At 41.7% G+C, this 144,179-nt stretch overlaps 1 protein-coding gene across 1 annotated transcript; it reads right to left on the bottom strand.

Moving 5' to 3' along the window:
* Positions 1-30,226: 30,226 nt before the first annotated feature.
* Positions 30,227-123,320, bottom strand: MOXD1 (monooxygenase DBH like 1). Its single transcript, XM_034765640.1, has 12 exons — positions 122,948-123,320; positions 98,447-98,593; positions 97,620-97,787; positions 97,407-97,490; positions 74,224-74,403; positions 70,543-70,645; positions 65,942-66,108; positions 64,145-64,336; positions 58,900-58,959; positions 49,637-49,779; positions 37,771-37,939; positions 30,227-30,722 (listed from the first exon to the last, which is right to left on the bottom strand). The coding sequence occupies exons 1-12, from the start codon at positions 123,203-123,205 to the stop codon at positions 30,558-30,560; spliced, it is 1,836 nt and encodes a 611-aa protein (XP_034621531.1). The 5' UTR covers positions 123,206-123,320; the 3' UTR covers positions 30,227-30,557.
* Positions 123,321-144,179: the final 20,859 nt, after the last annotated feature.

The following is a 144,179-nucleotide window of genomic DNA, read 5'->3' as shown; positions in this document are numbered from 1 at the left end:
TGAGAGGCCCGGCCGCTAGGAGCATGTGCAGTGACAGTGGTGCAAAGTGAATGTGCTGCTGGGGAGAAAGGGGGGCCCCTCTCCCAGAGCTCACTGCTGCCAGCAGGGAGAGGGCTGTGGGGGCTGTGGAGTTCTCCTCTCTGTCCCTAGCTCTGGGGCAGCCTGCCTACACCCCAAACTCCTCATCCCTGGCCATACTCCAGAGCCTGCACCCCCAGGCAGAGCCCTCACCACCCACACTCAGCCCCCTCCTGCACCATGAACCCCTCATCCCTGGCCCCACTCCACAGCCCTCACCCCTGCACCCCAACCCTCTGCCCCACCCTGAGCCCCCTCCTGCACTGTGAACCCCTCATGCCCAGCCCCACTCCAGAGCTCTCATCCCCCCACAATATAGGGAAACTTAAATGCTTACTGTTTCCAGCCCATTTTCTCACACACATATATATACATATGTGCATGCTTACAAGGCAGGCCTAGGGGGCAGACTTGGACCTGTTCTGGGCACCACCAAAAATTATACAAACCTGCCACCCCTGCAGCCTACTCTTCAGGACAGGGATCTGCCATGTTATTTGGCTGCAAAGCAACAGACATCCCTGTCACTGCATAAGCAAAACAACAATCAATACAATTTTTGGTCAGCCCCATTACAATCATTAAAAGTAAGAGTAATAGTGAATATTTTGAAAGCATTTGTTTTTTCTAAACTTCCTCACTGTTCCAGTCTGTCTGAATCTTATTTTTCAGGCTGTTGAGCAAAAAGTCACATCACTATCTCCCTCCAATGGTAAACTTTGGAATTACTTAACAAAAGAAAACCCCTCAAGGAGGTTTGTAAGAGACATTTACCAAAAGACCCTGTCTTGTCTATTCAGTAAAGAGGTATTTATAATTTAAAAAAAACAAATACTCATAACACAATGCAGTTTGTGAAGAATTTTAGTTTATGATCTGAATATGCATTTATACATTATTTATTTTATGAAAAGTATTAGTTTATTAGGTGCCAACATTCTTCTAAGCACTGTATTAAACTATAAGGAGACATGGAACTTATGGGACCCTGCTCCAAATAACTTTAGTCTAGTACAAATGCAAACAGAACAGTTCAGAGGCATATAAAAAAGTTCACGTAGGAATAGTATCAGTTGAGAGTGTATATATTATATGCTAATCTACATATGGACTGTAGGCCAGATTTTCTTCTGTACCTCGATCTACTTGGCATGGTCTCTTGGTTCTCTTATGATCAAGTTGACACTGGATCCTGTTTTAAAAGAAATATGTGAAAATAGAGATGGCAAAAAGGAACAGAAGAACAGAGGAGAGAGAAGGTGAAAATCGGGGGTGGGGGGAGGGGAGAAATAAAAAACATAATTAAAGAATCAGGACAACCTGCAGACAGGAGCTGGCAATCTGGAAAAGGATGAGGACATCCAGACCTTGCAGCATTTAGTATGTCAGCCTCCAAGGAGAAGGCCAAAACCTGCAGGAGACCACTTTATTCCTTTTATACCCCCTCCTACAAATCTCACACAACCTGTCACAATTGTAGTGTCTAAACACAGAATATTAGAGAGACTTCTCTCCCTGTGCAGCCAAAGGTGCTCAGAGACCAGGAAGATGAGACCATGGCCCTTCTCTGCCTTGCGAAGGGAAACAGGATCAGAAGGACTGTAGTAGCAGGCAAAATTATTCCTAGAGATGCCTGGTCAAGTTACAGTATGGGGATGAGATAAACATGTTCTGAGCACCTTTGAGCTAGTTAAACATTTGTAATTTTAGGGCTATCAAGATGGTTTTGGAGTAAGACAAACTTTTGCAAATTTTGGTTTAGGCACCTGGGTGTGGAACATCATCCTGTTGCCATGGCAGCTCAGGAGAACGTGCACTCAAAAGTTGACCGCCCCCCACCAAAAAAGGATGGCTTTTAAAAATCATACCCATGCTCCAAGGATGGGCTTTGCTGGGTTGGCATTCTTTATTTATGCTGTAACCTAGGCTTGGGTCAGGGTCACTCACCTTCATAGCTAGAACCAGAATCTCACCAATTTTGCCAACTCTTTGGTTAATTCCTTTGGTCAGTTAGTATCATATCACTGTCCCTTCTGTGACACTTGAGTCCTAGAAAGGGAAATAAGCCAAAGGCCAAAAGAATCTTTATTTAAACTTGTGGAAGTATGAAGAGATATCTGCTTGCTGTGACAGGGTGTACCAGGCATTTGCTGGTATACCCCACCTGGAGGCCTCGCAGCCTCAGCACACCCTGCCTAAAGAAAGTATCCTGGGGGGGGGGGAGACTAAATTTAGTCCAGGAGCTTCCTAGAAAGGCCATCCAGGATCAGCAGCCAATGGAACCAATGAAGATTGGTACTCCAGAGGCTTGAATGGCTAGGGGCAGTCAGGAGCCAAACGGAGCCCAGCAAGCAGAATAAAAATAGTTGGCTGCTTCTTCCAGGGGCCTGTTTTGGGTGAAGGTAGAGCAGAGGAGGAAGGATCTTCCTGCCTTAACCCAAGAAGCCAGCCTGGTCAGGACCTAAATCTGATTGCACCTTTTAGTTTGAGTTAATGAAAAACTGTTTTGTTTACTTTGTAGAGTGTAAGGCCTGCCTGGGCCATCCTGAGTTGAATATTAATTTGACCGATGTAAGACTAGGGCAGGGGTCGGCAACGTTCGGCAAGTGGCTCGCTAGGATAAGCATCCTAGCGGGCCGGGCCAGTTTATTTACCTGCTGACACGGCAGGTTCAGCCGATCGCGACCCCCAGTCGCCACGGTTCGCCGTGCCAGGCCAATGGGGGTGGCGGGAATCCACGGCCAGCACATCCCTCGGTCCGCACTGCTTCCCGCCGCCTCCATTGGCCCGGGACGGCGAACCGCAGCGAGTGGGGGCCACGATCGGCCGAACCTGCTGCGTCAGCAGGTAAATAAACTGGCCCAGCCCGCTAGGGTGCTTACCCTGGCAAGCCGCGTGTCGAACGTTGCCGACCCCTGGACTAGGGCATCTTGCTTTGTGAGACTCTACTGGCTCAGGCAATTCCATGACAGTTACTCTCATTGTTCTAGAGAGAGAATTTCAGAGTTGCAGTATTATTGTTACCCACAGAAAAGAAGGTGAATCCATCTCATGAAGAATCCAGAATGTGAAGATGAAAATAAGAAATCAAAAGGATATCAGGGTAGGAAAAACTCATTTGGACACTGATCTAAAGCCCACTGAAGTCAATGATGCCCACTGGCTTCAACAGACTTTGGAGCAGGTCCTTATGAAAGATGAACAACTTAAACTTGATACTGACAACCTTGCAAAAAAGGTGCAAGTCCTAGATCTAAAACTTTTTGGCAAGAGGGAGTATTTTATTGCAAGGGGAAAAAAAGTTTGGGTATGTCCAAAGGTTACAAAGGAGGGCAGGTCAGTCTCTTAAAGCTAGCAGGTTCATAAAAACTTCAGATTAGCATCCAAACACCCATTTTTCTGGGGCCTCTAACTTGGTTGTAAAATGTCCTTATAATCTGAATTTAGTAACAAATGTCTCAACAGAAATTAACTGTTATCAAAAGCTAGATATAAATAAAGGTTTGGGCACATTAGGAACAAGAGTGCAAAGAAGACTCTACTAGCTTTGGATCTGTAAATTGAAAATGGCTGTTATAAACTGAAGTTATGCAGGTCATTTCATACCAGGACCACATTCATTCTTAAGTGTGTCTTCATTGGGTTTCAGTGATCTTTTTAATGATGGCCAGTAAGGACTATGGAGATAAATATTAACGATACTTTTTAAAAAAGTAACTTGAAACTGGCTAACTGTGCCTATAACTAGTCTATGTGATGTATTCCTAACATTCTAATCCTGATCTGTCCTTCATCCCCTCAGATTGTTACACCCTATTGTTTTGTGTCATTTTGTAAACTCTTTGGGCAGAGATTCTCTTATCTCTTATGCATTTGAAGAGTGTTCAGCACAATGGGGCTTCAACCCTGATTGTGGCCTCAAAGTGCTACTTTAATACAAATACATATGTTTTTTTGAAATGTAGCATAGAAAAAGGGAAGAGACTGTAAATTTAAAAATGCCATCCTTAGCAAATAGTTAAAAGTCTGTGATGGGGTATCTACCCCCCCCCCCCATGAGCCTGAAGGCATTAAGGTGGCCACATAGTGGCCACATACTTTGCACCTGAAGGAGGACACAGGGATCAAAAAGGACTAATTAAAGAGGACAGTAACAGGAGGGGCCTATATAAAGCCCAGTAGCTGGCAGCAGAAGGGGACTGGAGAGAGAGAGAAACTGCAGTCACTCTCCACATAGGAGAAGGTAGGGTAGGAAGTAGCCCAGGGCTACAGCAGTGAGATGTGGGATTGGGCAGACCTTGACTGCTTATTGTGGGGTCTCTGGAACCCAGTCTAGAGGTTGGGCCAGGGTTTCTCTACCAGCTACTGGGCAGTAGCACCATTAAGGGGTAGTGAGAAGGACTGCCTGGGACATCGGGTCCTGATAGACTTTGAAATCCTTGGAAGATTAGGACTACAGTGACATGGCCAGAGGGCCAAACCATGAAGTGGGAGCTCTCAAATCCAAAAGAAGTGAGAAAGGGAGAGTGACAGAGTGAACAACTACAGGAGGGATGTTGGCCTGGCAGAGCTAATCTCCAGAAGGAGGCGTTCCAGTGGTGAATACAGCATCCTGTGACAGGTCTTAATAAAGCCTGCCACAGAATCCATACTCAGCCCTTTGAAACACATCACAGCACATAATGTTCTATTGCAGGTTCCTACAAATCATACTACTGAGCAAATGTTTATTTCACAAATTTGGAACAGGTGGAGAAATATAAATATTTTGTACTTTGCTTGTAGCAGAATTTCTTCAGATATGTGATATTCGTGAATCACACAGCACAAACTGTGTACTGAAATCTCAGTGTGTACACAATAATTTTAATTAATAATTTGTTTTATATTGAAGTAATGATAATCCATTTGCAAATATAGGTGTATCGTTTAGCAGGGTGTCTTACAGCTCTGAATATTTTGACCATTGGCCAATCACATCAGTATTGTACTGTTTATGGTCCTTTACTCACTCACACTCACAGGCAGGCCTGGAGCCAACTACACTTGGAAAGTTCAAGAGGACTGGGTGTTCTTGGCCAAGGGTGGGGTGTTTTTTTCATAGCTGAGATGGGAAGGAGTCAGACGGGTGTTCATGAATGGGAGGAGAAACTGGATAGGTTTCCACAGCTGAGCGGAGGTAGTTCTTGGTCACAGGAGAAAGCTGGAAGCTGAGGAGGGTGGATATGTACCTCTTTCAGGGAAGGAATGGGAAGGGTTTCTATCAGAGACCACATAGATTTTCACAAGGGGGAAATGTGATATTTGAGATGCTGAACAGAGTTCTGAATAGAAGTTTTTTTTGTATTCATATGCTTCTCTAGGGATACTGGGGGTTTCTACCTAAGTCCAGAATGAAAGTCCTCAAAACCCCTGCTCAGCTGATGCCTAACCCTGTAGGTGCCTAAATTCCCTAGGCCAGTAAAGTCCCCTTGGCATCCATATTTCTATGGGTAGGGATGCACAAAGTTGCTTGAGTTCTGATGCCACCAAGCTGTTCAGCACCTAAGCCCAGGCAGGATTCTCAAACTAGGTGTTCCTCTGCCCAATCCAGGAGGCCTTTTCAGAGGCTGCCTACCAGATTGGGCCTCACACAAAAGGTAAGAGAAAGTGCTGGTAGGTTATTCCAGTGATTAAATCACTCTCCTAGGTTGTGGGGGACCTGCTCTGATTTGGTGTGGGGAGTTGAAGGGGTGCACCTCTTAGTGCTGAAGCTTTTCCCTCTTTATAAATAGCAACTGGAGCAGGAACTGAACTCTGGTCACACAGGCAAGTGTCTTAACCACTGGCTTATAGGTCACTGGCATTCTCTCTCTGGCCTAATGACTATCAGTAACAAGGTATCTGAATTTAGGCATCCAAAAATTCAGGCACCCAAATTTAAGTCCAGTTTTGAAAATGTTTGCTTCAGTTTCTGCATGTGCAAAATGGAGTGCTAATAAAATACCTGTCTTGAGTCCTTTTTATTTTTTTCCTATTCTCCGTTATCTTAGTTTCTTAGCCATCACAGTACTTTAATTCTGACCTCATGACTTCAGTCCCCAGGCCTTACCAGACAAGACCATGTATGCACTAGCATTCTCAATGCAGCAAGCCAGTTTATTTGTACATATTTCTGCTCTAATGTATGATGAGTTCAGTAAGTTTTAATGATGACAAAAGGGAATTTAACAAAACAACAACAGTCTTTTAGCTACACTGCTCTTTTCAAAGTACATATTAGGCAAATCACAGCAAAAGCAAATATTTTTCCCCATTAGACTGCCCTATCAATCCATCAGTATTTTCCATATCAAAACTTCAAGCAAAATATATTTTTGCAGTTTAACAGGATATGAAAAACTCCCATGTGTTTTCAGACAATTTTACTGCTATGCTAGTGTCCATCTAGGCCATCATATCAAGTTCTCTGATTATTCAACCCACTGTGATCTGCGTAAGTTGTTTTAACAGTCATGTACCAACAGTAAACATTGGCCTCTCTTCTTCCTATGTCACTGAGCTTCTCCCTTTACCCAAAAGCTACTGGCAAGCTGCCACAGACAGTAGGCTCACCCTCTTGACTCGGTCATATTTATTAACTCAGTCTGGATAAACACAGCTGATCAGCAGCAGCCAGTGTACCTTACTCAGCTTCCTCCCCTCCCCCGACAAATTCTAGTCATAGTGGCCAACTCTTATTTGAGGTTACTATTTCAATAAAGCTGTGTAGGAAGAACTGGTGTCACTAAGTGAAAACAGTGCAAACACAAGATTCCAAAACAAACTTTGTGAACTTTAAAAGCTCCTAGGCAATAACCTTTCCAGCCCAAATTAAGAAAACATAAGTTAACAGGAATAGGGCTTAACTGGTACAGAGGAGCCAATGGAAATTGACATTTCTTGACCCTGCCCAACAAAGGGAAGAATGTAAAACTAAAGAGAAAAGATTACAGCCAAAGGGCATGATTATCTTTAGGGAAGCTTGATTAATTAGCTGAGGATTAAATTATCTAAAAAATAACATGCACATATTCAATTCTAGTCAATACTGAATTTCTTGGAACTAAATGTATCCTTTTTACAGGACAGAACACGTCTCAAATTTATTCACTTAAGATGGTTGAGCAGCTGAGCCAGTGTTGGAATTAGTTTAGGTCTGAACCCTCACAATTGAAATAGGAACCCTGGTACCTCATATAATAGACCACCCTAATGAAAGGAGGAGGATTGCCTGGAATGATGCTCTGTATATGATAGAGCTAAAATAAAAGTGAAGTTTCCCAAAGAGAATATATTTTTTCTGAATATTTGGATACTGAATTAGTCAGCAAAAATCCTGCATTTACTAACCCTGTCTGTTTGTTGTTTAACTTCCTGTCTCTGCACTGAATTATCCCCTTTGTATTCCCAGGTTTATATGTAAATATGAAACCGTCTAGCCAAGTGCTGGAATTCTCTGTGAACCAGGCTTTCTATTATAGCCTTTGCCAGATGAGCTCTTAAACAGGAATTATTTTGATGGGCACTGCTTAGAGATCACATCTGTAGCTTTAGTACATTCAGCACCTTGGGGGAGGGGAGGGAATGGAATCGTTCCATCGCTGATATCTATTATAAAACTTTTCTATATTGGTTACATTGTGTTAAATTACTTTTTGACTCCCTTATAGAGATGAAGTTTCTTTGGGCTAACAGTTAGGGCTAGATTTTTGCCATTTTTACATTGAGTAGTACCTGCCTCCACAAGTAGCCCCATTGAAGTCAGGGGACTGGATCCTGCCCTAGATGCAATTCCCACCCTTACTCATCTCCACGGACTCTCCGGAGTATAGTTCCAGGGGCATAAGAATAAACCGCACTGTGTTCCTGCTTGCCTGCCCCTGGAGTAGGTGAGTGGGAAACAGGCACAGGGGAAAGGAATAGGCAGAGGGATGTTGAGCTTTCAAACTTAGCATCTAGCCTAAGTATAGAACTCTGGATTTCCCACTGAAACTCAATGAAAAAACATATTCTGATCTGTGACTGCTACTTGCTGGAATCCTATTCTCACTTTTCAGCTGTGAAACTATTGGTTTCAGTGATCAAGCTCTGGAATGCAGGGAATAACAATCCACAGCCAGCCCACCCACCAGTGTTAGGACAGCTTCTGAGTGAGCTATGTTTTCAGGACAGTGAATGGGGATCAGCAGTTAAGGGCAAGTGTACAGTATGAATATCACCAGGAACTCTGAATTTTCCAATGGGCAAACACAAACCTTCTCCCCAGGGAGAAGTGGTACATTAGAAATTCTATGCACTATTTTTGAAGTGAGCTTTTCCCTCCTACAATTTTTTTAAACAGGAGAAGATTGTAGATTACTGGCATTTGTCCCCTTCTTGAATAAAACAAATGTACAAAACAGTAAAAACGAACAGGAGTCAAATTGACCAACTAACAGTGGCTTGGTGAGCTGATATTTTTTCAGGTGCTTATATTTCAGACTCGAAGCTTACATTGGAATAAAAGTAATGTAGGACATATGACTGCAAAGGGAGAGGGAGATTGGGAGTTGGTGTGGTAATGGAGCATGGGACTGGCTGGGCAAGGAGACTAGGACTAGGAGCTAGGGAAGAAAATTGCCTGGGGGGACTAGAATGGGGGGTGGAGGGAGAAGACTGATCAGATGAGGAGATGGGGAGGAGAATGGGACTGGCTGGCAAAGAGACTGGGATGAGAGGCCTGAGGAATGGAGAGTGATGATTAACTAAGAGAAGATAATGGGATTGGCAAGAGAAACCAGGCTGGGGACAAGTTGGAGTGGGCAGGACAGAAGCAGTCTAGCTTGGGTGGGGAGGAGCAGGCAGTAATATATATTTCCCTGCAGAATCTGAAATGGAATACACGATTCCCAAGTTTCAGAATCTTCTGCTGTCAGAAAACAGATGTGAAACCCACTGGCAAAAAGCAGGTCTCATCCTCCCACCACCCCTCTACTGATGGTCCACATAGAAGATTACAACTTACTACTGCTATCAGTTACTCTGTTAGCTCAAGGTCTGTAGCAAAGACATGTCTGTGAGGTGGATTTAGGGTAAGTCTACACTACAGCGCTACAATGGCGTAGCTGCACCAATGCAGTTGAGCCACTGTAGTGCGTCTAGTGAAGACACGGTATGCTGACGGGAGAGCATTCTCCCATCGGCATAATTACTCCACCTTGGTGAGAAGCATAAGCTATGTCAGCGGGAGAGTGTTTCCCAGCAACATAGCACCAGTGTGGACAGTGCAAAACTTGTCGCTCAGGGAGAAGGCTTTTTCATACCCCTGAGTGACGAAAGTTGGATCGATTTAGCCAGTAGTGTAGACCTGCCCTAAAGGTTCCAAGGCAGAGGTCTGTGAGGCAGCTCTAGAAGTTCCAGTCCTGGTGGTGAACCGTGTAGGTGTCAATATTATGCCACCTTTTTTAGTTTCTTTTTTTAAAAGACTAGGAAAGTACACAAACAATATTAAAAGAACATTAAGGTTACTAAAGCCAAGCACTCAACAGTTAAGAAATGTCAGAAATAAGGTTGCCCATGCTCACAAGAAGATATAGGTGTAATAGCAGGCAGTGTTTTCCCCAGGAATTGAAATTGGGGGAGGAGTGTTTGAATTTAAGGGGGGGGAGGGGTCAGGGCTGATGAGGGATGAGGCCGTGAGGGTGAAGGTGGGCTGTATGGTACCATAGTAAAAACTGTTTCATGATCATTTTATTAGATTTAACTCATGTTTTGAAATCACACAAATTAAAGTTGGCTACTCAAGCATTACATCTACATCCTTCTTGGTTTCTTGTTATAATTTTGCACAACTCTGTTAATGAACTTCTTGAATGCAACGCATTCATTGTTGGTGGCTTCTCGTGTGTCCAGTACTTCCATTCCTTCAATTGATATGCTCATTAGTTCATTCACATGATCAGGCAGAAGGTGACTTCTTTCAGAACACAAAATTCTATTCGATGATGAAAAAGAACACTCAACTGTAGCGGTTGTGACTGGGACTGGCAAGAGATGAATTCCTACTTCTTTCATCCCAGAAAACATAGCATAAAGATCAGGTCACGTCACTAGTGATGATAAAAAAGAAAGTTGAAGTCAAATCTTCATTCATTCGTCATATGATATTCCACTCTGTTCAAATTTTCTATTCTGTCCTGAGCACATGGCAGCCCCATTGCTGGTAGTGCCTCACTTCACTCAACTGTCAGTGTTTTATAGGACAGGGATCTGTAAAAACTACGTAGAGGTTGAGTAGAGTCTAGAAGTTGCTGTTGTAGATTTTTAAGAATAAAGTCTGTGTACTTTTTCAGTTGTCTTAAACACTTCTTGTTCTCTTCACTTAAGGATTCAATATAAATGCCTTCATTAGTCAACTTCTGGACTGAAGTCTTTGCTTCTTCCAGTACTTTTTCAATGAATAGCTCTCTGATTGATCCAAATGTAGCTTCTATTGCTGGACAAAGATCTACTACTTTTGTAGCAGATGCCTGGATGGCATTGTTTAATGACCCAAGTGGTTTCAACAGTAGACTTACAAGAGAATGGCAATAGTCTTCTCTGAACGTAGTAGCAAAAGTAATCTACCAGCCTCGCTACTTAGATCCATCCCATCTTGGTAGATACTTTCCAAAGTCAGTAATAATGGCTGGAGTAATTTTAAGACAACAGCCAAGGACCACTTATGAGAAAGCCAGAGGGTTTTCCCAGGCTGGACTAATTTGAACTTCAGTCCCAGTGTATCTTCTATATTTTCCAAGATATTCAGTCTTTTTGGATTCTGGCTGAAAAAAAGAATATAATGAAGACATTAAATGTATAGCTTTTTAAATGTCTTTGAAGAGTCTGCAGCTTGTACTAGTGCTAGTTGGAGTAGATGGTCTCTGCAGTGTGTATAGGAGAGATTAGGGTTACACTTTTCTCTGAGCAAAGCTTGTACTCAACCATATCTTCCAGAGACATGCACAAGCAGCCATCTGTTTGGGGTCCAATTGACAAGCATTTAACTCTCCTAAGATGCGGATTGTCATAGATGTCTTCTATAATTTGAACATCTAGAAATGCATCTACTGACCTACCACTGACATCAAGTACACAATGACTTAATACTTGCCCATTTGCATCGGTGCATTCTTCAGCCATGTATGCAAATTTTTTGAATGTGATGAGAGAGGTCTTCACTTTTTCAACTGTTGAGTCTTTCACTGTTGCACCATATGCTTCTAGCCAGTCAGTTGAGTTTCTTGCAGAAAGATAGTGAGCATTTGCTGGTCTTGTTCGGAACCAGTGTTCAACTTCAGGATGTATAAGTGACAATGAACTTAACATTGGCCTCCAGTTTGTAGTGTGGTATCTCTTGCTTAAATAGAAAGTATGATGCCACACCCATGTTTGTTTGCATGTCTCTTGAGGTTCCACCCAGCCCACAGTGATTTCAGCTGAGCTCTCAGTGGGGTAACCTTGCTGCTAGTGCAGTCTGGGCCCTCTCTTCCACTTTGACCTGATTATCAGTGATTTCAGCTGTAGTGGTCACTTAAGAAAACAAAAGACTATCTATGGAACCTAATCAGCTCTGTCTTTAAACAGTGGAGAGGGGCAGGTCAAATTAGAGTGACCAGACAGCAATTGTGAAAAATTGGGACAGGGGATGGGGGGGGGTAATAGGAGCCTATATAGGTCAGACCAGATGATCATAATGGTCCCTTCTGACCTTAAAGTCTATGAGTCTATATAAGAAAAAGACCTAAATATCTATAAAACCCTATAAAATCGGGACATCTGGTCACCCTAGGTCAAATAGTACTTGTGACTCAGGCAGACCATCAAGCAAAGCACCTGTCCCCACCCTCTTTCTCGATGCCCTCAATCAGCACAGGCTAATTACAGTTCTACTGCCCTGTACTCATACAATAAGAACAACAGCATTTCACACACACCCCCGCTCCCCCGGCATTCAAGTGATTTGTAACCCAACCCCAGCCAAAATCTATTACTTGGGCAACACAACTCAGTTTGCTGGATACCGAGGTAGATTAGGTGTGACTGTAAATACAATCTGGTTCTGAAGCCTTTCCCCCCAACTCATCACTAGCTGTCAGGGAGAGCTCATTTAGACTTTGCTTACAGATCATTTGGCCAACATCACCGAACTGAATGCACTGACAGTCATAAAAACAAAAGCTGTATAAGGAATAAGCTAGTCTATATTCATACTTTTCAAATCTATTATACTTTTTCAGATACACGTATTTTATCATACACTTTACATGCTTTTAAAATATGTATTAATGTTTCAATTTCGATTCAAATTTCCAATCACTAAATTGGCAACACTGTATGTAACTAATTCACAAAACTGATAGCAGGCACTTTATAAGACATAACTCAAAGGCAGAGAACTTTTCAGAGCTCCCATCAAGGAAGTAATGAACTTACAGTATTTAAATCTTTTTACTCTTTCCTGCCTCCTCTCCAATTACTCTCTCACTTGGTGCTGTCAATGATTTCACATATTCATAGTAAGTAAATTTTGCCCTATATAATGTTAGGAGGGGTGGATTCCCCCCCCCCCTTTTGCAGCAAATTCAATACCACAGGAGGGCACCCTTCTCTCTAACTTGGACATGAGGAGTTGTTGATATTAAAAGAACTGCTCCTGTGCCAACAGAGCAAGCTTAATGTGTTTTTCCAAACGGTTGTGAACCCAATGTTTCAGCAAACCTGCTTATTTGGGACTGAGATGAAGCAAATCATTCTGAAGATGGATTAAAATTAACTTCTTGGAATGATCTATCCAACGTGTTGCTCTTTGCTAGGCCGTAATACTCTCCTGATACCATTAGATGGCAGCTCCTTCATTCAAAGCAGTTAGTCATTATCAATTTCTTTGTAAATTTGTTTGGCAGGTTTAAATTCTGATTTTTCCAAGAGATGATCTCTTTCCCAGACCTGAAGATCTCTGTGGAGCTCAAGAGTTTGTCTCTTTCACCAAGAAAAGTTGTTCCAATAAAATATATTAATTACCTCACTCAATTTGTCTGATTCCAATGTCACAACTGAATGTTAATTTTCCACAAGCCAGCAGAGAACACTGTTCCCTAAGCTATTATTTGCTAGATTTCCATAAAAGGATGAAGTACAAAGAAAAACTACAATTAATAATCATCATCATCAGCAGCAGCAGCAGCGGACTCTATCTGTATTCAGTGCCCTCCAACCTCTACCAATCAGATTCTAGAGGCCAGTCAGCATTTAAACAGTTATAGGACCTAAAGAGAAATTAACAGCGTTTTAGCTCACTGTGCAGTCTGTGGAACATGTTTTCCATACCCGAGCAACTACGCTGTGTGCCCAAATCCAGCCAAGTGGTCATTTTGACTTCAAGGAACTTTAAATCAAGGTCTATGGGAGTCTTCCCATTGACTTCAGCTGGCATTGGATTAGGCCCCTAGCTGCCTGGATAACCATTTTATGTGCCCTATTTGAATAAAGGATTTGGGTTGTCCTCTTAGAGAGGACAATTTGCCAATTAGGCCTCAGGATATAACTATCACCAGAAACCTGCAGAAGACTATGGAGTCAGCCCAATGAGGCTCAGAAAAATCCTCATTTTTAAGTACTCAAGACATTTTTAGTTACTTTTTTAAACTAGTTTTGTAATTAAAAAAAAAAAAACTTACTGTGGGAAGGGGGGAAAACTGTAGAAGGTGTGGATGGGTTGATAAGGGGAGCCAGAGAGAATCTGAGGGCAGGGAATCCCTAGAAGAAAGATGAAAAGCTAGAGAGCGTGGAGTGGGGAGAAAAGCATCAGCGAGTGAAACAGCAGGAAAGGAGAAGTAGCAGTCAGAGGGAGGTCAGCAGGATGGCAAGTTAGCTACAGGGTCATCAGGTGGATGGGAACAGGGGAATTATAAGATGATAGTGCAGGAATAAGGGAAGAATGGTGACCAGTTGTTAGGAGATAGGTCAGGAACACAGCAGGATGATTGGCTGGGAGGGAAGCACAGCAGGCTAAAAAGGGAGTGATGAAGTTGCTGGAAGAGAGCAAGCAATCGGCTGTATAAACAAAGCCGATGTTACCAGAGTTAACCCAGAATCCAAGTATTTGAGGGAAGAATTCTCCTTTTCCTGTTTATGATGATTTGGAAGTTTAGCAGCTCTGATGCTAGATATTAGAAAGATGCTGCCCTCTTCTCTGAGGAAGGGGAAAACTTTCTTTCCACCATTCTTCCCCTTACCATCACCAGGATTAGTCAAATGTACATGGCATTTACTGTGAACTACCTTTGACAAAGATAGAATATTTCATAGATGTGTATTCCTTTTCTGCTTTATGCTATTGCTTTTTTAACCCAGTAAAATTTTAATACCAATGAAATTTAAAAATTAAATTTCAAAATGTTGTTAGTAGCAATATTACATTAGCACTTCGCCCCAACTGATTTGAGGGCCCCCTTGTACAAGGGGTTTTGCATACTCATTGCAAGAGGCAGTTCCTGCCCTTAAGAGTTTGCAATCCAAATAGCAAAGACAGACAAAGAATGGGAGAAGGAAAATATTATAAACCCCATTTTACAGATGGGGAACTGAAGGACAGAGAGTCTAAATGACTTGTCAAGGCCACACAGGAAATTATGGAAGAAATCAAACTCAGATCTCCTGATTCCCAGGCCTGCAGATTAAATATATCACCAAATTTCCCCTCTATTTTATAATTTAAAATGTATCCCCTTAGTAAATGTAATTGAGAAAATGGCAAAGAAAGCAAAAAAACCCAAACCAAATTCTGTCCTTGCATGTGCACCTGAAGACCACAAAATGAGTTTAAATAAATCATTCCTTTAATATTGAAATGAAAGGCCACTTTCCCCTCTCTGTCACCCCCAACTCACTCAGATTCCCTCTCTCCTATCTAGGTGGGAGCACACGGACAAAATATTTTGGGTGAAATAGCGGCTCCACTGAAGTTAATAGCAAAACTCCCACTGACTGCAGTAGGGCCAGGATTTCACCCTATGATTTTTATTGAAAAAATAATGGTGATACTTTTTTTTCCATTTTGCAAATTCCACCTTTCTGCCATGAAAACCTGATACAAATGCTCAAGCTGTAATTTTTTTAAACAATCCGGAGTCTGACTTTTCATGAAATCTTTCATAAATATCAGCTCTGGTAAATCTATATTCCCCACAGAGAAACAAGTCCTGTCACCCAGCTCTGGTTGCGAGTGAAATGCTTGCAGATATACTACAGAAATTAGAAAGGAAAGAGACTTATTTGGTCACCTTGCTCATCCCCTTGGCCCACGTGGGATTATTCCATAAAACAGATTTTCTAGGATTTCATCAAGTCTAATGGTACATATCCCAGGCCACGGAGCTCCCACAGCTTTCCTTCTGAGACTAGTCAAGAGATCTCACCATCGGGAAATGTGTGTGTAATATTCAGCTTCACTCTTCCATAGTTGTATTTTATACCATTGCTCCAACAGCCCCGTGAATAATGCCTTCTCCTCCCCCAGTGTTATAGAAAAATGTGCATCTAAAATATATTTCTCATCACTGTGGAATCCAAATCCCTCACACACATTAGCAGATGTATCCTCCCCCCGGCCTGTGAGGCAGGGAGATTATCATCATCCCAGCTTTGGAGAGAAAGATGAGCAATTTGCCCAGCATCACACAGGAAGTTTTTAGCAGAGCTGGGAATTGAAGCCAGAGCTCTTTAGTCCCAATGCAGGGCCTCAACTGTAACACCAGCCTTCCTCTCTTTTACACCTTGCACATTATATGGAGACTTCATTACGTATCCCCTAACCCTCCACCCCTTCAAGTCACTGCTTAGCTAAGATATAGCCATTTTGCTTTTCAAACCTTTCCTCACACAGTAATTCCTCCCTCCTCTCTCTGAACTCCTTCCAATTTGTCTACATCTTGCGGGTGTTGACGGGCCAAATTCTCTGCAGATATAAATTGGTACAGCGCCATAGTGCTGATTTACACCAGCAGCGAATTTGGCCCACCATGTCTAAAAATGCAGGTCAGTATTCCAGTTTCCATCTCGCCAGAACTGCAATGTCTGGGAATAGCATCACCCAGATTTATTACTTATTACCAAAACTTAACAGCTTTTATGGCCTTAGCACACCGCAAATTTGTAATTGTGTCCAACTGCATCTCTAGGTCTCTTGTACTATTACTAACTTACAGGACCTGTCTCTCCCATTAGGTAACTACATCCCCAGTAACTTTCCTCAGAGGCACAAGTGTGCACTTTTGAAATAGAATCACATTTAATTATTTCCTGCCCATATTTCTAACTTCTCACATGATTGGGAAGCCCAGACTGAAACAAGGAGAGGTACAAATCAGAATTGAAATGCAATTACTTTGCTTTCACTAGCACTGTATTAACTCACAGGTTTTTTTTTTTTCTTTTGGGTTTTTTTATTTATGAAAGGTTTCCAGGAAGAAGCAGGGACAATTGAAGTCCTGAGGACAGAATTAGTGCTGGGAATGCTGAGTATGGTGCAACGTTCCAACGATAATATCTCCTGCAAACCATTTGTGACAAAGACAAATGTAATGTCAGACAAAGTGTGTTTTTACTGGGTTGCTCAATGCATCAATGTTTAACAGCTGGTTGAGTCTGAGAGAGCTATTTTAACAATGGTTCTGCATCTGCTAAGGATATCAGCAACTCTGCATCATTCCTAAAGGCCTCATCTTTTTTAAAAAAAGGTAAGTTGATCAAAACAAATAATGCACATCTTTATGGGGGTTTGCTGCATTCCAGAGATGTTCTGCAATAGGCATTACAGCTAGCAAAGGCTTATGAAGAAGTTTTTAATCACATCCAGTTACAGATCTAAAGATTTCTCCTGATAGCAAGAAATTTAGATAATCTAGGCTTCATATAAGCATCCAAATTGCTGAGCACTTATCTGAGCTGAAATAAGCCTGAGTAGCCTGCAAACCATTTGAAGTTCTCCTGTCACTAATAACTCCTTAGAAAGAATGAATTGTTCACTAAATTATATAAAGTTCTACCTTTTTTATCTTCCCATGTCTTTGTTCAGAGTACTGGCATTGGCAGACAGGCTTGTAGGCAATGGCAGAGAAAGATTTGCCTGAGAGGATCATTATCTGGGCTAAGTAAATGTTCATTTCAATAGGATTTGAGATTGCGGGTGAAAAGCACTGTATTAGTCTTAACTGATTTTCCTGTTATTTTTAACAGTTAAGTTCTGACAGTGTGCTGAGAAAATAATTGCTCAATGTCAGTAAAACTAAGACCCATAGCTGCATAGTGGGGGCGGGGCGGAGGGGAATATCAACTGTGCTGCTCTTTTTAGGGGAATTGGAAAACACCTGGATTGAGGCTGGCCTAGTGGTTAATTAGTGAAGGAACCAGACTGCAGCTCTTTGTAAAAGCAGCAGGTCTGCAGCTCCACACCAAATCTAATGTTGGCCTCCTTGGCCTTCTGGTATGCCTGCTGCAGCTCCTTGGCTTTTTTGTGGCAATGGGGCTAGTCCCTGTTTTAGCCCTTCTCCTGCATCCCCTGAGCAATCTGCTCATAGATGTAGGGTTACCATATTTCAAGTTCCCAAATAGAAGACACCACCAGGGGAGAGAAGGGAAAGCTGGGGGCACAGTAGCCGCTGCTCTCCAGCTGCCCAGCTCTGAAGGCAGCACTGCTCCCAGAGGCAGTGCAGAAGTAAAGGTGGCAATACCATACCATGCCACCCTTACTTCAGCGCTGCCTTCAGAGCAGGGCGCCCAGCCAACAGCTGCTGCTCTGTGGTCACCCAGCTCAAAATCAGGGACATTTGGTCAGATTTCAAAAATCCATCCAGACAGATCAGAGGACCCAAAGAGGTCATGTCTGGGAAAATACAGACCCATGGTAACAGACAGATGTCCGTGTTTCTACGGCTGGATCGGAGCTATGCCTGCACAGCCTCTTCTCCCCACAGACCCAGAAGATCCAACACCACTTATGTACTCCAGGCAGGAGCGCATCTGCAGCATGTAGCCATGGTCAGCTGGGCAGTTACACTCAACAGTGGAGAGCTGCTAGGTGTGTTTGCTGAGCTGGGCAACCAGGAAAAGGAATTTCAAAAATTCATGGGGCTTTCAAGGGGAAGGGTGGCTTCCTGTCCACCTTGCCAGTGAAGTTCACAATGGTAACCACAGTGGTCAGTTACTGGAGGCCAGTAACAGCTGACATAAGAAATGCAGTGTCTACACTGACACTGTCAACCTAACTACATCGACCCTGACTCTGCACTGCTTAGGGAGGTGGTAGTAGGGCAGTTACATTGGCGGGAGGGAAATTTAATTGTAGACTCATCCATAGCTAGATTGACATACACTGCCTTGCGTCAACCTAACCATCTAGTGTAGACCAGGTCTTACTCACTAGGATGGAAGTGGCTGGAAGCATTTACCAGGTGATATACTTAACCCCATGGGAGATATGAAAAGGAGGGAACATTTACAAAAAAAGGCAATTCACTTGGCAGCAACTCTCTGAATCCCCAGGGCTATTTTTAAGGGTATTGTATGTGTTTCAGAGTTCTCTCCCTCACAGCCCACCTCAGTCCTACAGTGAAACCCTGTGTTCATGAAATCACAATCTGTTACCATGGAAATGAATGTGATGTCCCAAATTCAGCATTATATGACTTCATGGCAAGGAAAAATGGGAGGGTGGTCTGTACAAGACGACATTTGTTTAAAAGCAATCATTAATGATAATTAGCAAAGATGACAAAAAAAGTCATGGAGAAAACACCAAAACAGAAACACAAACATTTAATTCCAGTGTTCCCTGGTATGGAATCGCCTTTTGAAGAACAACTGTGTCTTCCAAAGGAGCTGTGTTCTGTCCAATCCTCCTCTGCTATAAAGAGGGCGATTACCATACAGTCCTGAGATAGACTGAAAGTTGAGAGAAAAAAACCCACTGGGCCCAATTTCAAGAGATGAGCCCCCACATCATCTAATTAAATTCAATGGGCTGTGGAAGTGCATAGCACCTCTGAAAAAAGCAGGCCTACTGTAACTAATATAATCCTAAATACAAAGATGTGAATTATAAAAGGTACCAGAGGGTTAAAATACAGGAAGCAGCTGCTATTAAAAGATTAAATGACAAATATATTCCACATCCAACATCCCTTCAAATAGAGAAATGATTAAAATTATTTTAAAAGTATTAAAAAAGTAATGGTATTTCAATATGGACAGAATCAATGCAGTCAAGGTGAGGATACCAAAAAGAAAGTATAGTTTTGCAAGCTCAGAAAGGCTACATTATTTATCTATCGGATGTCACAAAGGCAAGAATGGCTGGTCGTAACAATATTATCAGATTCAGAATTTAAAAATTAAAAAAAACAAAATAAATGCCTAATTAAACAGACATCTTGATTCAGATAAAACTGATGAGCTGAGGGGCTGTTTCCTTTTTACTATTTGTAAACTGCATCTATTTATGCCCTTCTTGTCTACTTTGAAAATCTCTAGTCAAGCAACCAACCCATGAATTCACTGCACAATGGTTTAATTGAAAATGAAGCTCTATCATTGTTTCCTTACATCTGATTCAGGAGTGTTGCCGTTTGACTTTAATTGTGTTGGTTATAAATCCCAAGACACCACAGACTTTGGCCCTGCTCCTTTTAAGGCCCTTTATTTATTTAGATTTTTAAAAATAATGAAAAGACACCTATCCATGGCTTTCAGTGCCCTGACACACACTACCAATACAATTTCAAGAAAACAGCATTAAATAATTACTTCAGCGAGAGTTCAAGCCAGCCAGTCACCTACAAAAACTCCTTTCATCATCATCATCTAGGAAGCATAGTCAATGGCAAAATTCCCACTGGCTTCAGTGGAACCAAGATTGTGCCCGTAATGCAGCTCTAATAGCCTTCATTATAAAAAGCATTTGATTAGTTTATAGTGTGGCCTGCACAGTAGCCTCTTACATTTCAAAGAAGCCACACAATGGTTTCAGCCATGCAGTTCCCATTAAATTCAATAGGAATCACAGTTAAAATCCCTGCAATACTTTGTCAATGTAGCAATACAATCTGTTTCAGTGTAAAGTCCATGTGGAGTTTTAGAACACAATCTTTAAAAAACAAAAAAGAGACTCTGACCCAATTCTTGCCATTTTCATTGAGGCCTACAGAATTTTGCACAGCATCAATGAAAACTGACAAGAATCTGGTCAGTTTTAACTCTGCGACCCCTTGGCAAAGTTATAAGCAGCAGCAGAGGCTGTCTGCCTACAGACTTAAGATGACAACACTAGCTTTACATTTAGAAGGCAATCTTCAAAGCCATAAGGACTCAAAATTTAATTTTAAATGACAGCTTGGGTTCTGCAGAAGTTGATGATATGGATCCCCACACTTGTCCAAGAAAGCTTTATACTCATTATGGACTAGTGTGTTTTGTCAAGCTGTGAAATGTAGTAGAGAGATATATTTGCCAGTGCAACTTATTGCCTTAGATACTCTGAGTCTGATTCACTATTGCCCTGCACCGTCTGTGATCATTTACACCAGTGCAAATTGGATTTAAATACTACTGTCAGAATGGTAGCATTTTTCACTCACCTTTCACAAGTGTAAAGACTACACAGGAACAGGGCAATAGTGAATGGGGTCCTCCATGAGATCTCTCACTTATGCATTGACTATAGATTTATCTTACCTTGAAAAAGACCAGATGGAAAGGAGAAACAATTATGAATCTAGAAGAGAAACATTTGTATCTATAAATAACTCAGTGAAACTAAAAATAACTAAATACCAAAGCAACATATAAAATACAAACCAAGGCAGGTAATGGGAAGACCTAAAGTTGATTATGTGGGATATGCCAGTGTGATTCTAGTTAATCCTTGCTCAGAAGAAGTGGCATGTCAGCTCTTGGAATTTAATCATGATTTTAGCGTGTCTTGGTCTTCACATAGGCAGGGAGGAAGAGACATGATTTTGGCTAAACTGCAGGCAGTTGCCAGCTCTTGCACTATGATTATGAGTCTTGCACATATTTTTAGAGGATTATTTTAAGGCTTCTCATGATGTCTTGACACATTCTTGCCAGCTAGGGCTAGGGTGACCAGATAGCAAGTGTGAAAAATTGTGGTGGGGGTGGGGAGGATAATAGGTGCCTATATAAGAAAAAGCCCCAAATATCAGGACTGTCCCTAAAAAATCCAGACATCTGGTCACCCTAACTAGAGCTGGCCAGCAATCAAGAATTCCACGTAAAAAATGTGAGGTTCAAAATGTGTTTTCATTACAATGCAGAATGAAACTGAACCCTTTTGAATTTTTGGTGTGAGAGACATGAGAGGAGAAGAACAGGTAACTGAGAACCTGCCCAAATAGCAGCTTGAGTGGTCCCGGTAGTCACGTGGGGATGTGGGAGACCCACGTCCAAGTCTGTACTCTACCTGACTTGGAGCAAGCACTTGAACCCAGATCTCCCACATTCCACGTAGGGGCATAAGCACCAGGTTAGACACTCAGTCTCTCTTGTGATATCAGTGAATATTCATCCAGAATAGAACAAAGCCAGCAGTGGGTCAGACTGACTCTGTAGCCAAGTGTTTAGGGCACTCAGCTGGGGTGTGGGAAACCTTCTGACTTTAAAAATATATATATCAGAAAGTCCTGAGCAGCTTTATTACCAGCATTTGCCCTTGTTCACAAGGACAGCAGCACCCCTTGGCTTGAAGTGGTTTCCATCATGTACAGGGTTTACAGTTTTGTTTAATGGCTTTCAGCATCCCCACCATACAAATTGTTTCAATGTCACTGACTGTCAGTGAGACAGAAGACAGGCTACCCCTTGTGTTTTAGGAGACAGTGAGTGGACAAGGGACTGTTGTGGGAAAAGGGATGAGTTGGAGACTGTGGGAACAGAGAAAGATTGTGGGAGAGAGGGAAATGTGAGAGAAGGAAAAATGGAGGCTGAGAGAAGTAGAAAAAAATGGGGAAATGGAGACAGCATGGTAGACTAAGGAGCAGGGAGAGAAACTGAGGGTCAAGAGGCTATGGAGGAAAAGGGAAGAAAAAAAATGAGGTGGACTGGAGTATACAGGGGGAATGTGAGGGACATAATATTACTAACCCTAAGCAACACAAAAAAATCTTAGGTCAGGACCCCCTCCCCCAATCAAGAAATTGGCTTAAATTTGACTTATATTTTTAAAAATATTTTTGGGGTGTTTTAATTTGTCTTCCAGTTTGTGAGCTTTTAGGGTATACTGGGTCATGTCTTCATGCTTTTCTGCCAAACCACATGGCTTGAAAACTGACTGTTATAATAAAAGTTGAGATTTTCCACATACATCTTCTCATTCAGAAACCAGAGCTTTTAAAACTCAAGACTCACAATAAAAGCATGTGTTTGCAGCAATGTGGAGGGGGGGGGGCAGGAAATCAGCAGAGTGCAAGGTAGGAAGAGAGAGGGGAAAAAGAGTTGATGGGGAAGGAAAGATTCCATAGATTTTGAGGGGCTTCCTCTATCTTGGTCTCCTTTGTCGTAGTATCTGTGAAGCACAAAATCTTTAATGCATCTATAATATCCATGTGAGATCAAGATGTGCTATTATTCCCATTGAGGCACACAGAAGCTAAGGGCAAAACTGCCAAAGGTATTAGGCCCCTAAAGATGTATATAGTGGGATTTTCAAAAGTGCTTAAGTAGTTTAGGCACCCATTTTCTAATGAAATGAAATATCTTTGAAAATCTGACCCTAAGTTACTTGCCTAGTCATGCAGCAAGCAGAGAGGGACAATAAACCCATTTTGGGCACTTCAGCTTGGCAATACAGGCAGCTGTGTTCCAGCATTACCTGACCTGTGCATGCTACAATCCCATTGCTTGTGGGCATGGTGCAGTACAATGAGTACTACAGAACCTTCCCTATGAGCACAGGGCCAGTTCCTCCTTGTAGCAGTGTGGGACTCACAGCCAAGGCACCTCCTGATGGCCATTCTGGAGTTATCTCAAGTCCTTCTGCAGGGCACCTTCCTCCCATGGTGTCTCACACACCATTACTCACACTTTGCTATCTCCAACACTCTGGGACCTGCATCACTGTCCAGACCAAGCATCCTCTTCTGGGCACAGCTCTCTCGCCATGCCCTGCTGTCTCCCCCACTTTTGGGGGAACCAGTAGTCTATAGTACAGCCACTCAATTCAGCTGCCTGCTGCAGTCACTAGGCTAATCCCTTGCTCCAGCAAACTCAGTCTGTGTTGGCCACTTCCCTCAGGGTAAGTGGGGGCAGCCCTAGCACCTTATCTATCCTTCCTCCAGGGCCTCAGTCTGGCAGCAGTCAGCCATAAGCTCCTTCTGCTCTGCTACCCCACACAACACTACTCAAGCCCCTAGTACTCCTAGGCAGCTAGTCCTTCTCTCTAGACTGCCCTTTGCTGGCTTGAGCAGCCCTTTATATATGGCCCCTGCTGGCCCTGATTGGCCGCTGCAACAAGTCACCTCTTGATTGGCTCTCCTCTAATTGGTGAGCCCTCCTCTAATTGGAGGGTTCTGCGCAGGCTCCCTCTGGCCTGCTTTAACCCTTCCTCTTCCTGGTGTGGGGCAACTGCCCCACTCCACTCCCCCAAAATGGACTCATTCTTCATCTACAGTGAACTTCCTTACTTCTGCAGGGGAAATATGACAAAAGGGAAGAGCTGTCTGTCAGGAGGGAGTGAGGTGAACACACCACATAAAGGGAAGGGGAGGTTGGGGCATTGGTATTGGGAAGAGAATTAAAACAAAACAGGAAGGGGCATAAAATAGGCAAGAGTATAAATAAATAAAATGAAAAGTTTAGACCAGGTTTCATAAATAATGTTAAGAGCTATAAAAGTATAGGCTGAGGAAACATTAAAAACAACAGACTTGGGATCAAACGTATACAAACTGAAAAGGAGAAAAGAGGCAGGGTTAACATAAAACAAGCATTAACTATGAGGAACAATATCAAAAGATCATTAGACAGGCAGTTAAACAATCATATGACAATGAGGCTTGGGGTCAAATCATGTATTCCTTTCCTTCTCCCTCTTTATTTGGAAAAAAAAAACAAAAACCTCTTTTAGATTGCAATCGCTTTGGCAGGGGCTGGACTTTGTATGTGTCTGTAAAATGATTTGAGGTATGCTATGAAAATCAGTGAATAAAATAAGAATAAACAAGATGAATGGTCTTAGCATGTGGATGAATCGGTGAGCCATGGGGATATCCAAGATGAAAACAAACAGGTAACTAGTTTGCAGATTCACCATTTACAGCGTTCCTCCCACACATCTTACCTACGCTCTTGCCAATCTTACGCGTCCAGAAATTGCGTCATAGCCCCCAAAATCATGATTTTCTTAAATTATGGATTTTGTACCACCTTCTGGTTTTTTAACTCCCCTGCCCATCTCTCATGTGCACCATTTATAAGTGAAAATTTAACCTTAAATGCATAAATTATGCACACCAAATTGCAGGTTCCTGATCCCCAGCCCCTCCCCACCTCACCTAGCATCCTCCACACTGGCAAGCTCCCACAGCCCCTTGTTCCCCCAATAGGCCCGCCCATCCCCCAACTCATGGCTGTCTCCAGCCTACAGGAAAAGGTCTTTCCCAGAGCTCCTACTATCTTCATTAATCCCCCTTTGTGCACTATGGGAGACTATGTGAATCCAGCTGCTGCTGCTGCCAAGCTTGGTGGGGAGGGGGCAGCTCCGCTGTTCTAAACTTGCCTCTTCAGACCACACAAGGACTGCTGGGAGTCAGACCCCAGTACAGCAGGAAGCTGATACAGCAAAGGGGGCCTCAAGGAGGAAAATTTCCTGAGCTGCCTGTGTTTTATTGCAGGAGGCCCCTCACCCAGAAATGGCTCCAATTCAGAATCCAGTGAGATTTGGGCATAATAGACACCCACAGCACATTAAGGCACTGTTATGTTATAATAATACTGACCTCCTTTGAGATTTGCTGATGGAAAACTCCACATAAGAGCTAGGGCTTATTAATCATCAGATAGTCGCTGGTGTTCAGGCAGTCCTCCATCTTGACAGATGAGCAAGCCAGCAGGAACCTAGGCTACTCTTCCTGAGAGCCAACTCCAGCCTCTCTACTCTCTCTCAGCATTTCCTGCTCCCTCTCCATTAAAGAGCTACAATAAACACACAGCCCATCTGACAGGATTAGCATGCTGTCCCTTTCAAGCAATATACTAACCAGGGCCGGCTCTGGGTTTTTTGCTGCCTCAAGCAACAAAAAAAAAGGTGTCCGGAATGCCGCCCCTGGAATTGTGCCGCCCCAAGCACGTGCTTGGTTTGCTGGTGCCAAGAGCCAGTCCTGATACTAACATCAAAATGCTCTCATGTGGTGAGCATGGGAAGAGGAATGGAGATTTTCATATGTTCTGTAGTTAATGTCATCAGTCTCAAAGTATGTCTAGTCACATTCTAGGTTATAGGGGAGTGTGGGAGAAAGGAGTTAGGGAATGTTAAAATAAATATTGGCCTCAGAGTCTATTATTTGATAAATCCTTTAAGCCTTTTGGACATTTTGATTATAATAGATCATCTCTATTTTAAAAAATGGAAATGTAAAACAGCCAGTCTGGTTAATTAAAAATGGACAACCCTCCCAAGGGAAGGGGGTTTAAGCCTACCAAACCATACCAGTTGGCTTCAACGATGGGCCATACAGGGTCCTCACTCAACACAGGCAATTTGCATGGATGTCACTGTGATTTAATCACAAGTGGATTGCATCTGTATCACATAACAGGCCCTTGCAATGAAGAAGTAGGAATGGGGAATGACAGACTCCTTAATAGGGGTAAAAATTGAAGTGTTATATAAACACTGACTGCCACCTTTTTGACATTGTTGTATTCTGACAAAGTGAAAAACAATCTTTCAAATAAGAATTCTAGACATCTGTGGATCTGAGTATCCCAGATGTTTAAGATGAGCCACATTTTCATTACTTGCAAGCTTTATTATGATTAAAGAGCATAACAGAAATTGATAATATTTCATTTTGAGGATGCAGGTGGAGTGCAGCTGATATATATTTCACATGAGTTCTGATGAAGGAGAGAGTTTTTATATTCTTTTCTAAAACATAAATGTTTGCACACTGAAGTATTAGATACAGCACTGTTTACAGATACAGAGCTGGCAGAGATTTACAGTCTGCTCCCAAAATTTCTGAAGTTCTCCAATCATTAATTAGCACACAGGATTATTTTGATGGCAACTTCATTTGAGTGAGAAATAGATTTAGCCAATAAGTTTTCTGTTCATTGTCTACATTCCACTTTTGTCAATCATTCAGTATATCCTCTTCACACACTTCCCCCCCCCCACAGAGAATGTTTTAAGTACAATATTTACTGCATTTCTCATTTAACTACAACTACTCTAAAACTTCCAAGTAGCTGTATATTGCAAACATATATGCTTCAGTAGAAGGTAATAGTGCAGCAAACCATAGAAATTAAAACTGTACCTTCCTTTTTGAAAGCTGTTTGTGTACAAGGCCAAAACATCTTAGCCGCTGCTGCGTATACTTTTCCTATCTTTACCTTCTCAATGCCATGGTGTTCACTTCTGGTACTTTTCGTCCATGTTTTTGTTTTGATTTTTGGCAGTCTCCATCCAGACACCCAGCTTTTTTTCTCCGTTGCAAATCTAGTTTGTAATACAACATATGCATATGTGCTCCCATTTCTTTTTGCCGGAAGTATGCTGAATCTGTATCGCTCACCCATGTTTTATTTACCAGTAAAACAGACTTTCCATTGCTATCCCTTCTAGACATTTAAAAGCAGAGGCAGGCCAAGCAGAAACGATCCGTTAGAGCTTATGGAAGCTCTTGCTGCCTGGTGTATTGGCAGTTAGTTCTTACAAACATCCCTTCCTAGGCCGCTTCATTTTATATCATAGCATAACATACTGGTTGGCAACAACACTTGTTAAGATATCATTAGGTGAGGTGCCCATGGAAAGAAAATCCTCTCAGATATGAAACTGCATCAAATCAGACAGCAGCCATTATATTTTGTGTGAATGGAAAATAATCATATGTTTGCTTTATTTATTTTTATTCCAAGCCAAGTCCGTATAGGCTTGAAGCCAGAAGCACACATCCACTAGCAAATGCGAGAGAACACAGTGTTTAGCAAGACATGCCCAGTGTCCATTTTCTTTTCTCATTTTGTGCTGTATTCTCTTTTCCAAAAGAAAAGGTGAATAAAATATGTTCAACTTTCGTGATTTATGTGACTGCATGGAAAGGGCAGGGCATTTATGGACTTCTTGTATAGCAGTTTCCCGGTTCCAGCATTAGAAATTCCTCGGGCATTTGATGAGGATTCTTTTCTCCTTCTGAGTGCAGGTTGTATCCTTGAGAAGTAGCATTAGAGAAGTTTCCTTTGGAACTCTCCCTAGAATGTCTTATTTTAAATGAGGCTGCCTTGTACATTACACCCGACAGGTCGGTCCCTATACACATCCTAAACCCTAAATCTGGCTTTGGTTCATCTTCTAACCCATTCTTCAGTGCGTCTCTTCATTTGGAAGTGGTGTTCACACTGGCCATCATTTTGGCTCTTTACACGGGAGACTTAGCAGCCCTGCAATGCATTCCTCCTCATTGTATTATCTTCCTTGCAGAAAAGATGGTGCTTAGGTCTGGTCCTAGTTTTCTCCCAAAAGAGATGTTATCTTTTCACAAGAGACAGGACATCATCCTTTTCAGTATCTGCTCTCATTTTAATGCAGAAAAAGAGAAGCTACTCTAACCTCTTTTGGAGTTTATCAGCTCCTGGAATGCTGGACTGAGCCTCAAAGGGTGTGTCTACACTGTAGTAGAACAGGTGGATCTGGCCCACATCAGCTGACTTGGAATTGCAGGGCTTTGGCTGCAGGACTATAAAATTGCAGTGTAGGGATCCGGGCTCAGGCTGGATCCCGGGCTTAGGGACCCTCCCCCCTTGTGAGGTCCCAGAGCCCAGGCTTCAGCCCAAGCCAGAACATCTACACTGCGGTTTTATAGCCTCACATCCCAAGCCCAAGTCAGCTGACATAGGCCAGTCACAGGTGTTTTATTGCTATGTAGACATATCCTAGGGGCCCTAGCCTATGGACCACAACAAAAATGGCTCCAGAGCCTCTGGACACCATTTTCCAGCAGGCTTAGAATCCAGGGCAGGGACAGAGTAGACAGAAAGCTCCTGCATAAGGCAATAGAAAGGCTTTTGAACATGGGATGATTTATACAGACAGTTTTCTGGGCCAACGAGGAGCCAGGACTGCTCAACCCCCACAATGGGAGGGGGCAGCCTGGTTCATAGACAAAGGACCAAGGCTTTTTAGTAACAGTTTTGGCTTTTGACTTTGGAGCAGAGCAAGAAGCAGAACAGCTCAGGGAGTCTCTGCTTAGCTCCCAGTCCCCACAAAGGGTGTGAACTGCTGTGGGATCTAGTGCACGGGTCAGGCAGTTCCAGCCCTGTGGAGATCAGTGGCCAGAGAGGCAGTGAACCAATCTGGTGCCAGCTACCTAGAGCCAGCTGGGACCTCCACAGGACTCCAGACCAGAGAGAGAACCCTGCCCATTCAAGAGTGAAAATACTGGCAGAGGGCTCCTTTTGTTCTCTAAACTGGCCATTTGCAGCGTTGCTACACTCATCTCTGGACTCATCCTATACATTCCATCTGCCTGGGAAGGTGCCAGGGGAGAGCTGGGGGCTATGGTACATCTGTGAATGTTGGGAGGTGGGGAATTTGTTGTATTATTAATGTTTAACCATAACACGTTCCCTCCCTAGAGCCTCTGTTTCCTGTCACCAATCAAGGCCCTCTTTTGTTACACTGTTATTTTGGGTGTGGCATTTTATTTGCTGGGATTTGTATGACTATTTTGTTTCTTGTGTACTGTGTCATACTCCTTGTTAACAGTACAGTATAAACCCTGGTCTACACTTAAAATTTAGATTGACCTAAGTATGCCATTCAGGAGTGTGAAAAATTCACACCCCAAGACATAGTTAAGCCGAAGTAGCCCCTATTGTAGACGTATCTAGATCAAAGGAAGAATTCTTCTATCAACCTAGTTACTCCTGCTTGGGGAGAAGGACTAATTCTTATAATGGAAAAACACCTTCTGTCTGTATACTATGGCTCTATGGGAACATAGCAATAGTGCTACAGTTGTGCCATCGTAGAATCCATAGTGTTTGTGGAAAATCCATTCCGTGATCTTTGCCAGTCTCTTAGAGTACCGAGTATAGCAGCCGGGTCACGTTACTCCAGCCCAGGTTTTGGTATTGACTGGAGAGGGCAGTTAGCTACAAAGGAGAAGTGGCATGCTGTGTTCTGAGAGTTGCAAGATTAAACCAGTGGTCTGTGGAATCTTACTTTAAAATGATATATTGGGTCTTTGTGATTCATTCCAGAAGCTCCTAATCCGTTAGGATACAAGTTTAGTGCAGATATCCCTTAGTTGTTTCCCTGAAACAGCACCCCTTGTGTCCCAGGCACAGAGAAGAGACACCTTGGGTGGAGGCACCAGGCATTGCAATGAAGAACTCAGGACCCAATCCATGCTGGCAGGGAAAAGCCACTCTGATTAGCAAGCTCAGAGAGGAGGCTTGTGCTACACCTCAGGGGAGAAACTACACTCCCCGGCCCAGAAGCTGGGAAGGAGGGTTCCTGGGGCCAGAGCCCATGCAAAGACAAAGTGTCTCTGCATGGATAGTTCTGGCCTCTACAATGATCCCTAGGGTTCTGCCCTGCACCATTTTCCATGGAGGACAAACCCTGCACCCTGTCTCCCCTCAAAGGGACTATGATAGAGAGAATCTGCAAGGGATTTCCTGCCGAAATTCCTTCCCCAAAAGCCCTCTCTTGAGAATTCTACTGCAGCAGGGGGAGAGCCATCCCAACGTGTGTATAGTTACTCAGGTACATAAGTGTTTGCAGGATCAAGCCCTATATCAGTAGTCTTCATCACTTACATGTCTCAAGAACCAAGACAAAATAATACAGCACACTCCATGTTGATTAAGGTGAACTACTTAAATTTTAGTTTATTAATTTTATTTGGATACAGATCTGTTTCTAGAAACACTGTGTGAAAAGCCAGGATAAGCTGTAACAAAACTGTAGGGGAAACAATTTTGATAATGTAACGTGGCAATGTACCTACTGTTCTTTACACGTACTGTACATTAAAAAAACAAAATAAACAGAGTTTTCAGAAGACTTAAACATTTTATTTTGGACTAGTAAATTTACTTTATTAATATGTAAAAAAATAAATCTACAATAGCAACAGTGCAAACATATCTGGAGTTGCATGACATACAGAACATACATGAAAACAATTAATTTATTATACAAAGGGCCAACTGTTCCCGAGGGTACTGACTGTGACACATGCAATGAATAACAGATTAAGGAATAGACTGCAATGTAAATAGGAAGATGAGATACATATTACTGGCTCTGTCTTGTATGGTCTCTCAATTTCCGGAGGTATAGCTGTCATGCCTTGGATCTACAATTAAAAAAATATTGAAAATGATCAGATTTTCTATCATATAAGATAATAAAATAGAAACTACCTAAGTAGTCCAATGTTTCCATCAGAAACATTATTTAACATTTATACTATGGTAGTGCATCTGTAGTTGTCAAACTCAATCAGCACATCAATATATTCTGGATCAGATTCTCAGCTGGTATAAGTCAGCATAGCTCCTTTGCAGTCAGTCCATTAAGGGCAATTCCACACAGAAGGGCTGGGGGGTGGGGATATTCTGATGTAGGTCTTTCTCGATCTCTCCTGTTGAAGTTGTTCCACTTTAATTACATATTAATTGGGCCAGAGAAAGAATGAGTCTCTCTATATATAGCCCAATGGTTAAAGCACTCACCTGAGAGGTGGTAGATCCCAGTTTAAATCCCTTCTTCTCATCGGGCAGAGGGGACACTTGAACTGGGCATCTCCCACATCCTAGGTGACCACCCTAATCACTGGGCTAAAGGTGATGAGGGAGGGGCCTCCTTTACCACTACCCCTTCTCCGCCCCTGACTTGTTTTGTATAGCGCTAGATAGCCTCTGAGCATGCCTACTGGATTGGGCCCTATAGGCAGAAGGATGTTGATCTTTTACTGATTCATGGATCACATTGGGGCTCAGGTGGAAGATAGGCATCCGGGTACCTTGAGTGAGGCAGCTGTGCACGTGCCCAGAGGCAGAAACTTAGGTATCTTGGGAACTTCCACAGCAAAAAAATTAGGCACAAAATGAGTTAGGTGGCAGCTGAGTGGGGGCTTTGTAGATTGGCAGTGGTGCTTAAAACTGGGCTTTAGGTGCCTAAGTCCCCTTGTGGATCTAGCACATGATTTCTTCAGGAGCAGCTGCTTTCATGTTGTCCTCACTTGCATTTTCTTCTGCACATCCCCTCAAAGAGTGAAATGGAAGGGACTATCGCACACAATAATGATGATGGAATATAACCTTCAGAGAGTCCTCCTTGTGACCTCAATGTCATTGTGATGCAGCTCCCACAACCCCCTGTCTGCCCGCTTTGACATAAGAGGGGACTGGTGTACACTGTTTGGGTGTGTGTTTCCTGCTGTGGACTCCCCATTAAGATGAGCAACAACTTGAATTAAAAAGAAACATGAATATGTTTGAGATAAATAAAGGAGTTCCATGAAAAATGAGAATCCAGTAGCTTAGGACACACATTTTTTTAGCCTTTGAAAATGCAACAGATGGGCTTGTAGCTTGATGGGCCTTTTTTGAAGTTGCTCTCCCCTTACAGTACTGAAAATAAACAGTCACATAGAATCATAGAATATCAGGGTTAGAAGGGACCTCAGGAGGTCATCAAGTCCAACCTCCTGCTCAAAGCAGGACCAATCCCCAACTAAATCATCCCAGCCAGGGCTTTGTCAAGCCTGACCTTAAAAACCTCTAAGGAAGGAGATTCCACCACCTCCCTAGATAACCCATTCCAGTGCTTTACCACCCTCCTAGTGAAAAAGTTTTTCCTAATTTCCAACCTAAACCTGCCCCACTGCAACTTGAGACCATTACTCCTTGTTCTGTCATCTGCTACCACTGAGAACAGTCTAGATCCATCCTCTTTGGAACGGCCTTTCGGGTAGTTGAAAGCAGCTATCAAATACCCCCTCATTTTTCCCTTCTGCAGACTAAATAATCCCAGTTCCCTCAGCCTCTCCTCATAAGGCATGTGCTCCAGCTCCCTAATCATTTTTGTTGCCCTCCACTGGACTCTTTCCAATTTTTCCATATCCTTCTTGTAGTGTGGGGCCCAAAACTGGACACGGTACTCCAGATGAGGCCTCACCAATGTCAAATAGAGGGGAATGATCACGTCCCTCGATCTGCTGTCAATTCTCTTACTTATACAGCACAAAATGCTGTTAGCCTTTTTGGCAACAAGGGTGCACTGTTGACTCATATCCAGCTTCTCGTCCACTGTAACCCGTAGGTTCTTTTCTGCAGAACTGCTGCCTAGCCACTCTGTCCTTAGTCTGTAGCAATGCATGGGATTCTTCCATCCTAAGTGCAGGACTCTGCACTTGTCCTTGTTGAACCTCATAAGATTTCTTTTGGCCCAATCCTCTAATTTGTCTAGGTCCCTCTGTATCCTATCCCTACCCTCCAGCACATCTACCACTCCTCCCAGTTTAGTGTCATCTGCAAACTTGGTGAGGGTGCAATCCACGCCATCCACATTAATGAAGATATTGAACAAAACCAGTCCCAGGACCAACCCTTGGGGCACTCTGCTTGATACCAGCTGCTAACTAGATATGAAGCCATTGATCACTACCCGTTGAGCCCGATGATCTAGCCAGCTTTCTATCCACGTTATAATCCATTCATCCAGCCAATGCTTCTTTAACTTGCTGGCAAGAATACTGTGGGAGACCGTATCAAAAGCTTTGCCAAAGTCAAGGAATAACACGTCCACTGCTTTCCCCTCATCCACAGAGCCACAGAGCTTCCAGCAGCACCCATTACCCAGGAACAGCAAACCGCAGCCACTGGGAGCTGCGAGTGGCTGTACCTGTGGACGCTCAGGTAAACAAAGCATGTCACGGCCCACCAGGAGCTTACCCTGAACAAGCCGCGAACCAAGTTTGGGAACCCCTGCACTAAATGTATCAGAGAAGACAATCAGAGAAGACAATAAGAGGACCAAACAAATGCCATCATTGCTAAACAGTAGAGTAATGGAGATTGTTAGAGGGGAAAAAAAAGGCATCATTTAAAATTTAGGACTCAAATCCTTCTAAATAAGGATAATAGGATAGGTGTGCAAACTCTGGCAAGTGAAAAATAAAAGTAAAATAAGGCAGGCCAAGAAAGAATTTGAGAAGCAACTTGCTAAAGATGCAAAAACTAACCGTAAGAATGTTTGTAAGTATATCAGAAGTGTGAAGCCTACCAAATAAGCAGTAAGGCCTCTGGATGACCAGGGCGTTAAAGGAAGACAAGGTCTTTGCAAGGAAGCTAAATGAACTCTTTTCATCAGTCTTCACTGCAGAGGATGAGGGGGAGATATCCACATCAGAGCTACCCTGTTTGGGTGAGAAATCTGAAGTACTGTCCCATATTGATGAGTCAATTGAAGAAGTTTTAGAACAAATTCATAAATTAAACCATAAGAAGTCACCAGGAGAAGATGGCATTCACCTAAGAGTTCTGAAGGAACTCAAATATGAAATTGCAGAACTACTAACTGTAGTACGTAACCTATCACTGAAATGAGCCTCTGTACCAGGTGACTGGAAGGTTGTTAATGTAACACCATTTTTTTTATAAAGGGCTCTATACACAATCCTGGCAATAAGCCTAACTTCAGTACTGGGAAAATTGGTAGAAACTATAGTAAAGAACAGAATGATCAGGCACACAGATAACATGATTTGTGGGAAAGAGTCAACACTGCTTTTGTAAAGGGAAATCATGTTTCACCCATCTATTAGAATTCTTTGAGGGAGTCAACGAGCACGTGGCTATGGGTGATCCAGTTGATACAGTGTACTTGGATTTTCAGAAAGTCTTTGACAAGGTCCCTTGCCAAAGGCTCTTGATCAAACTAAGTAGTCATGGAATAACAGGGATCCTCTCATGGATCAGTATCTGGATGAAAGATAGGAAACAATGGGTAGGAACCAATGGTCAGTTTTCACAATGGAGCGAGGTAAACAGCGGGCTCCCTCAAGGATCTGTACTAGGACCTGTGCTGTTCAATGTATTCTTTAATGATCTGGAAAAGGGAACAAACAATGAAGTGACAAAGTTTGTAGATGATACAAAATTATTCAAGATAATTAAACCCAGAGAGGACTGCGAAGAGTTACAGGGGATCTCACAAAACTGGGTGAGTAAGAAATAAAAAGCCGATGAAATTCAACACTGATAAGTGCAAAGTAATGCATGTTGGCAAACACAATCCCAACTATACATATATAACGATGGGTTCTAAATTAGCTGTTACCACTCAAGAAAGAGATCTGGGAGTCATCATGGGCAGTTCTCTGACAACTTCAGCTCAATGAGCAGCAGTGGTCAAAAAGCTAACAGAATGTTAGGAACTATCAGGCAGGGGGTAGAAAATAAGACAGAAAATATCATAATGCAACTATATAAATCCATAATACACCAACACCTTGAATACTGTGTCCAGTTCTGGTCACTCCATCTCAAAAAGAATATAGTTAGGAAAGAAGTGAACAAATTGGAGAAAGTCCAGAGGAGAGCAACAAAAATGATTAAAGGTCTAGAAAACATGACCTATGAAGGAAAATTGAAAAAACTGGGTTTGTTTAGTCTGGAGAAGAGAAGGGTAGAGGTGGGGACATAATAGTTTTCAAGTACTTTAAAGGTTGTTATAAGGAGGAGGTGGAAAACTATTTTCCTTAACCTCTGAGGATAGGATAAGAAGCAATGGGTTAAATTGCAGAACGGGAGGTTTAGGTTTGGACATTAGGAAAAACTTTATTTAACTTCCTAACTGTCAGGGTAGTTAAGCAGTGGAACAAATTGCCTATGTAGGTTGTGGAGGTTTTTAAGAACAGGTTAGAAAAACTCCAGTCAGGAATGGCCTAGTTATTACGTAGCCCTGCCTTGAATTCAGGGGACTTGATTAGATGACAAATTGAGGTCCCTTCCAGTCTTACACTTCATGATTCTATGATCAAGAGTATGGAACGGCTCCATATGAGGAGAGACTAAAAAGATTAGGGCTCTTAATCTTAGAAAATAGATGACTAAGGGGGGATGTGATATAAAATCATGAATGGTGTGGAAAAAGTGAATAGAGAAGTGTTATTTACCTTTTCCCACAATACAAAAACCAGGAGGTTACCCAATGAAATTAATATGCAGCATGTTTAATATAAACAAGAGGAAGTATTTTTTCACACACTTCACAATTAACCTGTGTAACTCCCTGCCATGCAATGTTGAGATGGCCAAAAGTATAACTGGATTCAAAAAAAGAACTAGAGATGTTAAATGGCTATTAACCAAGATGGGTATGGCTGCAGCTCCATGCTTGGGGAGACCATAAACCTCTGACTACCAGAAACCATGAGAGGAAGAAAGGGATGGATCACTCCAGCTGCCCTGTTCTGTACAGTCCCCATGAAGTTCAGGTATGGGTTACTGTCAGAGACAAGATACTGGGATAGATGGACCATTGGTCTGACCCAGTATGGAGCTCTTATCTTAATCTTGTTGAAGGATGGCTAACTGCAATACTGGTTATGGGAAAGAAAGAAAGAAAGAAAGAAAGAAAGAAAGAAAGAAAGAAAGAAAGAAAGAAAGAAAATAAATCCTGCTCTTAGCTTTAATGGACGTAACCTGGTGGAAAAAGAAACTAATGATAAAAACATAGAGCCAATCACCCTCAGCTCCTACTGAGATCATACCGCCTTGGGTCTGTAATGCTGCAAATATTGCTACTGTATTCTGGAATATAAAGGAACAGTGCTGTCTAATAAGTGAAGAGCAGAGAAAATAGAAAATCCTCCCCATATCTGATATAATTTCCATATATGATTTCCAGCCTCTTAGCTAGAACCCCGAAAAAAATAAATAATGAAATTATGTTGGCTGTGCATTTTGTGTTCACTATTGTTTTAAGTAGATTAAAGCAGCCAAGCTATTTAACCATGATCAGTGAGCATTTTGCATGTAGTGTCTGTAATTACTTTTCATAGAATTTCAGTAGTATAGCAAGCATTAGAATGAAATCACAACTATTTTACAGACATCTCATAAAAATCTCTCATACACTATACAACTTCAATGAAGGTGAGTATCATACTATGCATAATTAGACCTGTACTGATGGTGAACCATGAATTATTTCAGGTCCATCCCAAAGACATGCCAATCTGGTCAATGTTAGATTCTCTTATAATGTATGAATATGACAACTCTAAGAATTCTAGGGACATTGATGGCCAGATTCTGCATTATACTCCTGTCCTTTTGAAACTCTCAAGAGGTATAAGGGGGTTGGATTTTAGTGAGTAGAGAATTCCCCTGGAGGATGGAAACTCCCCCAGTGGCATAAATCTCCTGTGCCAGTAGTCCCCACTCTTACTGGTGTGGGAGATGGAGGGAGCTATTCAGGGTTGGGACGAGAGTGCTGCTTTGCCAGACCACCACTGACAGCTCTGTGCTTACAGATCATATCACCAATGACATAGAACTGTGTCTAGGTTTCTCTAGCTCATGCCCATGCTGGGTAAGCAGAGAATCAAGCACATAACTGGGTCCATGATGCACTCCCCTCTCATGCTCAGCAGAGGTCACATACAGAGGAGAATTGATGCATGAATCTGTTTATAATGGAGTCAAATATGCAATAGAGTGTCAATGCACATTTATTTTTTCAGTGTCTCCTCCACTGATACTACATTGGCGTTGTAATGGTGCTTTGTCAATGCAAGTTCAATAGCCATGCCATTCATTTTTCCCAGAGGGACTGTTAAAATGTCAATAGACATTTAGAGCTCAGTGGAGGATTACTATTTACTTTACATTTCAAAGTGAATTTAGTGCTCAGGGAGAATCAGAAAGGAATATCCTTGGAGACTGAAATCCTGCAACCGGACACAGAGAAAATATGGCAAACAATGTGAATTTCCCTTTCCTGGCCTACTAACACACCTCATCACTGAGCTAGGAGACCAACTCCTAGGGTGAGAGATGTAGACTCCATGACCTATGGCCCAGAGGTGATGAAAGGCTCCTTATTCCATTACTAATTCCACGGACTGGCTAGGGTACTGATTTTTCAGTCGTTTAATATCCTGTCAGTGCTCAAGGAAGGAAAATAGTGATAATATATTCCAACTTTTCCAAACCTTTTCAACTGTTTTTCAACAACCATGAGAAGTGGAGGGAAAGGCATATAACCAACTACTTATTCCCCATCAATTCAAGCACAGTAACTCCCGTTTTCTTCAGAGAGGACCCCATTGTATTCATAGTATTGTTATGTCTTCAATAGCACTTGGACAGCTAATGCAGGATTAGACTTACCGACCATTCTGCATTATCAGTCTTTGAGCATCTCACATTCACTGGCAGTCTAAGAACAAGCTCATTGTAGGAGAGACCTGCTGATCTGGACCATTTAAATTTGTTCATCGCATCCATGAAAGAGAGATTTTTATATTGCTTTGGACTCTTGATAATGAAAGGCCATGTCCTGAATAAAAGAAAAATTCCCCACTAAGTTATTAACATTCATAAGCAAAGGTACATACAATACTCTTCTCACAAAGGCAAATTGATTATTAACCTTTTATGCTATCATTCTTTTTATTTAATTTTGAATGTGACTAATACTCAATTTATACTCAATGGCAGAAAACTACATTAGCACAGAGTTAAGGTTGCTTGCTGGTATGTCATCCCCCTGCAGAATGTTGAGTTCAGCAAAACTCAAAACTTTTGAAAACCATGAAACTCAGTTAAGGTTGCCCACACAATCTTGCCTCATAGATTAGGGTTTCTAACCCTTTTATCATTTTGCGCTCTCCATTGGACTCTTTCCCAGAATTGGACACAATATTCCAGCTGAAGCCTCAGCAGTGCTGAATATAGTGGGAAAATTACCTCCTGTGTCTTACATACAATACTCCTATTAATACATTCCAGAACGATATTAGCTTTTTGGGAAACTGCATCACATTGTTGACTCATATTCAATTTGTGATCCACTATAGTCCCTCCCCCCGATCCTTCTCAGAAGTACTACCATGCACCCAGCTATTCCCCCGTTTTGTAGTTGTGCATTTGATTTTTCCTTCCTAAGTGAGGTACTTTGCACTTGTCTTGACTGAATTTCATCTTGTTGAATTCAGACCAATTTGTCAAGATCATTTTGAATTCTAATTCTACCCTCCAACATTCTTGCAAACTCACCCAACTTGGTGTCATCTGCAGATTTTACGAGCATGCTCTCCACTCCATTATCCAATTCATTAAAGAAAATATTGAATAGTCCCAGACCCAAGACTGACCCCTGCAGAACCTCACTAGACACACCCTCCCAGTTTGACAGAGACCCATTGATAACTACTCTTTGAGTACGTTTTCAGAGTGGTAGCCGTGTTAGTCTGTATCACCAAAAACAATGAGGAGTCCTTGTGGCACCTTAGAGACTAGTCACAAGGACTCCTTGTTGTTTTTTCTTTGAGCATGGTTTTTCAACCAGTTGTGCACCCACCTTATAGTAATTTCATGTAAATTGCATTGCTTATGAGACTGTGTCAAAAGCCTTACTAAAATCAATATATATTGTGTCTACGAGTTCTTCACCTCCTTCACTTCCTTTTACTAACCATTCAGTCTTAGCCACATGATTACATCTAACACTACTAAAGGATAAAAATAAAAAATAAAAAGGTTGCCTTCCCTCTCTCTCTTTGGGCAATGCCTCAATATGCACACAGCACATACTGACTGGCCCATGACATTGTAGGATTCAGGATACACTCAGGAACTTCATTCATTGTAGGTTTCAGGATACACACACATTTAGCCAACTCCCCAGAAGGAATACCTACCACATGTGTACAATTTAATAACTATTTCCCAGCCTTTTACAACTCCCTTACACTTGCTCACAAGATACCATCTCAACCTTTCATTTAACCATCATTAAAGCATTAGGATGCTCTCGTATTCCACCTCAATGCTGACAATATCCTTTGTAACAGAAGCCCTATTCTCTCTTACTGATGTAGCCTACACAATTCTGCATAAAAATAATGCATCCTGAAGGTACAAACACATCTCTTCCCTTTCCTCACACACAAGCAGGTGCAAATCACAGATCTCCTCACAGCATAATCACAGCTCTGTCACACTACTCAGAGTAATTCACACATGTCCTCATATCAAAAACACACCTTTACCAAGCAGGTCCAACTACTGTCTCCACCATTTAGTGTGGGTATACCTAACACTCTGACTGCACCTAGTGTGTATGCAAATAATTCCCATTGGCTAATGCCAGCTCCAGGGGAACAGAGGGAACATGGCATAGGCACCTTTTTATTTTTGTCTTTTAGTAGTATTAGATGGAATTCTGTGAGTGAGAGTGAATGGGTTGTAAAAGGAGGTGAAGAGCTTGTACATTTAAGTAACTGTGAGGTTGGCAGAGTAAAGGGATGTGTGTATTAATGGAGCATATTGGGGCACTGCTGAAAGATGCAGAGTTAAGGTTGTACTGGACATCTGGTCTGTACATTTCCTGGTTTTCAGAAGTTTGAGTTTTGCTGAACTCAGTGTCCTGCAAGGGGACGACATACCACCAAGCAATCTTAAATCTGCGATAAAGTAGGTTTTTTGACATTGAATTTCCTAGGTTTCTGAACAGGAAAAGATATGTTGTTGGTAGGAGTTAGTAGTCATTTAGGCAGTTGTACATATCATGTCCTGTACTTTGCACACAAAGTCACACCCCCCCCCACACACACACACACCAACTGTGCCCAATCAGCACTGCTTCAACACGCCTCTCCAGCCATGCCTTGGCTCGGTCACTGCCTACCACCTCTAACCTGGCCACTCCCTACTACTGTACCTAGGACCTCCCCACTACAAGCAGGGAATACATTTTCCTGAAGTCTTCAATCCCTAGTATACAAACATTTCCCATTGCTGTCACTTCCCTCCCACTCCTATAACCTGACTCACATACTGTGCCTGGAGGGAAGGACAATGATGTTACAGTGGCGTGGTGTTGCCAATTGTGTTTCAGAATGTTTGGAAGATGGAGTTTGTGGCAGAGCTAGGGAGAGAAATCCCAGACAGGTTTCTGTTCCAAATTACTGACAGTTTTATGTCTGAGAGAAAGATGCTCTGAGCCCTGTTGTACCCCATCTCCGAGAAACAGAGAGGTGTCAGAACTTGAAGTGTTTCTAAGCCATACAGGGCACATTTTCTGGTCAACCATGAACTCTCCAATTTCCCAATTAATGTTCTTCCGAAACACATTAATAGCTTTCACATTGTTACTGTAGTCAATATTTAGATGCTTAGCCAATTCAGAGAAAAGTATCAGCTCCTGGGCACAAATTGATGTGGCCCAATCCTGCTTTCAGACATTGTATGAAATATACACCAGGAATAAGGCCCGGAACTTTTCCACCCAAGCGAATAACCACAATGTCCATCAGATAACAACCTCTTAAATCACTGGTTAGATCAGTAGTGGGCAAACTGCAGCCCACGGGCCGGATCCAGCACCTCAGGGCTTTGGATCCGGTCCGGGGGATTGCCCGCCGTGGGCCCCGCGCCGCTCTCAGAAGCGGCCAACACCACATCCCTGCAGACCCCTCCTGAACCCCGTCCCCCAACTCCCTGCCCTAAGCCCCTGCCTGCACCTCGTACTCTGCCTGCACCCCAACTCCCTGCCCTGAGCCACCTTGTATACCCCGCCCCTTCCTGCACCCCAACCCCCTGCCCTGAGCCCCCTGCCTCACCCCTCGTGCACCCCAACCCCCTGCCCTGAGCCCCCTCCCCTCCTGCACGCCAATCCCTTGCCCTGAGCCCCTACCTGCACACCGCACCCCTCCCATACCCCGCACTCCCTCCCACACCCCAACCCCCTGCCCCGGCCTTGCATACAATTTCCCCACCCAGATGTGGCCCTTGGCCCAAAAAATTTGTCCACCCCGGGTTAGATGCTGGAGAGTAGGCAAAACATTATGCCAACAGAGATCACCGCCGTACCCCAAATCAGCCATGTCACGGTGTTCTCCTTGCTCTAGAACAAAATGAAAACCCTCCAGCCATTTTTCTGTATTTGGCACATGCACCAGAAATAGATTTATCATTAAACAAACTGTGTGGTGGCATGGGGCTCCCAAAATGCAGGGCAAATCTCATCTGACAACCTTCCCCCAAGTCCTGGCCAGCAGCGCAACAGGGCTCAGGCAAGCAGGCTGCCTGCATGCCATTGCCAGTGGCCCCACACCACTCCTGGAAGCGGCCAGCTGCTGGCACATCTCTACATGCCCTGGTGGGGGGGAGATGGCTCCGCACACTGCCCCTACCACAGGCAGCACACAGAGACACACTGCCCCCCTTCCCCCAAGGGGCATGCAGAGACGTGCCAGCAGCAGAGCTAAGGTGGCTCCCTGCTCACTCTGCCTCCCTCCCTCTGTGCCACTCCCAGAAGTGGCCGGCATGTCCCTGCGGCCCCTGGGTGGGGAGGGTGTCTCCACATGCGGCCCCTGCCCCAAGCACCGATTCCACAGCTCCCATTGGCTGGGAACTGTGACCAATGGAAGCTGTGGGGGCGGCACCTGAGGGCAGCAGCATGCCGAGACCCCCTGTCCCCTCCCACCTAGGAGCCGCTGCCAGACGGGTGTGTGTGCCAGTCACTTTGGGAGCCGCGTCGCCCCAGGTAAGCACCGCCCCCCTGACCCCCTCCCGCACCCCAACCCCCTGCCCCAGCCCAGAGCCTGACCCCCGCACCCCCTCCTGCACCCCACCCCCCTGCCCCAATCAAGGTACCTCACTTTAATTTTCATTTACTCCCCATTACTTATAATATAGGAGGAGGATGAAGAAAAAAAGAATGAAAAACACAGGGGAGATAAGAGAGAATGTTCTTTTACTTGGCTGGGTCCCGAGGGGGAAGAGGGGCTAAAGTGAAGCTGCACATAGGGCCCCACTAACTCTAAATCTGCCATTGACATGCACACTACAAAAATGTATGTTTTCTTAAATACCATTCTCAATTTGGGTCCCCCAAAGATTTAGTGGGCGCCATGCACTACATTGGTTAAACTCGACAGATTGAGACTATGTTGACCCGCGTCACATCAACAGTTTTATCTCTAGCTCTAGGCAACAAAAGATACCTAGAAACTTTTTGAAGAATGGCTGTTTCTTCAGATGTTTATCTCTGCAGTTCCCTAGCTTTGACCCCTAATTTGGGTCATTAATCCTACTCTGCATCCTCCTCAGGCACACCAAATTTCAAAGGAATCTGACTAAGAATGTGGATTTTAGAGGATTTAGAAAGGTCAACTTTTAAACAGACGTCATGATACGATTTTAACTATAGAAGTGCTACTGCACCACTGTATTATGTTACCTGTAGACATGTGGGAACAGATCCTCAGATAATGTAAATTCTCATAGCTCCATTGACTTCAATAGAGCTATGACAGTTTATAGCAGTTGAGGATCTGCCCCATCAGGCTTTGGTAAAGGGAAGGAATTTTTCTAAAGTAAAAAACAAAAAGAAAATCACCACAGCTTCTAGATAAAATAACTGCAAACCGAAAAAAAGGAGAAAACGAATCCAGTGCAAATCTTTCCACTCTAATTTCTCAAAAGACAATTGGTCACATTTTCTGCTGCATGGAGCAGACACTTGGCACAGAGAAGAGGGTGTGTGCAGTCAAAAAGCTAGTTACAGCTCCCTGATTTTCATCCTAGTCCCAGCCTCAGAGGAAGCTGGAGCTGCATGGGGGCTGATCTAACATGTGCCAAAGGGCCCAAATGAGGACACTCAGAGCATCATGTGTTCTAGACACTTTTCCCTTCTTGCACCTGATCAGGGCCGGCTCCAGCTTTTTTGGTGCCCCAAGTGGCAAAAAAAAAAAAGAAGAAAAAGAAAAACCCCATTGAGCTGCTGCCGAAGTGCCGCTGAAGAGGAAGACAGAGAGTGAAGGACCTGCCGCCGAGCTCCCGCCGCAGACTAAAGTGGATTGATTTAGCTGCCGCTGAAGTGCCGACGACGACGACGGGAACATGCCGCCCCAATAACGGATGGAGTGCCGCCCCTTTCTATTGGCCGCCCCAGGCACCTGCTTCCTGGTGCCTGGAGCCGGCCCTGCTCCTGATATGTTCCAAGAAGACCCCCAGCACGCACTCTGCTCCAAGGACTGTGGGAAAGGATGGCACAGAAGTTTGCTACACTGGCTCTATGCCCTTTGAGGACTCTCCCATGCCAGGGGGATCCCCAACAGGAGAGAAGGGCCTGATTCTGTCCTCTATGCACAGTCTGAGATATGCAAAGGGATAGAGTAGGATAGAAAATTTGGCCCAGTCAAACTGGATCTTCTGTGACTCTTCGAAGGAAGAGAGAGACAGGGTATAAGGAACTAGGAAGTAGTCATAAGAAAAACATTTTCTATAACTTTAGCCTTCTTTAAAGGGATACGATCCCTGGTGCTGAAACAGAATGAGGGGGATGGAAAGTCATATATGGTGTATGGTATACTTTTAAACAGAAATCTGAATTTTGTTAGTGGAGAACTGATTGTGATTAAACTTTATTTAACACAGATTTAAATCCTATTAGTTCTTTGGATGAAGGCATGATTTCATCTGTTTAAAATATTTTAATCAGACCTGCGCCTTCTACAATAAAGCTATATCCCATTTGTTATCAATACTGTACTGCCTCCTCTACCATACTTGCACCCCACTGCCATAGATGGAAGGGTGTGATTCTGCTCTCACACCTGTTTTACAACAGTGTAACAGCTGATTTCACTGGAAGCCCTCCTGATTTACACCACATTAGGGACAAAGAGTTCTAATCTGATCCATCAGAGGCTTGATTCTGATCTCAGCTTCACTAGTAACTTAACCAAGTCAATGGAGTTATACTAGTGTAATACGGGTTTAAGTGAGATCAGCATCAGGCCACATACTCTTAGGCTGGCAATTCTTAATGCAATAAGAACTGTAGATTAGGTCATGAATACTAGGAGCATTAATAATCTCTTCTTTTAATGACTGTTCCATCTCAGGCAGACAGTCTGCCTACTTACTCCATTCAAAACATCTTTCTTTCCTCAGGCCAAATGCGCATTTTCTTGTTAAGAACAGTGATTATGAATGAACACTCAAGATAACACTTCATTTATTAGAATATTTTGTTCATGAGATCAGAAAGCTGGTTGTGCTAGCACTAAATTAGAAAATGTGTTTGTTTAGCTGTCAAGGGAGATTGTGAATACTGACAGCATAAGAGCAGCAGCAGGTATTGTACTGTGAGGTTCTTCTTATTCCTGTGCATCTGACAGAGTTTAGAACTGGAATCAGTGATTTTGTACATCAAAGCTCTCTGGAACAATAGTCTTAAAAGCCTTTGTGAGCGTTTACTGGATACTTTATATATGCTGAGATAACAAATTTTAAAATGTAAAGTTAAAAGGACATTCTCCAATACCAAATTCTACAGGCCATTTTCCTCAGATACCACAAAGGAATACATTTTCCTCAGATACCACAAAGGAATATACTAAGAAACTGCACCACCTACTCAGGACACTCCCTACACTAACACAGGAACAAATCAACCACCCTTAGAGCCCCGACAGGGGTTATTCTATTTACTATCTATCTATCTATCTATCCCAAGATCCACAAACCTGGAAATCCTGGACGCCCCATCATCTCTGGAATTGGCACTCTCACTGAAGGACTATCCGGATATGTGGACTCAGATCCTGCGCCACCAGCACTCCCAGCTACCTCTGTGACACCACTGATTTCCTGAGAAAACTACAATGCATTGGTGACCTCCCAGAAAACACCATCCTAGCCACCATGGATGTGGAGGCTCTCTACACAAATATCCCACACACAAATGGAATACAAGCTTTCAGGAACAGTATCCCTGATGATGACACAGCACAACTGGTTGCTGAGCTCTGTGACTTTATCCTTACACAAAATTATTTCAAATTTGGTGACAATACATACCTCCAGACCAGTGGCACCGCTATGGGCACCCGCATGGCCCCACAATATGCCAACATTTTTATGGCTGACCTGGAACAACGCTTCCTCAGCTCTCGTCCACTCACACCCCATCTCTACCTACGTTACATTGATGACATCTTCATCATATGGACCCATGGAAAGGAGACTCTAGAAGAATTCCACCTCGATTTCAACAGCTTCCACCTCACCATCAACCTCAGCCTGGACCAATCTACATGGGAGGTCCACTTCCTAGACACCACAGTACAAATAAGTGACGGTCACATTACCACCACCCTAACACCATACCGAAACCCCACCGACTGCTATGCCTACCTTCATGCCTCCAGCTTCCATCCTGGACTAACCACACGATCCATCGTCTACAGCCAAGCACTGAGGTACAACCGCATCTGCTCCAACCCCTCAGACAGAGACCAACACCTACAAGATCTTCACCAAGCATTCTCAAAACTACGATACCCGCATGAGGAAATAAGGAAACAAATCAACAGAGCCAGACATATACCCAAAAGCCTCCTGCTGCAAGACAAGCCCAAGAAACAAACCAACAGAACTCCACTGGCCATCACCTACAGTCCTCAGCTTAAACCTCTCCAACGCATGATCAGTGATCTACAACCCATCCTGGACAATGATCCCTCACTTTCACAGACCTTGAGAGGCAGGCCAGTCCTCGCCCACAGACAACCCGCCAACCTTAAGCATATTCTCACCAGCAACCATGCGACGCACCATAACAACTCTAACTCAGGAACCAATCCATGCAACAAACCTCGATGCCAACTTTGCCCACATATCTACACCAGCGACACCATCACAGGACCTAACCAGATCAGCTACAACATCACCGGTTCATTCACCTGCACATCCACCAATGTTATGTATGCCATCATGTGCCAGCAATGCCCCTCTGCTATGTACATCGGCCAAACTAGACAGTCCCTATGTAAAAGATAAATGGACACAAGGCAGATATTAGGAATGGCAATATACAAAAACCTGTAGGAGAACACTTCAACCTTCCTGGCCACACAATAGCAGATTTTAAGGTAGTCATCCTGCAGCAAAAAAACTTCAGGACCAGACTTCAAGGAGAAACTGCTGAGCTTCAGTTCATTTGCAAATTTGACACCATCAACTCAGGATTAAACAAAGACTGTGAATGGCTAGCCAACTACAAAAGCAGTTTCTCCTCCCTTGGTGTTTACACCTCAACTGCTAGAAGAGGGCCTCACCCTCCCTGATTGAACTAACCTCGTTATCTTTTTTTGTTAGTCTATAAGGTGCCACAGGACTCTTTGTTGCTTTTTACAGATCCAGACTAACACGGCTACCCCTCTGATACTTGACTGTTAGGTTATTAATCATATTTTAAAATCCTTACCTGTATCTTAGGTTATTGGAACTATTTTTTAATAATGGTAATTTACTTTTCACCATTTCATTATTTGTTTACTTTTCTATAGTTCACTCAACTTGGGCAATGTAACTAGACTGGATCATTTTCACTTTTGGTTTGTAATCACTTTCAATTTCTGACCTTCAATTTTGCTTTTCGGATTCACAACACCACAAGGAACATTTAAATGTTAAAAAACCGGTTTATTAATTTTTAAAAAAAATCTATTCATAGTATTTCTAGGAACCTTCCTTCCCTCTTCCTTTAATTACCAAAACCTAAATGTTGTATTGTGCTGGAAAACATATTATAACTTTAATTTCTGGAAGCTCAATTCTACCTTACTCCTAGAGAACAATGCTTTATCTTGCAAGTTGTCCCATTGAAATCAAAAGCTGTAGGAGTCCGGTCCAATGGGATTTTTAAAAATAGCTATTTTTATTTCAGTTTAAAAGTAATGTAGAAGCTTAGTCATGATGATGAAAGGCTGTTTATAGAGAATTTCTTCCCAAAACTAACAATATGTTGTGAAACTTTTGCTTTCTCTGATACAGTCATAGTGAAGCCAGTAAGGGCCCTGCCATCTTAATGGCCAATCCACAATACATCATTTAATCTTATGAGTGCCACACCCACTGCAAATTCATGGGTCAGGTGGTTTACCCCACACCCACATTCCAGCTGAGTATTCCGTGGAATGTCAGGATGTTTGACAGAGATCTTTAGTTGCTAAAAGGGTGACACTTTTATGAGGGTATGTTGAATATCTGTAGAGCACCAAAGTGGTTAGAACCCACAATAAAACAAGGTTACCCATTTTGACCTGAGCAGGTAGCCAATATTTAGGGCCTTGCAGGTTGTTTCTGTTAGGAGGAGAGACTGATTTCAGTTCATGTCAGGTATTTCTTTGGTTCAATCCTTGTTTATTTACAAAGAATATATGCAGAGGCCTGTTTCCCTGAACACAGTAGGAATCAAACATCAAGAAACAGTTTCTTTGCTCACTGTTACAAGCCTCTTTCAGCCAAAAAGCTCTCTCTCTAGGCTTTGTCTCAGGACTATATTCCCAGTGGTTGTTCTTGCTGTTTCCTCGTCTTAACTCCCTGCACTGCATGGTTCAGCCACTGCCCAGGTTTGCATGCGGTCTAGATCTTGGGTGATGATTTTCCATTGTTTCAAATGTCACTAAACAAAGGGGCATTTAGTTGTTCCCTTATTTAGCCTGAACTGAAGGCAGCTACTACTTCCAGCAGCTTCAATGTGGTGGTGTACATAACAGCATAACAGTAACAAATTGTTTCTTAGGGAAAACGTTATTGGCAACTTGTCAAAAATAACCTTTTCCTTTTTTTTTAATCTCTATTTTTTCCCTACGAACATTTTTGCTTTGCAACTCTAAGTGTGCATTTTGGTAAATCAAGGCACAGTATATGCAGTGCACACCCAAGCAAGTTTCATTTCAGAAATGGTTTGAAGAAGAACAATACACACCAGTGACAAAAGGCAAGATTCTTGGAAGCAATATTTTGTCTTACGTCACTTGATTGGTTTCCTCCTTTTGCTCCTAAACTTCCTAATACCTGAGTGGGCTGTTCTAGAGACAGTGCCACTTGGCTGTCTATCTCAAGAGGCACTTTCTCTACTGGGATAAAAAAAAATGTTGCTTTTTTTGTTTCTACCTCTCCTGTGTGCTATTTTGTTTCATTCTCTTCCTGCTGTCTCTGATCTCTTTTTCTCTACACTTTTCATCACTACTTCCCCTGCACTTCCTCTTACTACACCTCTACCCCGATATAATGCTGTCCTCGGGAGCCAAAAAACTTACCGCGTTATAGGTGAAACCCCGTTATATCGAACTTGCTTTGATCCGCCGGAGTGCGCAGCTCCCCCCCCACCCCGGAGCACTGCTTTATATCCGAATTTGTGTTATATCGGGACGCGTTATATCGGGGTAGAGGTGTACTTGCTACTGTCCTGCCCTCCTGAGTCTCTACCTTCTTTCCACATCTCTTTCCATCTCCATTTTGTCCCCTGCTATGTACCACCCTTTCTACCTTATTACCTTTTCTATCATCACCCTTTCTTGTCATTATTTCCACATTGTTCTTAGCTTTTGGATGCCACCAGCAGTTCTAGGGCCTGATTCTCCTCTGTAACTCAACTGACTTCAGTTTAACTTGTCTTCTGATTTGATAAGAGGACAATCAGATCCCCAATGCCTAACACTAGGGCCCCTAAACACTGTGAAAATGACCTGTGTTTTAATGTTTGTCAGCAAAAGGTGACCCTCAACCCCTTCTCAGCTAGTGTTGAAAACATTTTACCTGATAGTGATAACTGATCTTACCATTAAATTAAGTGTAACATGGTTCCATTAGGCTTTTTGTAATGACAGTGAAAATGATTTTGTTCTGTCTATACTACCCATCGAACCTTTTTCAATACCAGTGGAGGAGGTGCCTCATGACTGACAAGCATGGTCAGCAATGTGTCATTTTTTTTACTGTAAACATACCTTAGAAGAAGTGCAACAATTATGAGACATCAGATGCTGGAAACACTTACTAGCATTTCTTGTGTTTAATTCAAGTAGTGCCAGTGATGCTAGATGAGACAACATACTATGTTATTACAAGGGGTTAAAAAATCATATGATGTGTGTGTGCAATAATCCTACAGACAAAAATGAATTAATGAATGAATACAAGGTGCACACCCTGTTATATTTCCCCTACTTACCTGACTGGTCTATATATTTCCTTCACTCCAATAAACTGGAGTTGCTCCATTATGTCTGGAATACTTGCACATCGGGTAAGATTGATTCTCGGGTAGTACAGTAGGTAAGACAGGCACATTTCATTTCTGGTGCTCAGACCCCCCTGAAGATGAAGATGTTTTAGCAATATAAGTTTATGATTTCTCAGAAAAAGACAGTGATGATAATTAATATGTTAGCTAGTGAACTGTATATGAGAAAAGAAAAAATGGACCAATATGGCAAGGTTATTCTGCATATTCAGTTATCAAGGAACAAAAGTCAGTAATCCTTTTGTAACAAAATACATTAAAAGCCCACTCATTACTCTTATCGGGTATAAAAATAAATGTCAGCAAAAGCAGCTATCAGTATGTTACTGACAGTGAAGTCGGAATAACCTTCCTGCTATTTTACACCTTTGTAGTCTTTCATGAACTCTTGTTTTGACACTATTTTCCAAAGTGAGGTAGGGTAAATTCACACTGGGGTGCTGTGAACCCCGCTGCACCAGGAAGAAGCAGTTGGCAATGGGGATGATTCAAGTGCAGCTGTGGGTATTTTATTGTAACACCCGCCCATTAGTTGCTTTTCCCATTGTAGACCACTTCTGGCTCACTGACATGTAGGTCACACTTGTTATACTCAACCATTGAATGCCAAGTCAGTGGAACTACAGTTATAGCATAGCACTTGCTTCCTTTTCCTTCCCATACTATTTCTGTAACCGGGAAATCAAGAGAAGTAATCAAGATGTTGAAATAGAGAGTGCATATTGCCTGAATACAGGAGACAAAATGGAAGCGGTTGAAATCCATGAATATCAGTGAGGGTTACAAGATAGTATATCATGAATCAGTAGCTAAGAGGAATGGAGTGGGGATAATGGTAGCAGAAATATTACAGGATAAGGTACCTAGACATTCTAAAGAAGAGTGACCTGCTGATGAAAGTTAGAATAGCAGTGAGCAGAGAACAAATATTTAATGTTATATGAGGATATGTACCACAAGTTGGTTGAACAATTCAGAGAAGGAAGAATTCCAGGTAGTGCTAGATCAAGTGATAAGTGAAGTACCATAAGCTGAGTACTTGATTATTGGAGCGGATCTGAATGAACATGTGGGAGAATGCAGTGACGGCTACAATTGTCATGGAGGATGAGGCTTTGGAACCAGAACTGAAGCTGGAGAGGATATATTAAAAGGTAGCCAGAGCCCACAGCCTGATTGTTGTCAACACAGGCACCAACTCTCCAATGTCCTTGGGGGTGCTCAACCCCAGGCTCTGCCCTAGGCCCCACCCCAACTCCACCCCTTCCCCCAAATCCCCAACCCTGCTCCACCTCTTCCCGCCCACACCCCACCTCTTCCTGCCCCATTCCGCGCCCTCCCCCAAGTGCGCCACATCCTCGCCCATGCCCTCTCCCCCCCAGAGTCTCCTGCATGCCACGAAACAGCTGATCGTGGTGGAAGGGAGGTGCAGGAAGAGAGGGGAAGGTGCTTATTGGTGGGGCCCACCGGCGGGAGGGAGGCGCTGGGAGATGGAGGGGGAGGTTGATAGGGGGGCTACCAGTGGGTGCTCAGCACCTACCATTTTTTCCCCATGCGTGCTCCAGTCCTGGAGCAGCCACAGAGTCAGCACCTATGATTGCCAATATATACTTTGTAAAGAGGAAGGGGCACTTAATTACATACAAGCTTGGTGCCAGCAGGTCCCAGATCGATTACATCCTGACAAGAAGAAGAGATTTAAAAAAACATGAGAGACTGTAAAGTGATCCTGGGAGAGCAAATTGAGGAGCTTGTAATGGACCTCTGGGTGAAAAGATTAGTGGGGGACAAAATATGAGTTGAGGAACAAAGGATAAACTGATGGAGGCTTATGGATGGGAAGTTAGTCTGAAAATTAAGGATGAGTTTCCACAGAGATTGGACTATGACCAAACCTACCACAATTATACTAATAAGGTGTTGGGGGAAATAGCCAAAGATATCACAGAAAGTGCACAAGCTGCTTGTGGCCAAACAAAAAGAGGGAAATTGTATGGCAAGGGGACGTGGTGATGGTGGTGGTGGTCTAGTGATGTGCAGGAGGCAGCAAAGAAGAAGGAAAGAATTAAGCAATGGCAGAAAGTCAGAATGGAACAAAGTTATGAGGGATACAAGAAAACAGTAAAAAGAATGGTTGCAGAAGCTAAGCATCAAGCATTTAAAGCCTCACATGCAAGACACAGGACTTCTATAACAAAGGAAGGGGAAAGGGAATATATAGATTAGCCAAGATTAGGCAAAGAAACATAGAAGACTTGGGAGCTGTAGAAGTGTGTCAAAGATGAAAATGGAAGAGTACTGGTTGAAGACAGTGAAATCATTAGGAGTTGGGCAGCAGTTTTATGAGAAACTACTCAATGAAGAGAACGTGAAGAAACTGTTGAGGCCAGTATGCGCAAAAACCTCACAAAACCTATCATCATGGTGGCGATGCAGACAGCACTAAAGATGATGAAATGCAGGAGGGCAGTGGGATTAGACTGTGTACCAACAGAGGCATTTTAAAGTATTAGGCCATGAAGAAGTGGTTATGATGATGAATTTTTTCAACTTAATTCTCAGTATCAGAAAAATGTCCAATGAGTGGAAGAAGAGCACATCAGTCTCTTTTTTCAAGCATAAAAGAGATGTGCAAGAATGTAGTAACTACAGCCCAATCAAATTAATGAGTCATATGATGAAATGGATGGAAGGAATTATCGAGAAAATAGTTTGTGAGGAGCTCGAGCTCATATAAGCGACAACCAATTTGGGTTTATACCAGGAAGGCCAGCAATGGATGCAGTGTTTGCAGCCCAAATATTGCAGAAGAACAGGGAGAAATGCAGAGAATTGCACTTAGTGTTTGTGGATTTAGTGAAGGGTTAGGACAGAGTGCCTAAAGAATTGTTATGTTGGTGCCTACAGTCACATAGTCTGCTACAGATATATTTTCAGATGATCATGGACCTGTTAGGATGCAGCTGTGGCTACAGTGAGGGTAAGTCTATATCAAGGATCAGCCTTAAGCCCTTTCCTCTGTGTCTGTAATGGACATCTTGGGGTTGGGAGCGGTGGCACACCTGTAATCCCAGCTACTTGGGAGGCTGAGGCTGGCGGATTGCTCAGGGATTCTGGGTTGCGGTGCACTTTGCCGATCAGGTGTCCAGTGCCACTAACAGCCTCACCAGCAGGTGACTGAAGGACTGGCTAGAACAACACGAATTACATGTTGTGATCGGTGCTCTCTGTGAGGGCTGATGGACCTATGGACACCATGTGACACTTTCTCGGGGTGCCCAAGACTGAATCATCATGTTACCTCCACTGCCTCAGCTAGAGAGAGGCTTGCTGGTGCTAAATTAAGTGTCAGCTCCCTGACATCCCCAGTCTTTTACTCACACACACAATCTCCAATCCCCAGTCTTTTACTCACACATACAATCTCAACAGGGCTCTGCCAGTCCTTACTTTGCCTTGCAGTTTTACACTTAGTGTATTCCAGTCCCTGAGCTCCTCTGAAGTGTACCCCACTAGTGTCCAGCCCCTGTCACTGAACACTCACAGTAATTAGCAGGTCTGCTATTCTTGAGGAAACAGTACACACACAGTTTCATTGATACAACTCAGGATCATATCTTTTATACCACCACAGCATGGAGATATAATTATAGTGAAACAATCATAAGTTTATCATCAAAGATTAAGATGTAAGAGATAGTGAGTAACGATAATGGAAACAGAAATGAGTAGATATAAAACAAAAGAAAAAGTATAATATGCATTTTAGAGGCTAAACTTAACTTTGACAGGTTAAATTCCTTGTCTAAAGCATCAGAGGGGTAACCGTGTTTTCCTTCCATTATTTCCAACAGATCAACTTGGGATCCCATTTTCATGAATATAATTGTGCTGCCCAACTAATTCCTTAAGTGTAGGATGACAGGGTGTTATCCATGTCCCCAGGTTATAGTCCCAGTAAACCTTTGAAGTGCACCCCCAAACAAGTCGTTCCCCCCTACTGTTCTCTTCTTGTTAAATCTGCATGTAGCTCAGGTTGGTGATTGTGAATGAAACAATGCTCAATTTGCAGTTCAACAGACAGATTGATTTCCTGCCAGACCAGAGATGTTTATCAGTTTCTCAACTCTGCTGGGGAATATCAACTTGATACAAAATATAAGGATATATTCAGTATGTAGACATAACTTTTTAAATATGATCAATATGTGCATTCCACAATTACATTAATGGCCAGCATGATCCTGGCTTTCATTTAAGATCTTACTCTACGGATAGATACTATGACAGCAGTAGGTGTAGTGAGTTTGTCAACCTTGATAGGAGTTGCTAACACAGAATAGGGAACCCTTTGCCAGCTGGAACCAAAGGGCCTCTGTCTCACATCTTGATGCGGGAGACTAGGGGAGATGCTCCATGGAGCATGCTTTTCGCCAATAACATTATATTGCACCATTAAGATAAATATGAATTAGAAAAGAATCTAGAACTATAAGAGGCTGCATTAGAAGAAAATGGCTTCTGAATCAGTTGATAAAAGATAGAATCCGTGTGATGCTTCATTAAGAAGCACAACGAGAAGATAATAAAATTAGTTGGTAAAAAAGTTAAAAGCTGTTATGACAGATTTATGTTACCAATTTGCTTGGGGCGTTAGGTAATTAGGCTGAGGCCACAGGATTTCTAGGGGAGGAGATGACGGAGCACACCAAGTGTTTAAGTTTTCAAGCTTTATTAATAAAATAATAAAATAACAGTGGAGAGTGCTGCGTTTTTTTCCGTTATTTAGAGGAAGGAAGAAAGAGTTAGTGCCCCAAGCCCTAACCCACTTTTATACTTACACCCGCACTAACCGAGGCTGGCCAAGCCTGGGTGTAATGTAAGAGGGGGAGGGGTGGATGGGAGTTTTTGTTTTGTGCACAGGTTCTTTAGGATTTGCTGTGGATTTTTTACTTGCTTTGGTTTTTGGGAGGGTGTTTTTAAGTTTTGGGGCTTTTGGGGGGGTGTTTTGTTTAGGGACCTTTGCTTTTTGTGCTTTTCGTGCTAGTTTAAACTGGCTTTTTGTGGCCTTTTTAGTTTTTTTAAAACACACCGACTTTAGGGATGCAAATTTTTTTTTGTTGTTGGCTTTTTCTGTTTTGCTTGTTTTTGCAGTTTTGCTTAGCTTAGTTTGTTGGTTTTTTATGGCTGGCTAGGGTTGGATAAGATATGAATGGAGCTGCAGACTTTTTGCCATGACCTTGGACCGGGGCCAGCGTTTTATTTTTAGACTGAGCTAGCTGAAGTGTTGAGTTAACTTGTTTTTTGCCTTTTTTTTTTTTTTTTTTTTTGCCTTTTTGCAACCTGCAAAGGAATTTTTTATTTTATATTTATATTTTTAACCCTTTTTAAAATGCCTTGCGATGCTTGCAACAGCATTAGCAATATACAATTAAATACCTTGGTTCATTGTTGAGCCATGATGGGAATGTGGATGTAGATGTTGGGAGCTGCATGAAGAACACTTGATGTAAATGGAGGGAATTGATGGGAATTCTCTGCGATAAGAATATGACACAAACTAAAAGCCATGTGTGTAAGATCATGATTAAGCCAGCTATGGCGTATGGGTCAGAACGCTGGCCAACAAGGAAGAGAGAAGAACACCTACTTTACACTGCTGAAATGAGAATGTGCAGATGGACACTGTGTAAGATGAGAGCTGATAGGCTACTTACTGAAACAGTATGAGCCAGGATGCAGGAAGTCACCCTTTTGGAAAAGAAGAGGGAGTATCGACTGAGATGGTTGAGTCACATGAGACAATGAAATGTGGGATATGTTGGCCAGAGAGTACAAGAGCTATAGTAGTCACAGGACAAAGACCACAAGGAAGACCTAGAAGAAAAGTGGTTTGAGATGCTGAAGTAGGACATGAAGAAGGCTGGTGTCTGCTTGGAAGAGGCACTCAACCAGAGCACTTAGAGGCAAAGAACAAGAGCTGCTGACCCTGATTGATGGGAGAAGGCAAAGACGAAGAAGACTATTTCTGTAACCTTTTGCATTATAGAGTTTGGCCCAGAGACTTACATGGAAGTTGCCAGCACTTAGTTTAGGTTTACTCCAAAATGAATTTGCTCCAAACTGCAAGTGCTCCCATGTGGCACTGTCATATCCAACCACTAACTTAAAATTATAAAAGACCCAAGAGTACTTCCATTCTAAAAGACTTTACTACATTTGAAAAGAATGGTCGAGAGTCTCTCTCTCTATATATATATATGGTCCCCCTTACAGTAGTATCTGAGCACCTCCCAAGTATTTGAAGATCTATCCTTAAAACACCACTGCGAGGTAGGGCAGTTGTATTATCCCCATTTTCAGACACAGACAGAATTGAGATACAGAGAGATCAGTAACTCAAGTGTGGCATTTATCCCCAGCTTTGGCTTGGGACAGTACAGAACTGCACCACACAGGGGGACCACCAGAAGGCATTCAGTCTCAGTTGCAATGAAGTGGCAGCCGGGAGCACAATAATAATGTGTTACCCCTTTAATTTTTTTTTTTTTAATTTTTTATTTTCTTCTCAGGAGGAGTACAAAACCAAACAAGCAACACATCTTTAATGGCTGCAAAATACTCCCCTATAGCCTGGCCAGCCAGATCTTCTGTCCAATGTATAAGAGGGGGCAAAGCCCCGGTTCTATCTACCTTCCTCCTGTACTTTTTCTGCCAAGATCTACTGCAGGGACCATCTTGATACTAGCCTCTGTGCATCCTAAGTTCATTCACTGCAATTCTGATCAGCCCTCACCCTGTCCATTCAAGGGACGGCAGGGTGTGCCTTATTCCCTCCCACCCCACTATGCAGCCATGTAAGGAACACCGCAATCTAACTTCAAATGACTTGCTGAAGGTCACACTGGAAATCCCTATCAATACTGGAATTGAACTCAGCAACAAGCAAAAGCTACTTGGAATAACTAAATGTCAAATGCTGCTTGCAAGCACTCCCACTGATTTCACGGAATCACAGACACTAGAGATGGAAAAGACTTAAAAGAGTATCCAGACTTCAGTGAAAGTACACCTGGGACTGAGATAAACAGGAACTGGTCCTAAAACTGGTACATGAAGGCAAACCTAAAAATATGTCCTATTGAATAATTTAACCCTGATTGGTTGCCTACAACTGATAAACAACAACAAGATACTGACAGATTCAATTCTGTACAAAGATTAACAATGGTTTGGTAATTTTTCCATTTGACATTTTTTTGTTTTTCCTAATCTTAAAGCCTTAAGCCATGTTTTGCTAAAACAAATTCAAGTTGTGTAATTCCATACTGGCATTACATTTCATATAGCTCCAGGTATGAATTATTACTATCTTGCTCTGTGACATAATAGGGTGGAAGAACAGAATGTAAAATAAAATTGCAGTATTCAGTCTAATGATATCTTTTCTCACCACAAAAGGTATTTTAGTACCAGAGAGCACAGTTTAATTATTAAACACCTTCTGAGTTAAGAGTGCATAACCAAGGAATAGGTAACAGAGTGACTCATTACTACTGTTAAAGTTTTCTAAGCTTGGATGGTAGATATATGGCTCTAACTAAGATATAGACAATGCATCAAAAATTAAAGACATCTTTGTAAAAGATGCAATTCTCATTTTTTGTTTACTTATCTGTCTCCTGAAATATACATATTTCACTTGTAACGGTAAACCATAATTCAATAGCCTAATACCTATGAACTGTCTAGAGTGCCCTAACTAGGTTCCTAATTATCCTGCTCTACACACAGACATGCAGCTCCTCAGGTTTCAACTCTAGGAATTTCTGACTTACTTTATCCTCGGGGGGAGGGGCCAGTGCCAGAGCAGAAAAGATCAGAGGTTGGTACAGAGCAGAAAAGATCAGAGAATCTGTGAGTAGTTTCAGTCCTAATGCTGAAGATCTTAAGCCCCTCTGGCACAACTCCAGGCCCCACACATCCTTCATCTTGCCAATGATTTCCCTGCCACGCTGTGTTCTGGGACCCTCCTCTGATGAGACTCACAAAGCACAGGGAGACCTTCACTGCTGGAAAATCTTTTGGATTTGGAAGGCAGCATGCCCTCTGGAGTAGCTGCTCTTTGAGCTCAACCTCCATGACCCAACATGTCTCAAAAATCCATCCCCCTCCCATCTACACAGTAGTCTCATGTAGGATTTCCACAGGCTCTGCAGGAAAAGGTTGCCTAGGTGGTGCTCCCCACTTTTACATGCATTGGCCACATTTGGACCTCAATCCTGCAAAGACTTACTCAGGTGCATAGGTCAATAGGATTATTTACAATGTGTAAAATTAATCATATGCATGAGTCTTTGCAGAATTAGATCCTTGGCTGGTATTTGCATGCTTTCACTCCCCTCCATATAGTGCATATTTGAGCCTAGGATGATTCTTTATGATTAGGTTGAGCAGTAAACACAGACTCAAAATACAACAGTCTAACTACCAAGACTATGTAGTGCCTAAACATACATACACATTTAATTGTCTAATTACTATGAGTCAGACACTGGCTTTGGAGTCCCTATTCAGTCTTTTTATTAGGCAAAACATCCAGATGAAATCAATGGGTTTTTTGTCTGAGGACAGACTAAGTAAGGATTCCAGAATTTGACTCACATTAATTAGGCAGTTGAGAGCTCACATATTTTCAAGCACTAAATAGACTTGGTAGTTAGGATTGCATATTTTGATTCTATATTTACTGCTTAACCTAGTAATAAAATATTATGCCAACCCCCCAAAATTTCCCACTTTTGTATTATATGGAGGAGACAAATTGATGTAAATATCATCCAGTTGTGCTGATATATGGATGTTTTGCCTGGGAATAGATTTAATAAAAGCATTAATTGTTTCTTATTTTAATGAGGAATAAAAAAGAGCCAGAACAAGCATTGTCTCATGAAAGATCAAACTTCCAAAGGGAAGACTGGTGCCTTACTTGCATGCTATACAGTTACAATTAGAGAACGTTAAATGATATATAGTAATTTCTGCATAAATCCATAAGTAGCCTATCAGTTAATAATGCTTTACTCTTCATAATATCAAATTATTTTTGCTTCCAAATGAGAACATATCACTTATGTATTTATTTCAAATAAATATGCCTTCGGTGTCAACCCATTTGAAAGTTTCCTTACCCATGTCATACGTATTCGATCTACAGTGCTGTAGCGACATTCCGTGATTAAATTATCCCCCTGAAACACAAAATATAAGAAGTTCACAGTTATGAAGTTTAATAACATTTGGTTCAGATGATGATTTACTATTGCAAAAGTTTAACAAATAATGGTCAGAACACTGGAATCCAGGGATTTGAATTTTTGAAGGAGCAGAGGATAAGTACATTAGCCCAGACTAAAACTTTGGTAGCTTAGTTAATTCATTATTCATTATCCTTAGCGGGTGTAAATTAGTGTAGCGCCATTGACTTAAATGAAGGTATGTCAATTTACACCAGCTGAGAATCTAATCCATTATTTGTCCTGCAGTAGCACCCAAAAGCTCCAGTCACGACCAAGGCCCTCACACATAGGAAGATGTGGTTCTTGTTACAAATTCCTTACAATCTATGAGTATGGATATTTTGTTTGTGGTAAATCCTCTCACCAATTTCAATGGGACTACCCGTGTGAATAAGGAAAAGATTTTCCCTATCATAAAAGCACCATATTGTTTGCCATGATTGGCAGTCTCACCTCAAGAGAATCCTGAGCTTGGTATGGCAGGAGGTGTGGTGAGCTAATGATTGAAATGAATTGACAGATTTATTTGGAAAAGATTGCACATTTTCTGTCGTTAGTATGTTCAATTAATTCTTCATTTTCATGACAACTAAATTGCTCTACCTTGTTTTTAAATAATAAAAAGCAGTAGCTCACAGAATAACTAATCTTCTATACAAAATCAAATGCAGTCTACATGTCCCTATGCAAAGCAATATGGATCAGAAATTATAACACCGGACTTATGAGAGGTGCAGAAGTACTGACTGGACACACTTGTATTAGCCTTGTGGGAAATTCTTGTCTAACCTTTAATTAGAGGAGTTCAGGGCTCTCACATGCTTGTTTATTCATTGACTGAGTTGTTAAATGATTACTAAAAAGAGGGAAACCTACTTTTTCTGAGGAATATTTTTTATCCCTTAAAGAAGATGGTGCCAGAGTGTCTGCAGCCACTGCCCCTCACAAAGTAGTCCTAAGATCTGAAGAATTCAGTGCTATAGGCCTGCTACTTAAAAAAGGTGTATTTTGTTAGCCACCAATAACCCCTCCCCCCAAAAAAAGGAGAGGAAACTGAAAGGGTTGGGTAATAGAATCATGGATTTAGAAAATTCCTCTTCTGGCCTTAGCGATTTAAAAAACAAAACAACAACAACAACAACAAAAGCCTACAACTTTTCCTGTAAGTGGATGTAGAGAACAGGATAGAACTAGAAATATGATACTTTGGGGAATTTCAGAGCACACCAGTTCTGGGGATTTTAATGTTTATTTGCATATGGATAGCTGAGTTATTTAGCCCTTATCTGCTGATTTAATTTCTCTTGAAATGGTCAGGAGATTACCTACCAGAAGGTCTGAATCCACCTCTGCCTATGTCATTCTGATAGTGTGTACACCTTTACAGCTTTGTAATTAAATTATGTAATTAGTTGTGAAATGGATAAAGTGGACTTATTGGTTCTATAAGCAGTCATCATCCTAACTAAACTCTGACTCTTTGAAGAAGATATATATACCTAAGAACAAGGTCAAGAAGGAGGTGGGAGGCAAACTAGTAGAGAGTCTCTGAGTAAAGGGTAAAAAATAGGGGTGACGTCATGGTAGGGATTTGCTATAGACCATCAAATCAGGAACAGGAGGTGGATGAGGCATTTCTAGAACAAACAACAGAAATATCCAAAACACAAGACCTGGTAGTAATGGGGGACTTTAACTACCCAGACATCTGCTGGAAAAGTAATAGGGCAAAACACAATATTTCCAATAAATTCTTGGGAATGTATTGGGGAGAACTTTGTATTCCAGAAAGTGGAGGAAGTAACAAGGAGGACAGCCATTTTAGACTTGATTCTGACCAACAAGGAGGAATTGGTAGCAAACATGAAGGTGGAAGGCAATTTGGGTGAAAGTGATCAGGAAATTATAGATTTCATGGTTCTAAGGAAAGGAAAGAGTGAGAGTAGCAGAACAAGGACAACTGACTTCAAAAAAGATGACTTTAACAAACTCAAGAGAACTGTAGGTAAGGTCTCATGGGAAGAAAATCTAAGGGAAAAAGGAGTTCAGGAAAGCTGACAGTTTCTCAAAGAGGCAATAACTGCAAGCTATCCTGATGTGAAGAAAAGACAGAAAGAATAGTAAGAGGCCAATATGGCTCCATCAGGAGCTCTTTAATGACCTGAAAATCAGAAAGAAATGCTACAAAAAGTGGAAAGATGGACAAATTGCTAAGAAGGAGTACAAAAGAACAGCACAAGTATGTAGGAACAAAATCAGAAAGGCTAAGGCACAAAATGAGTTATACACCTAACAAGAGAAGTAAAAGCCAATAAGAAGAGGTTCTTTCAATACATTAGGAGCAAGAGAAAGATGAAGGAAAGTCTACGTCTTCTCTTAGTGGGGAAAAAGAGTTAATAATTGATGACACAAAAAAAGCTGAGATGTTAAATGCCTATTTTGCTTCAATCTTCACTAAAATGTTAATATGACCAGATACTTATCACAATTAATATTAACAGTAAGGGGGAAGGAATGCAAGTCAAAATAGGGAAAGAACAGGTTAAAGAATATTTAGATGAGTTAGATGTATTCAAGTTTGCAGGACCTGATGAAATTCTTCTTAGGGTACTTAAGGAACTAGCTGAAGCAATCTCAGAACCATTAACAATTATCATGGAGAACTGGAGCATAAGTGAAAACTAGAGAAGGGCAAAGATAGTACCTATCTTTAAAGTGGGGAACAAAGGTAACCCAGGGAATTATAGACCAGTCAGTCTAACTCTGATACTTGGAGAGATATTGGTACAAATTATTAAACAAACAATTTATGAGTTCCTAGATTATAATAAGGTGACAAGGAATAGCCAAAATGGATTTGTCAAGAACAAAGCATGCCAAACTAACCTAATTTCCTTCTTTGGCCTAGTGGATAAGGGGGAAGCAGTGGACATGATATATCTTGATTTTAGTAAGACTTTTGATACAGTCCCACATGACAGTCTCTTAAACAAACTAGGGAAATGTGAAATTATTACATGAATTTATTATATGGTGGGTGCACAACTGGTTAAAAAGCCCTATTCAAAGAATAATTGTCAATGGTTTGTTGTTAAACTGGGAGGGTATATCTAGTGGGGTCCTGCAAGGGTCAGTCCTCGGCCCAGTACTATTCACCATTTTCATTAATGACTTGGATAATGGAAATTGGCAAAGCTCCATCGATGTCAGTGGAACTATGCTGATTTACACTAGCTGAGTACCTGGCCCTTTGAGTACAGGTAGTTATAGAATATCCAGCAAAGCTTTCTTTGGTTGGTGATTAGCTCTTCCAGTTTCAAATGCATCATAAGCTTCTAATACTTGCAGAGAACATATAGTATGAACTCAACAACTCCAAGGAACAGCACATGCAGGAACAGACAGAGAGAGTGATAGGAATGTCTCAGAATACTTTGAATTAATTGTTCTACCATACTGTCAATAAGCAATATTATTAATTATATGTATTGTGGTAGCAGTAATATTGGAATCATTGGGTATCAAATTATGATATTTTAGATGCTCATGATTCATATTATAGCAGGCATAGACCAGGGCCACTTTAAAGAAGGTTGAATTCCAACTTCCATTCTAACCCTCTCTTTTTGAGTTGCTCATAATATACTCAAGCAAATGTGCTTTTCAGTCTCTTTTCTATATATTTCTGTTTATTCTTTAATCTAAAAGGGACTTTTCTCTATAATTTGCATACAGGCTTTTTCTATAAAGGTATTCAAACTTCTAATCCTCTCCCAGCCCCCATTTTCTCCTTTCCAAACCCCTGCACCTCTTCTCTGGAGATGGAAGCAGTGCTTTCTCTTTTGAAGTCCCACTGGACTGTTAGCAGTCAGACTTCAAAAAGAAAATACTGCTCTCCCCTGCAAGCACAGCTGCACCTGAGAAGTGGCCAGGCTTTGAATTGGAAGCTAGATAAAGGTTCCCATTTCAGTTTCTTACCTTAGAAGGGCAAGTATCAAAGGAACCTGGTATGGGGGAGGAGAGATAGAGATGAAGGGGATTGTGAAGGGAAGACTGACAGTTTTAAGCTAACATTCAGTCACTCTGGAGGCCTTTTCTTGTAACTTTCAACTTACTTTCTGTTATAGGCCCCAATTCTGAAAAAATTACCAGGTGCTTAACTTTACCCATATGTGTCCATCCCATTGAAGTCAACGGGACTGCTCCCCCTGCATGAAGATAAGCACATGATGAACTGCTTTGCTGGATCTTGACTGGAATGCTCAGAGCCCTGCAGAATCGAGCCCTCAGTCTGTAGCCTCTCTGCCAAGACTGCCAAAAAGTTGCCAGTCGGAGCTAACAAGAGCTGAGTGAATAATCTGTAATGAATTTAGACTCTTTCTTCTCATGGAATGTCTGCAAATAGATGGTGATTGAATTGAATGTATTTGTTAATAAAAAGTGTTGAAGATTTTTGTATTTTTTTAAATTGTGCATTATATTATTTATTTATTTTACAATGCTCAGGAGTGTGCTAAGTGCCTCAGTGAAAATAAGACATCATGATTTCTTGCCCCAAGGAGATTCAGTTACTCAGTGAAGGTCAATGCAGAGCATGATGGAGTAATGAAGTTTTTCCCCTTTAGCAATAAATAAAAAATTTAAAATAAATGGAAGACTTAGTTGACTGATTTCCTGTCTGTGTGAGGTTGAACATAAACAGCTCTTTGCAAGTACTTGATAGTCAAGATGTGTTGTGTTAGTTACAATTGGTCAGAAAAGCCATATGGTGTTGTTTTCTTTCCCTGACTGGATGAACGCACCAAAAAATTGGCACACTCACATATGAGAGTTTAAAATGTGCTTTCCACAAACATTTGTGACAATAAAACTCAATTACTCAAATGTTTGTAGAAACCAAACACACAAGAGATCAGAACATGATCAAAGAATATTATTTAAAAAATTAGGTAAATATTCATGGGATATTGTTTAGGGTATTTTCCCAACTCTAATGTGATGGTGGTTTTGTGAAAAGCAGGAAAGTGAGTAAGACAGAAAAGTCATTTCACAAGCAAAATTAGTCCTAACTGTGAACAAAATATTAGTCACTGTGGCTCACAAACTATGGTCAGGGGAAGAATTAAGAGATTCATACAGGCAAGATAGTTCTTTCTTCCTTTAGATACTGAAATTCCTGAAAATTGAAGTCAAACTCATCATCATAAGCAAGCAGCTTCTGTTCTTCACCCCTGCGGAAGTGACGCATCCTGATGGCTCTGCCAGCAAGATGGGCATGGAGAAGAACAGCAAACACATGAATCCCACTTGGCCTCTCAGCATCCAAGGCCTGACAAAGGGAAACCAACAAAACTGTCAGTACATCACAAGCAGAAAAGGTAAACAGATGAATGAGAATGTTAAATATATAAATGCACTGTATGTTTCCTCAGTTTATAGTAATATAAGCAGTGTGCAATATGGAGAAAGAGCAAATATAAAATACCAAATGAAAACTGAATTGCCATTGTACAATAAAAACAATAATTTAAGCGGTATTTATTAGTCTTTGATGCACATATGTAGCTCTCATTAAAATTAATTGGAATGCCACATTCCCAGTACACAACCAATAGAATCTGACCTTTAAAATACAGTTTTTAAAATGGTATGTTAATTTCATAGCTACAGGCTGCATATGAGTGTGTCTTTATTGTGACAAATGATTTTCAGTTTGTTACCACATTACTAGAAAGCACATGCAAAGACAGGCAGTTTAAGATGAAAGTTTGGAATTACTGTTTAAAATGTTCTTCTGCCCAACTGCAGGTGAGCTGATACCAGAATACTGCCGAATTAAGTCTAAAGTTTTCATTCCAGGCCAAAACAATTTTAAAGTATTCTTTGACAGATTAGCACAGAAGATTGGTAAATCTGATTCAGTCCTATCTGGCACACACATCCCCAAATTCCAAGTGGTGTGAGTGTTTCAAACACAGATCTAAACGTACTCTGGGGTTCTGATTTCTGTTTAGATCGAAAACTGGAAAGCACATGTTTTCCAGATTCGTTTCACATGTGGCCTTAGATGGCAGCAACCTCACAAGAACAGATCTTATCGTTTTTAGGCTGAAATTTGCTACAACCACCAACACCACCATCTTGGTACTGTCAGTTGCATACCCAAATCCTCACGCTAGTTTGGCCTTAAACCCAAACCATAGCTTAAATTAACTATACATTCAAACTTGTCCCAACTCTAGATAGGACAAAATATCAACGAGAATATTATATAGTACCTTGATCACTGGTTTCATACCATATCTCAATAACACAAAGTGGAACAGAATCCTCTCCTCAAAACTACATTAAAGGTCTTTTAATGAAACTGAGACTGTACAATTTAATACTTTGGGACACAGCAAAACCTCAGTACCTGTATCTTAACCAGTCTTCATTGATTGATCTAACACTGTTTTTCAGACTGTGACTTCAATACATAGAACATTTAGCTTTTGCATAGATCTTAGTTAATCTCTGTCCACAAGTCTTCATGGTTAGCTTTCTATACAATGATGTCTTTGCTCTGCAGAGTGAAATGTTTTATCTAGTATTATATTAAAAAGTGTATAAAATATTAAATTATTTTATATAATACTTCATTATATGGTATCAATATTTACAACTGAAATATTGAATGTTACAAATTCAACTTCATAGAATAATCTCAGCACAGAGAAAATCATAATTTAAAAAATACTAAAAATTCTATTGTTTGAAAAGGAGGTACTTATATCCAAAAAGATCCAAAGTTTTGGTATCTAGTAAGTGGCAAATGCCTTTGCTCAAGTTACTTTAACTAATATTTGTTATTCTTCCCAAGAAGTTAATTTAAAAATGCCATCACAAATTAATACTGAGACCAAAACCTAATAGCATTAGACAGGACACATACTTCTTCGAGACATTCCAGAGTGCAGTGACCTTCTGACATGAATTCAGGCATGCCCGGTGGGATATTGTGGAAGAGGCTAACCCAGACACCAGCTTCAATAACCCCAGCATCATATTTCCGTAAATCTGTAGTATAAAATAGCCTCAGTCCAGAGTTATCTATCAAACCTGCAACAAAAGAGCATTGTCAACTGTGGCTAAAAATCAGGATAAAAAAATTCCAATCACAGAGTTTCTCTCAGATAAACTCTTTGTTCATAAATTTTTACATGAAAATCATGCAAGGGAGGTTTTAAATTGGAAATGGGTTAAATATTTTACAGGAATCAGAGAAGCTATAAATAAAGGTAACTCACAAGAAAGTGGTCAAATAAGGTATGTTGATATCTGAATCACATTAACCTGTATGAAAAATGTTTGTCATACTCCTCTTAGTCGTTTACATGGAAATTAAAGGGTACAAAAGCAGATTATGGGCAATCTTTGAAAGTGAATAATAAAATCTCAAAAGGCAGAATGTGTGATTTTAAAATAAAATATTTGAAAAGCAGCTCAACGCATTTTGGAGGGTTTTAGATAATAGACATCTATTTTCATCCAGTTGTAAGTTTCTTTATCCCTTCGTAACATCTGTGGTATATTTCCTCTCTGTTGGCTTGACTGTAAAGAAACCTTTTAGATTGCAGCCAGGGCTGGCACTACCCATTAGGCGATCTAGGCGGTCGCCTAGGGCGCTACAATTTAGGGGGTGGCAACCGCAGTGGTATTTCGGCGGTGGGACCTTCTGCTGCCTCTGTGGGGGGCGTCATTTTGGGGCAGGACCTTCCGCCACCTAGGGCGGCAGGAAAGCTGGCGGCTCTCCTGATTGCAGCATGTCACTGGAGACAAAGCAAGCCTCTTTTGCAACTTCTTTGTTCCCTGTCAGCTCCAGGAGCCTTTAATGATGAACATGATTATTCACTGTATAAATCTCAGAGAGAGGAGGGAGAACTAGATAAGGATATTTTGGTGCTACAATCGGGGACATCTCTAGATTTTTGCTATACTCTGTGCACACCATTGTTTTGTGGTAGTCAATGTACTATGGGTGTTGAGCTTCCTGTGGAAGTGCTAAGGACATGTTTTTCTAGCCTGACACATGTCTATATTAATATGAAGTCACTGAAGGAAGCTAAGCCTTATGTATAAAGACTGACAATTTATAAGAGTCAAACTGATATTTGTCCAAGACCATTTCATACATCAAAATGTATAGTCACGTTTATGTATTTATTTACCTCATCACAATTCATTCCAGTCAAAAGTCAATTTAGTGCCTCTGATTATTTATCTTTGTATTAGGTATTCTTATTAGACAGGATATAATAGAAAAGAATATGCCTTCCTTATGTGTTAATTTTTTATGATCATTTCTGTCACTTCCTTCTTTGATTTCTCCCCCCTTTTAAAATATTTGCCTTAGAAAATTAAAAATGCAAGTAAATTAACAAGAATGTCAAAGAAGGCAAGAAACTTTCCAGTGACTTGTACAGTTCTTCTAAGAAACATAACAGACATGATGCCTGCAACCATATATTACATCAATACAATATTATTAGCTGGCTATGTTAAGACAGATCTTTCCCTATCTACGAATAGTTTTTCTAAAGTGCCCATTCAAAGTATGCAAGATCTAAACTGTGTAATTGTTTGGGGACCTGGAGTATCATCTTGGAGTATCATCCAGTTTTTACAAGTTTGAGTTGGCAAACTGAATGTAAGATATGTCCTGATTTTTCCATGTCTATGCTATACATGACCAGTTACTATTGTTGATCTACAGTACAGTGCATGACTTACAACCTCTTCAGAGGTGACAAGGGAGCCAGCAACATATTGATTTTTAATACTTGTAGTACTTGGGACTCTAAATTGACTTTTTTTTCTGAGCTCCTTGTAGGATCTCATCTCTTTGGAGCACCAATGTATTCTGAGTTTGGGTGGGTTTTTTTGGTCTTCTTCTGAAGCATCAGAGATGGCTATGGCTGGAAATGGGACACTGGATAGGGTGGCCCAATGCTCTGAGGTGGGTCTGAGCATTCTCTCTCTCAGGGGCTTAGCTGGTTGGTTCTTGATCCCATGCTCAGAGTCTAACTAATTGCCATATGTGGGGACGGGCAGGAATTTTCTCCCCAAGTCAAACTGGCAGTGACCTGGGGGGGGGAGGGGCAGGTTGCCTTCCTTTTCAGCATGAAGTGCAAGTCACTTGCCAGGATTATCTGGGATTATGATCTCAGTTAATCATTTCCCTGCCACTGCAGGGGCCTCAGGCATTGATGTACCTTGTTCCCTCGTATTCTCTGCCTGTGGCAACTAATAACTTAGTGTCGTGTGGACTGTAATACTTTGGTCTAATTTTGGTTGTTTAGTTTAGTGTGGAGGTGCTAGGTGGTGCTGATGGCTTGTGGTAGCAGGAGATCAGAATAGATGATCTGGTGATCCTTTCTAGCTTTAACCTCTATGACCTCATTGCTCCAGAATACGTTATTTTGTACAGTCAAGCCTCTTTATTGTCAATGTCAAAATGACAAACCTTTTTCTGGCAATATCTGAGAGTTTCCAATGAGATTTTCAAACAAAACCTTCCTCAACACAAAAATTAAGGGTAACATTTTCACAATTGCCTAAGTGACTTAGTAGGTTTGCCAACCCTCCAGGATAATTCCTGGAGACTCCAGGACAAAAGATTAATCTTTAATTAAAGATAATGTCACGTGATGAAAGTTCCAGGAATTCATCCAACCAAAGTTGGCAACCCTATTTAGGAGTCCCATTTTTAAAAGTGGTTTAGGCACTTAGGAGCGTAAGTAAGTCAATTATTCTTAGGCTCCTAAATCATTTTTGAAAATGTTACCCTCAATCCCTCAGTGGAGGCATTGGCTAAGATTCTGTTCTGCAACGCCAGCAGGAACCGCACAAAAGATATAGTATAGAAAGAGGGAGGACAGATGTGACTTTATGACAATTCTGTGCCCTCAAGATTCTAGTCTGGTCCAGTAGCCAGGAGTTGTTCTAATAATTGACAGCATCCTTCCCATAGCATTGTGCACTATAGGCCCTCACCCCTTTGCTCCTTGCATGCCTCCTGCAGCAGAGCATGCAGTAGTGATGGGGGGTGGCAGCATAGGGCCACCTTTGGTGTTATCCATACTGTGCCTCCACTGGGCACATTTTCCCTTGTCTCTTGCTGGCTGTTTATGGCAACATAGGGGGGCCAGAGCAGGAGGCAAAATCCTTCCCATGGCTTCCAAAGTTAAATTATCATTCCAGTCTGCCCATGTCCTTCATTTTTTTTTTTACAAGTCATTTATATAAAACCATAAAATTATACAGTGTGGTTAATTAAAACAAAACAATGGTTCTGTGAGGATAATTAACATTAAGTGCTCTCCTTGGAGCCTGAAATCTCTGATTTTCAGCTGATATTTCATGGAAAATCATTAAATGTCAGTGATATTAATGGGGACTCTTGTATTTAGTGCAAACTGATTTTGACAATATCTGAGAAACTTACAGAGGTTTGCAGAATGGAGAAAGTGCTCAATTAAATAAATGTATTTTAGGTGGACTTGATTGTACTAATACAAAAAATAGGAGAGAGATAGGGTCTCTTAAGCTATGAGCAGAGGATTTAATATGGACATGAGTTTACTAATGATGATAGATTCATCTTAAGTGAGAATTAAAAGGGCCTGTGGTACATTTTACCCAGCTAGCATTTTGCCAGATAACAGTAAATTCTCAGGTAACTCAGCATATATTTGTTTAAGATCCAAAATGAATTACTAATCTTTTCAGAAGTCAGCTTTGAAATATCTTAGATTATTCTGGGATGTCTCTGGTTTCACAGCAAAAATTCCTTTTGCTTCTATTTAACTTAAGTAACTTTCTTCAACTTTTTGATAAAAATACAAAAAATAATATTACAAAAGGAGAGTAAATCTTTCAAGATATGCATCCTTTAATCTGTGATTTGTCTAGCATCCTGAGTAATCAGTTTTCAGAAACTGCCCTCAATTGTGGTAGCTTACTTATTCTTAGTTTAATCTTGTTCCCTGATTCCTCTACTGAATTTTTTTCAGAGTGGTAGCAGTATTAAGGTTATGCTCAAATGAATTTGTTAGTCTCTAAGGTGCCACAAGTACTCCTCGTTCTTTTTACTGAATTTTTGATTGTTTTTACATTATGTATGCTTCAAGGTCACTTGATGTAAGCTAATTAATGCTAGTCATCTTTCAGCAAGGCTAAAACTTATCAATGTAAGGAACAGGATACAAACAGACACAATATGAAGTATTTAGTAATAAAACAGTTATTCATTGCTCATGATGGGCCTGATCCAGAATTCTTGTGCATCCAAAACTTCCATTAATTTCAATCGAGTCTTCTGGTGTGCAAGGAATGAAGGATTGGATCTGATAATGAATAAGGACAATATCAGAGGAAAATGGACTTCTATTTTGCTATTAATTTAGTTCACCTGTTCTGGTGAAAGGATGAGATACATCAGCATGCAGTACATTCTGAAATCCTGAATATTATGGTTAGGACGAATGAACATACCTTCTAGATATGATGGGTTGTCATAATGGACTTCCATAAGCACATACTGAGGGTCTGTTGATGTGCCAATGGATAAACCAACATGAGGAGGATATGTAAAGGCCTGTAATTTGAAACATGCACATCTGGTTAATAGGGTTCCTGTCCTGACCACGTGTCAGTTTTGTTTTGATCAATATACCTACTGATTTTAAAACAGTGGTATAACAATGTAAATAAGAATTATGTGAACTATGGACAAACAACAATTCTATTTAAAACTTACTGGACATGGCATCATGGAATGATAGATCCCATTAAATAATAATGAATGCATAAACCAAACCACTAAACCTATATAAAATATTCAGCTCTGCTGCTCGCTAACAGAATATTCATCCTACATTTGGTAACCGAGCTGCAAAAGGAAATTAAATTTAAAAAGTGTCAGTATTGCATCATCAAGTGGGTTAGTTGGAAAATACTTTTTTTTTATGAACATTTGAATCTAAAGTAAAAATGTTCCTAATTTTTAAAAGCAACAATTTCCAGATAATATGCTGGTTATATGAGTTTAGACTGTTCTTAGACAAACTGTTGCATTCTCAGTAAAATTATTTGAGCCTCAAAAGTGATCCTAGATCTACTAGAAGAGGTCATTTATCAAACTTCAGACCTTTCGGAAACCAAGTTACACTGTTTCCCAGATACAAATAGTATTTTTGCACTTTGTATTCTAGGCTCCCAGCATTCTAGTGGCTTACATTAATGAATTAAATCTCACAATACTTCTATGGGAAGCAATAAATATTATCATCCTTATGTTGCATATGAGGAAATTGAGGCACTAAGAGGTTCAGTGGCAAAGCCAGAATAGAACCCAGATCTTCCCTTTCCTACTCTAGTGCATTAACAACAGGATTATCCTTGCAAAGACTGTGATAAACTTTGTTAAACCAGATTTTATTTATATGAGCTTCTTACATCACTTGAACCAAGGTAGAGGAAAGTTACAAATATGAGGCTAGAGTGTAGAGTTATGGCCAAAATGCACAAAGCACCTCAGGAGTGATGTGCAAAAGTAGCCTAAAGTTGTCCATTGGACTGCCCTGATTCTGGTGCTTGACTGTGCTTGGAAGTTCCAGCTGCACAGTGTGACAGTACCATTAGGACTGCCCTAACTTTAACATTTGCAAGGGGCTGAAAACATAGCCTAGGATTGGCATGCCATCAGGATTGTGTCCTCTTTTCCATAGCCATAAGAACAAATGAACGGCCATACTGGGTCAGACTAATGGTCCATCTAGCCCAGTATCCTGTCTTCCGATAGTAGTCAATTCCAGGTGCCCCAGAGGGAATGAACAGAACAGGCAATCCTCAAGTAATCCATCCCCCGTCGTTCACTCCCAGCTTCTGGCCAACAGAGGCTAGGGACACTCAGAGTATGATGTTGCATCTCTACACATCCTGGCTAATAGCCATTGATGAACGTATCCTCTATGAACTTATCTAGTTCTTTTTCTGAACCCTGTTATAGTTTTGTCCTTCACAACATTTCCTGGCAAGCAGTTCCACAGGTTGTGCATTGTGTGAAGAAGTACTTCCTTATGTTTGATTTAAACCTGCTGCCTATTAATTTCATTGGGTGAACCCTAGTTTTTGGGTTAGGTAAAGGAGTAAATTACATTTCCTTATTCACTTTCTCCACACCAGTCAAGATTTTATAGACCTCTATCATATCCCCCCTTAGTCATCTCTTTTCCGAGCTGAAAAGTCACAGCCAATTTCCACAGATATTATAGGTCACCAAGTCCAGCCCCCTGCTCTAAGGCAGAACCAGGTAAACCTAGACTATTCCTGACAGGTGTTTGTCCAAAAACCTCCAATGACGGGGATTCCATAACCTCCTTTGGAAGCCTATGCCAGTACTTAACTAACCTTATAGGAAGAAAGTTTTTCCTAATATCTAACCTAAATCTCCCTTGCTACAGATTAAGCCAATTACTTCTTGTCCTACCTTCAGTGGACATGGAGAACAACTGATCACTATCCTCTTTAGAACAGCCCTTAACATATCTGAAAAATGGTACAGGTGTCCTTCCCTCTTTTTTTCTCAAGACTAAACATGACCAGTATGCTTGCAGCAGGAAAGATGTGTGGCATATAAGCCCCTCTCTTGGCTCTACACTAGTGCAGGATCACCCTCTCCGTGGGGGTGATACTCCCTGGTCTGGCTATACCAGAATTACTGCCAAATTACACCTGCCATGTGGTGCAAAGTAACAGCAATGCACACAAGGATCTGTGCCAGTGTGAAATCAATCTCTGTCTTTATTTGGAGAGAACCCTCCTGTCCTTACCTAATTTTCATCACTAACTATGGGCTGTTTGTTTTTTTCCATCTTCTTCTGAAGCACCAGGTGGTGGCCATTGCTGGAGACAGGATTCCAGATTAGATGGGGCAGTCTGATATGGCAAAGCCAATGTTCCCAAGTCATTTTTTCCACAAGTGTCGGCACTTTCTACATTATTTTCCACTACTTTTAACTTGGAACTTAATATCCCTATCACATTTTATACAGAAAAGATCAATAAAATTTAACATTGTAAGGTGAGACACTTAGCTATTGTGGCTATATATGATTTAAAGAAAAGAGCTTAAGGCCTGGATCCACACAGGGACTTAGGCCTTCTGACACCGAGGCCTGGTCTACACTAACCCCCCAATTCGAACTAAGGTATGCAACTTCAGCTACGTGAATAACATAGCTGAAGTTCGAAGTACCTTAGTTCGAACTTACCTCGGTCCAGACGCGGCAGACAGGCTCCCCCGTCGACTTCGCATACTCCTCTCGCCGAGCTGGAGTACCGCAGTCGACAGCGAGCACTTCCGGGTTCGACTTATCTTGTCCAGACAAGACGCGATAAGTCGAACCCAGAAGTTCGATTTGCTTGCCGCCAAACTACCGGGTAAGTGTAGACCTACCCTGAGTGTTGCAACACCTAACTTTTAGGGTGCCTAGAAAATCACTGGAATGCACTGCAATCCACAAAGCCTGAATTAGGTGCCTATACTCCCTATCCAATGCATGGGGAGAGATAGGCGAGTAAGAATGGGCTCCACAAAAGCCAGTACTCTAGGTAGGGAGGATCCTAAGTACCTTTGTAGTTTTAGGCCTAAGTGACCAGCTAAGATAAGATGTAACTTCTTCCTGAAAAACTGTATTTATATCTTGACTATCAAAATAAGAACCCAAGGGCTCATGTTTTGTTGTGGGGGGGTGTTGTTTACAACAATCATTTTATGACAATGACAGAGCTATGTTTCCGCCTGCTCCCCATCCCCACTCTCCCAACAGCTGCTCCCAAGAGAGAGCCATGACTCCACCTAATCCCCACTCTCTACCAGTTGCTTCCTGGAGGTGGCATTCAAGGCAAAGCCCCTGCACATCCTTGAGTGCCAAGGCTGCACTGCATGTAAGGGGAGAGCACAAGTTCTCACTCCCTATTACACCACTGTGCAGGTGTGTAATGGCAGAACACAATCTCAAACAGTTTTCAAATATGGTAAAAGTCCTAGTGACCAAAATTCTGTAGCATGAAATCCAATTTACTAATTGGCAGTATGGAAAAACCTTCACTGTGACGCACATTCCTTTAAAGCTTTATTGATAAATCATCCCAGGTAGCCATTCATCCTACCTCTCCTCCAATGGCCCAAGCAAAAATGACTGTCTCACATGTGAGAAAAGAATCTGGCATGTTGGGGTGGTAGCATTCATGGCCGTAGTCCAACACACTGTCATTCAAACTGCTGCTACACTGATAAAGTAGGATATGGTGCACCAGATTCCCATGGCCCTTCTGTATCAATGGTTCGACCTGTTAACACACACACCAAAAAAAGATGACATCTTGGATGGAATCATTTTAAGTCACAGAAAACAACTAATATAGATATGTAGACTTCACCCAAAAATATGGAGGGTTCTTATTTTAATGGAGAAGGCTTTGTCATAAAATATAGCCTGGTTATAGTGTTTGAAGAGCTACTTCAGTGCTGTGCAACTCCAAGAGGCACTGCTGGTAGGATAAAGAACATGATTGCTCAACAGTATCCATGGGACACTAGACCCATGATTGGTCAGTTTTGATACAGAATCTTCCATAATTTGCATACTTCTAGAGTGAGTCTGAAAGTTGATTATCATGAAATAAACCCAACCTCTTTCAGTGTGTAAACAGACACTTTCTGGTTACCATGGCATTTGTAAGGAAACAGAATTAATTTTACAAACTATGTTACCCAGAATGTTTTACATGAAGTCACCCATCACAGAATAGATGCTGTAGTATGTTTGCTGGAGTGACGTGCTGGAGGGCTCTCAGGAGTGCCTCTGGTTAAAGTTCTGCCACTGAACTTAAGAGAAGGCTGGAGTGATTTCACTGCTATCTAATGGAGTTCTTCCTCTATCTGGGTGCTATTAAATCATCCCTGTCAGAGATGACATCCTTGGGGCAAACATGAATGTTTCTGAAGAGCAAATTTTTTTGCTTTTTGAATAGACCAGATTCCACTAAAAGTCAGGCTATCCAAAAATATTCAAAGAGAGAGAACCTCTCCTTCACTACCCTTTCAAGGTCTTCACCCCACTCCATCCAAGCCTTCTTCAAATTACACAAGAGAAGCCCTGTGCTATGCTGTCCATATACTGCATATATATTTCAGGGGCAAAAATATAATCACTTCTGGCATGTAGCGCTTAATATGTTTGTTTGCCTAGTAGTGTTGTCTCCTTTTAATGTTATGAGAATACTTTTTTTCTTTAAATGGGAAAACAAGTGAACACATTCCCCAGTCCTGCAATTTCACCTTCTCTGTTACAGCTGGCTCATAACTGGTGAGAACACTTTTTGTCAGAACCTCTTGTTAAAATATTGGGAGCACATTACCAGTCTCCAGAAATTTATGTCACTGGACCTTTTTCAGACTATCAAAATGAATGCATACAAACCAGGCCACACAGAGTCTGCACACACCAAAGCCAAGTCCCCAGTTGATGTAAATTAGCATAGTTCTATTGAAGTCAATGGCACTATACTGATTTACACCAGATCTTCAGGTAGTGTATCAGAGTTTACTATTGATGGCAAGTCTTAAAGTCTTCCTGATGGAAGCATCTTCTGCATTATTTCCCCCATTTTCCTCCACTTTGCCACTTTCCCAAACCACTGTACAAATACAAAATGTATTTATTGGAAAAGGAGCTACCGTAATGCAAGCAGTTTTCCCACAGTGATGAGATTTCCACCATTATCTTTCCAGGACTAATGCTGATTCCATTATGAGAATTCCACCTCAACCTGATGTTTCCCTGACTCAGCTCCATGCAGAGCACCTGCATATCTGTCAAGAAGTGCAAAAACCAAAAACCGCCCACACCGCCGTGGCTCAGAAGTTACATAGGAGTAGATGCCCCCAGCATTTAGAATCTCTATGTAAATTATGAATGGATTCAGTGAAAAGGTTATGGGAAATGTTTTCTCTGTATATGCCATGGAAATAAGGGTACTTGTCCAAACATGTGATACGTCCACCTGCTGCTGCAGGATCCCAGCACCAGCTGTGCTTACACTCACTACTTCAAAAACTATTTCTCTTCAAAGCAATAGGACATCACTAAAGTTAGAAAACTACATCCTGTCATTGACATCTTGTTATCTAAACAATAACATTATTTCAAATAAATATTTTGGTTCCGCTTTCTTTGAACTTTTTTTAAAGTCTTTTAAAAATAATTTAAAAATCCTTCAGTTGTGTCTCTGCAGTGCATTTTGAGAGAGGTTTTATACTCTTCAGACAGAATTATGAATATATTGTACATTGTTAAAAATGTCAGTGCAATGATAAGTATATGCTTTTCTTATTATATGTTTTTTCTATAATGCCTAATTTTAGGCACCCAAACTTGAATCTTTGGACCAATTAATTTATAAATTCTGATTTCCCAATTATTTGAACTTTTTAAAGTGCAAAGTTAAAATTTGCTTCTATGCCTTTTAATCCAAAAGCCAAAGAACCTGAAACTAAGCTACTTAGGTTCAGTTCTACCTTTACAAAACACCAGTCACAGAAACAAACCAATTATTCCAGCAGAAGTGTTATGCCCATGAGTGTCGAAGGCTACTAATTCAGTATGGTGAATAGGATAAAGGAGGAAGCCAAACTTCGGAATAATTTAGGAAAAAAAGGTTTTAATTTGTCATAGTAAAGTCGGGTAGGGGAGTAAAGTCCTGGGAAAAACTTATGAAAAGTCAGACATATTCTGTGTTGACTAAACAATCTTTGCAGACCTATGTCACTAATTCATTTTAGATCTGATTTTCATTTACACAAAAGTCCCTTTACTCTGCTCTCACAGTGTAAATGAGCCTTCAAATTGCATTTATGCCCCACTTCCTGGTACAAATGTACTGCCAGAGCCACATGAAGGGACTGTCGCATAAATGAGACTCCGGGCATTTATTTGTAACAATTTAGGCACAACTCTTGACTTGGCTATTTGGTTCCTTCACCTTTCCTTGCTGATTCTTACCCAATTCTTGTAGCAAGATTTGGTCATCCATTAGTCACTATTATTGAAAGAGAAAGACAAGATGGAGGGGGAATTCATTTATAGTTACCTACAATGTTACCATCCCCACTTTGCCTAATTCTTTAGTTGTCTATGTGTGGTATTTAAGCAGTTGCTGAAATGCAAGTGAGAATCAGCTGTCAGAGTTGATCTGTAAACTGTGTCATGAATAAGCCCACAGGAGATATTGTACTATCAGAGCCTGTCAGTCAGTTCTCTCCCCCAAGGCAGAGGAATTTTCTGCTTCACATACCCTACCACCAATGGACTAGGGAATGAGAGCCCCACATCTACCCCAAATCAAAATGCCTAAAACCCTTAGGAGTGTAAAAAGTATTTAAAAAGTCCCTAATTGTGCCTAGTTTTCACAAGAATTTTAAATATATATATATATATATATATATATATATATATATATATATAAAAAAATAATCAACTGCCACTTCCTTATTGCTGCCACTAGTTCTTGCTCACTTCCTTTCTACAGTACTCCCTCTATAGCATGAAAGTTTGGGCACAAGATTTTTCTGAATGACCACACAAATACCCATGTACATGTTTTATACCCCACTACCTGAAATGGAAGGAATTCCTTTCATTGGAGGGATATGTAGCAAATTTTGTTTATAGGGGGGTGGGGAGTGTTGAGAAAGGGAGGAGAGAGAAGGGCTTTTCTCTTCCTTGGGAGCTTCTTTGTGGGATGATCAAGGCTTGAAGATTACAATTTTGCCCAGGGCAAAGCAAGAATATGCCTTTTTTGACTCTAAATAGTCGGATTATGACGTTTGACCTGCATGACCTGTCTTGATTGGGTAAATTAAGTTTTTTAAATTGTTCACATAGCCACACATCTGAACTTTGTGAAAGTCCATCTTTGTTACAGGATTTAATAATTCACTTCAAACACCTTAGAAACCTCCTCTAGTAGCAAACTTCATAATTTGGGAGCCATTACACCCCTTTATACCATCTTTCATCATAATGTATCCTCTTAACAATGGCCACAAGTCTAACTCCAAAGACCTGTCAGTGTAATATCAAACTAGAATTTTGGGCCAGATTCTGACCTCAATCAGACCTGTGTAAATCCACAGTAACTTAATTAAAGTCAGTTGAGTTACTCCATGTTTACAAAGGAATAACTGAGACCAGAATCTGGCCTTTGATTTTCCACTCATCAGTGCCCAATAATTATTCAGATAAATTCTTGTCCTCTTTTGCATATTATTCATTCACCTATTACACAAACACAACCATACTGTTTTTCTTTATATATACTGATTTTTTTTTTTTAAATATAGCATTATTAACAGGGGTTTTGCATTCAACTCTGTTGAAAACCAGCTTCAAGGTACTGATGGGATTAACATTAAACAGGATGAAATTTCAAATTAATCTAATCTAATGTGCCAAGATGTCAGGACTCCTGCTAGGAAGAAATCTCATCAGAAAGCTTACTCTTGTTTATAACTATTTTCTGTCTCTTTTTGTTTGCTTTGCTTCCTTGAAGTTACAGCTGTAGCTTGTTATTAATGGCTACAAATGATCCAAGCCAGCAAACCGTATCCCATCCTCCACCTCAGAAATATCTCACTAGCAAATCTGGTCAACCAAATTTAGCAAAACAATTTTTGGATTTCTTTGTTGTGTAAAGAAATGCCAATCAGTTTTTGTTCCAGTGTTGTTTTTCCACTAAAATGAAAACATCAACAAAAACTGAAACTAGTTATTCATTTGTTCAGATTCAAAAGCTGGTTTCCATTTAATTTTTATGTTTTAAATTCTTCAAATAAAATGCAGTTGTGATTATTGCATATTTCTGTAGTCACTTGTGGCCCAATTCTGTACCTGTTTACAGATGAGAAATTCCTAAAATGTAGTAGTAGTGTTGCTAAAGCCCCAGGCTCGCATGGGACGCCACATTTGTTAGCCAGATACAAAAGCACTTCCATACTCCCTGCACTGAAGCAAGTGATCTTCATAATGCAGGCTGCAAAAAAGGGGCTTTTCTTGCTGTAACAGGGTGCACACTGCACCCCTGAGTATCCAACCCCAGCACCTCCCTCCTCAATGAGTCAGGAACACTGCAGTCTGGTGCAACACCCATGCTCTTTATTCTCTAAAAGTTTCCCACCACCAGTTCACAACTATATAGAGGCTTCACAGCTACTTTGCCTACAACAGGCTTGGCCAGCAACAGATTAGGCAGCTCCCACCTCCTTCTATACCTGACCTTTCTCCATACCTTCCTCTCTTTCTCTGGCTTCCTCCCAGCCTTTATAGCTCTGGGCTAATAAAACTGGCAGGTGCGGCCAGTTACCAGGCAGGCACAGGGCTATTCACCCAGCCCCAATCTATTCCCCTTGATTGGGGCTGGAGTGGCAGGAGCTGATGAAGGGCTTCTCAACCAGCACCCTGCCACACTTGCACAGAGTAGGTGTGTCCGTGTCTTATGAACCAGGCACCATAGTGCAAGTGTGTACAGCAGTGCTTCAATGCAGAAAAATGAATCCAGATCATTCCCTGGAGTAACTGTCCTTCCACAGCATCAAGACTGACAAGAGACCCATTACTCTATGGAGTACATGGCTGTATAAGTCACCCACATCTCATTAAACCATATAGTACCCAGAACCTCCTGTGAGTGCTCCACTGCTAGCAAATCACTATAGGAGGATATACTCTCCATGGTAAATGCCACTTAGCAAGGCTATGGCCTTACACAAAAGCTATGCAGTGGATAGGTACAGTCATTTGAATGTGGTACCATCAGCTGCCCATAGTGCTCAGCTCAGCGGTCCAGAATACTAGTTTACGGTCTGAAAAAATGGATTAGAAAAAGTGACATGAGATTTTGTGTATTGACCATTGGTGTTCAGGATGGTTTAGGATAGTTATTTTATCTAATCAGGTTCACCAAACCTATGAATGCTTTTTGAAAATGAGCTCTGGCTAATTTTCACCAGACAGTTTCAATGACAGACATACAGATGTTTTGCTCTTCTCTTGCTTTTGACATGTAGTATTACCTTCTTGTTTACTTTTACCTTCCCATATATCAACAATATTTTTTTCATTATCTGTTGATCTGCCTGTCCAATTTAGATGATAAACTCCTCCAGGTAAGGTCCATGTTTTCTCATTAGAGTTGATTGAAGATATTTTTGTTGAAACTTTTTTCAACCAAAAATTGGGCTTTAACTAAGCAATAATTTTGATGGGAAGTATCTGCTTCACTTAAAAGTTCTAGATTTTTCTTCAGAAAATTAAAAACTGAAAATATTCGCTGTAAACTGAAATGTTTTGGGGGAGGTTCGACAAAAAGTTGATATTTTCTGCTGAAAATGTGATGAAATGTATTTTGTCATTTTGGTGTAATTTTTTCTGCACAACATCCTGTCCTCATTTTCTGATCAGCTCCACTTCTTATATACATATGTAAAGCACCATGCAAGCCAGGGCAGGTCAAATGAGCAGAAGCCTTATGTAGCTGGACCTGCAGAGCTGGGATGGAATCCTGACTCTACTGAAGTCAATGGGAGTTTTGCCATTGATTTCAATGGGGCCAGGATTTCACCACTGAAATCTATTTTCATAGGAATCCAAGGAGTTTGGGGACCACACTCTTGTCCCCATTGTAGCCCTGCAAACACCTCCACCCTGTGGAGAGCATTTGTCAGAAGCTGTGAAATTAAACTCACAGAATAGCCAAGCATCCGAAGAAGTGGGCTGTAGTCCACGAAAGCTTAAGCTCTAATAAATTTGTTAGTCTCTAAGGTGCCACAAGTACTCCTGTTCTTCTTTTTGAGAATAGCCAAGGCATCTGTCCATCTCCCATGTGGTATGCTGAAAAATATGCTTCAAATACTGAATTTTTACATAGGTCTGAATTCTGCATAGTCTTACAACATGTGCTTAATTTTACACACTGTGAGTAGTTCAAAGGATTAATCACTGTGTGTAAGGTTAAACGTGTGCATATGTTTTGGTGACTGTCATGCAGTCCACATTAAATTCAGTCCTTATTTCTCACTGATCAGTTTTGAACTCTGCCCTCCAGAAAGAGTTCCAGAATTTATGCTGTACCAAATATATATGCATCTTTAAAAAGCGTGTGATTTTTGGAGTCTACTGTGCTAAGCATAACAAAGTCACTGTTGTAGTTCCACTCAGAACTATTTATATATGACACTGAGCACCACTATGTGTCTTGATATTTTTTCAGATTAAAACAAGGTTCCCTCTAAAATATTTTCTTACATTAGCCAGACCTTGGATGTGGGGAAAATATCAATTACATTTTGTTGTTACTGAAGTAAATTGCTTCTTACAACAAATTAATTCAAAGATCGCTTAAATGGGAAAAGGCCCAGGCTGCAGGAGAAAGAACCAAATGATCAGATTAGGTAAATTTCCCTTGGAGGATGGGAAACTTTACATACCAACTGCAGAAGCTCCACCCAACTCCAGACATTTAAACTTGGATGATTCCTTCTTAGTGCATGTGGAGTGTATTCTGTGACAGTTTCAAATTAAGAATATAATCTTGAATTGAAATAACAGTGTTGTTTTGTTTATTTATTTTATAAACTGTGTTGTTGGAGTCTGGGTTTAACTGCTTCTGAAGGTAATTTAAACCATCTAGCAAGGTTACTGAACACAAATTCTGTCATCAATGTGGGGAACAATGTCCTTGCCATCTGAATGGAAAATATTATTCAGAGTATTGACATTTCCTGTTTATGGTTAAAAAAAGGGACATTTGTTTGCCGATTGACCATGCTGCTTAATGTAATAACAGACTCTTATTTAAATTTCACTATTATACCTCATTAAGACTAGAATTACTGTACTGTAGCTTGAAACTGTAGGATTTTCACTGGAATAAATATGCAGTTGCAGCTAAATGCTGCTCTGTTTTTTGCATTTCTAAATTCATGCTGTTTTCCCATTTCCTCAAAGGTTATCATAATTAAATTAAATGATTCTAAATTCATGCAATCCCCCCAAAATCATCATAATTAAAATACAAAATCCTAATGATAACTGTTATGCCTCCATATACCCAATAAGCAGCCATGCAACCATAAACTAAATGACTTTAATAGGGTAAGAAGAAACAAACAAAAACAAAATAGTAACAGCAAAGATTTCAAAATGAGTACAGGTGGACAACAATTACAACTGTCACCCAGTCCACTCCTAAATTCCTGCTTTTATTTCCAACTAACCAGTTTGAACTTACTACCTAGAAAGAGTTCCAGAATTTAAAAGTCATCTCAATCCAAAAGAAACATACATCACAATGAGCATTCACAGAGACTTGTTTCCCCCTCAGGTATGTCCTCAGCCTGTTAAGATAACAGATTGCAGTAACAGAGTAAAAAATGCAACCCTGAGGAGTAAACTGATAAAATGTTTGGGTCAAGAAAATACATGTTTCATTCAGTTATCTTACACTGCTGTCCTGTAATTTCTCTCTCAAGCATGAGGCATATTGGCATGGCAGCTGTGATACACACACAGTGCGACCACAGAATCTTAGATCTCAGTGCAGCTCTCACACGCCACACAAAATTAATCTGAAGTAATCAGGAACACCATTACTACTCTGTGAAAATAATGAAGCAATAAAGGAATATTTAACTTCTTATGTTTCAGATCCAAAACCCAGTACTGTCTCATTCATTTTTATTTTATTACCTACCTAGTAATAGTATAGGCTAGCTACACTGGTATTTACACAAAGAGTGGTATACACCTGTCCACTGCAGGCATGACCATAGTTTTGGCTGATATATATTTATGGTTACAGGAATATTTTATTACCTACCATGATGGAGAGAATAGTCAGACTAATTGCAGACATTCCTATAACAGGATTTCCTTGCATCTTTGGTGCATTGGTTCAGAAGTGTAGCAGTAAAAAAAGAAGTGGGTAAACTCCTAAACTAAACTCCAAATTCCCCCAGTAAGAAATGGGTAAATTCTGTTTACCCTCAGCTACACTACTGCATTGGTTAGTCACTACCATATCCCCAAAACCATACACAGAACAGAGAGTGAGGAGCAGGGGGGAAGAGATGGAGTAGAAATTAATTGTGGTAATGGGGCCTTAATATCAAGCATAGATAGAAGATGACCCCACAAGGCAGACCAATTCTTCCATCATGGAATGGGGGCAGTTAGAGGATTTGGGGATTAGGGAGCTGAATCCCAGAGGATATGGGGACCCACACTTGTGTCCCTTCACTATGCTGGATTTTAAGAAAAAGTTTAAGTTATGATACTGGTCATTTTCTTAATAAGAAGTTGTCATCCATGTAAACCTGAAGGCCTGTATAGAGTATGTAATTGCCTACTGCATGATGACATTGTGAGTGCACCAGTATAGAGTTTGGGTGATCATTAGTTACAAAAGAAACCAAGGTGATAGGAGCGGGTGAATATAGATATTCATGTTCTGCAGCTGGCCACAATGGAATGGGATATCATAATATGGGGATACATAGAAGGAGCTGCACCCTTTACATATTTCTTACTGGAAAGGAATACAGAAAAAACTTCAGGGGAGGATCACACTCCACTGAGAAGTGTGGAGTTTGGCCACACAACCAACTCTGATGTGGCTATAGATGCTGCCATTTTTGCTCACAAATTTGAGGCATACAAACACCTACGTCATGAAGAGACTGTGCTTAAAATGTGCAAGGTGTACATTTAAGGGTTTTTTCTTGGAAAAGTTTGAATCTCCTTGTGATGTTGCACCCCATAATGCTTTATAGAAATATGCCTATGAGTGTAAATATGACTGTGATGGTACCTCCCATAAGGCTTTATGGAAATATGTTTAGAATGTGTTTTATGCTACATATGCCATGTAACATATCTCCGTAAAGGTTATGATCTACTGAATGCATTAATCCTATTTGTATGCATGTATCATTTTTGTATTCAAAGTTATTAATGTTATGAATGTTGTCTGTGTACTGGCTTGATTTCTAAATAACCTTAGTAGAGCATTTGGTCAGTTCCTGGAGAAAGAAATGTTGAAATTAAGTACCTAATCAAGAAACACTTAAAGGACAATGGATCCTGGAATGCTCCAATCCACATAAGAAGTCTACTTGAGGACGTTCAACGTTCAAGGTAGCATGTAAACAATGGATGCTACCTGTAAAAACTGTGAGTCATACATGGACATGTGACTTGCCCAGGTGACTCCTAAACTCCATCTTGAAGCTGGACTTTGCATAGGAGTAAGGAGGAGGTCTCCACCCACAAGAGAAAGTCTATTTAACCTCCTGGGAAACCCCTTCATTTTATTTTGAGCTGGCTAAAGAGAGAGCCCTCTCTACCCCCCAGAATACTTGAAAGAAACTGGAACAAAAGAAAGTGTGAAACGGGTGTGAGTGATTGCTGGACCCAAGCTAAAGGGAGATTAGCCGGTAAAAGGGAGCATTCTAGAACTGGTGAGGATCTTATCTGTATTCAGTTTGATTAGACACAGATTTGCGCGTTTTATTTTATTTTGCTTGGTGACTTGCTTTATTCTGTCTGTTACTGCTTGGAACCACTTAAATCCTACTTTCTGTATTTAATAAAATCACTTTTTACTTATTAATTGACTCAGAGTATGTATTAATACCTGTGGGAGCAAACAGCCATGCATATCTCTCTATCAATGTTATAGAGGACAAATAATTTATGAGTTTACCCTGCATAAGCTTTATACAGGGTAAAACAGATTTATTTGGGCTTAGACCCCATTGGGAGTTGGGCATCTGAGTGTTAAAGACAGGAACACTTCTGTTAGCTGCTTTCAGGTAAACCTGCAGCTTTGGGGCAAGTAATTCAGACCCTGGGTCTTTGTTGGAGCAGACGGGCGTGTCTGGCTCTGCAAGACAGGGTGCTGGGGCCCCGAGCTGGCAGGGAAGGCAGGGGTAGAGGTAGTCTTGAAACATCAGGTGGCAGCTCCCAAGGGGGATTCTGTGATCTAACCCGTCACAATGACAAAACTGGAATATGTTTTATGCTAGATATGCCATATAACACATCTCTGCAAAGATTATGATCTACTGAACATATTCATCCTATTTGTATGCATGTATCATTTTTGTATTCGAAATTATGAATATTGGCTATGTACTCGTTTGATTTTAAGTAGCCTCAGTGAAGCATTCGGTCAGCTTCTTGAGAAAAGACTATTCTCAGTAAGTGCCCGATCAAGAAACACTTAAGCTAACAATGGACCTTGATAGATGCCAATCCACATCTGAACTTTCCTGGGAACGTCCTGTAGAAAACTGAGTCATGCATAGACATGTGACTTGCCCATGTGACTCCAAAACTCCATTTTGTAGCTGGATTCTGCACATGGGAAGAGAGGGGTTTCCACCCACAAGAGAGAAACTATATATGCCCCTGGGAAAACCCCTCCATTTTGTCTTCAACTAGCTCAAGAGTTAGCCTCTCCACCCCAAACAGATGAAAGAAACTGGAATAAAGGACAGTAACTACAGGGGTGTGAGTGATTGCTGGATCCAGACTAGAAGGAGGCTAGTCTGTCAAAGAAGCTTATTGGAACGTCTCTGAGGATGAGATTTACCTGCATTTAGCTTCTTAAGCTGTTTTCAGTTAAGCCTGCCGCTTGTGGCGGATGTGGTTCAGACTTGGATCTGTGTTGGCAGCAGGCAAGCGCATCTGGCTCAAACCAGGCAAGGTACTGAAGTCCCAAGTTGACAGGGAAAACGGGCTCAGAGGTAGTTCCAGCACATCAAGTGGCAGTCCCAAAGGGGTTTCTGTGACCCAACCTGACACACTCCTGCCAGTTCAGTGGAGTGATTTTTGACATTGCATAATCTAATGTGCCTGTTCAGGCTTGCAATGAAGCGAGAGCCCACCAGATCAAAGGCCAGATAGCTTGCAAGCTTTGTGACACATGATGAACACATTGCAGACAATCTAATTTTATAGGGTTGAAATTGTTCTGCACATGCAATGTACATATAAAATACAGAACTTTTTTTGTTTCAGACTGTCTGATGCAATTTGCCAGAGTTATGCCAAACGTAAACGTTCAGGCCCGAGAACAACAAGAAGTTACTGTTTGGTATCATTCAACATAAAAATCAGTGCCCCCATTTAGGTACCAAAGGCTACAAGCCGCCTCTCTGGCTTTTAATCAATCAGTCTCTTAAACTGGAGTCCCTTTGTGTTTTTTCACACTAGAGTCTTTGGTATTACTAAAGCATTCCCATGTCCAAAAGCCGAGTCTCCCTTGGCAACAAGATTTTTGAGGGATTCTGCTTTCTAATAAGAGATTACTATGAATCTGAAAATGAAGTTTAACCAGCAGCTGCTAGCCTGCTCCAATGCAGATAAATCTTGGTTTAAAAGGCACTCCCTTCCTGTTGCAAGACCAGTATTGGAAAAATGGTTACTCACAAGTGGAAAAATATGTTATGCACAAGTGTACTTCAACATTTTTCAGTGTTCAATAACTAGGCTTTTCCTGGTGAAATATATGGCCTGATTTGATTATTCTCTCACTCATCTTTTGATGATTAAAAGCAAAAATAATTGCCTATGCAAAAATTTCCAAACCTCCTCAAATCAGACTTTTTTTTTAAACAGTTTTTTTTTTCTTTTGAAGTAGGATAAATCAATGGGACTCAAAGTGATTTACTTCCCTAAGAAATTATAGAGTTAAAAATACTTTATCACTACCTTCTCTGTCACCCAACATATTAACAATGATGGAAAAAGTTTATTTGTATCAATATGCTATCTATTTGTTCTATTGTACATGAGACACTCATATTTATATTATACAAATATCAAGTATATATTTATCAATATATACAGTTCTTGATATTTGACCAACCAGATGTATTTTTGATTGTGTCTTATGTGTCCACCCATATAAACCCTAAACATTGTACATTCTCCCATTTCATCATTGGTCAATATGTTTGCTCCATTCTCATGAGTGATAGTGTACAATGAATGGAGATACATGAAAGGGATGGTTTGAGTACGTATCCAGACATCATCCATACTCTCTGAACCTCTGCAGAGTCTGCAAAATTGTGCTGAAAATCTCATAAAAACAGGCTCTCTGATGGGATTTTCAGTACTTTCTGGTTCCATTTGGTCATGGAAATAGTTAAGCCTTTCTTCCAGTATTTTGGCTATTCTGCTTCTGGTCCCAGACACAATGGCTAATTTCTTTGTATCTTCAGCAAGGCTGGTTCAAAGTTCTGGGTGAAGGTTCCAAATTCTGGGTAAGTTTGTTCTTATTTTATACAATCTGCTTTGACTATTCTTAATACTAGAGAGACAAAGTGGGTGAGGTAATATCTTTTATTGGACCAACTTTGTAAGCTTGAAAACTTATCTCTTTTACCAACTGAAGTTGGTCCAATAAAATATTACCTCACCCACCTTGTCTCCCTAATATCCAGGTACCAACGTGACTACAACACTGCAAGCCGTGGAAGATATCCTTAATACCAATATTCAGTCTCAGTCAACTTTTTTCTGCCTATTACTACTATTCATGTAGAGATGATTATAACTAGGAGTTGCAAGATTCGTTCCACAAATAAAAAAAAAAAAGATACTTTAAGGAGGTTAAGAAAATAAGAAGGAAAAATGGATTGGGTGTTGAAACTAGTATGGTCATGTTACAGTTAGTGCCAAAAAACCTTCAAGCAAAGCGATTATGGAGTTCCTGGCTTCTAAAACAAACATTCTTTCATCGACAGACGTTATAAATTCTCAGAAGTGTGTACACACCACTCAGGTATGTAAAGGGAAACAGAGGTGTGTCAAGTGTGGTGGGAGAACATGTGAATAAAGCAGGTAATACTGTATTTAAATTTTTAATTGCAGGGGGAAATACAGTGCTGCATTTGGGAGATCTGAGGTCAGCATTTATACCCAAGAAGCACAGGACCAAAGTAATGAATAATATAATTTTGGCTGATGCAGTTAAATTAGTAAGTAATCCAATTAAAATAAGTCTTAGGGAGAAAGAAAGCACTGAGGCCTAAGCTAAAAACAGTAAAAAAAAAATGTTACTGAAGAATCATGAACAGAAGGAGATAAAAGGACTAAAACAAGCTTCAAAAATATAGTTTCTGTGGAAGTGTTTCTAATGAATTTGAAACTGTCATTTTCATGACATCTGTATGGCAAACATCTGTATGGTGCAAGCTCAGAAAAAAAATGAAGAAATAAGGTCACCAGATAAATTGAAAAATAAGACAAAAGAAATTAATACATATGCGAAGCATTAAGAGTGAAAACGATCTGGTGCCATTTTTATATATTGTGACAAGTCAGACCTGGCAGTTCTGGAAGGGTGGTTGTATTAGTTGTAGGTGTATTAGTCTTAAAATGATTAAAGCACTTTTTCCTATGAACTGAAAGAGGTTACCCTCAAGTTAATTGTCGACACCTGTGTTTAATGAAGGGCAGCCAATGACCTTTAAAAATTTCTTCCAGTGAGAGGGATAAGAGAGGATGGATGAGAAACAAGCTGCAGAAGGGTTGCGTGCAGTGCGGGGGAAAGATTTCTCGTAGGTGAAAAGCTGTTTTTTCCTATAAGTGGAAATCTTTCTTTTATTTTTGTTTGGGGAGGAGGTCTTGGTTCTCAACATAGCTGGACCCAGAGAAGGTTAGAGAGGGTGGCTGGCAATTGGTAGTGACATAAAAAGAGGCAGTACTCCATCCAGCTGGTGTTAGGAAATTTAATTTTTTTGTTTTTCTTTAAAGATGCTTTGGGGCCAACCCTGTAAATAAATGGATATGAAGTATTAAACCTCCAGTGTCAGCCTGTTTTACCCCAGGCCTCCTGAACACCACTTGGAGAAATGCTGAGACCTGACGTGACAAAAGAGATGTGTTGTCACACAATGTAGAAAAGCAATGGAAATCAGAGTACATGATGGTACTTAAATGGATTTCAGAAATTTCAATGTGCCTCCAGGGGAGAACTCTTACATAGAATGAGAAATAATAAAAATATTTTTTTAAAAACATAATCCTTGACCAGATAAAATGGCATAACCTAAACTAATCCTTTCATTACCTGCAGAAAACCTGAGTATTCAGGCTGCAGGCAGGTGGCGTACAGAGCAATTGGGGGTGTGGAGCTGCTCTCTCTCTCTCTCACTGACATAGCTCCTATCCCAACCTAAGGGTTGGCATAGCACTAGTAGCCCATCTATACCAATTATCCATTCACACAAAATCCATGCTCAATGTGGCTTATGCAAGATCGATGCAGAGACCTTTTCATGGGGGTTAGGAGTGCATAGGCACCCCTGTGTGACTACCCTGTCAGCAGACCCTCCAGTCATTCCCTGTGAGAAGCTTATGTGGTGCAGAGGACTTTGCCTTATGCATATGATACACTTTGTATACTCATGTCAATAAAAGCACGTTTAGAAAAAGTAGTGAGACAAACTTTCAAGAATGGCTCGTTAATAATTGTATAGAGCAGTGCAAGAATCTGAATAATCAATAGACTTAAACTTATATTTTAGGAAGTCTTGAGTAACAAATACAACACAGAGCCTGAGCCCCTACATTTGAAAAAACTCAGGGCTAATTTCTATGTATAGAAAAAATAAAAAAGTACGGCATGGTAGCAAGCCCCAAGCATAGGCCACATCCTGGAGCTGCAAGCAGCAAGACAGGCAAGTGCACATCTAGCTGTGGGAGGTTTATGCATGCAGGAGGTGATGTACACTGCTCCGATATACAAAGCCAGTTTCATCTTGGGGTTTCAGAGCTACTGTACAGCCATCTTGCAGGTCCAGCGTGTGGATTAGATGATGCCTGACATACTCTATCCCCAACATGTCCCCTTTTTCAGTTCTACCTATTGCTATTTTTAAAATTGGCCTGTCGCACACTCGCACTGATATTTAGTTCTGCAGACAGAAAGTTCATAATGGGATTAAGAGGGTGTAGAGGAAGGCTGAACAAACCCTTAGAAGTTTAGTGAAACAAGAGGAAGAGATACTGTTCGAAGCTGTATACAAAAACAGTTCAGTGCCTGGTACTGACTCTGGTTCAAATAGTTTCTCTATGTTGTTGAAAGTATACTTTGTATTTATGACAGATAAAGTGATAATATAATAATAATAAATTATTTGTATTGCAGTAGCTCCTACAGCCCTCAAACAGGAGGATTTAGTAGAGCCTGCACAAGTATATAGGCAGACACTGTCCCTATTCCAAGGAACTTAAAGTTTCAAGAAATATAACAAAGGAAAATTAAAATGAGAAATCATAATCCTGATTCAGTGTCCAATTATTGTACTTATGCTCTGTACTCTGTTAGTGGATACGGTGTAAGGCATAGTTACTTGCTCCTGTCCTCCTTGTAGCTATGGGTTGAATACAGAAGTAGTCTTATCTGCTACATAATTTACCTGTTGTATGCAGTGCAGTTGTAGCCATGTCAATTCCTGGGAGCTTAAATTCATAACTCTGCTAGACACTAAAAATCAAGGACTGGATTTATGGCTTATTACAACAATCCGTAACCCACTAACTCCCTCTTTTTGTCCTATGACTGCAGAGGTGTTAACAGGTCACTCTACCTTGAATGGTCCCTTAAGATATGTGCTAGCTACTTATGCTAAATCTGTTCCACCTTGCATTTAGCTGTGACACTCGGAGTACCTTTCCCAGACCTGAAGAAATGTTCTGTGTAGCTCGAAAGCTTGTCTTTCTCACCAACAGAAGATGGTCCAATAAAAGACATTTACCTCACCAACCTTGTCTCTCACGTAATTTACCTGTCACCTGGTGCATCTTGTTCTAGGATAAAGAGGCAGTGGAGAAATGCTGATTTACACCAGCTGAGGATCTGGCCCACAGACAACAAAGTGAATGTTATGGGTTTTTTTCCTACATATGGCGTGGTACCAGATAATGAAAATAGTGCAGGTGGCATTTTACACTGATTACACTGGTCTACAATTTTTGAGAAGTCGTCTGCTTCAGAGATAAAATGTGCTATTTTTTATGTATTTTGATGTACTGAATTCAAGTATGACAAAACAACTGATTGGCTACTGTTTCTAAGATATTTAAATTTTTACATTTTATGTCTATGTATATTGTGTAGATAGTAGACTTTTAATCATAAATTGTAAACCTAGGTCTTTTCATGTGTTTATGGTTGCTTTACATGATAATATTTCACCTGTCCTGTTTATGTAACTTTAAAAATTAGCAAAAGGGTTATATAAATAAAATTTATTATGAAACAAAAGGCAAAAACTATTAAGTACATAGTTTAGTCCTATTCAGTGTCTACTCGGCATTTCTTGGCTTGTCTCTTGTATTTACTAAATGAAGCATCTCTTGTCACTGTCCAGCAATAGTCTGCAAGCATTGATGGGCTCCATTTGCCCTGATAACGTTTCTCCATTGTTGCAATGTCCTAGTGAAATCGCTCGCCGTTCTCGTCGCTCACTGCTCCGCAGTTCGGTGGAAAAAAAAAAAATCTAGATGAGAGTGCAAAAAATGTATCTTTAGTAACATGTTGCAACCAAGGCTTTTGTATGCCTTGAGGAGGTTTTCCACCAACAACCTGTAGTTGTCTGCCTTCTTGTTTCCGAGAAAATTTATTGCCACTAACTGGAAGGCTTTCCATGCCGTCTTTTCCTTGCCACGCAGTGGATGGTCAAATGCATCATCTCGAAGAAGTTCACGAATCTGAGGACCAACAAAGACACCTTCCTGTATCTTAGCTTCACTTAACCTTGGAAATTTTCCACGGAGGTACTTGAAAGCTGCTTGTATTTTGTCAATGGCCTTGACAAAGTTCTTCATCAGACCCAGCTTGATGTGTAAGGGTGGTAACAAAATCTTCTTTGATTCAACAAGTGGTGGATGCTGAACACTTTTCCTCCCAGGCTCCAATGACTGTCAGAGTGGCCAATCTTTCTTGATGTAGTGGGAATCTCTTGCACGACTATCCCATTCGCAGAGAAAACAGCAGTACTTTGTGTATCCACTCTGCAGACCAAGCAAGAGAGCAACAACCATAAAGCTGCCACTGATGTTGGTCATAGTTTATGCACCTCAAAAGTTGTTTCATGTTGTCATAGGTTTCCTTCATATGGACTGCATGACCAACTGGAATTGAAGGCAAAACATTGCCATTATGCAGTAAAACAGCTTTAAGACTCGTCTTCATTGATTCATCGAACAGTCTCCACTCACCTGGATCGTGAATGATGTTGAGGGCTGCCATCACACCATCGATGTTGTTGCAGGCTACAAGATCACCTTCCATGAAGAAGAATGGGACAAGATCCTTTTGACAGTCACAGAACATGGAAACCCTAAACATCACCTGCCAGGAGATTCCACTGCTGTAGTCTGGAGCCCAACAGCTCTGCCTTACTCTTGGGTAGTTCCAAATCCCTGACAAGGTCATTCAGTTCACCTTGTGTTATGAGGAGTGGTTCAGAGGAGGAGGATGGGAGAAAATGTGGCTCCTGTGACATTGATGGTTCAGGACCAGAAGTTTCATCCTCTTCCTCTTCCTCATCTGACTCAAGTGAGAATGATTCTGGTGCATCAGGAACCGACAGTCCTTCTCCGTGGGGTAGTGGGCGTATAGCTGATGGAATGTTTGGATAATGCACAGTCCACTTTTTCTTCTTTGACACACCTTTCCCAACTGGAGGCACCATGCAGAAGTAACAATTGCTGGTATGATCTGTTGGCTCTCTCCAAATCACTGGCACTGCAAAAGGCATAGATTTCCTTTTCCTGTTCAACCACTGGCGAAGATTTGTTGCACAAGTGTTGCAGCATATGTGTGGGGCCCACCTCTTGTCCTGATCTCCAATTTTGCAGCCAAAATAAAGGTGATAGGCTTTCTTAACCATAGTGGTTATACTGCGCTTTTGTGATGCAAAAGTCACTTCACCACAAACATAGCAGAAGTTATCTGCACTGTTCACACAAGTATGAGTCATCTCTGCTCACTTTGGCTAAACAGAAATGTGTCCCTTTGCAAAATCAAACACTGACAAATAAGAGGGCACGACACTGTATGATTTCTAGAGCTGATATAGGGCAATTTGTTCAGCAGAGTGATGTAAGCTTCATTATGATTGCATCATCCATGACTTCTAGGAATAACATGATGCAATTCATATCATGTATGATACAATACCAGCTTCAGATTGCATCATTCATTGTTTTGCCTAAAAAGCAAGTACTGTCCAAACCCAGTCATAGATTTATTCATAGATCCAGTCCAAGATGTATTTTAGTCATTTCTGGTTTAAATTGAGATCCCGTCCCTTTATAACTCACTTATCCTCCGCCATTCCCAAGTCAAGGGTCGTATATACTGACCCAATAGCATATCTTGAAAACTAGAGCCAATCAACAATTTTAAGCATCATTTTCATTCTCAGAATTAGTAAAGTTTGACTACATTTATTTCAGAAGCATTTTGGCTGTAGAGCAGTGTTATAATACATTGTGTGTGAAATCCTGAACGAATAGAAAGAACTGTTAGTTTACTAACATATGTCATATCATTACCCTAGCTTGTGGTAGGAATAATGGGCCAATTCTGCAAAACCTTACCCAGGCAAACAGTCCCACTGGCTTCAATGGACTACTTGGATGAATAAAGGTTTGTAGGATTGGGACCTAACTTCCTTAACACGCAAGTCTCAAAAACAGCACCTAATGCAGGGAGAATGAACACTGCATCTTTTAGAAAGGTGGAGCCTGCTCCCCACCAGCAGAGTTGGACAGCTCTATGTGTGGGAACAGGGGGCTGATGTCTCCTACTGTGGGTGACTAGAACCACACCCCAGGTTTCACAGTTTTTTTTTTTTTTACAAAAATCATCACTTCCATTTCTTCACCTCCTTCAATCTTAAAATTCTTCACAGTCTAGCTTTACTTTTCTCTCTATTTCCCTAAGGTCTCATCTAGAGAAAATATTGTACTTTACAATGAAAATTAATATATCTGAAAATAAATTAGTCAGAGGATAATAATTAATAAAAAGAAATGAAAGACAGAGAGAAAAGGTGTGCTATATGAACCAAATTCTACTTCATTTCGAGTTGGACCAGCTTAAGGGCTTAAACCACTACAGTACTTAAGCATTTGTGCATAACTAATTGTTTAGTCCTACTGAAGTTGATGAGACTGCTTATGTATTTAAAGTTATACACATGGCTTAAATGTTTTGCTGCATCAAGGCCTACTCAAGAGTAGAAATGGGCCAAATTCAGTGCAGCTGTATCCTTATGGATGCATTAGAATTATACGAGGGACAAATTTTGGCCATTTTGTCTAAATCACTGCTTTTTCTCTCTCTAAAAGTGGGATGCCTCATTTGTGTTGAATGTATACAACAGAAGAAACCATGAAACAACATCTACTTATGTATCCAAATAGCCCAATCAGTTTGTTGAAAGCAGATAATGCATTTGGCTTGTCCTTTGTCCATTTCTATCTTTGTTTGCATGGCCCATGTCCTTTTTGGAGATCCAAAATCCCATTCCTTTGTGTAATCAATAAGCATTTGGAAATGTACAATGTGTTTGCAAGAATACATCTGTATAAATCCACAACAAGCCTACATAAGTCAGCTATACAGCTGTGTGACATATCTGAAAATTCAAGTTCTACCCTTTGGAAAGAAATGCTAAAACAGGGTTTTCACAATTCCTTTTCTCTCCTTCTCTCTGTAATCAGTTTTGCTGTCAGTGAGTATACACCATTTAAATTACAACATTGTTTTTCTGACTTGGGGAAGAAAGCATTGAAAATAATATTAAAATTCTCAGCTATTTATAATAAAATATCAAACAGGAGACTTTCAAAATTTATAAGATTCTAATATTCATTATAAATCACAGCATAAGTAAAGAATATGAAATACCACACTTCTGTGGGGAAAAAAAAAAAAATCAATAAGTAAATTTCAGCTTAAGTTCTCAAACTTCATCTGGCCACATATTACATTCATATGGTACACCTATAGTAGCTGTCATGCAAAGCATCTTATGGCAAGTTACACAGAGTCTTTTCAGGGAAGCATACATGTGTACAGTCGCTATTAAGATCAGCACTGAAAGACATGCATAGGTGCTTAATATTCTGAGCCTATATCTTTTGAAAACAGATAGCAAAGAGTTTTCACACATTAATATTGTAGGCCAAATTCTGTTTTACATATACCCTTGTATGACTGGTTACCACTGACCAGGGCCGGCTCTAGGCACCAGCAAAACAAGCTGGTGCTTGGGGCGGCACATTTTTAGGGGCTGCATTCTGGCGCGGGCCTCTAAAAATGTGCCCCGGCCGCCCTAACTCACCTCTGCTGCTGCCGCTCATGCACCACTGCTCGCCGTCCCTCCCAGGCTCTCAAACCGGGGAGGGAAGGGGAGATCCCGAGTGGCCACGGCGCGCGGAACAGCTGATTCGTGCGCTGCTGCTCCCCCTCCCTCCCGGGTTTGAGAGCCTGGGAGGAAGGGGGAGCAGCGGTGCGCGAATCAGCTGTTTCGCGTGCCGCGGCTGGTCAGGATCTCCCCCTCCCTCCTAGGCTTAAGAGCCTGGGGGGAGGAGGCAGGGCTGGGGATTTGGGGAAGGGGCGGAGTTGAGACGGGGCCGGGGGTGGGGTAAGAAAAAACCGGGTGGGGGGCGGGGGCGGCAAAAATCCTAGAGCCGGCCCTGCCACTGACTTCAATGGGGTTTACATGTAAGTAACTAACTGAGACATCATTTGGACCTAACAATTTACCAGTAATACAACACTGGAAAATTGATTAAACCCATGGTACCACAGAATAACCATGTCTCATATACACATTAGAGATAATGGGTCAAGCTCTCTTAGCGTATGTCTACACTGTAAAAGAACCCAACAGCAGCAAGTCTCTGAACCCAGGTCAACTTACTTGGGATTGCTTTACCGAGCTAAAAATGGAAGTGTAGACATTCTGCCTTGGGCTGGAGCCTACGCTCTGAGATCCACCCCTGTCACTGGGTTTCAGAGCCTGGGCTCCAGCCAAAGCAGGAATGTCTACACGGTTATTTTTAGCCCTGTAGCGCAAGCCCCAGAGCCTGAGTCAACTGACTTGGGCTCGAGATTCTCTGCTGGGGGTGTTTTTTGCAGTGTAGATGTACCTTTTGTTTTTAGACTCTTGCAATCTCATCAAAGTTATTGGAGATGAATGAACATAACAGAGAAGCCCAACAATAGTAGTAACATCTTCATGTTTTTACTTGAAACATCAATGGGTTTTAGGAAAAATTAAAAGCTTGGGCCTGATCCTGCAACCCTTATTCATACATAATAATTGTATAGTACCACTCAAGTCAAGGACTGCTAACTGCAGGGTCATGCTCCTTTTAACTAGCACCATCTAATTTTGTTTCCCCAAGATTAAAATGTATCTCAAATAATTCTTACTTTGTTCTTTTAACATCTATTCACACAGATATAATAATTTTGATTATATATTACACACCTTAAATTAATAAGGATTGAATCTAAAAATGTTTGTTGATTCAGATAAGCATCCAAATGTATGGATATTTATTTGAACTATCTACTTCACTTTGGTCTGCTAAAGTGGGACAGAATTATTGTGAGAATAGGCTCTTTTGTGAGGAAGAGTGTAAGCACCATCTTTCTCAGTGTTTTTGTGCTTCTGGGTCCAGCCTGAACCAGAAGTTACAGAGGCTAAAGATATATGTAATATAAGGAATAATGCTAACTGGTTGCAGTTTTGAAACCAGTTTGAATTTGCTCTGAGCTTTGTAAAAAAGCCTGTGTTGTTTTTTTTTTTTTTTAAACCCAAATCAGTTTACCCATTTTCTCACACACACCCACAGAATTGTGGAATATCAGGGTTAGAAGGGGCCTCATGAGATCATCTAGTCCAACCCCCTGCTCAAAGCATGACCATTCCCCAGATCCCTAAATGCCCCCCTCAAGGATTGAACTCATAACCGTGGGTTTAGCAGGCCAATGCTCAAACCATTGAGCTATCCCTCTCCCCCTCCTAGTTTCACAAAAACATTTGAAAGATCTTCTTTGTTTTTTTTTTTGTCCCCGTGCAGAACAAAAACAAATTTGAAAACCTTGAAAGTTGCTGTGAAACAGAATTGCTGTCCTATGGACATCTCTAAACATGAGGGTATAATTTGGACTCTTCAGACTGAGTCACATACCTTTATCACATGATGCTTTTCATGACGTATAGGTATCTTAAACATTTGGCACCAATATGTTGTGTCTTTGTCTGGTATAGGCACCTGTCTTAATAAAAAGGGAAAGAAAACACTAATATAAAAGTCAAACTTTTTTCATGTTTCTTCAATCCCCACCTCTTGCCCCCACCTCTACCCTATCTCCAAATAAAAACAAAACCCAAAGTAACTTACGTCTTGGTTTGTCAAGTCAAAGTATGCCAAAGAGGCAGATATAACATTCTTTTTCTCAGGGTTCAGTAAACGTAGACTCTTTGAGCCGCGATTTGATCCATGGTAATTTTGACCTGCTTCTCCCATGTCTTTGTGGTGATAGGCCCATATCACCCTTACTGTGCTCTCCTTGAAAACAAAAATATTTTCTATCATAGCGAACTTTCTAAAGTTAGAAGATTAACATACCAAAATGAATGATTTGATGCAAGTCTTTCTGCTTGTTCAGTCATCTTTAATGCTATTGTCAGTGAGTACATATTTTAAAAGTGCATAAAAAGAAATAAATAGTCTATTGCAGCCACTATGCAGTAAATAAAAGAACTTAACATGGACAGTAAACATATTTAAAAAAACTGCTCTGCTTAAACAAAGAGAAAATACAGAAATTAAAATATAAAGTATGTTTTTCCTGCTATATGCACAAATTTTCCAGAAATTCAGCTTTTTGTACTGAGGTCAAGCATGTAAGACTCAGTATGAAAGAAATTTCAGAAAGGTCTGAGAAACAGAAGGGGAGGGAAAGAAGTTGGAATTTGACTTTAACTGCCTATGCCTACTAAAATACATCTAAATATAGAAATTTTACATGATTAATCTAAGCCCTAAAATGAAATTTTTGGAAAGTTTGTGCATATAGCTGGATAAACACATTTGGTAGTTGAATTTCTGTAGTTCTTTTTCTTTTTTTAATCTGAGGAGTTTTTGATAACTGGCTTCAACATCATGGTACATTTTTATGTACTTGATCTATATGTATCTGTCTATATAAAAGCAGAACACCTTACCGTTATACTCTTATCATTTGTGTCACAAGTGTGTAGCTCTCTGCTAAAAGCCAATATTGTATGTGTACTGTTTTCCATGGCATACTCAAGATGGTAATCCTGTTGAGAATCTCTCTTCAATGCTCTGTTTGCATCTGTAAAATAATCCTGTTGAAAATACAAAATAAAAACAACTTGCTGTAATTCATTATAAAATGATCTCTGGTATTAAACCCAAAACATATCTTTATGTAAAATATTGAAACTACAACAATTGTTTGTTAAAGGATTTATTGTAGATGAGATTGGATAATTCTCTAGGTAAAAAGTCATCCAAGTCTTTCTCCAGCAGGTGAACCTTACTAGTAAACATCTGAGGCTCAGGAACTTAAAGCAGATCCTTCTTTAACAATAGTATAAATTTACTGCTTGTGCCTAGACACCTAGAAAAAACAAATAGGATACTTAAAAGATAATGAGCAAATTCATCTTTACTGTAACTTTACTGATTTCAGGACAGCAAGAATCGATTTCACTTAATGTTTATATCAAAAGCACTTCCTCTTCCTCTCTCCCCACATTTTAGTCTTTACTATTTTTTCTCATGAAAAAATTGGGGGAAAAAAATCTAAAAGAAATCTAAAAATCTAAACAAACCAGCCACTCTAGCTTTAACTACTGTGGTTTTTTGGAAAATTACCATTAAACGGCAAAATTCATCTTATGATGGCATAGTCTTGTTTACACCTCTATCAGTTAAAAAAGCCCCTCAAATGTTTTCAGTGTATTTTTTAAAAGAAAGATCAGTCTTCAGTGTAGCAGACATATCATATAATTGCAGACTTCAATAATGTCACATCATTAACCTCTTCACCCTTGAATTCTTTGCTGCCATGTGCAGCTGCTTGCTAGCTGTGCCTCATTCCCACAAGATGACACATCCTCTCATATTGACAGAGCCCCAATCATGTGGTGTTCAAAAAAAAAAAAAAAAAAAAAAAGGCCTTCCATAGGCTCAGGGACAAGGGAGCAGCATAGTCTTAGTTGCCCTTCTTTGAGTTTTAGGCCTTTTCTGTGCCGATATTTTGTTTTTCGCTACTCTGTGCGCTGAACCTTGGAGGGGAGCAGCTGGCCTGTGGTTAGGAAAACATCAAGAGAAAACTCTTTCCCAGCATATGCTAGTGTTCTCTCTGTTACCAAAGGATTTTGTTTGAAGCAGAATTTTTTAACTAGTAGATGTGCTTCTGGGGCTAAATGTGTTTTATGTGGTTTCTATGACTTGCATGCTCCAGCCTCCAGAGAGAGAGAGAGAGAATCTCTCACCTGAATATGCAATTGAGAGAGTTTTAAAAGTGCACATGCAAGTGTTTAAAAATTATATTCAATGCAAAACTTGAGGCTGAACTGAAATCTCTTTGAAAATCTGGCTCCTGGTCAACAGCAACTAAATCAAAATCTTAGGTGAAATCTTGGCCTCAGAAAAACTCACATTTAATTAATGAGTCCAGGATTTCACCACTCATTTCTGAAGTGTCCCTTTTTCTCTCTCATTATCACCATAGAATCTGAGAGTGGAATTTGGCTCATTATGCATGTTATAGATTGATATGCATAAATATGTATGCATCTATATATCTTGAACGTGGAGCACTCAAAAGTTAGGACATGCCAGATTTAATGTTGCCTGTGAAAACTTAACTGGTCCCTCTTCTGTATATGCACTATGACATTAATTACAGGAGCATATTTTTTCCACAGGACTCCTGCCTCATCCAGTGCACAGGATGGACTATGTTATGGGGGTTTCAGAGTTACAGCCGTGTTAGTCTGTATCCGCAAAAAGAACAGGAGTACTTGTGGCACCTTAGAGACTAACAAATTTATTAGAGCATAAGCTTTAGTCCACGAAAGCTTATGCTCTAATAAATTTGTTAGTCTCTAAGGTGCCACAAGTACTCCTGTTCTTCTTTATGTTATGGGGATGAATCAAGCCTGTATAGTGTTGCTTGTAGGAACCCTGCTTCATTTGCTACAGAAGTTGGATGGTGTATAGCAAATGTGGCAGAGGGCAGCAGGAAGAGAAAGGATGGACTCTTGGTTAAGGAAGTTGAATCTGCCCTGGAGAACTGGATTCTATCCTTGCACGTGCCACAAAGTTTCCATGTGATGCTTGGCAAGTCACTTACACCAAACTATTCACACATGGACACTGTTTAGTTTTTATTTTATGGTGTCCAATTTGAGTCCCTGAGGTTGACAACTGAAGTCAGCATAGCTGTGCTTTCAAATTAAAGTGTTTGATAATGGCGATAATAATGTGCCCTTACCTCACAAGGGCATTGTGAAGATTGATTAATTAATTAATTAATGTTTGGAAAGCACTCGGATACTATAGTGATGAGCACCACAGATAAGCCCATGAAGAAATTCACAGTTCTGTATGCAGAGCAAGGTTTGAGTAGTGTGCAGTAATAAGGCCTGGGGCCACACATTGAACAATGAGGAAAACACAAATTATGGAATAGCTGCTCCTTCATCGACCACTGTCCATCCTGTGCACTGAATGAGGCCAGGGTACAAGCCACAATAAAAACAAATTTTAAAACCTCATACGTTGTCACAAAATGAAATAATTGTTTTCCGGACAGCCCTATGCATGGCTAGGTATGAGTATACATGCAAAAACAGGTATGTGAGTGTGTGTGGATGAGAAAAGTCACAGAATCAGCAGGAGTGTGAGCTGAGAAGAGGAGCAGAGGAAGCAGCTGAGAGATCTGGGGCCTATGTATGTGTGCTGAGAGGAAGGGAATAGATGGTTGGGTTGGGTTGGGTGGTGGGACAGAATTGCTGGATTGTTTTACCAGGTGGAATTAACGAAGCTGCTTTGGGGTCTGTACTGGGGGAACAGATGGGTGGGTGGGTGTTGAGTGGAGGTTTGCTTGAGGAACTGGGGTGTTGTGTTCAGTGATTAATATATTTTTGTTGAGTTGAAACTATGGACTTTTTTCCATTCAGATAGTTACAAGGGATTAGATGGATTTGCAGTGGGGTGGACGACCCACTTCCAAGTTTTGCTTGAGTCCTATCCAAATATTAAAATCCTGTCCTCTGCATCACTGAATTAGGCATAAAATATGCCAATAAGGATAACTGATGATAATAATACAAGTGTCAACATAACTATTTCATTCATCCTATATGAATGGAGAGGGACGGTCACACATCTGCACAATTTACAGTGAGTGATGTCTCAGTTTGATTCTATAAGGGAATGGTGTTTGGGAAATATCACCATATCGATGTGTTTTTCAGCATCTAATAAGGGTGAGAAAAGCTGGATTCAGTCATTACCTGTACAAATCCATTCACTCATTTACCACTTTTGGCACGGAAAAAGCCCAGTATTTACTAAACAAACGTATCCAGCCATTAGCTTGGGAGCAATTTATATTTTTGGCTAAATCTTTTAGTTCCGTGGCTTTCACCTTTCCAGACTACTGTACCCCTTTCAGGAGTCTGATTTGTCTTGCATATCCCCAAGTTTCACTTCACTTAAAAACTACTTGCTTACAAAATCAGACATAAAAATACAAGTGTCACAGCACAATATTAATGAAAAATTGCTGACTCTCATTTTACCATATAATTATAAAATAAATCAATTGGAATATAAATAGTGTACATACATTTCAGTGTATAGGTATATAGAGCAGTATAAACAAGTCATTGTCTATCTGAAATATTAGTTTGTACTGACTTTGCTAGTGCTTTTTATGTAGCCTCTTGTAAAACTAGTCAAATATCTAGGAAGTAATGTATCCCCCAGAGATCTCTGTGTACCCCCAGAGGTTCATGTACCCCTGGTTGAAAACCACTGTTTTAGTCAATCCTTTTGTCTTTGGAAGATCTGCCATCATAAACATGGAGGACATATGGATCTGGAGATACACCTCTTTGGGCGGGGGGGGGAGAATAAGAATAAACAATGTAGGGCCTGTTCCCACATTACTGATAGAATCGAACTTCCCACTGGCTTCTCAGGTTACTAGTGTGGAGGCTGCTCCCTAGCACAGGACTTGTCCACACTTATAAGTTTACTGGTACAACTATGTCAGTTAGGGGTGTGATTTTTACCTACCCCTGGTGTGGACACAATTATAGTTGTATAAGGATGCCGTATACCAATATAAGTACTTTTATGCCAGTACAATTGTGTCCACAGTAGCGGGGTTTTACCACTTAAACTATACAGATATAGTTAAAGCAGCTAAACTTTCTATTGTTGACAAGCCCATAGTGGTACATGCTATTCTAAATATTAGAGAGATGAAGCACAGATCTGTGGTCAGAATGAAGCCCTCAGTATAAGATTTCTGTATCAATCTTAACAGCACGGAAAAAATATGGTCTGGTTTGCTGATTCTGCACTTACTATTCATCCATTATAATAAGGGCTTAAGGTCCGAGTCTCTATTTCTTTGCACCTCTGGGGATATTGCCATGCAAAATAAGTGCAAAGTGCATATAAAAACACTATCAAATCAGACTGGTAGTGTTTTATACCCACTTTACACTGGTGTAAATGATTACAGAGGAGGAAGCAAGTGGAGAATCAGGCCCTTTCTTTCTTCTGTGAAATCTAGCTCTCTTGCCCAATGGTAAACCAAATTTTGGTTGTTTATAGAATTTCTGTTGAAAACTTGCAGTACTATAGGTTAATCCTTTGGAAGTAAATATTATTAGTCTTGACACATGATAGCACAGACTTTTTCTTCTTTGGGATATTTTACACCCTTTGAAAATAATATAAGTATCTTAAATATAACAATTCTTCTGCATTTTCTATAGTAATATTGCATAAATCAGTCTTAGCAAACCTTAGCACAGACTTTACATCAGTCGAATACTTAGATAGCATTATCACAATATGCTGTTTAGAAATTAAAACAGCATATGGAAAGTTAACAATCACACAGATTATACAAGTTGTTGTGTATCATTTACAACAGATGAAGGCAATGATGTTAAATTGGTTCTCACATTCTATTGACCTGTATCACTTTCATATAAGAGCTTTGCAATGGACATGTTTCTGATTGGCACTATACAAAACAGCATGGAGAGTAATTTCTTATAGATGTAATAAAAGCTGTAAATAGGCTGTTTTATCCTTGAAGAATGTAAGCACAGCTGCACAAGGAATCTTGAGAAAAAAAAAATATTACCAGCTGTCATCACACACTTGAACAGGTGTTTATAGAGAAAAAAGCAACCCTCAACATCTTTACGATGTCCAAGACTGTTTTGTTTATGATATCCATTACCTATAATAAATTTTACATAGCATCTTTCAACCCAAAGGATCATAAAGTAATTTACAGACTATGGCCCTATCCACAGGTTCAATGTGTGAGCAGACTGCAAGATTTATAAAAGTTGCCATGTTCTTCCTCAGAGATCACCAAATTTCAATGCTAATTAGATTAGTGTAGGGGGGCATGTCAGGGTCAAACGATAGGGAAGAGGCATGGACAAAGCTAGATGCACTCCAGCTATTCCCAGTTTAAAGACCATTGTTCGTTAGTGGAGGTTAGACCTGCCCTGAGATTGCTTTAGCTTGGGACAGAGTTGGAGATGAGCTGGGCAGAGAAGCAGGAAGCTATAACCTAGCAGGAAGTAAGCACAGCACAGAATCTGACTCAGAATATCTAGGAAGGATAAACTGCTCCAGAAAAAGAAAGAACTGACCAAAACTTTTGTCTGAAATCTGCAACAAACCAACCCTTTATTTGGAACTCTAAATCACGTGGTTAACCTTTTTATTATTAATTACTATTAATATTATCTTTCATTCAAATGGAATCCTGCAGTTCTTGGTTCCAGCAGCCACTGGATAATATCACAAGAAAAGCTGTTTTCACATGGTATCTGACAGGAACCATATAGAACATAATATTACAAATAAGCAAAACAAACTTTTTTCAATAAATGAATTCCAGCTTGAATTTAGAGCAATGACTTTACTCAGTTCTTATTTTATTAAAAATAAAGTAGAGTGACCAACAGAGAACTAACAAGAAGGAAAAGTCTGCAAGCCTCAATCACTGTGTCACAGTAAGAACATTATGAGATCATTCTGGTTGACTGATAATGATGTAACAGGTCCCAAATGACAAATAATATTCTATAGAAAGCATAGACTGACAACAATCAAGCAACTGCAGGAGGTGTACAAAGTAACTGTCCAATAGCCAATTCATTTGCCACCTATAACCAGTTTGTTCAGAATTAATTATTTATGGCTGATTATATAAACAGTAGATTAAATAAACTATGCTTCACTACTACAAAAGCCAAATCTTGTTCGTATGAGCAGTCCCAGCAGGCTACATTCATTACTGGTATAACTCTGATTAAGTTAGTGGAAGTACACGAAGGTGAATGTGGCCCACTTACTTCAGCAGAACTGTCATTTGAGTAAGGAGAGAAGGATTTTCCCCCAAATATATGTATTTTTTTTTTAAGATAGAGAGAGAAAGAGATACATGCACTTCTTCCAGTTTTTAGGGTTTTTTGACATATTAGAAGGATTTGTTTATAATATATGTGTGTGTGTGTGTATGTGTGTACACACACACAGATATAAATAGAATATAAACAAGCCATTCTTATATGTCAAATAAACCTACAAACTGGAAGGTGCCAATAATTTTCATTCTAAATCCAATTTCTTTTATCCAGGTGAGTTCTGTCACGGATCTGTATATTCTGCAGCAAGACGGACCTAAATTCTGCAGACACCCCTTGGTTTCTGTGGAACCCTGTGGCAGTTGATGAAATTTTGCATCAGACTAAGCGCTGGTCTACACTACGGGATTAGGTCGAATTTAGCCACATTAGGTCGGTCGATTTTATAATACACAACCAACCCAGTTCCATCAACCTAAAGGGCTCTTAAAAACAACTTCTGTACTCCTCCCCGGCAAGGGGAGTAGCGCTAAAATTGACCTTGCTGGGTCAAATTTGACAGCACTTTCAACTCCAATGCACTAGCCAGATACACAGGAAAAGCCCCAGGAAATTTTGAATTTCATTTCCTGTTTGGTCAGCGTGGCGAGCTCAGCAGTATAGGTGACGATGCAGTCCCCCCAGAATCGCAAACGAGCTCCAGCATGGACCAAATGGGAGACACTGGATCTGATTGCTGGCTTAGGCACAACTCCGATCAAAAAGAAGAAATGCTAATATATATGCCAAAACCGCACAGGGCATGATGGACAGAGGCTACAACAGGGACACACAGCAGTGCCGCATGAAAGTTAAGGAATTCAGGCAAGCCTAACAAAAGACAAAGGAGGCAAAAGTTACTCCAGGTCAGAGCCCCATATATGCCACTTCTATGATCAGCTGCATGGCATTCTGGGGGGGACCCTACAACTACCCCACCACTGTCCATGGACACCTGCAAGGGGGAGTCTCATGCAACATGGAGGAGGATTTTGTGGATGAGGAAGAGAAAGAGGAGAATGTACAGCAGGGAAGAGGTGAATCTGTTTTCCCTGGCAGCCAGGACCTTTTCATCACCCTGGAGCTAATACCCTCTCAAGGCAGGATCCCCGACCCTGAAGGCGGAGAAGGCTCCTCTGGTGAGTGAACATTTGTAACTACAGTACAGGGTTTAAAGCAATAGTGTTTAATGTTTGATTTGCCCTGAAGACTTGGGATGCATTTGTGGCCAGTACAACTACTGGAAAAGTCTGTTAACGTGTCTGGGGATGGAGTGGGAATCCTCCAAGGACATCTCCATGAAGCTCTCCTGGAGGTATTCTGAAAGGCTTTGCAGAAGGTTTCTGGGGAGGGCTGCCTTATTTCGTCCTCCACGGTAGTACACTTTACCACATCAAGCCAGTAGCAAGTAGTCTGGAATCATTGCAACACAAAGCATGGCAGCGAATGGTTCTGGATTTTGGTCGCATTCAAGCAACATTCAGTCTATATCTTTCTGTGTTAGCCTCAGGAGAGTGATATCATTCATCGTCACCTGGTTGAAATAGGGGAATTTTTGTAAGGGAACAGTAAAAGGACCCCGGTCATGCTGAACTGTTTGCACTTGACTAAAAGGGATCATCCCAGAGAATAGCCACGCGGTGGGGTGAGGGGGTGGGGCGTGCTGCACATCCATCCAAAAACTGCAGCCCCTCCTTTTAAATGGCAAAACCAACCAGTATTGTTTGTTATGGGAAAGGAGAGTGCTGCAGTTCAAAACCATTCCCACATATTATGAAGGCATTAGAAGCCAACCCCACGTACCCTTTGGCTTACTATGGCTGCCTGGAAACCAAATTCTGTTGCCCAGCTGTGTGTGATGTGTCACCATACCAGCAGGTGCTCAATATAAAAGGCAAAATGTGACCTTGTACCTAAAGCACATGTGCTATCTGCTGCGAATTGCTTGATTCACTGTGAAAGAATCTCCCTTTTGTTCTCAGAAATGTATCATCTTAAATGTTACTCTCCCTTTTTATCGGGTGAAAATATTTCTATGCTACCCCTATCATCTCCGTCCCTGAAGTTATCGCAGATTAGAAGGTGAAAAAAATGCACTCGCGATGACATGTTTTCCGAGCTCATGCAGTCCTCCCGCACTGATAGGGCACAGCTCAATGCATGGAGGCATTTAAGTGGCAGAGTCCAGGAAAGCATTAAGTGAGCGCAATGAGAAGAGGCAGGATGCAAAGCTGAGGCTAATGGGAGAGCAAATGGACATGCTCAGGCGTCTAGTGGAGTTGCAGGAAAGTCAACAAGAGCAAGACTGCCGCTGCGTCCACTGTATAACCCCCTACCCTCCTCCCCAAGTTCCATATCCTCCTCACCCAGATGCCCAAGAATGCAGGGGGAGAGGCTCTGGGCACCCAGCCACTCCTCACAGAGGATGGCCGAAGCCACAGAAGGCTGTCATTCAAACAGTTTTGATTTGTAGTGTGGCTACAATAAGCAATGTGGCCTTGTCCTTCTCTCCTCCCCTCCTCCACCCCACTCAGGCTACATTGTCAGTTCTCACTTTTTTAAAAAAATAAAGAATGCATGGTTTCAAAACAATAGTGACTTTATTTCCTTTGCCAGCTGTGATCGAAGGGGGGAGGGTGGTTGGCTTACAGGGAATTAAAATCAACAAAGGGGGCGGATTTGCATCAAGGAGAAACACACACAACTCTCACATGGTAGCCTGGCCAGTCATGAAACTGGTTTTCAAAGCCTCTCTGATGTGCAGCACACCTAGCTGTGGTCTTCTAATCGCCTTGGTGTCTGGCTGCTCAAAATCGGCCTCCAGGCGATTTGTCTCAAGCTCCCACCCCACCATAAACATCTCCCCCTTACTGTCACAGATATTATGGAGCACACAGCAAGCAGCAATAACAATGGGAATATTGGTTGCGATGAAGTCTAACCTAGTCAGCAAACAGCACCAGCGAGCTTTTAAACATCCAAAAGCACATTCTACCACCATTCTGCACTTGCTCAGCCTATAGTTGAACTGCTCCTTACTACTGTCCAGGCTGCTTGTGTCTGGCTTCATGAGCCATGGGAGCAAGGGGTAGGCTGGGTCTCCAAGGATAACTATTGGTATTTCAACATCTCCCACAGTAATTTTCTGGTCTGGGAAGTAAGTCCCTTCTTGCAGCTGTTCAAACAGCCTAGAGTTCCTAAAGATGCGAGCGTCATGCACCTTTCCCAGCCATCCCACGTTGATGTCGGTGAAACGTCCCTTGTGATACACCAGTGCTTGCAGCACCATTGAAAAGTACTGCTTGTGGTTTATGTACTGGTTGGCAAGGTGGGCTGATGCCAAGATAGGGATATGCGTTCCGTCTATCACCCCACCACAGTTAGGGAAACCCATTGCAGCAAAGCCATCCACTATGGCCTGCACATTTCCCAGAGGCACTACTCTTGATAGCAGAACGTCAGTGATTGCATTAGCTACTTGAATCACAGCAGTCCCAACAGTAGATTTGCCCACTCCAAATTGATTCCCGACTGATGAGTAGCAGTCAGGCATTACAAGCTTCCACAGGGCTATTGCCACTCACTTCTCAACTGTCAGGGCAGCTCTCATCTTGGTATTCCTGCGCTTCAGGGCAGGGGAAAGCAACTTACAGAGTTCCAGGAAAATGGCCTTATGCATGCGAAAGTTTCACAGCCACTGGGAATCATCCCATATGTGCAACACTATGCAGTCCCACCAGTCTGTGCTTGTTTGCCGGGCCCAGAATCGGCATTCCACTGTATCAACCAGCCTCAATGCTGCCATGATGTCCCAATTGCCACATCCCGTGCTTTTAGGAACATCTGTGTCCATGTCCTCCTCACAATCGTCCTCATGTTGCCGTCCCTTAGCCAGGTTCTGCACATACTGCAGTATAATGCGCGAGGTGTTTAAAATGCTCAAAACAGCAGCAGTGAGCTGAGTGGGCTCCATGTTTGCCGCGCTATGGTGTCTGCACGGGTAAACCAGGAAAAAAGGCGCAAAATGATTGTCTGCAGTTGCTTTCACAGAGGGAGAGAGCGAGGGAGGGGAGACTGACGACATGTAACCAAAACCACCCGCGACAATGTTTTTGCCCCATCAGGCATTGGGAGCTTAACCCATAATTCCAATTGGCAGTGGAAACTGAGGGAACTGTGGGATAGCTGCCCACAGTGCACCACTCTGTAAGTCAATGCTAGCCATGGTACTGAGGAGGCACTCCGCCAGCTTAATGCGCTTAGTGGGGACAAACACAATTGACTGTATAAAATCAATTTCTAAAGATCGACTTCTATAAAATCGACCTAATTTAGTAGTGTAGACATAATCAAAATATCTAAGGGTATTACCTACACAGAGAGAAGATACTGGATACTGGAGGGCTCTTTGATTTAGCATATAAAGGCATAATAAGATCCAGTGTCTGGAAGTTGAAATAAGACAGTTTTTTTAACTTTGAGGATAAATAACCAACAGAACAGGTTCCCAAGGTACCTGGTAAATTCTCCACCACCTGGAGTCTTTACATCATGATTAGCTATCTGTGTAAAAGATCAGATCTTGTTCAACCGTAAGTTATAGAGCTAGATGCAGGACTGTCATTAAAAAAAAACTAGACTACACAAAGCATGTGACAATATGCTTTAGGGGAAAAAACTTCACTGCGTGGGGGTGCACAACCTAGGATTCTTTAGTCTGCAGATGAAGTAAATGCTAGTCAAATGGCATCTGAACTGACTATCTTTCAGGTGGACTTAATGTTGGAGATTTATGCATACCTCTCAGCTGTTCCTTATCATTAGGAACATCCCTCATTCTGGATCCAGATTTATAAGGTAGATGTTATTTTGTTTTTAATTACTTGAAATTATTATGAGGAAGACTTTCAAAAGCACCTAAGGGATTTTGGAGCACAGTTGTCAAGGAATTTTGGAGCACAAGTCTCATTGACAACTGTGCTCCAAAATCCCTTAGGTGCTTTGGAAAAATCTCCCCCATATAGCATTAAAAATAAGGATTTTAGATAACTAAATTATATTATACATGTGATATCATATCATAACTATATTTCTTGTGTTTCCACTTAAGTGTTTTTGTTCACATTGTGTCCTATATATGAAACTGTATGGGTTAATGAAGAACTGTAAGAAAAATCTCATCTTCTCCTTGTTTCATAAAGACAACAAAAGTACTATAAATAAGGATATGATTTGATCATGGCAGATATGGAGGTCACTGATTCTGTGACTTTCCGGGACCTCTGGGACTTCTTCCACAGTGGAAGGACTGAAGCAGCTGTCAGCCCCAGATCAGCCCCAAGCAGCAGCCCCAAGGCTGAAGCTGCGGCTAGGGTGAGCAGATCAGCAGTCCAAAATATCAGGATGGGGGGGAGGGGGAAGGGGGGGGGGGGGAAAAAAAAAAAAAAAAGCGTTTAAAAGGGGCCAGGGGCATTAGCAGGCCCCGGCCCCACGTGCTGCCCTCCCCGCGGAGCCTCCCGCCCCCCAACCCACCACGGGCATATGCGGCACGTGGTGGATCCGGGCGGGGGCAGCGCAGAGCGGGCAGGAGCCGGGTGGGCGGCAGGGGCCGAATCCCCGCTGCTGCCAGGGAGCCCCGCGCCTCTTCCGCCCGCTCGCAGCTGCGGCTCCTTCCCGGCGGGACGCGCATCCCGCTGCCCCGGCCACATGTGGCGCGCCTCCCCCGCGCCTACTCTCCCTCCCGCCGGGAAGGAGCAGCTGGACGCATGCCGCATGTGGCCGGGGGGCACATCCCGCTGGGAAGGAGCCGCAGCCGTGAGCGGGAGGGAGAGGCGCAGGGCTCCCTGGCAGCAGCAGGGATTTGACCCATGCCGCCCAACCAGCCCCTGTCCGCTCCACGCTGCCCCCCGCCCGGACCCACCGCGCTACCCCGCGGGCTGCAGGGCTGGAGCAGCCTCCAGGTTGCGCTCCTGGCCCTGGGTGCAGCGGCCCGGGCAGGAGCCCTCTGTCGCAGTGTGGGGCTCAAAGCTGCCCCCGTCTCGCTCCCTTGCCAGCCCCCCTTTGCCCGCCGGGTGCCCAGGTGCCGGAGCTGACTTACCAGCTCCAGGATCCAGGCACCGCCGCCACCCCCTCCCTCCCAGGCTTGCGCCGCCATGCTGCACGCCTGGGAGGGAGGAGGAATGCTGCGTGGTTGGGGAAGAGGCGGGGCCAGGGCAGGGATTTGGGGAGGGAGCCAATAGGGGAAGGGGGCGGAGCCGGCGGGGGGGCGGAGCGCAACATTTCTTTTTTGTCCAGTGTCCCGACCAAACATCAGTCGGGATGCGAGACAAAGCAGCAAAAATCAGGACAGTCCCGATAAAATCGGGACGTCTGGTCACCCTAGTTGCGGCTGAGGTTAGGTCAACCCTCTCTGGGATTATAGCAGTCATGGTCAGCCCCTGCCGCAGGAGCAGTGGTGGGGCTGGAGCGACTGCAAGCGATCAGCCTCGAGGCCGCCGGAGCAGATGGCTGGGGGTCGGCCCTGGGGCCACCGGAGCAGTGGTCCTTAGGGCTGCTGGAGCAGCTGGCCAGTAGGCTGACTGCTGGAGTAGTGGTCCCCGGGCCAGTGGATCAGTGACCTCAGGGTGAAGCAGCAACTCGGGTTGGGTCAGCCCCTGCTGCAGGAGCAGCAGCAATCGTGGAGCAGCTGCTGGAGGTCAGCCCCTGACAGTACTGTGGTTGTTAGCCCTCTTCTCCCTCTTCCCCCCCCTCCATGCCCCCCTATTTTTACTAAAAGTCAGCAGGCTTCCATCAGTTTTTGTTTATTGCCCACGATCTGTCCCTGACTTTCACTAAAAATACCCATGACAGAATCTTACCCTTAATTATAAATAACAAAATAATCTAGGTCTGCAAGGAAGAAGGGCTACTGAACTAATCTCTGCTTTTGCACTTGGCTTTTCTCCTCCTCACCCTATCAGCTGTAGTTCTGGGAAGGAAATCTAGTAGCATCCAGCCAGTGAGATAAGAACATAAGAACCACCATCCTGGGTCAGACCAATGGTCTATCTAGTTTAGTCTCATGTTTTCCAACAGTAGCCAATGCCAGGTGCTTCAGAGTGAATGAACAGAACATGGCAGTTATCAAGAGAATGAAGTGTTCAGCATTTGAGTTCTAAAAAGGCCCCTAAACCAAGGCATCTATTCTGTAGTAGTTTGAAGGAGCTACAATGATTGAGTCTCTTGATTCATTTCTAAGCAAGCCAGGTTAATATAGTTACCCCTAGGAGAATAATCCAACGTGAAATTTGCTAAGAACAAGTTATCCATTGAAACCAAAAGCAGCTACCAATAATAATATTGGTTTAGTAGTCCTGTCATCCTCTCCCAGCTTCTGGCAGTCAGAGAATAGGGACACCAAGAGAATGGGGTTGCATCCCTGACCATCTTGCTTAATAGCCATTGATGGATGCATCCTCCATGAATTTACCTAGTTCTTTTTTTTAATCCACTTATAGTTTTGGTCATCACAACATCCCTGGCAATGAGTCCCACAGGTTGACTGTGTGTTGTGTGAAGTAGTACTTTTTTTTCTTTGTTTTAAAGCTGCTGCCTATTAATTTCATTGGGTGACCGCTGGTTCTTAAAGGAGTAAAAAACACTTCATTATTCACTTTTTCCACGTATTCCTGATTTTATAGACCTCTGTCATATCCCCTGCCCCTCAGTTGTCTCTTTTCCAAGCTGAAAAGTCCAAGTCTTTTTAATCTGTCCTTGTATGGAAGCTGTTCCATACCACTAATCATTTTTTTGCCCCACTCTGTACCTTTTGCAATTCCAATACATCTTCTTTGAGATGGGGCAATCAGATCTGCATGCAGTATTCAAGATGTGGGCATGCAGTGGATTCATATAGTGACATTATGATATCTACTGTCTTATTATCTATCTTGTTCCTAACATTCTATTAGCTTTTTTAACTGCTGCTGCACATTGAGCAGATGTTTTCTGAGAACTATTCACAATTATTCCAAGATCCCTTTCCTGAGAAGTAACAGCTAATTTAGCCCCCGTAATTTTGTGTGTATAGTTGGGATTATGTTTTCCAATGTTCATTACTTTGCATATATCAACTTTGAATTTCAATTGTCATTTTCTTGCCCAGTCACCCCGTTTTATGAGATCCCTTTGTAAATCCTTGCAGTCTGCTTCAGATTTAACTATCCTGAGTAATTTTCTATTGTCTGCAAATTTTGCCACTTCACGGTTTATCCCTTTTCCAGATTTGTGAATATGTTGAACAGCACTGGTCCCAGTACAGATCCCTGAGGAACACCTCTATTTAACTCTTGCCATTCTGAAAACTGACCATTTATTCCTACCATTTGTTTCCTGTCTGAATCAGTTACTGATCCCTTAATCCATCACTGCTTACTTTACTTAAGAGCCTTTGGTATGGGACCTTGTCAAAGGCTTTCTGAAAGTCCAATACACTATATCCACTGGATCACCCTTGCCCACATGTTTGTTGACCCCCTCAAAGAATTCTAGTAGATTGGTGAGGCATGATTTCCCTTTACAAAAGCCATGTTGACTCTTCCCCAACAAATTGTGTTCATCTTTGTGTCTGATAATCCTGTTCTTTCAAAAATTTTCCTGGTCCTGAAGTTAGGCTTACAGGCCAGGATTGCCTCTGGACCCTTTTTTAAAAAAAATGGTGGCACATTAGCTGCCCCTATTCATCTGGTACAGAAGCTGATTTAAATGATTGATTACATACCACAGTTAGTAGTGCTGCAATTTTATATTTGAGTTCCTTCAGAACTCCTGGGTGAATATTGTCTGGTCCTGGTGATTTACTACTCTTTAATTTATCAATTTGTTCCAAAACCTCCACTATTGACACATCAACCTGGGACAGGTCCTCAGATTTGTCACCTAAAAAGAATGGCTCAGGTGTGGGAATCTCCCTCATCCTCTGCAGTGAAGACTGATGCAAAGAATTCATGTAGCTTTTCAACCATGGCCTAATCTTTCTTGAGTGCTCCTTTAGCACCTCGATCATCCAATGGGCCCATTGATTGTTTGGTAGGCTTCATGTTTCGGATGTATTTTTTTTTTCTGTTGGATTTTGTGTCTTTTGTTAATTGCTCTTCAAATTATTTTTTGGTCTGGCTAATTATGCTGCAGTGTTACCTTATGTCCCAAACTCAAGCTAAGAGGGGCTTAATAGTCATCTGGAGATTTTTCCAGAGTGCAAGAGATACCTCCAACAAAGCACCAACTGAAATATGTCAGGGTGGTACACATTTTGCATCTCCTCTTTTGCTGCCTTTCAACTTGTTTTCTAAACACTTTTTTGTTGCTTTTGGCATGAGTGCACTTAAAAGCAGTATATCGTCAAGCACAGAGAATGCTCACTGTTTTATGTCTTTTAAAATCCATTCCAAGCACTTTCCTATAAGCAAATAAGCTAACTCTATGGGATACATTTGATAACAGATATTCTTTAGTTTGGGCGAGAGTTAACAAGCAAGTCTGTAATGAATAATGAAGTACTTTTTAGTGACACACAGCCCCTATTCACTAATGATTTACACCCTGAGTAAGGACTATTTTTGTGTAAGTTCAACAGATGAATCTTACAATGCAACCCTCTTGTATAACTTGCATAAAATAGGCATTCATCAAGGAGGATTACTCAAAATGGGTCTCTAAACTGCTACGTGCTGTGGGTCAGGATGCACAGTTCCAGACAGGGGTGGAGACCGAAGGAGAAGGCTTGGATTTAGCATAAAAATGCATGCTGTGTCAATTCATGAGCACAAATGAGAGAGGCATTTTTTTTAAAAATAGCTAGATGCAAAAGTTAAGGCTGCCCCAAGCACTTTCATGGCATTTAATCCAGGTTGAAAGTGAACTTGGCAATATTACAGGGGTAACATTTTTACACGCATGAGCTGTTCAACAGTTTCTCTAATGGAATCATAAGGAGCTCCCAGCCCTCCTATATCAGGCACCATTACTTTGTTTCACTGTTTGCTGTTTTTTTTTAAAAAAGCATGTTCATTGTAGTCCTGTGCAATCTGCAGCTATGCCATTGCAATGCTCTCTGCAACATGGCAGAATACTTGGCTGTAGTATTCTTACTGATAACCACAGTTCCCCGCCTCTTCTCCTGTTTTATCTGTCTCTCTCTCCCCCCTTTCTAGTTTTCCACCCACCCCCTCATACAAGTATACTATTGAGTATTCTAAAGTGACTATGCCATTGTTCTCTGCACCCTCCCAAAATTGTTTACTAGGCTGCCACTCCAATAGCTGAACTCCTGAAATGCTTGGCCACTAATGTATTATTGCCCCATCATTCAAATCACTTAGCCACACTTTTTAAAATCATGTTGCCTTCTATGATATAATTATACTCTTCAGCCTGATTGATCTACAGTACTTGGAGAGAGTTAACAGAATTGTCTTTCAAGTCCTTTTAGCGCTACCCCACCAGAAATCCCTTCTGTTGCATTAAGGCTAAGGTGAAACAAAAGTTGTAACATCAAAGTCCAAGCGACATTTAAAAATATACAAAGTAAAATCTATGTTGAATAGCCAGGATTTGAAATGCTATTTTAAAATATATGTATAATTTAAGGAAAATGCTTCCTGGTGGTGGGGTGGTGACTGTGGAGTACACATGTAGGGATGAAGAGTGTATGCCAGGCAAAAGATTTTTTTCTGCTCTCTGGAAACCCTCTGCAGTCTTCTTCCACCCCAATGAACTGATCTTTCACAGGGTAATAAACAGAACCTGGTTTTACAATTATTGACTGAAGTAGTTTTGCTATGCTTATAATGTCTGTTCTCAAACAATGACCTCTCTCTTCCTGTAACACTTTCTTTAAAAATAGAAGGGAAGGCAAAGAGGGTTAAGGAAAAAAAAGATAAGCGCCAAAACTGTCACAAGGGACCAGTGATTCTGAGTGCCCACTTTGAATTTGAGGAACTGTCCTAAATTGAGATGTCAGTGGAGGAGATTTTGGAACAAATTGATAAATAAACCAGTAATAAATCACCAGGACCAGATGGTATTCACTCAAAAGTTCTGAAGGAACTCAAATATGAAATTGCAGCACTACTAACTGTGGTACATCACCCATTGCTTAAATCAGGCTCTTTACCAAAGGACTGGAGGACAGCTAATGAAACGTCATTTTTTTAAAAAGCTCCAGAGGTGATCCTGGCAATTACAGGCTGGTAAGCCTAACTTCAGTGTCAGGCAAATTGGTTGAAACTGTTGTAAAGAACGGAATTATCAGACACAGAGATGACCCCAATATGTTGGGGAAGAGTCAACATGGCTTTTGTAACGGGAAATCATGCCTCATCAATCTATTAGAATTCTTTGAGAGAGTCAACAAGCATGTGGACAAGGATGATCCAGGGAATATAGTGTACTCAGACTTTCAGACAGCCTTTGACCAGGTCCCTCACCAAAGGCTCTTAAGCAAAGTAAGCTGTCCTGGGATTAGAGGGAAAGTCCTCTCATGGATCAATAATTAGTTAAAAGATAAGAAACAAAGGGTAGGAAAAAATGTCCAGTTTTCACATTGGAAAGAGGTGAATAGCAGGCACCCCAAAATTATCTGAACTGGTACCAGTGCTTTTCAACATATTCATAAATGATATGGAAAAGGAGGTAAACAGTGAAGTGACAAAGTCTGAAGACGATGCAAAATTACTCAAGGTAGTTAAGTTCAGTGCTGACTGTGAAGAGCCACACAAAACAGAGTGACTGGGCAAGAAAATTGTAGATGAAATTTGGTGTTGATACATGCTAAGTAATGCACATTGGAAAACATAATCCTCACTATACATCCTGTGACAAAGCTCTGGCCTTGTCTCCGTGGGTCCCACATTTCCTGGCAGATTTCGCTAGCCTCAGAGGCTCACTGTGACCCTCCACGTAGCCCTTCTCTCTCTAGAGGCAAGGGTCACAGCCCACTGAGCCATTTTCATCATAAGCCAGCAAGGGAGGTGAGGAGAAGCTACCCTCCCTTGCACAGTCTCTGTTGTCTCCCAGTCTCAGTGATTAAAAGGGGGCAAAGGGGGGAGCCCGGGCCCACCCTCTACTCCAGGCTCCAGCCCAGGGACCCTAATAGTATCAGCTATGGTAGCTGACCTTTTAGAAATAGGATGTGTACAATTCCCTGGGCCATTTCCACACAGCAGCCCCCACTTCCTCAAGATCCACTTCACCCTTACCTCAGGGCCGCCTTCCTTGTGCCTGATATGGTTTGTACTGCTCAGTCTCTCCAACAGCACGACTTCCTCCTACAGCTCCTGACATGCATGCCCACCTGACTAACTCAGAGGCTTTTAACTAGTTTCAGCCAACCCCTGATTGGCTTCAAGTGTCCCAATCAACCTAGCTGCCCTCCCTGCCTTCTGGAAAGATCTTAATTGGTCCCAGGTGTCTTAATTGACATAGAGCAGCTGACATTTGCTTATCCTGGTAACAGAGATTTGTTTAGCCTGTGGCTAATATATCTGTCTCCCATTACTTTACTATAACCATCTGGCCTTGCCCCATCACAATACAAAATGATGGGAACTAAATTAGGTGTTATCACTCAAGAAAGAGATCTTGGAGTCATCAGGGTAGTTCTTTGGTAACATCCACTCAATGTGCCTGAGCAGTCAAAAAATCTAACAGACTGTTAGGAAATGTACAGATAATAAGACAGACAATATCATAATAATACTAATATGTAAATTTATGGCATGCCCACACCTTGAATACTACATGCGGTTCTGGTTGCCTCACCTAAATATATATATATATATATATATATATATTTATATTAGAATTGGAAAAAAGTACAGAAAAGGGCAACAAAAATGATTAGGGGGATGGACCAGCTTCCATATGAGGAAAGATTTAGACTGGGTCTGTTCAGCTTCAAAAAGAAACGACTCAGGGAGGATCTAATAGAGGTTTATAAAATCATGAATGGGGTGGAGAAAGTGAATAAGGAAGTGCTATTTACCCCTTCACAGAACACAAGAACCAGAGTCACCCAATGAAATTAATAGGCAGCAAGTTTTAAACAATCATAAGGAAGTGATTCTTCACACAAAAGACAGTCAACCTGAAGAACTCATTGCCAGGGGTTGTTGTGAAGGCCAAAACCATAAGTGGATTGAAAAAAAGAATTAGATAAATTCATAGACTCATAGACTTTAAGGTCAGAAGGGACCATTATGATCATCTGGTCTGACCCCCTGCATGCTGCAGGCCACAAGACCCTTCCCTGGACTCTGCCGTTGAAGTCCCCAATCCTGTGTTTTAGTGACTTCAATCGGCAGAGACCCTCCTGCTAGTGATCCCTGCCCCATGCTGCGGAGGAAGGCGAAAAACCTCCAGAGGCTCAGCCAATCTACCCTGGAGGAAAATTCCTTCCCGACCCCAAATATGGCGATCAGTAATACCCCGAGCATGTAGGCAAGAGTCTCTAGCCTGACCCTTGTTGGCCATTATGCTATTTACGTACCATTGCTTGGTTTTCCTTGGCTACTATGTTTTACCATTAAACCATTCCCTCCATAAACTTATCTAACTTAATCTTAAAACCAGACAGGTCCGTCGCCCCCACCGTTTCCCTCGGAAGGCCGTTCCAATATTTCACCCCTCTGACGGTCAGAAACCTTCGTCTAATTTCAAGCCTAAACTTCCCCACGGCCAGTTTATATCCATTCGTTCTCGTGTCCACATTAGTACTAAGCTGGAATAATTCCTCTCCCTCCCTTGTATTTATCCCTCTGATATATTTAAAGATAGCAATCATATCCCCCCTCAGCCTTCGCTTTGTCAGACTAAACAACCCAAGCTCCTCTAATCTCTTTTCATACGACAGGTTTTCCATTCCTCTGATCATCCTAGTCGCCCTTCTCTGCACCCGTTCCAGTTTGAGTTCATCTTTTTTAAACATGGGAGACCAGAACTGCACACAGTACTCCAAATGAGGTCTCACCAGCGCGGCACCGGAGGCAGCAAACAGGGCGGCTAACAGCGGAGTTTGAGAGGGAGTTCTCATTGGAGGAGAAGGTATCTGTGTTTGTGTCTGTCTTTGTTGTCCTTGTGTGTTTAAGTTCATTAATGGCTATTAGCCAGGGATGCAATCCTATGCCCTGGGTGCCCCAAAGCCTCCAACAGTTGGATCCTGGTGCTGGGCAACATGGAATGGATCACGCAATAATTGCCCTATTCTGTTAATTCCTTGTAAAGCACCTAGCATTGGCCACTGTCGGAAGACAGGATACTGGGCTAAATGGACCTTTGGTCTGACCCAGTATGGCCGTTCTTATATAAGACTCTGCCCCATTTTACAGAAAGGTTTTAGGATGCAGCACTGGGGAAAGGATGATGGAGAAAAAGAGATGCTGTCAGCAAGCTGAATAGATACTGGCATTTCAGCAAGACTCTATTTCATACTGCAACAAAATAAGTCATTCCACTTGGCATAGCATAGGTTTATGAATAAAATGTGCAGTTCCGAAAAATAGTAGGAAGTTGCTAATATCACTTTTTCATCTCAGTTGTAATTTATTGTGCATGACAGTGAACACAATCTTTAAAGGTTACTGGAATACTGCATAGAGTTCTGGTGTCTACATTTTAAAATGGATGTTGAAAAATTAGAAAGGGTGTAGAAAAGAGCCACATAAATTATTTCAAAACTGGAGAAAATGCCTTACAGTTAAAGACTTGAAGAGCTTGATCTGTTTAGCCTATCAGAAAGAAGATTGAGCAATGACTTGATAACAGTATATAAACACCTTCCTGGGGAGAAAATACCTGGTACTAAAAGGCTCTTTAATCTACTAAGGAAAGATATAACAAGAACCACTGACTGAAAACTAAAGCCTGACAAATTCAAAGTAAAAATAAAGCACACATTTTTAACAGGGAGGATTATTAACCATTGGAACAGACTACAAAGGGAAGTGGTCTTGAAATCAAGACTGGATGCCTTTCTGGAAGATATACTTTAGTCAAACACAAGTTCAATTCGGGGCAACTGGATGAAATTTAATGGCCTGAGTTATACAGGTCTGTCTTGATGATCTAGTGGTCCCTTCTGGCTTTAAACTCTATGAATCTAGGACATACATTTCCAGATAACTAAACTGGTCTCTTTTGGTTTTGTGTTTTATTCAAAGACAGATTTTCTGTAAATCTATCTTCAGTTTGAAAGATCAAAGAAAATCCCTTTTTACCTGAAATTATCAGTTAATATATGCCTGTACTTCATGCAGTAAAATAACAAAGTATTCCAAATGTTAAACATGTTACTAGTATTAAAAAAACTAGTTTATTTTAGAAAATCTGATTATTGATTATTTGATTATTGAGTTGATGCAACAGAGACATTTTAGAATTTAGTTTCTACTGCTGAAATTTTAGAGATGCCATATGCTTAAAATAAAAGCACCTCCAATTTGTATGAAGTCGTTTCAATGATCAAATACTTCTAGTAAATCCTGGAGGAGAAAAGAAAGGCTACAATTATTACTCCTGGGGGAACCACTGCACATGAGCAGAATTTATGTCCCCTGTAGATTTTTTGCTTCCCCGCAGAAAATGACTTTCTGACAGGGAAACAAAGGGAAGTCACAAGAGTGGTCACGTGACCCTCCCCAGCAGTATGTTTTGGGTGCGCAGGGCAGCCGGCAGAGAGACAAAGCACTGTGGGGCAGGAGGCAAGACTGTGGGGCAGGAGGCAAGACTGCGGAAGACCTGGCTGGTGGTTCCTAGCCTGTGCCGGGCTCAGCTGCTACTCTGGGCTGGGGAGGATGGGATTTCTTCTTCCCCTGCACGATATCCAGCACTGGATCAGACTCATCCCCAGATTTCTTCCCCAGCTGCAGGAAGCTCTGCAAACTTCCCCCTCCCCCACTGCTTCCTGCACCCATCGCTCCTCAGCTGCACAGAGATCTGCTCCCCCATCGCCCAACCCCCTCATACTCAGACCCTCCCACTGAACCTCACCCCCACACACACACTCAGAACCCCCCCCCCCGAGGAGCCCCACTCCCCCTGCACCTGGACCACCCTGATGAGCCACCCGCACCCGGATCCTCACCCCACTGAGCCCCAACCAGTTCCACCTGGATCCCCACCCCACTGAGTCCCACTACCCCAGCATCTGGTCCCCCCCCACACCCAGACCCCTTCCCCTGCTGAGCCCCAACCACCTTCACCTGGACCCCCCTGCAGAGTCCCATTACCATTGCATCCAAAAAAACCCAACAATCCCCTCTGCATCCACATCCCCTCCACACCCAAATCCCCCACTGAGCTGTCCGCACCCAGATTGCTCCACACAGAACCCTCTCAACCCACACCTGGATCCCCCCACACTAAGCCCCTCCACACTTGGATCCTGCCTTGCTGAGCCTGCCTGCCCACATCAGGTGCACCTGGCAGAGAGGGGCAGGGCCTTTGGATATTTCTGGGGCAGGCCCAGTCCTTGCAGTGTGTCAGGGTTGGGTGCAGCCTCACCGCTGAGTCCATGCCCGGGGGGAGGAGGGGAACTGCACAGTGTTCTCCCACCTCTGTGCAGCCAGTGGCCTGTATTTCCCCAATGCCATGCTGGAGCCTCCACATTTATGTGATAAACAAAATGTGCAGAAATTTAAAATATTGTGCACAGCATTTTAAATTTTTTTGGCACAGGATGCCCTCAGGAGTATATTATAGGGCTTGATTTTTTCCACCCCTATTTACTTTGGCTACTACTTTACTCCATGAGTAGCCCCTTTAAAATCAGTGGAGTTACTGGGAGAAAAATTACTATTCAAGGCAAGTAAGAGTGGCAGAATCTGGTTCATCATTTGTAGATACCAGGCTTGATTCTCCTCTCACACCAATTTTACATCATCTAACTTCATTGGGTTCAAAATAGTTCCTTCAGATATACACTGTTATGAATGGATTGCTGTTCCCATGGCAAAACGGGCATCTGATCAATTTCTAATAATTTTTTATACACTTCTATAACACCAATTAAGTTAGGGGGATGTGGTTCTGGACTCCTGTTTCAAAGCCAGGCTTCTTAGCATTACCTAGCAAATGTTTCCGCCAGGCTTATATTAAAACAAGTGGCCTGGAGAGTTTCACTGAAACCATCCTGGGAGCTTGTCTTACCAGGAGGTACATTTTGCAAGTACAAATACTGTACTCACATAACATAAAGTTGTTGCTGTTGAACCCCCTTGTGAGAACAAGGTCAAACTATTACTGTCTGCTTCCAGTACATAATGGCTTGAACAGAGATGGGCAGAGACAGTTTATGCTCCAGTTGATGAGGCTGGATCTGGGGCTAAAAGTTGGGGAAGTTACATCCCGATTATAAGGCGATGATAATGTCGGTAGGGTCCCCTAGATTGCCTAGAAAGGAGAAACTCCAAGGGCAGGAAGACTATAATACACGAAGCCTGCGCTACCCGCGGGAAGCGTAGTTAACTGTTCATGGGCAGCAGTGTGCCAAGGAAGGCGCATCCCGCTGGAAGAGGCTCCGCTTTTGCACTTCACTTCTCCGGGCACAGAGCTCAGTTCCGAAACGCAACGCGGAGAAAGCGGGGAAGGGGGAGAGAAAGGGGTTATCTATTCTTGGTCCTGGGGGCATGGGGAGCACCGTGACAGCTTTAATAAAGGAAAAGTGGGCAGAGGGACAGAAGAAGGGTCACATACACAAGACAGAAAGAAAAGTTCTAGCGAAAGGAAAGGCTGGAAAGGGCAGGGAAAGACCGAGCGGGAAGAGAGCTCAGCTCGCAGAGCAGGCAGGTCACAGCAAGGCAAGCAGGGTGTGCGGAGGGAAGAGAGACGCAGAGACGAGAGAACTAGAGCGGGCACACGCAAGGGCAGAGCGGGACTTGGTCCCCAGCGCTCCGTCCTCTCCCGATGCCTCGGGCGGTGCAGCTCGTAGCCTGGCTGGAGTGGGGGTCGTCGGCCAGGTGCTAGGGGCGGCGCGGTTCTTACCTGCAGATAGGGCTTGCCCCTGGCCACGCCTCCCACCACGATGTCCGCGGACGCCATGGCCCCGGTGGGGGAGAGCCCGAAGCCCACATAGCCCTGGGTGCGCACCTCCAGGCGGAAGGAGATGCTGCTGCCCTGGTGGCCCCACAGGAGCCGGTATCCGGCCGCCCCGTCCAGCACGGCGCTGTGCGGGTAGCGCCCGGCTGCCGCGGTGGCGGCGGGGAGCAGCAGCCCCCACAGGAGCAGCGGCCAGCGGCGCATCCTTCCCGGGTGCCGCTCGCTCGGGCACGGAGAGGCTCGGTGCGAAGAAGTCGCCGGGCTCCAGCCTGCACCTCTCAGCCGGCGCTGGGCTCTGCTGCTGCAGCCGCCGCCGCGCACTGCACTGGGGGGGGGGGGGGGGCCTGCTCAGCCCGCCTCCGCTGCGGGCGGCACCAGCGCTGCCAGCCCCTGCTGGGAGCAGGGGGCTGGCTTTGTTCCCCCCTCGGGGCGGCGAGGTGATGGGGCGGGGGGCGGGTCACTGAGGGGAGGAAGGGCTGTGGGGGCGGGACCCAGAGGTAAGAGGCAGGGCGGGGGGGAAGGGGTCAGGAAAGGGAGGGGTCGGCACTCGGGGGAAGGGTCCTGGAGACCAGGAATGGGGGCGAGAGGGGTTCAGGGGAGAAGCGGCTGGGGGCCCACGTGGGGTTTTGCCTCCCCCTTTGGTTCGGTGAGTCAGGAGCCCCAACCCCCGCTCCATCGTCCCGTGAGCCCCTGGCCTGCCGGCTGCGGCTTCTCCTTCTTTGGGAGACGCCAGCCTGCCACACACTTTCCCCTGCTCCTGCTAATAGCTTGTGAGTAACCTCATCTGACACATCGGGCAACCGCAGTGAACCTCCAGGCACTGCCGGGACTCCGGTAAGGCACCACCTCGTGTAAATGGGAACACTGCATTTCCCTTGTTAGAGATCGGGGGCTTACTGGTCACGTCTTAGGGCTGTGACAGAGTGACTGAGCAGCTGGGAGGAAGGTGGACTCTAAAGGCGCCCCGCGAAGCTATGCTCTGGCTGGTGCACAACAACGCCAGCTTAAATGTCTTGCATCTAAATGTCACCATAGTGCCCCTATGAGAAGTTTGTACATAGAAAGTAGAAAAGATGCAAAGTGGAGAACACGGCTCTTATGCACAGGGCGAAGGCGTCTGTGTTTGAATGGAAAACACATGCCCCTACCACTCTGTACACATTTGATGCCTAATTCGTCAAGGAAACCTAAAGTAACATGCCCTTGGAAAGGTGCGCAGGTTGAATAATATGACTTGACGAAGTGGCAGAAGCAGAGAAATAGTTCTTTTTCACCAGGGAAGAAATCGGTGGGTACTCTTACAGGGAAAGTGCCTGGGACCTAACCCCATCCCACACACCTTATTATGCCCCTTCCTTGTATATTGCTAAAATGAGGCATGAGCAGTAGGAATGCCTGAAGTCACGTTTCCGTGTGTTCCTTTAACGCACTAAATTTTTTAGTTCTTCATGTTTTAAAAAAGCTTCCCAAATACATATCCCCATATAGGAAACGTTTCTGTTCCAGGGCAGCTCATCTTCAGCATTCTTTATCTGAAAGCGATAGTGCAGGCTCCCTTTTCTCATGGCTTCTGGTAGGTTCACCACCCAGGGCAGATGTTCTCAAAGGGAACTCCCATGAGGCTACGAAGAGCATTGCCTCCAAGCTACCAGGCTTGCGCTCACTTTTAAAACTACATATCCTTCACTGGCCATGTGTGTTAATTCATTTGGAAGTCAATTAGTATGACTATGCAGAAAGGTACCCAGAGATGGGGTGAAAAGACCTCTTAAAAGAGGAGACTGGTAATTTCAGGCCATAGGGGGAGGGAAAAATTGAAAGAGCGCATCAGAAGTGGGCTGGCATGCTAGTACAGGAAGGTAATATACTTATTGATTCTCAGTGTTTTATCCTTTTCTTCCGTCTTTCCTCAGCAACATTCCAGATCCATTCACTTGAGAGGTGTTGGGAAGATATACCCTGGATAGTCAAGTCATGGGTGTTATATAAGCACCAGAGTACCCATACCAACCAGACAATAACAAAGAAAATAAATTAAAAAATAAAATAAAATAAAAAATATCCCTGTAGTAAGAAGAGGCCCTGAGATATAAACCTTGGTAGCAGAGGCCCAGGTCTGAACCAAAGTAATGGTCAAGACTTTGCTAACATAAAGCAAAGTTAAGCTGTGAGCCAGAGGCAGGCCCTGCTCACAGAAGCTGGCAAGGAAAGGGCTGATGCTGCAAAAAGAGACATACCTCCAAGGTACTGGACACCAAATATCAGAACATTTGCATACTTGTACACTCCACACAGATAACAAGGAACAAGCTGACCCATCCCACTGACAGGGCCAAAGGGGTAATATGATGGATAGAGTTGTTTTGTTCGAACCAACATGTACAAGGTGAGAGGCGGCACCTTGCTACGTAGTGGGGTTGTACCTTGCTATGTAGAGGGGTTGCACCTCAATACGTCAGGAGTGATGTGTAACTTGTTTGTACCTCTGTATAAGAATGCACCCCTGAGTGGATGTCTTTGTCCAGCCTAGGGGGCAGTGGAAAGTCCCGCCACTGACTGAGCTGAGTCCATTGCCAGGGGGCACATATTCGTTGTACGTCCTGTAGAGTAAAGTCTAGAGGGAACTATTATTGTGCTTCATTTGACAATAAACCTGGCCGACGTGCCTTTGTACCTTACTAGAGTCTGTGGTCATTGGGGGTTCTCTTGGGATCTGCTGTGTCAGCTATCTGCGCAGAGCTGGGGCAGCACATCGAGGGAATACACGCACGCAGCCAATTGATATCAACATTGAACAGAGCAGAGCACCACACTGGGAGCGTCTGACAACAAACCCTACCCCAGTTTTACTCCAAAAAGGGAGAAGAACCTGAGACTCCATGAGGTTCACTAGGGACTTCACTACTGCTATTGATTTTAAAGATTCTAAGAGCTCAGATACCAGGATGATGGGCAGTAGTTAAAAAAAATTAAGAAAAGATAACTATATTCTACTTTCATACTCCCATTACTCTCCATTGGCTAGTATCTGTGAAGCTTACACGTATATTATTGGATTTATCCATACAGCACACCTGGATGCATCATTATCCCCATTTAACTGATGGGAAACTGAGTAGGCACAGAGATTGTGTGACTTGCCCAAGGTAAAACTGAAAGTCTGTGGCAGAGCCAGAAACTGAACCCCAATATTTTGAATCCCAGGCCAGGACCTTATCCACAAAGCCATCCTTCCTCCCTAATAAAAATCCCAATCCCAACCCTCTTAAGTGAACAGTAAAAATGCTTTAATTACTCCACAAATTGCAATCAAAATAGAGTTACATTTCATACAGTACTGGTAGATCAACTTTCCATCCCTGCAAAGTCTACATTTCTCTTGAAGAGGTGCTACACCCACATAAAGGCAGAATTAAATAGAAAAGGTGGGGGAAAAAGGTCAGATATGGCAAACGGGTTCTCCCCTCAACATAAGTAATCCACCTCCCTAATAGGCGGTAGTGCTGTCTACACTGGGGATTAGGTAAATTTCCCTATGTAGCTCAGAGATGTGGATTTTTCACACCCCTGAGTGACATAAGTGGTAGACTTCACTTTTTAGTGTAGACCAGGTCTTAGTCACCCAAATAGTCTCATCTGGCCTTTAATTTTCTGTTGATAGAAAATAAATTTAAAAATAGAATAATTCAATTTTGTTTGTTTGAATTAGTTTGTATCTGAGTTTAGATAACTGTCTGCCAGTCAGATGAAATGGTATATTAATTTTATGAAAACCAATCAACCACGTACATTTAGCAAATTAGCAACGTCTTGTCTTTAGACTCAAATGAACTGTCCATTAATTCAATCATGACCGGCCCTTATGTTTAGCAAAAACATTCCACTAGCATCAACATAGAGCTTCCAGAATAACTCCATATATTGTGAATTGCTGATGTGTGGGATACAAACCTGCAGAACAATTCTAGAAAAGAGGAAGATAAAAAAAAGCAGTAATAATAAAATAAAATGAAATGGGTGAAAAAAATAATTGAAAGTGAATTATCTAAATATCAATCAAATCAAAATAAATTTAAAACAGAAATAAAGAAGAGCGCCCTTGGGGTCTGTTCCTGCTCCCATTGACATCAATACTAAAACTCCCATTGACTTCAGTGATTCAAGATCAGGTGCCTGGATAGCAAGTCATGTAAAGAGAAAAGTGAAATGATTAATGTTTAGATCCTGTTTCTAACAGGTGCTGAACACCTACAACAGCCATTAACTTAAACAGAAATTGCAGGTGCTCAGAACCTCTTAGGATTAGGCGCTCACGGCCCAAGAGATCTTAAAAACAGCCAAACAGATATCAGGTGGGGAGAGAGCATGGAAGGGTGGGATAGACCAAAGGAGGAGATTCTACCAAATTTGGCAATGTTCCTAGATGAATCATTTGGACCCCCTTTAAGCACATATAGCAAAGAAACATTGACAGATGCTTAAAACTACAGCTATGTGAACACTCTGGGAGTCACTAACATCCTGCATCAGCTCTAGTGACACAAAGAATGACAAACATACAACTGGTAGAAGAAATAACTATCATTCAGTCGCAAAGGACTGCCAAAGACACATTAAAGATTCTCACAGTCCAATTTTATTAGTGCTTGGAACACAAGAATGCAAAGCAATAATTAAAAACAATAAACCTGCAAAACTATATTAGACCTTAATATCTTAATCCTGTTTCCATAAAGCAAGATTGAGACCTGAAAATGTCTGAAATTCTTAAAAACCCAGAACAGAGGACAGGATATTACTATAGAGAGACATAAGACAGTACAGGTAATCCTACACAACACAGTGAGTATATGTAAGGTTTCCACATCTTTTTAGACAACCAGTGAAATGTGGGAATCCCTTTTCAGATGTTTAGGGGTCAGATCTTGAAGTCAGTGTGAGTATAGACACTGACTTTAATGGGAACAGGACTGGGCTCTTAGAATCTCTATACAAAGCTCCATGTACAATCACATGGCTATAGAAAACATGAAATCAGTATCTACACCTCTGTTTGACTCCCCAATCAGACCAGAACATATGAAAACAGTCACAATACTCATCACAACTCCACTGAATCCAAGAACTGGGCCCTCTCAGACCATTTCAATACTCAGCCAACACTGCTGCAGCATCTGGAACCTCAGACACAATGCCCAAACTCATAAGAACAAGAACTGCCATATTGGGTCAGACCAAAGGTCCATCTAGCCCAGTATCCTGTCTTCCAACAGTGGCCAATGCCAGATGTCCCAGAGGGAATGAACAGAGCAGGTAATCATCAAGTGATCTATTCTCTGTCACTCATTCCCAGCTTCTGGCAAACAGAGGCTAGGGACACCATCCCTGCCTACCTGGCTAATAGCCACTGATAGACCAAACCTTCATAAAATTTATCTAGTTCTTTTTTGAACCCTGTTATAGTCTTGGCCTTCACAACATCTTCTGGCAAAGAGTTCCACAGGTTGTGCGTTGTGTGAAGAAATACTTCCTTTTGTTTGTTTTATACCTGCTACCTATTCATTTCATTTGGTGACCCCTAGTTCTTGTGTTATGAGGAGTAAATAACACTTCCTTATTTACTTTCTCCACACCAGTCATGATTTTACAGCTATCTAAACTCAGACATAAACTAATTCCAACAAACAAAATAGAAAAATTTGGTAAATTAGGGTCTGTACATTAAGTATAACATTGTTTTTCCGTAGTATTGTGAAGCTAAATTAGTTAATGTGATAACATTAAGAAGAGTTCTGTGTAGCTCAAAAGCTTGTTTCTCTGACCAACAGAAATTGGTCCAGTAAAAGACTTTACCTCACCACCTTGTCTAATGTTAGTAAAGCACTTCAGGATCATTGGATAGAAGGCACTATGGGCCTGATCCAAAGCCTATTTAAGTCAGTTGAAAGAGTTTTTGGGTTTTGGATCAGGCCCTATAGAAGTGCCAAATATTTTTTGACAAAAAACAAAGTCAATAAAAGCAACTTAAATCCCCCCCAAAATCCTTCATATTAGCCATTCTTTGAAGTCTTTTCATATTTTGAAAGTGGAAACACTTCTCTTCACAGGGATAAATCAAATTGTAAGACTTTTCCAATGTAAGATTGGGGGTGGGAGCCTATTTACATTTACCTGTGAGGGGGGGAAAAAAAAAAAAAAAAAAAAAAAAAAGACTATAAACCATCATCAGAGACTAAAAGATGAAACAGCAGAGCAAATTTAAAACAAAACAGATTAACAAATTAAATTTATGGGATCCTGTATCTCAAGTACATTGCTGTTTCTGCTTTTAGATGGAATCTTTTCTCCACAAACTTAAAGAAGCCAAATATTTCTCCTCTCAGAGAGCTAGTCAGTGCCTGTTTTCCCTCTTCAGAACAAAGGTAGCAGCTAATGGGAATGTAATATATATAAATAAAGTTGATTGCATACAACATATAATAATGTGGCAATGTAGTTTTTCCATGTTTAGTTTTAATAAGCTCTGTTATAAATCAATGTCACACCCTTTTCCATTCCTCCAGCCGGGTAGAATTGTTTGGTAAGTTGTTCCAAACTGCAGGAGATTTTCTTTAATATTAAATAGCTTGAACAATTTTCTGGCAAGTTTCCTACTTCCTATTCCCAAGGCAGCTGGGAGCTAGTTTGGTGATGGTGTAAACTAAAATGGTCTTAGGGCTCCTCTAATTTATGCTGGTAGTAACAGCCTCAAGGAGACTTCCCGCTGGCCCAGCATTGTTGGAAAGTAGAGCTATGTCCACCCACATCCCTTCCTCCTCTTGTGATATCCTTGGCAGCTCCTTTATGTTGGTGAAGGCCAGGAGTAAGTATGATAGAGTTAGCTATGGTGGCTTTACTCCAGCTAGGGACTCCTCTGTGCAACATAAATATCCAGCAGGATTTTTAAGATGGTTCTTTATCCCCTTTGCATCACCAAGTGGTTCACAAGCATCAATATCTGTCTTGATATAGCTAATTTTGTTGGGGGAGACTAAGTGTATAAAGTTAAAAGGGTAATGAAAGGTGTAATATAGTATTTTGAAAAAAGTTTACCCAAATAATCTAGATACATCACTGCTAGAGCAATACAGTTATTTGGTTAAATCAATGTGCTTCTATTTTTTATTTTTCTTCAACTATTCATGCTAATATGTGTATATTATAGCTAGCTTGTGGCTGTACCCGATACTGCAGTGCAAGCAGTGGTATGTGCATGGAGGGCCATCAGGCCAGTGACAGCAGTTGGAGGCATTCTGCCTGAGGAGAGAGGCAAATGAAATGCATCCAGTGTTGCTGTGGAAGCCTAGGCAAGTGCTATACTTATTAAAAGGGTACCTCAGAGTCCAAGATAGTGCAGAATGCAGAAAATGAGGTGATAGGGCTCCAGGCCTTTTCCCCCAGCCCAGGAAGGATTAAACACCACCCCCAGATCTCTTTCAGGCACTACCCCTAGTGCAAGGTTTATTAATTGAAACAAAAAAACCTCCAAAGTTACACAAAACAAATACATTATCCTCACCAACACAGGCTACAGAGACAAGCTGGCTGCCCAGACCCCCACCTCTGTGTCTGCTCCAAGGCCAGTTATAGAAGTCAAACTTGCACCTGCAGTTCCCCTCCGAGGGGTCTCAGTGAGTTATAGGGATCGCCTGACCTCTTCCCAGCTGGGTCTAATATTCAAACAGGACTGGCTGGCCACAGGCCCCCTGACCCTTAAAGGAGCAGACCACCCTGTCACTGCCATGACTTCACTTAAGTACATCCAGCCACCTCTCCTTGGAGCACACTACTGCTCCAAACAGCATTATGACTCGCATGTACCTTGTAGTCAGGATACTCAAGCACCAGAGTTCTAGCTGTCCTCTCTGTAATTGAGCAAGGAGGGAAGTGCATCCTTTCCCACTTTTGTAACAACATACAAGAGCAGCCAGCATGTGCCCATTAGCATGTAAAACAGCTAGCACCAGAGTTGGAAGAGTTTTATTTATTTTTCAAAGTTTCATATTAACTGTTAAAACTAAATGAAAATATTCCAGGAGGTATTCCACACAGCACTAAAGATTTGCCAAATTTAGTTTATGTATGGCAGCTGCCAGGGCCAGCCCTAGACCAAATGGCACCCCCTCTCCATTTGTTAAACTTTTGAATACCCCTTTTTTTTTTAATTGCATTTGTAGACCATTTCCTTTTGTCATTAACAAAAACAGCATCTCGAGCCCAGCACCCCCCCAAGCTTAGCACCCCAAGCGGTTGCCTGGGTCACCGGCCCCTAAATCCAGCCCTGGCAGCTGCAACACCTCAGGTTAACGAAAACTTCATATTATCAGGAGTGTCATATGTAAGAGGAGATAACTGTCCTGCTGTATTCAGCATTGGTGAGGCTTCAGCTGGAATACTGTGTCCAATTCAGGGTGGCAAACTTTTGAGAAAGATATGGGCAAATTGGACAGTAGGAAAAATGACAAAAGGTTTAGAAAACCTGACCTATGAGGAAAGGTTTAAAAAACTGGGCATGTTTAGTCTTGAGAAAAGAAGGCTGAGGAGAGGTCTCATTATAGTCTTAAATAGGTTAAAGGCTGTTATATAAAGGGATTAATTGTTCTCCATGTTCGCTGGCAATAGGACAAGAAGTAATGGGATTAATCTGTAGCAAGGGAAATTTAGGTTAGATATGAGGAAAAAAACCTTTCCAATTAAAAGAATAGTGAAGTAATGAAGTAGGCTTCCAAGCTGGGTTGTGGAATCCCCATAATTGGAGGTCTTTAAGAGCAGGTTAGACAAATACCTATCAGAGATGGTCTGGGTACACTTGGTCCTGCCTCGGCGCAGGTGGCTGGATTAAATGACCTCTCAAGGTCCCTGCCAGCCCTACATTTCTATGATTCATATAAAAGGAACTGAAAGTAGTTTGCAGCTTAGAGGAAATTTCTAAAATATTCAATTAAGTGAAAATTATCACAGCACTCGTCATGCCTATATTTTAAAGTTAGAATCACATGCTTTAAATTTTCAAAAGTAACTAGTGATTCTGGGTACCTCAATTTTGGGGCATGCAACTGATTTTATAGGGTGACTCAGTGCTTTCTGAAAATTTAGACCCCTATAAGTTGTGTACCCAAAATCACTAGGCACGTTTGAAAGTGTAGGCCACATAATTTTAAGTAGCAATAAAAACGTCCATGGAGAATGCTTAATCTCTGGGTGAAATGCTATGAAGATGTCCCTGCCATTGTTCCATTCCTACATATAAAATTGGGTCCCTGTACTGTCACTTCTGGGCAGTGAGAGATGTTCATTTTCAACATAAAATTTTGAGTAAAGGAAGCCAGACAGCGTAGGAAGAAAAGTTGGGAGCCAGGTAGGTTTTCTTCAAAATGAGACTGGGGAGAGAGGGGAGCCAAATCACCATAGGGGACTTGTCATGATTCATAAATGTTATTTATGCTGCTCACAGGTAGTGCTGTCCTTTAAGGTTTGCTTATAATCTAAGATTTTAACTGCTTATTAACTACACAATATTAAAACCTCTGTCTTTATTTTCTTAAAAATGCAGGTTGGTTGTAGTCAGATTCATGATAGAGGCATAGTTTATTCCTTGGGCAGGCAGGATCTCTAGTTTATCTGAGATCAAGTTGGAAAGCTAGATCAGAAGTAAAGTCCATTTGTTAGATACCATTTCTCCCCCTCTCCTGGTGGTAGGAACCAGCAGAGACATTGTTAGATGAGCAAAGACCAAATCCAGGATCACCTTGGGCATGTTATTGAACCCAGAAAGCTTGTGTACTTGTGCCTACAGAGAAAGCTACTGCCTTAGAGTTGTTCACACTCCTTGTCTTCTTCAGATGTTTACTCTACAGGTTGCTGGCCAAGGTCTCAATCCAGCAAAGCACTTAAACACTTTGCTGGCTCAAGGCCCAAGACAGCAGTTGTCACAAGTCTTCCGGAGTGCTCTTTGACAATGCTGTACTGCAATGAATTGGTGAATTTACTGAACATGAAGGTGTATAACTTTAAGGTGATGTTGGAGGACATCCTTTCAGGTTGTGGCCTTCACACAGTTTTATGAACATCAACTTTTTTTAAAAAATGGACAATCAGTGATTCTTGTGTTTACTAATAAAAAAACATATGGACAGGTAGCTACAGCTTTCCTCTGGATTTGAGTTTCCATGTCTTATTTACACACTAGAATTGGTAAGGTTAAACAAACAGTAAGGGAGGTTGAATTTAGGGATATACGCTCTTCTGGAGAAGCCAGAGGAGATTATATGCTTTATCATGCAAGAGCTTTCGTTTGAAAGGAGGAATCATAAGTTATTGCATCCCTTGGACAACACTGGCAGCACCTGTCTTACTGACAAGTTAAGAAGACTAACATGTAATTAGTCTGTCACATAAAAGTTTCCAGAATATTTTAAAAGAAGGTACATTGGAAGCAGAATCATGATCGATGAAATCAATGGTAAACCTTTCAGTGCAAGCAAGTATGGAACTTCCTTTTATCTCTGAGGACGGCAACATTCTAGAAGATTTTTTTTTTTAAACTCTCAGTATCTGTTGCACTAAGCACTTGTTTTTCCTCCCAAACTGTATTTATAGAGTACATTTTGCCTTCTTGATAAAAGGACAATTGGGGGACAGATTGCATTTATGGAAGGAAGGAAATATGTGTGAAAAGGAGAATAATATAGGAACTGCATACATGTTCATGAGAGATATTTGTCTACTGGCTTAAAGGCATGCTTACTTTAACATATCCGAAAGGTGGTATAGGCCCACATGCAGTGGTCATCCCTAAAAAGTCAACTTTCACTGTCCCAAGTACTTGCAGTAACTTGAAATATTCAGGAGGCACATGGTCATAGGTGGTTCTGACAGGTTCCCGTTTCAAGCCAAATTGTTCACCCACCTCTGCAAGAGAAACACTAAAAGTAACACCGGGTTCTAAAGAGTTAGAAACTGAAGAACAAGAGAACCTAAACAGAAAGCAGGCAAACCTACCAATGCAAGAAGGAAAATAGGGTGTTTGAGCAACAACACCTAACAAGAGAGAAAGAAAATGAGTGAATGGCTGGGGGTGTCTACAGATTCTGGATCTGACAGTGGCCCTTCTGTGAAGCTGGGGAACTCACTTCTCCTTCCTACTTCAGTTTCCCCATTTATAAAATCCCCTAGCTATCACCTGAGCTGCAATAAGAGCTGTACCAGGGGAAAGAATTGTGCAGAGGCCTGGAAGGTGTCCAGTCTGAGGAAAAAAAAAAAAAAAAAAAACTTACCGAAGCATCTCTGAGGGTGAGATTATCTGTATTCAGTTTGATTAGGCATAGATTTGCGCATTTTATTTTATTTTGCTTGGTGACTTACTTTGTTCTGTCTGTTACTACTCTGAACCACTTAAATCCTACTGTCTGTATTTAATAAAATCACTTTTTATTTAGTAATTTACTAAGGGTACATCTACACTACAGCGGGGAGTCGATTTAAGATACGCAAATTCAGCTACGTGAATAGCGTAGCTGAATTCGACATATTGCAGCCGACTTACCCCGTTGTGAGGACGGCGGCAAAATCGACTTCTGCCGCTTTTTGTCGGCGGCGCTTACTACCACCTCCGCTGGTGGAGTTAGAGCGCCGATTTGGGGATCGATTGTCGCGTCCCGACGGGACGCGATAAATCGATCCCCGAGAGGTCGATTTCTACCCGCCGATTCAGGCGGGTAGTATAGACCAGACCTCAGAGTATGTATTAATACCTGAGGGAGCAAACAACTGTGCATCTCTCTCTATCAGTGTTATAGAGTGCGAACAATTTAGGAGTTTGCCCTGCATAAGCTTTATGCAGGGTAAAACGGATTTATCTGGGTTTAGACCCCATTGGGAGTTGGGCATTTGAGTGCTAAAGACAAGCACACTTCTGTGAGCTGTTTTCAGGTAAACTTGCAGCTTTGGGACAAGTGATTCAGACCCTGGGTCTGTGTCTGGAGCCAGACGGGAGTGTCCGGCTCAGCAAGACAGGGTGCTGGAGTCCTGAGCTGGCAGGGAAAACAGGAGCAGAGGTAGTCTTTGCACATCTGGTGGCAGCTCCCAAGGGGGTTTCTGTGATCCCACCCGTCACAGGGACTGCATCCTGGACAGCAATGACAAAGAGACTTAGGGATTGTGACAGGTAAGCAACTAAACATGAGCTCCTAAATAAATTAATGGAGATATCCTATCACCTAGAACTGGAAGGGACCTTGAAAGGTCATGGAGTCCAGGCCCCTGCCTTCACTAGCAGGACCAAGTACTGATTTTGCCCCAGATTGAACTCTCAACCCTGGGTTTAGCAGGCCAATGCTCAAACCACTGAGTTATCCCTCTCCCCTGCAAGGTATCAGCAAAGCAAGCCAACACAATCTTTGGATGTAGCAACACACAAAAATAAAGGAGAAGCAGGGAGATGGTGTTACTAATATGTACAAAGCATTATGAGTGAGACCATTACTGGAGCACTGTGTCCATACTTTAAAAAGGATGTTGAAAAATTGGAAAAAAGTTCAGAAACAAGAATTATTCAAGTTCCGTAAAAATCTTCTACTATGAGACTAAAGAAACTATGATGAGAGGCTAAGGAAGCTCAATCTATTTTGCCAATAAAAGAGGAGTTGATCATAGGCTGTAAATACCTACAAGGGAAGAAAATTTCTGATAGTGCAGTGCTCTTTACTCTAGCAAAGACATAACAAAATCCAATGGCTAGAAACTGAAGCGATACAGTTCAAAACTAGTTCAGAGTCAGAAGTTGTGGGCTAGATGCAGGAATTAATGGGTGGTAGTCTATGGCTTTCAGTCTCTTCTGGCCTTTAAATCTGTGAATGATATGAAGACTTCAATATTTAATTCAGAATCTTTAACTGAAAGCTGATTGCAAATTGGTACATCAACTTCATTGTTACAAAACAAGTTTAACAATACAGCAATTGTCAATTTACACTTCACTTTAAATTACATTTTCCTAGGAGGAAGGCACTGTAGTATAGGGCACTGACTAAAGAGGCAGGAGGCCTGCATTCTACTACCAGCTCTGCCCTCACCTGCTGTGCGACCATAGCCAAGTCCCTTTCTCTCCCACCCTTTATCTATTTTGTTTGTTTAGACTGTAAGCTCCTCAGCACAGGGACTGTTCTCACCATGTGATTGAGAGAGGGCTCCAGTCTCATTTAGGGTGGCACAGAAAGACCTAACACAAATATTGGTGATATGTTTTTATTCTTAATATTTTATGCTACCATTTTGATAAGTGTACTGACAAATTTGTATACACTGTTTTAAGATCCTGTAGAAAGAATATTAATGGAGGTGCTGTGCAGAGAATGATCTGAAACACTATCAGGAAAATTAAACAAAAATCTCAACAAAATTTAGACATTTTTGGAGAATAGTGAAAAATTCTATATTTTATGAAAAAGATGAGTGACTCAGTTTACCCCTCTCTTTTCCACAGAGGCTCCTTGTGCTAAGACCAGGGAGTGGCACCCAAGTGTCTTATCTTTGAAAGTCATTAAGGACTATTAACAAGTCAACAGGCTGGGCTCTGACAGAACAATAAGAAGGCTGCAGCCTACTTGAAACTGGATCTCTCTTCATCTGTAGAGGAAATGTGGAAAATCCCCAAGAGGGGAACAAAGGAACCGGTACTCATACAGCCCTTTAGACCCACAGAGGCTGAGAAGTTTGGGGGAGGAATAAAAAGGGGCAAGTTCCAGAGGGAGAAGGAACCTTTCTGAATGCTGGATTATCTGGGCTGAAGGACACTTGGCTGCAGGGCTCAGAGAGAAGACACCATGTTCAAGAGGAGAAGGGGTAGAAGAAGGATCCTGGACTCGCTGGATGACTCTGACCAAATCCCAAAGAACGTTCAAGAGTGGGGAGGAAACAGAAGCAGGGAAATGGGTACAGGTGTTCATTTTGCATGGATCTATACATCTCATGCTGTATAAAGTAAAAAGTGATTGTTTTAGAAATCTATTTGCAAAATCTTTGTCTATTTACTTCAGTTATCACATGTCCTTGAAGGAATATAATATAATATAACATATGGAGATATACCTATCTCATAGAACTGGAAGGGACCTTGAAAGGTCATCACGTCCAGCCCCCTGCCTTCACTAGCAGGACCAAGTACTGATTTTTGCCCCAGATCCCTAAATGGCTCCCTCAAGGATTGAACTCACAACCCTGGGTTTAGTAGGCCAATGCTCAAACCACTGAGCTCTCCCTCCCCCTAAAATAAACTGTAAACCAGAGTGCCCACACAGGTGGGGCTCTGGGAAAGGGTATGTTTAAGCTTTTAGGAAGCTCAGCACTAGTCTTCGTATCGAGGGGTCCAACTTCCAAAAAGGGACACTGGGCAGAATCTGTGCCCAAGAAGTGTGTCGGAAAAGCCAATGACAGTGCCTGGAGCCTATTGAGGTGGAGGGGAGCTTTTAAAAAACAAACAAACAAACAAACAACAAACAAAAAAAAAGTACATGGATCCCGCATGAATGCAAACAGCAGCCTGGTGCGTGTCCAACAGGGGAAGCTTGACCAGGGCTGTGACAACATTTTTCTAATATCAGAGGAAAAGCAGCTGTCTAATGTTGCAATAAGAGCACGGAGGAGACAGTTGTACAGCTTTAATGTTCACAAGCACAAATGTTTTCCAGTCAGGGCTTAGGTAAAGCCAGAATCTTCCCAGCAAAACTAAACAAATGATTGATTGTAGGCACACAATACCAGTCCAAAGCATGAATACATGCTGTTTTAATTTTCAGCAGTGACAGATTTTCTGGTTTAACTGTTGGGTAGAATCTTGCACCCGCACCCAGGTAATCCTTCCCTATGTGACTATACCTATTGAAGAGACAAGGTGGGTAAGGCAATATCTTTTATTGGACCAACTTCAGGTCTGACCTGAATGGAGCTCTGTTGTGTGGCTTGAAAGCTTGTCTCTCTCACCCACAGAAGTTGGTAAAATAAGAGATGTTACCTCACCCACCTTGTGTCTCCAATATTCTGGGACTGACACAGCTACAACAACAGTGCATATGCCTATTGAAATCCATCTGGGGATACTTATTTTTGTAGGGAGTGCTGAGTTGAGCCCATATTTAATTTTTGTGGTGGAGATGTGAATTGATTTAGGTCCATGTCCATTGTATAACCCATCAGATGACTAACCACAGAGAATTGCAGAGGGAAGGAAAGAGGAAATTGACTATTTTGCTGGCTGCTGCTGTAACCAAGGCTTTAAATTCTTCATATATTAGTCATAACATTAACAGAGATATCTCATTTTGCCAAAACCCTACAAGGTTGTGGGGAAAGAACCACCTCTTCCCAGAACAGAATTGACTTAGAAGTGCCAGAGCCCATACTTCTTTTATACAAGAAGCCAACAAATAAAAAATAAAGATTGAATATTTATTTTCCAAAAGTACATTTATTTTTAAAAATGTGTGTCAAGAAGTTATGGCTTCGCGTCAGAGTCTGCCTGGTTCCTACATGGCTGGTAATAGAGGCTGAGACAAAGGAAACAAGGAGCCTCTCCACTCCCACTCTTATACAAGGATCGAGTGTGGGGACTGTCCTTGCTTAGCCATTCCTGCACTGCCCTATCTCCCATTTCCCAGCACCGCAAAAATGAGAGCGAGATACACATGAGGCATATGGTTCCCATCCACTTCCCTCTGTGCACCTGCCAGCAGAGCAGGCCTTCCTTGCAGTGGAAAGAATCTGCATCCTACAAAAGTAGTGAAATGCTCCCTTTACACAGCCAGAAGCTTCAGAGAGGCACTCTGAAGAATGCATGTGCAGCTGCATGCACAATTACTACAACTGCATACGCAAACAGGTATTTCAATTTCAAAATATCCATTGTGCATGCAAAGGTAAGCATGAAAATGCAAAAAAAAGTAGGTATGTGTAAGTGGTCCTCTATCCACTTTAAAAAAAGATCCCTAAAAACTGTATGAAGTTTTCTGCAAGGGGGCTTTCCATTGTCCTTGACCAAACTGTCTGCTTCTCACTCCCGCATAGTGTTTTCACTTTTTTAGCTTACACCCAGGCTTGGCAGAGTTTGATTTTTTGATAATTGTCACAGATATTGATGAGACAAGGTGGGTGAGAAAACATTTTTTAACTGGACCGATTTCTGTAGGAGAGAGAGAAGTTTTCAGGCTTACACAGAGTTCTTCAGTTGGTCCAATAAAAGAGCTTGAAAATTTGTCTCACACCAACAGAAGTTGGTCCAATAGAAGACACTACCTCAGCCACCTTGTCTCACTATTATCCTGGGACCCACACAGCTACACCACCACTGCATACAGGTAATATTGATGTTTATTAAAGATTTTTAAAGATTTTTTTATTGCTAGATATTCTCAGTTATGGGAAATTGGGGGTGGGGGAGAAAAGAGACAATTTAATTACTATAGATGTTGAGATTCCAAAAGTTAAAGCTTTAAACTATTAAAACATGAATTGTCAATATCACATGTCAAAATATACAAAGTAAATATCCTTAATTCAAACTCTAATTTTTTTTAAACTTGGCTTGTCTGCAAATTTAGGTAATTGATGGAAATATTTTTTGTTGATTTGTTTGTAGGGGGGTGAAAATTACATTTATCAACATTTACAGATAAAAATCCAATCCTTCCAAGCCTGTTTACAGTCCAGAGAGGCTGCATTTCATTGGCCAAGTGTGATAGTATAGCTTGTGAAGTATCTTGGAGACAACAGACTCTGTAAGTAAAGTAGTTCGTGCAGTACACTGTGGACAGATTAGAATCGGTCATTTATCTCATGCTGTGAATCAGCTCCCCTAAGCTACAGCATTTAGAAACCAGTTGCAAGGGTGTGCACAGACCCTACACTGGGCCAGTGCAGGAGGAGGTAACAGGTTAGAGACAGGAGGGTAAATTCTTGGCCCCATTGAAAGAAATGGGAGTTTTGCCACTGATTTCAGTGGAACCAGGATTTCACCGAGGTACTTACATCTGGTTTATCCTACAACACCTACCAGAAGTGTCAGTCCTGGAGGAAGGTCCACCCAGCTGCAGTTAGTAATCAGGAAGGCAGAAAGGCAAGCCTTGGAGATGGCTGCCCTATCCCAGGGAACACACATCACTAGAGAGAGTGTTTGATTCAAAGGCCTGGGGACTAGAGTCAGCAAGCAGGACAAGATGCTTTCCTGGAGAATGGAAGGGTCCATCAACAGACTGACCATTTGGTGAGTGGGACAGACTGTCCCGCTCTCCCTGAGTAAAAAGAAGGACTAGATAGATTTCTCCTCCCGCCCCATTCCAGATCAGATACCGGTTGGTTGCTCAAGTTGGGCACTGGTACTTTAATTGTTTCAGTAAAGAAGGTTTTCCCCCCACCTTGGGAGGAGTGGTGTTTTTTGGCTGCAGCTTTGGCCAACTGGCACTCTAGTGCCATGACAGCACCTACACACCAACCCAGATTGGTTCACATCTTTGCTTTACCCAGTTAGTTTGCGTATTTTATTCCATTGCTCACAGCATACACTCTAGCATCTATTAAGAGCAAATTAGTATTATTAGTACTTTAACAACTTGCAAGCTCTTATAGTACCGTTCAGAACAGTATGAAGTTATTTCCTAATACAAATTCACAGAGAAGAGTTTAATTCTGATTACCCAGAGTAACCCCTAAAATAGCTATGTTGAAAACTTCCCTGTAAATTTGCATTCTCAATTTGGAATTTGCAAGACTCAAATTATTTTCCAGAGCCCTGGTCAGGAATTAAGCAATATTTTCTAGCCAATGGTGTTTGATAATGCTGTTTTTTTACTTTCACTAATTAGACACTTTGTGACTAAATGGGAAATTAAGCTCAGGACATTTTGTTCAGGAAGAAAAATCTCATCTGTATCCTAAAGTAAACCTTCAATGGCCAGCAGACTACTGTGGCACCATGTGAAGTTGATTTACCCTACCTTTCTGGGCAGTCACAGCAGGATGCTACTAGGATTGCAACAGTGTAAAAACTGTGATTACAATAACACAAGGAAAGCACATATGAACAGGACAGGAACAGGTTCAGTCAGTCAATTTCCTTCATCAAGCCCTTCTGATAATCGCTTGTGGAAAGAGACAGAGGCAGAATTGGAGGGCCAAGACTGAGATACAAGAAAAGTGACTAAGAAACAAGAGAACAACAAAAATAAAGGTGTACAAACCAATACTTCCGTGTCTTGGTCCACAAACCAATGATGCTGTCAGAGCTTAAATAAATAAGAGGTCCATGATGTTTTTGATTTGATGTAATTAGGTTAGGTTAAATAAATGGATTTTGGGACTAATATATTTTACCTTATGTTCATTCATTGGGTAAGCAGACTCTGAAATAAATTGGTTTCTTGGAGGTGAAGTGGTTGCCATTAGCCCAGTCCTCTTAATGCTGCCACATGCCTCTACCACTATTTAAGTCCTTATAACACTTTAATCTTTTCGATTAGAAGGTATGTCTGTCATACAGCAAGGACATAAGCAAGAGAAGTCAGGAAGAGTTCAGGAAACTGAGCCTTCTTCTGGGATCATAACAGAAATGATTACACCAGAAAACTAAAGCCTTTTCGGATACACATGAAATACAATATGCAGAAATGCTATTGTGGTTTCCTCCCTGAACCATAAAAATACAACTTCAAGTATGTTTTCTGGCTGCAGAAAAAAGGGTGGCCTTTACCCTTTCTGAATGGTCTTGAGTTTTCAACATTTGATTCATATCTAATGGACAACATTCAGTCACTGTTCTGTGCACTAATCAACATCCCATAGTGTTATATGGGAGCTTCTGGAGGCACGTGCAGTTTCTAGACACTTTCTATTTTAAAGAAAAGTGGAAACACACACACACACACACTCTACCAGAAGATTGCTTCCTCCCTCCCCCATCTCCTCCCCAAATAGTTGTCCTCTTATTTAGTCTTGTGGTCTTTATTGAATATGTCTGGGGTTTCAGAGCCCTCCTGGTTTAGGCATATGGTTTAAAAATATTATTTAAACATTTTAATCCAACACTGTCTTTGTAAGGGGGTGAAGCACAAAATTAATCTTCTACCTTTTTCCCTTCTGAAATATGTTCTGCCTGGATCTTTCAAGCTCCTTTAAATCAACTAGAGTTATTATAAAAGTTGCAGGGGGAGGGGAAGAATAAGTTTTGAGGTCTAGTTTCCATTCAAGTACTAATACTCTGGAGTTTTATCTGGACACGGGGGAGAACCTCCAGAGTGTTTTACAAACTAAATTGGTACAAATTCCCCAGACAGCTCTTCCCTCCAATATATAACACTCCACTTAAATTAGCCTCTTTAATCTCAGTTCAGTCTTTAAAAAAAATCCTTTAAATCCAAAAGTTGTATAACGCAAAATCCCCAAGCTAGTCAAAACAAGTTTCATCTTTTGCTGAAGCTGGAATTTTAAAGAGAAGCTAAAACACTGTATGGGAAGCAATTCCTGTCACATACAGTCATGTATACATCAAAGAAAAATAAAAATATTGGAAAAAGATTAAGCAAAAACTCTTAAGGGCCCAACCCATCTCAAGATATCCTTGGCATTGGGAGCTGCAGAAGCCCTGGGAGGCAACAGATAGAGAAAATATCAACCTCCTATGAAAGCTATTTCAATAATACTTTGCTGGCATTGCTACCCATAGAGCTACCAAGCAGCTCAAGCTAGTCAGCTGTTTACCTCCCTGCACCCCAACTCCAGGTTCTCAAGACATTCAGTCTCTCCCAGTATTCTCATTCAGGACCACCCAGTAGGCAGAGTTGCAATGACTTTAGGGCTGGAGTAACTATCTTCTTTTGTGGACTGAGCAACTGACCAGGCTTTGAAGTCAGAAGGGAGTGCTGTCCACCTCTTCCTCTGCTCAATCATGGGTAAGTCCTGACGGGGCTTCCACATAGAGTTGGTTGGGAATTCTTTTTTTGGGTTGGAAATGCTGATTTATCAAAACCAGAATTTTTGGCAGGAACTTATCCATATAGATAGACAACATTTTTGTTGGGAAGGTTGCTCAAGTCCAGGATGGAAAAACTGGTCAAAATGAGAGAACGATAGCAGAATAGCCAATAGCTAAATCACAGCAATGCAGTTGTTCTTGAGACACTTATAGAACACTTGTTACACTCCTTATCAAATACCCTTCAACCACCACTGCTTGGATGAAATGAGGGAAAACCATGACTGTAAATCACTATGGTTTGAGTGGAGAAACGATGAGGAGTAACAAAAAAAAAAAAAAAAAAAAAAAAATGCCACTGGCAATTTTCAGAATTGAATTGCCTTGTTTCTTTCCACCCGCAAAGATGAGTTAACGCAATATGCTAATTTAAAAAAGGCTAATATGTAATACTGTCTTGCACTAACAAGCCTTTGATGCTAGATAGGTTCCCCGATTTTAAAAAAAATGTTTAGTATCATTAGCAGAGATTCCGATCTCTCCCACACAAATTGCTTTCTCTACTGAATTTTTACACATGAGCAAGTTTTTTTATGATTGACATATTCACAATCACTCTACCGTCTCTTCTGCAAAACATTGCACCCTTGTATATGGAGATCAGAACACATCTTGATGCATTTACAACCCCAGCACCTTCACATTATTTTAACAGCAGTTAGAAATATTATTGCAAGATGGGAACCATATGCATGACTCTGTACACCTTGAAATGGACACAAACAGCCAGCACCTCACTCACAGAAAAGCTTATAACCAATGGTATAAAGAAGAAAATTATGACGAAATTGGGTCCTTTAAAGATGACCTATTTGAAGACTTTACATGTTCCTCTCCACCTTTTAAGTCAGAATTTTGTTAGAGTTACGGACATCTCTAGTTACAGCTTTTGTACACTTACCTTTATTCAAACATTGTATGACCTGCCCATCTTCAATGAAAAGGAAGTAAAGAAGAACACTTAACATTTGCATTCTTACACTTTGAAAATGGTTGCAGTTTCTAGGGCACTGTTTTTCAAGGAAATTGAGTGGCACAGCTATTGATAATAAAGTGATTCTGCAACAGCTCTTCCAGAAGAGCTCCCTATGTGGGCATTCTATTCCAGAATAGAATTCACTA

This window comes from Trachemys scripta, chromosome 3 (genome assembly GCF_013100865.1).
Source record: "Trachemys scripta elegans isolate TJP31775 chromosome 3, CAS_Tse_1.0, whole genome shotgun sequence".
NCBI classification, from domain to species: Eukaryota; Metazoa; Chordata; order Testudines; family Emydidae; genus Trachemys; species Trachemys scripta.
This window is presented reverse-complemented; position numbering and strand designations above follow the sequence as displayed.

What these genes read in the sequence shown, in the direction of transcription:
- MOXD1 (XM_034765640.1), bottom strand. Translation starts at nt 123,205, where the DNA reads ATGCGCCGCTGGCCGCTGCTCCTGTGGGGGCTGCTGCTCCCCGCCGCC. An exon ending in CAAATGATAAGAGTATAACG is followed by an intron (nt 97,788 to 98,446) that starts GTAAGGTGTTCT and finishes TTTGTTTTCAAG; the next exon opens with GAGAGCACAGTAAGGGTGAT. An exon ending in CTGATAATGCAGAATGGTCG is followed by an intron (nt 30,723 to 37,770) that starts GTAAGTCTAATC and finishes TTTTAATTGTAG; the next exon opens with ATCCAAGGCATGACAGCTAT.